The 105,312-nt window shown below is 37.4% G+C and overlaps 1 protein-coding gene across 1 annotated transcript; it reads left to right on the forward strand.

The window, feature by feature from the left end:
• Positions 1-29,306: 29,306 nt before the first annotated feature.
• Positions 29,307-96,738, forward strand: PAH (phenylalanine hydroxylase). Its single transcript, XM_012550599.3, has 13 exons — positions 29,307-29,472; positions 33,117-33,224; positions 35,231-35,414; positions 64,567-64,655; positions 75,532-75,599; positions 82,362-82,558; positions 88,530-88,665; positions 90,339-90,408; positions 91,261-91,317; positions 91,726-91,821; positions 93,997-94,130; positions 94,591-94,706; positions 95,475-96,738. Exons 1-13 carry the CDS (start codon positions 29,425-29,427, stop codon positions 95,516-95,518), a joined length of 1,347 nt encoding a protein of 448 aa, XP_012406053.1. The 5' UTR covers positions 29,307-29,424; the 3' UTR covers positions 95,519-96,738.
• The last annotated feature ends 8,574 nt before the right edge of the window (positions 96,739-105,312 follow it).

Raw genomic sequence — 105,312 nt, forward strand, 5'->3', positions numbered from 1 at the left:
TTAAATGAATCTCAGAAGGCAGTTCCAGAGTTGTTGTTCATTAGAATGATCCTTTAACTCAAAGGGTGGAAGTTGGAAATAATTTCCACTGAAATCTCTGGTGGGGAATATCTCCCATTGTTAGTTACTCTTCCTTGCACTTGGAAGATGAGAACGTGGGACTGGGCTCCCCCAAACTCAGGCTCTACTTGAATGTTGGAACTTATCCCTCAAGAGTTAACTTGGGGAAAGCACACAAAGCTTCTGGGAAGCAAGGTGCTATTGCCAATCGGTGCTGTGCTGAACTTGGACCTTGCCTGGGATGGAGTAAAAAACACTCGGAGCACATACTTAAGTGGTGATGGTTGTGGAGACACACACACACACACACACACACACACACACACACACACACACTGGTGTCTAACTGGCTGCCATGCATCTGCATTTGGGAATCCTTCATTTTAACAAATCTCTCCATTCTGTCTCCTAAAGAAAATACTAAAAATTAAACCAAAAAAGCTGGAACTGTCCTTATTAAATTGTAGTGTCTCCCCCTTCTCTATGTGTGTTTCTATCAGTCTCTCTCTCTCTCTCTCTCTCTCTCTCTCTCTCTCTCTCTCTCTCTCTCTCTCTCTCTCGTCTCTCTGTCTCTGTCTCTGGAGGGGGAGGTAATTTGCAGCCACCCTCCAAAGTTCTTTTGAAGTTCTCCCTATTTGCCTAACCCCCCCCTCCCCCTTTTCTTAAAGACCCATTTCCATTATGATTAAATTCCTTCCTAGGAAAAGCAGAACGAAAGTCGCCGGTAATCTATATAGATCTTGAAAAGAATCAATACATTCGAAACTTCTGTAGGATTTGTTACACTCTATTTTCTTACAGTGGGCTTCTTGCTCGGGTCCGAGCACATGTTTCTCTCCCCCCCCCTTCCACCTCCCTCGTCCCCTCCCCACTACCTCCACCACCCCCCAAGAGTGAAAATAAAGTAAAGGTCTTTCACGGTAAACAAATCCAGCTGATTCTCCACATAGAACCCATGAATAGCTGGAGAAGAAAAAAAAAAAAACTTACAATAAATGCTGCATTTTTTTCTCTGCTGGGTAGAGCATTCAGGCACAGGCCAGTATTCAAGGAGCAGTCCATTTTTTGCTCAGCAAGAGAGTTTAGAATAGAAGCGTGGGGTCTATTCAAAGATCTTTCCCCCCTTCACAATTGCCCGGCTTTATGAAACCTATCTTCCATGCCTTGTCAGAGTATTTCTGGGGACCAATTAGTGCTTTGTTGTAGGGCGTCTTTGCAGAATCTTTGAGCAGCGAGAAAAAGCGCTCTTGAGTCTCCCCTTATTTTGACTATTTCAGTCATTACTCAGTGTAATAATTAATATGACAACTGGACGCTGAGGTTTGTATAGAAACACCTCAGCCACAGGAGAGAGCGTGCAGTGGGTGGTAACGAGAAGCACATCAGACCGAAGCCACACACACAAAAAAAAGAGAGGATGAATGGAAAGGGAGAAATAGCAGGAATAAAGATAAAAATAGTTGGCACAACGCAGAGAAACAAAACAAGACTCGAAAGGGGGAGAGGGAGGGAGGGACGGAGGGAGGGAGGAATAGGCGGCGTTGGGGAGGAAGAAAAACCTCCAGAGGTTAACTTATTTTGAAACTGTTTTCCGAATAAAGCAGGGTTTGTGTGTATGTGTGTGTATGTGCTTAGACTCTTAGTGTGCTGGGCTTTTTCAAACTTCACTGATCGTCTTTTAACACAGTAAAAGGACTTTATTAGCCAACCGATCCCTGACTCCTGCTACCCACTGATGGCTTGCTCTAAACTGCACCCTCGGCCCAGCTAACTGCAGTTAAAGAATTCGCTTCCGTGCTGTAAAATTTCCAGCGTGTTGCCGTTTCGAACCCTTCGATAAACTGAGGTAGGGTTTAGGAATGTCAAGACTCGGGGCAACTCACTGAAAAGGGCGTATTTCAAAATAGGGTGGGGAGTGAGCACCTCAAACCTTGGTTAATTGCACATTCTGGGTGAGAAGTCTTACAAAATATCTAGACACCCCCCACACACACACACCATTTTCTTTCCCTCAAATGATCTGAGAGAGGCTCACCTCCTCCCAAATGTTTGCTACCCCTCACCTCCTTCCAAATGCTTGCTCCTCTTACCTCCTCCCAAATGCTTGTTCCTCCATCTCCTTCCCCCACCTCCTTCCAAATACTTGCTATCTACCCCTCACCTCCTCCCAAATGCTTACTACCCCTCACCTCTTCCCAAATGTTTGCTCCTTTTACCTCCTCCCAAATGCTTGCTCCCTCCACTTCCTTCCAAATGCTTGCTCCTCTTACCTCCTCCCAAATGCTTGCTCCTCTCACCTCCTCCAAATGTTTGCTCCTCCACCACTTCCCCAATGCTTGTTACCCTTCCACCTTTTCCCACAGGATCAGAGACAAGCACCACGCCGCACCTCCCCTCCTCCTCCCCCCCATTCCCTTCCCAGTCCAGGATCAGAGAGAAGGGTTTTTGCCACACCGGGAGCGGGATTTCTAGACGTTCCCATGATTTGGATTGGCATGGGTTTTTCCACAGAAATGGCATTTTCAGAAGAGCCCCGCCGGTGTCTCCCGCGAGCCACGATCAGAGAGAAGGGTTCCTGCCATGCCGGGATTACGGTTCCTAGAGGAGGCGAGGGCTTTGAGTTTGGCATGGGCCCTTTTGTTCCCCAGAAGTGCCAGTTTGGGAGGTGCCACACCAGTGTCCCCAGCCACTCCATTAGGGCATAATAAATAATTAGAGGTTTTAAGCACATTAGACACAGCTCATGCTAATGAACTAGATAAGGTCTCAAACTAACCTGAAGTGACAGTTTGCATATAGGCCGGAGAGAAGAAAAGCCTTTCCCCCCTCCTCACACCACACACACACACACACACACAGCACACACAGAGAGAGAGAGAGAGAGAGAGAGAGAGAGAGAGATTGTGCCTTCCCGCATTAAACTGCACTCAAGACAGACCCGCCTGAGCAACAATTTTTCAAAGCCCTCCTCCGAGCATCCCCCTTTCTGGCCTTTCCTTCACCCTCCCTATCCCTCCCCCTTACCATTCCACCATCCCCCCCCCCCCTTTTACTCATATTCATCGAAATCCCCTCCATCCTTTCTTTCTCTCTTGCAACCCTCCCGACCGCTTTATGACGTCACAAGTGCCCTCCCTAACTAGAGCTGTCTAGGAGGTAAAACTTTGGACTCTTGGAATAATAGCCCAAGGGGGAAATAAATCCTGGGCCTGGGCTAGCCCAAGGTGGATTTGGCTTCCTCCCTTTCAAAGTTTCCACCTCCCTCCGGGACGATTTAGAGGGGCTGAAAGCGAGCTCCGGGGCTGTGTGGCCTCTGCGCCCCTGGTTGGACGCGAACTGAGAGTTGAGGCCGGTCTGGGGGTGTTTGTGTTGGGAAGGGAGGATTTGGGAGGGTGGGTGGCTGGGTGGGAACGGAATGGGAGCGGTGTCGGGGCCCCGGGAGGGCTTCCGTCCGCTTCAAAAGGGCAGGGGCAGTTTGCCGAAGTGGCTGAGGTCAGTCGTGTGTCCCCATTGTGTGGCCACGTGTCCTGTGTCCATCATCGTCTCCCCCAAAGTCCGATCGCAGCCCGACTCCTTGCGGCTCAACTAGAAAACGACCTCTGCGATAAATCATCCCAGTTTCCCTGGACGTCCACATCCACTCCCCCCACCCCCTTCCCCATCCTCATCCCCCATCCCCAACCCCATCCCCACCCACCCACGCCATCTCCGTTGTCTGCAAGGAAGTAGGAGATAGTTACTCATCCAACAGGTCGGAAAGGAAGCGGGCTACCATTAGGATTTAACCTCCGTACTTTGGAGACTGAGGCAAGCTAAACTCTCTCCCATCCTCCTACCCACCTCTCTGTAAGCCTAGCCTAGGGAGTGGGGCATTGGCAGGTTTCACAGACATGTGTGCAGAATAATAGGAAAGTGGGCATCCACAGGCGAGTTCTTTTTCGAAATAGAACTCTTTGCCAGTTTACTATTAAGAGACGGGTTTTGGAAGCCAAATCTGCTCGGCAAGCTGCGTGAGACAGGAAAGAAAGACTTATCCGCGGCTTAAAAAATGGAAAATCGGGGTTCCAGTCCTTCCCCTGGCCTCGGAAGCTTCCTTACCTAGGTGAAATGGGCTAAGTTCATTGAAATCAGTTTCTTTATCTGAAAAGTGATGCGATTTCTCGGAATTCACATGGGTTCTGAAATTCCAACCAGTTATGGCGCTAGGATCAATGATCCAGCTAAATCCCCCAAAGTTGGGGGATCCTAAGCTCCTTACAAAAGTGTATCCTACACCATCGATCAACCAGTAATATATAGCGCACACTATGTGCTTGGAGCTTGCAGAATACAAAGGAAAATAATAGAGAGGGGAGACCCTTTCATTTGAACTCTCCTTAATCCTGAAAAAAGACATTAGTGGGGAGGGGCTTAGGCCCCTAAAGGGCAAACAGACACCCCCCCCACCTCCTATTATTGGTTCCAGTTTTCCACAAAGGACTTTAACAATTCTGCCGGCGATAAGCGTCACGTTGAGTTCAGTTCCAAGAGAAGCATCATCTCCAGCCACTCTCCGGCCCCCTTTAAGGAGAGGATCGTCGGCCAACGGACTAGGCTTTTGCTTAATGACCATTGACTACCTGGAGAGTGGGGCAGCTTAAAGGCGTTGCTATGCATTGGGTCACGCTTTGTGCGACCGGAGCCCGGAGGCAGGTGCTGGCTGATCCAGGTGCAGGACGACTGGAAGCCCTATTGTCACCGCGAACTTTGAATTGATTAATTGGATTACTGGGGCTTCCCTAGGACCTCTTCCCCGTTCTTTCTCCCAAATCTTCCCTCCCCCTACCCCCATTTAAAAAAAAAAAAAAATCCTAGGCTAAGGAAAACAGGAGTCTTGTCAAAACGTCTTAGGTACGTGCACCACCTACCGACCACATGCGGTAGCGCTTGGAGGATGTAGCTTCTAAAGATTTTTGGTGAATTATTTCATTTCACGAGGGCTCTGACGTTTAAAGTGATGGGCTGTGCGACTTTGGGCAGGCCATTTCCCTTCTCTGAACTTCATAGGAACATAAATCTAGAGTTGGAAAGATCTTGAGCTGAAAGAGACAGCTTCACCCCTTCATGACAGTTGAGGAAACTGAGACTATAAGCTGTCAGTTCCAGAACTTTGACTTGGACTTAGGTCGGACTCCAAAACTAGTGGTTCTATCCCTCTTCTTTCTCTCCTTCTCTCCTTCCTCCCTCCTTTCTTCCCTTTCTTTCTCCTTTTCTTCCTTCCTTCTTCCCTTTCTTCCTCTTTCCTCTGCCCTTCTTTCTTCTCTCCCTCCCTCCCTTCCTTTCTCTGTCTTCCTGTCTCTGTCTCTCTGTCTCTGTCTGTATGCCTCTCTGTCTGTCTCTGTTTCTGTCTCTGTCTCTTTCTCTGTCTCTGCCTCGCTCTATGTGTCTCTTTTTCTCTGTCTCTCTCTCTGTCTCTGTCTCTATTTCTCTTTGTCTCTGTCTCTATTTCTTTCTCTGTCTCTGTCTCTTTCTCTCTGTCTCTATTTCTCTCTGTGTGTGTCTATCTGTGTCTCTCTTTTTGTCTCTGTCTCTATTTCTCTCTGTGTGTCTCTGTCTCTGTGTCTGTGTGTCTGTCTGTCTCTGTCTCTCTTCCCTCATTTATACTTGTCCTTAATTTCTTCTTCCTTCTCCTTTCCTCTCTCTCCCTTGTATGAAAAAATAAGAATGAACTCTAGTTTAACAGTTTAGAATCAGACTAGATTATACACACAGTGCTTAGCTTAGGATGTACTTTAAGCAACACCTGTTGCTTAAACCAGGCAAAATGGCTTGAAGCCAGAAAAACCTTGCTTTCCATTCTACTTTTAACATTGGCTTTATAACCCTGGGGAAGTCACTTAATTTGTCCAAGTCTCAGTTGCTCACTTCCTAAAATGGAGATAGTAACATCCTTACCATCTACCTCACTGGGTTGCTGTGCTGCTCAAATAAGATAAGGACAGTAGGGAGGATATTCTGTCATTCATGCTAAGCAGCTGAAAAATCACTAGCTCCAGGGTAAAAAAAACTCCAGGTTCAAATCTCAGTCTTAAGTCTGGCTACTGGGTAAATAACTTGATCTCCCTGTCTTAGCATACTCCGATGTAAAATTATGAGGTTGTAAGAGAGAGCCTGTAAGATCTCTGCTAGCACCAGACCTGTCTTCCAGCCCCTTGAAAGCAGATAAATTATTAGATACATTTTACAGATGAGACAGCTGAGGCCTGGAGGGTTTCAGTTACTTGATGAATTGCCCATAATTAAAAAATTAGTTAAGTAGTGCAAGGGAAGGCAGACAGAACCCAGATCTCCCGACTTCCAATTCAGCACACCACACCAATAGTTCTCAAACTTTTTGTTCTGAGGATCCTTTTATACATTTAAAATTATGAGGGCATCCCCTAAGAGCTTTTATGTTTATGGGTTATTACTGTTTACCATATTCACATTAAACATTGTATTATTATGAAAATAGTTTTGATCACCCAGACCCCCTGAAAAGATCTTGGGAATCACCAAGAGGTCACCTTTTGAGAACCACTGAACCACAGCATTAAAAAAATTAGATTTCAGGATTTTTTGACATTTAGATTTTACTCATTGAGAGGGAGAGTAATTTAGTGGAACTTCCTGGATTTGGAGTCAGGGGAGGACTAAATTTGAAAATTGTCTTTAAAAATGACTAACTTCATAACTAAAGACAAGGTATCCTCTCAGAGTACCCTGTTTCTTCATCTGTAGAATGGGAAAAATAATAGTACCAACCTTACAAAGTTGTATCAAATGAGATAATACATGTACATTATATTGCCAACCTTAATAAGATATATGTGTGTGTGTGTGTGTGTGTGTGTGTGTGTAGGAGCTATTTTTCATAAATAATAAATGACAAATGAATAATAAAAGTAAGTAAAATACTAAATAAACAACAATAAAATTTAAAAACATTGATTTAGAAAGAATATTGAATTTGGAATTTGGGGATCTGAGTTCAAATTACAGCTTTGCTACTTTTAGACATCACCTCATTTCTTTAGATATCACTTTCTTTTGTAAATTAAAAAGGTTGGACAGTATAATTTCTAAGATTGATTTTAGCTTTGTATATATGATTCAAAATACTTCTCTAACAATTGGTGGGGGGGGAGTTTAAGCATTTATTAAGTACTTTCTATATAAAATACTTTCTGTAAGTACTTTGCTAAGCATTGGGGAATTAAACACAAGCAAAAAGGACAGTTCCTGCACTTTCTAATGGGGAAGGAAACTCATAAATGAGCATCTGAAAAACAGGGGGAGGAGAGATATCTGAATGGTGGCTAATAGGGAGAATGAAAAGTAACTGGTCTCAGCCCTTTCCCCAGAATAGAAGTTTAGGGGAAAGGATACCAATAGGAACCGAGATCTCTTGGAGCAGAGTGAGAAAGCAGCTAAGCATGGTTGCATAATTCAGAAAATAAGTGATGGCTAGTCTGAACTGTCCCCAAAAAGAAGTTCTAAGATAAAGGGTGAGGAAGACTTTGTTTTTATCAAGATTACAAAAAACATAAATATTTCAAAATTTTCCTCAATAGTATTTTATTTTTCAAAATACACTTGAAGATAGCTTTAACATTCATTTTTGTAAGATTTTGTTTTCCAAATTTTTGTCCCTTCCTCTCTTACTTACCTCTCCCTTCCCCAAGACAGTAAGCAATCTGATATAGGTTAAACATGTGCAATCCTATTAAATATATTTTCATATTTGTCATGTTGTGCAAGAAAAGACCATGAGAAAGAAAAGGCAAACAAACAGATGTAAAAGGTGAAAATACAGTGTAAACATTTTTTAAAGTCACATCGAATGCACCACAAATTCAAAGGATCATAAATTTAGACCTGGAAGTCTGGATCCTTAAAAGTCATCTAATTCAAATGACTTCATTTTTACAACTGAAAGAACTCAAGCCCTAAAGAGAGAGGCCTACAGTTACAAGCATAGCAAATAGAAGGGCCAGGAACAAATTCAAATCTTCAGATTCTAAATTCAGAGTTAATTCTATCCTACCTACATACTGCCTCAATTTGACTAGCCCCCTAGTTATTTGATCTAAAATACTGATTCAATGTTTATTAACTTTCCAGCTTAATCAGCACATATAAGGGGTCATTGTTTTCTGGATTTTAATGAAACTATCTTCATTTCTATATCATTTTTGTTTTCATAAAAATATCAAAATTCCCTACACTGATTAGAAGAATTTGGGAGAATATTCTATAACAATGTAGATATGAAAACTTTCATTCCAAAAATTTTTTTAAAAGATGAAAAAGTACGCAGCAGAGAACCAAAGAAAAATTTACAAGGAAGTAAAGAAATAAATGGACATTCATGAATATAATTTCTTCTACTAACATATATATTTTCTTGATCTGGTAATTTGTTGTTATGTATTTTGAATGTCCCCTGCTGTTCTGTGGGCACATGACAATGTCCTCTTTTGTTTTGCTTTATGTTGTTTTGTATTCTTTTTCTGTTTTTCTTACTTTGTTTTTTCAAATAAAATAAACTAACATTAAAAAACACTAAATAAATAATTTTTAACAATCAAAAATAAAGAACCTTAAGGTGTAAAAAAATGAGAAAAATAATGAGTAAGGTGTTTTAGCAGTATCAAGAATAATCAAAATAGATTAAATATAATGCCAGATCTCAATTATATGACAAAGTAATAAATACCAAAAATTATTTAGCACTGATTAAGTTGGTTTCAATGGAATAGATTAGATGATAAAATAATGGATCTTAGTAATATAATGTTTGGTAAACCCAAAGACATAAACTACTAGGGAAAACAATCTCTAATTCACAAAAATTGATAAGAAAACTGAAGAGCAGTTTGGCAGAAAATAAATTTAGACTTGTATCATATATTAACAATAATCTCCATATGGATGCATGACCTAAATGTAAACAGATTAAAGCACAAGGGAGAGGACTATATTTCACAACTATGGACAGAGAGTTTTTGATCAAAGGACAGAAATGATGATAAATTGTCATCCAAGATATATGTGGTCTTAATAACTCTAGCAATCTAGTGTTTGACAAATCCCAAAACCCCAACTTTTGGGATAAGAATTCACTATTTGACAAAAACTGATGGGAAAATTGGAAATTAGCATGGCAGAAACTAGGCACTGACCCACACTTAACACCATACACCAAGATAAGATCAAAATGATCTAGGCATAAAGAATGAGATCATAAATAAATAAGAAGAACATAGGATATTTATCTCTCAGACCTGTGGAGAAGGAAGGAATCTTTGACCAAAGAAGAACTAGAGATCATTATTAATCACAAAATAGAAAATTTTGATTATATCAAGTTAAAAAGCTTTTGTACAGACAAAACTAATGCAGGCAAGATTAGAAGGGAAGCAATAAACTGGGAAAACATTTTTACAATTAAAGGTTCTGATAAAGGCCTCATCTCCAAAATATATAGAGAATTGACTCTAATTTATAAGAAATCAAGCCATTCATTCTCCAATTGATAAATGGTCAAAGGATGTGAATAGACAATTTTTGGATGATGAAATTGAAATTATTTCTACTCATATGAAAGTGTGTTCCAACTCATTGACCAAAGAAATGCAAATTAAGTCAACTCTGAGATACCACTACACACCTGTCAGATTGGCTAAGATGATAGGAAAAAATAATGATGATTGTTGAGGGGATGCGGGAAAACTCGGACATTGATGCATTGTTGGTGGAGTTGTGAACAAATCCAACCATTCTGGAGAGTAGTTTGGAACCATGCTCAAAAAGTTATCAAACTGTGCATACCCTTTGATCCAGCAGTGTTACTACTGGGCTTATATCCCAAAGAGATCATAAAGAAGGGAAAGGGACCTGTATGTGCGAATGTTTGTGGCAGCCCTTTTTGTAGTGGCTAGAAACTGGAAACTGAATGGATGTCCATCAGTTGGAGAATGGCTGAATAAATTGTGGTATATGAATATTATGGAATATTATTGTTCTGTAAGAAATGACCAACAGGATGATTTCAGAAAGGCCTGGAGAGACTTACACGAACTGATGCTGAGTGAAATGAGCAGGACCAGGAGATCATTATATACTTCAACAACAATACTATATGATGACCAGTTCTGATGGACCAGGCCATCCTCAGCAACGAGATCAACCAAATCATTTCTAATGGAGCAGTAATGAACTGAACTAGCTATGCCCAGAAAAAGAACTCTGGGAGATGACTAAAAACCATTACATTGAATTCCCAATCCCTATATTATGCCCACATGCATTTTTGATTTCCTTCACAAGCTAATTGTACAATATTTCAGAGTCTGATTCTTTTTATACAGCAAAATAACGTTTTGGTCATGTATACTTATTGTGTATCTCATTTATATTTTAATGTATTTAACATCTACTGGTCATCCTGCCATCTGGGGGAGGGGGTGGGGGGTAAGAGGTGAAAAATTGGAACAAGAGGTTTGGCAATTGTTAATGCTGTAAAGTTACCCATGCATATATCCTGTAAATAAAAGGCTATTAAATAAAAAAAAAAAAAAAAAGAAATCAAGCCATTCTCCAATTGATAACTGGTCAAAAGATGTGAATAGACAATTTTCGGATGATGAAATTGAAATTATTTCTACTCATTTGAAAGGGTGTTCCAACTCATTATTGACCAAAGAAATGCAAATTAAGTCAACTCTGAGATACCACTACACACCTGTCAGATTAGCTAAGATGACAGGAAAAGATAATGGCAAATGTTGGAGGGGATGTGGGAAAACTGGGACATTGATGCATTGTTGATGGAGTTGTGAATGGATCCAGCCATTCTGGAGAGCAATTTGGAACAATACTCAAAAAGTTATCAAGGTGTGCATACCCTTTGATGTTACTACTGGGTTTATATCCCAAAGAGAGGTTAAAGAATGGAAAGGGACCTGTATGTGCAGAAATGTTTGTGGCAGCTCTTTTCGTAGTAGCTAGAAACTGGAAATTGAATGGATGCCCATCAATTGGAAAATGGCTGAATAAGTTATGATATCTGAATATTATGGAATATTATTGTTCTGGAAGAAATGACCAGCAGGATGATTTCAGAGAAGCCTGGAGAGATTTACATGAACTGATGCTAAGTGAAATGAGCAGAACCAGGAGATCATTATACATTTCAACAACAATACTATATGAGGATCAATTCTGATGGAGGTCGCCATCTTCAGCAATGAGAGGATACAAATCAGTTCCAATTGATCAATAATGAACAGAACCAGCTACACCCAGCAAAAGAACTCTGGGAAATGAGCATGAACTCATTACATAGCATTTGCACTCTGTCTGTTGTTGTTTGCTTGCATTTTTGTTTTTCTTTCCAAATTATTTTTACCTTTTTTCTAAATCTAATTTTTCTGGTGCAGCAAGACAACTGTAAAAATATGTATACATATATCATATTTAACATATACTTTAACATATTTAATATGTATGGGATTGCCTCCCATCTAGGGGAGGGGGTGGAAGGAAGGAGGGGAAAATTTGGAACAAAAGTTTTTGCAAGGATCAATGTTGAAAAATTACCCATGCATATATTTTGTCAATAAAAAAACTATAATAAAAAAGATGTATATGGACTTCATATAACCCTATAAGAACAAGAGTAATCCCTCAGTAGACAAATGAAATGACAAGACAGTTTCAAAAGACATGCAAGTCATCAACAATTTTATGAAAAGATGGTCCAAATAATGAATAAGTAAAATGCAAATTAAAACAACCCTGAAGTTCTGCCTCACATCTATCAGACTGATAAAGATTAAAAAACCCAAAATATTAATTGTTGAAAGGGCTGTGGGAATACAGGTACAGTAACTAATACATTGTTAGTAGAACTATGAATTGGTCCAAACATTCTAAAAAGCAATTTGCATATATATTTAAAAATTCACTAAATTGTGCATATCCTTAAACTCATTGATGCTATTTTTGAGTATATACCTTAAGTGATCAAAGTCAGAAGGAAAGGATATATATACATAAAAGCCAACAAAAAAATTATAGTAGTAGATTTACAGAAGATCTTTGACAAAAATGGGAGGGAAAGATATAAAGAGACAGAGAGGCACAGAGAGACCAAGAGAAATAGGGAGATAGAGAGAAATAGATAAAGACAGGTAGAGATAGAGAGATTAGAAGAATTTGGGAGAATATCCTATAACAATGTAGATATGAAAACTTTCATTCAGAAAAAGTGATAGAGCACAGATAAAATGATGGATGCTAAAGTTGCAGTTGTTGCAGTGTTGCTATTTAAGCACAGAAACTTCCTAGAAGCACAGAAATCCCTCATCAGATTAACTACATAGTTGTGATAATTATCCAGTTAATCAAACACATCATGGATCAATTCATTTTAGTAATGGAAGCATCTGTTCGACACAGAACCTTTGTTCATCAAAAAAACTTCTATGGACAATTCCTGAATCCAAAAGAAGACATTGAAGATGTGGTTCTAGAATTGTAAGTTACCTTTAACACATAGTTTTTCCTCATTCATGTACCCCTTTGGCAGGTTTCTCTAAACATATGCCTACTTTCCCCATATAAACTGATTACATCGGTGGGTCATTGTGACCCAGTTTTATGGGTAAATTTATGTTGCATTTTGTTATTAATGTACTTGTTCTAATATGAGTCACTTATGATATAATTGTTTCTTTTCTTCAATGTTAAATTAACAATTAAATTTAAGATCTAAAAATGTAGTCATTGTGAGTGACTGGTTTGCATAAATGGAAATAAATCAGTGCAGGTTCTAGAGCTAAAATGGTGAGTAGTTGGAATATATTCTCTCCCAACAGCATTACTCCTAGCACCTTGTTAAAGTTTAAGCATAAGCAGAAAATAGTGATATTTCCTTAGAAACCTAGCCCCACTAGAATGAGAGCATAATGTAGCCGAGAGTGAATGGTTCTTCGGATGACCAGGCAAAGTATGTGATGCAATAGATGGTACTGGACACTCCATACATCCATTATAGAAAGAGTTTTTGTATTTTTTAAAAAATAAAGTTAATTTTAGAAAAAAATGGGAATGTACTTATTCATCACCTATGAATCTGAAAAGGAAATTACTGGTGAATTGACATGTAAAATTTACTCAAAAAAGATTACATATAAATATATATATATAATTTTATATTTTTATTATATGTATATATGCCCCTAGATTTCAATTTCTGAAGCTGAAGAAAATGATATATGGAGTATTCATTTATTGGTTCAGATTGAATAATATTTTATTTTTCCCAATTACATGAAAAAGTAATTTTAAACTTCATTTAAAAAATATTTTAGTTCCAGATTCTTTCCCTCCTCTATCCCAGAGATGATAAGCAATTTGACATAGGTTATACATCTACAACTAAGCAAAACATATTTACATTTAGTCATGTTATGAAAGAAAACACAGACCAAAAAAAAGAAAAATTAAAATAGTAGGCTTTGATCTGCATTCAAATGGAATATTCATTGTTGACAATATAGATTGCTACTTGATAAGGAAGAGAAAATAAGGCCAGTTTGTAGAGAGCCTTGAATGCATCTCTTTAGCCTTTGGGCAAATCAGATTCATCAACACAATCTGTTTTGACTTCAAACCAACACCCCCTGGCATATTCTCTGGACATAGTAAGGCAACAGCTCCTAAAAGCAAAAGTTTAAATAGTGTGGGGGCAATTTGGACTTTCTCCTAGGACATGACCACTAATGGTTGGAGGTGGGAGTGAGGGTAAAGAGGAAAAGTGCATCCTTCCCAAACTGGTTCAGATACTGCTATTCTGATACATCATCCATTATGGTTCTCCACTGACCTGTTCTATGTAGTACCATCTTGATTCTCAATTTGCCTCAGTTCACCACATTCATGATCCTGTTGCCATGATGCCCTTATTCCCAGGAATGCCTTCTTCCCAAATCTCACTGGGACATGATCTGGACTCCGAAGAAAGGAAAGATCTTCTCCTGGTGTGAACATATCTGCAGCTTTATCTCCTTTGGGCATCCCCTATCCCAGGATTTTTCTTATTCTATCCATCTGCCTGCTCCTAGGTATAGCATCTTTTCTACTACCATGGGATTCTTAACCTGAGGTCCCTGAAGTATTTTTAAAATAAGTTGGGTAACTGGGGCAGCTAGTGATGCAATGCATAGAGCACCAGCCCTGAAGTCAGGAGGACCTGCATTCAAATGTGATCTCAGAAACCTAATACTTCCTAGTTGTGTGACTCTGGGCAAATCATTTAACCCCAATTGCCTTAGCAAAAATAAATCAAGTTGGGTAACTATGTTTCAATAGACTTGATCCTCTGTAATCACACACACACACACATATATATATATATATATATATATATATACATATATATATGTATATATATATATATTCTTTTATGTATTTATAAATAGAAGAGATCCCCAATGCAGTCACATTATTGCTATAAGGATTCATCACACACACACATGTGCACACACACACACACACACACACACACACATACACACACACACAGAGTCAAGAACTCTTTTCCACCAAAACATCTTTTATGCCACCTTTTCTCCTCAATAAAAAGGTATGCTCTAACATAAGACAGTACAGTGGATAGAGTATTGGGTCTGTTATCAAGAAGACTTGGGTTCAAATCCCACTAGATATTTATTGGGTGACCACTCACCTTCTATCTTCCTCAATTACCTCAACTGTATGTAAAAAGGGAGATGATAATAACATTTAGCTATGAGGTTTTTTGGAGCATCAAATGAGATAACAACTGTAAAGTGCTTAGTCTAATGCCCAGCACATAGTGGGAGCTTAATAAATGCTTATTTCCTCCCATTTTGCCAACTTAGCTAAGAAATAACCCAAATTTTATAGTTGAAATGGAATAAAAAATATTTTATTAAATTTCACTATGTTTCAGGCTAATATATAGGATACAAAACAATGTAAAACACCTCTTAACCTCAAGAAGCTTATATCTGGCTGAGAAGAAAGACACATGTCCACAGATAAATCAAGGTCAAATATAAACAAAGTGAGCCAGTCAATAGATATTTTAAGTATCTAGTAGATACCAGGCACTGTGCGAAATACTGGGGATACAAATAAGAAAAAGGAAGGAGCTTACAATCTAATAGCATGTATCATTGATAACACTTGAACTCAAGTCCAAAGTCAGCTCACTATTCACTACCCCAGGATTCCCAGTTGATAAATCCATGAGGCAGAAAAACATCAGGCCAATAGAAACAGATTAAAAAAAAAAAGATCATGGGCAGATTACTTATAGGAATCAGAAAAAGCATCATATAGAAAATGGCATTTGAAATGGGCCAGAGATTCTTAAGAGTTTAAAGTAAAAAAGAGTTTGCGTTTCAAGCACAGGGTATACATAGTATGTGATCCTAGACATATGTCCTCAAGCAAGTAACATTCCTTTTCTGTACCTCAGTTTCCTTATCTGAAAAATGAGTAGGTTGGTTAGGTGGTCTCCTAAGTCCCTACCACCTCTAAAACTAAGACTTTGAGGAAACAATTTTCTCTGGGTCTCTTTTCCTCAAATGTAAAAGACAAGAGTTGGAGTAGATGAGCTGTTCTTCCTGATCTGTATCTATAAACTTATAATACAAACTAAAACAGCTATAAATATCATTACCTGTCGGTTTTCCACTGGATCTTGAGAGGTTCCTATGGACCAGTAGGTGGTGCTACGGAGCCATTTAAACATCAGACAGATGGTAAAAGACTAAATTGAGGAGCTTTGGAAAGGATTTGGGGTGGCAGACAGATGAAGTGGTCCATAGGGAGAATTCGGGGTGGGCAAAAGTAGGCATAATGAAGACAAAGTCATGGCTGAACTTCACAGGAGATGCTGTAGAATTAAATGATGAGGGAGATTGGACCTGGGTAGATTGTGGCCAGTGGGTATTCAGGGATCAGAATAATGAATTCTCCTAATAATATGAGTGACCTATTTTACAAATCCTCTTGGAACATGGATGATTTGACCTTCAAGGACCTTCTGATTCAATGGTCTGTCTTCTGGATGAATGAAGGGACTCTGGGATTTAGGTTTCCCTCCTTAGGATGAATCTGCTATGAAAGTCCGAGACCTCAGTGTTCAACTCAGTAGGAAATAGAGTGGTCTTTTAATAAATAGTGATGTGAGCCAGGGATCTGATTCATCCTATGGATCAGGAAGAGGATTTTTGTCCTGCTGACTTCATTGGTAAAATTTATTTCTCAGAGCAATAACTGATGGTTTGGGCCATTCCAATGAGGGAGAATTCTCTATCCCTTCAGAAGGTCCATTCTATTTTTCTAATCTTTGTTTCTTACTGCCATCAGACATGATCTATGATATCTTTGGTGGAAGAAACTATATGTACATATATATGTATATGTACACACACATATATGTCACCCTACTGTAGACACTTTGGTTTGTCAGTTTTTACCTCAACACTCTCATGAATCTAGGACCTCATCCATGTGAAAGTGTGGCTTTGTCCATGTCTTCTCATAAATCATCCATAAGATATCCACTCCAAACCCTGAGTTCTTCTATTTACTTTAAAAATAATAATAATCTGGAGGCATCTGATTTATCATATTTGCTGCTTCCTGTCTATCTTTATAACATGCTCCCTTGGCCCAGTCTGAACCTGGGATCTGGGGTTCCGCCTCATGCCTTGAGGCCTTAGGCTTTTGGCTGGTGATAGTTTCACATTTCTACCTCTACCTTGACCTACTCTGCTGCTGTTCCTTAGCCGTTTTCATGTTTGTGGTTCAAGATGATCCCATAAACATCCCTTATAATTCTCAGAACAATAATCAAATCAAATGTATCATTCATGTGAAGAATATGTTAATCACTGGCCCTATGACTCCAATCAACTATCCTTGTGCTTCCCATGACCAAAGTACTCATTCCCAGCCATAACTCCCTGATGTGAAATTTCTTCCCCATTCAGATATAATCTCTTTTAGGGCAGGAATTGTCCTGATTTTTTATTTATTTCTTCAATGATTTCCTTAGTGATGGGCATATAATAAGATTTATTAATGCATTTCATTCATGCACACAAAGTGATTTGATTTGTTATTCTTCATGTTGCTATATGTCTAGTCCAATAGTGGAAAATTCTTTTTCCAATAGTGCATTTTTAAGGTTATATTTTCACTTTATTTCCTGCATACATGTTATGATCAGTAATCACAACTAGAGATGACATTTACTTACATAGCTATTTAAAGATTTCCATATATATGTATAGAAATATGTATGTCTAGGTATGTTTATATGTATATATATATGTGTATCTATACATGTATATATATATATATATATATATATATGTATATATATCCTTGAGGGATATTGTAAAATATCTTATTAGATAAAGTCCAAGTACATTTTCCCATGGAATTCCCTTTAGGTACTAGCAGCTTCTTAGGAAATGAGATTAGTTGGTATAATTTATTCCTTTTTTTGGAAGCAATTAGGATTAAGTGATTTGCCCAGGCCACATAGTTGGATTTGAACTGAAGTCCTCCTAAACCTAGGTTCAGTATTCTATACACTGTGCCATCTAGCTACCCCCATAAGTTATTTTTTAATCAATCATTTTTTCTATAATCTTTATTTTTCATAATTTCTTATAATCCATGGACATGGCCCTGGGTTCTCAAAGATGATGCCCATGAACAACAAGATCTTGTGGGTCTTTGACTTATTTTTGAAGAACTCACATTTATTACTCTTTTCCTTTCTTAGTGCTTACGGATTATCCCTTAATAATTCATTCTGGACAGTGTCAGTATCAAATGTTGCATGCAACTTTTATTCTCCATTTCCCCTTCTCTATTCTCCCTGTTTTCCAAAATACTCTAATTTCCCTGACAATAGCTAACAGTTACATCTACTAGCTCTATGAATTCTTTAGAATGTCATTAGCCTAGGTCTGTTGACCTATATATCACAGAAACCAAGTTGTTCTTGAGTCATTTCAGTCACATCCAAGGCTCTGTGAACCCCTTTGGGTTTGTTTGTTTGTTTGGCTTCTCTTGCTTATTTTATAAGTAGGGAAACTGAGGCAAACAGGATTAAGTGATCTACCCAGGGTCATCCAACTAGTAAGTATCTGAGGCTGGATTTGAACTCAGATTCTTTTAATCCAGGGCTGGTATCTATTCATTGTACCACCTGCTTTTCAATTCAATTCAATAAACATTTATCAAACACTGAATATGTACAAAATATTATAAAGTGGCAAGGATGTGATACAAAGATAAACTTGTTATAATTCCTGACTTCAAGGATATTAATAGCTAAGATTTATATACTTTAAGATTTACCAAGTGCTTTATATATGTGATTTCACTTGATCGTCCCAATTTTGGGAGATAGTTTTATTATTGTCCTTACTTTATAGATGGAGGAAATTGAAGTTACATTGAGGTCACATAACTCAAAGCTTCTTAAACTGTGACTTGTGACTCAATGTGACTAAATGCATGGTCATAGAATTATGATTTATTATCAGTGAATGTTTGATTTGTACCTATATATACTTATATGCTGGGGTCATATAAAAATTTCTTGGGGGAAAATGGGTTGTGAGTGGAAAAAATTTAAGAAATCCTGATGTATCTAAGGGAAAATTTGAACGCAATTCTTCATGCTTTGAGACTGAACACTCTATCACTATAGCACACGTGAAAGGCTACATGCATAAGAAACATAAAGTACATGTTATGCCAGGGCTCATATATAGAGAATATGTGTAACCAGTACTCATGTGTAGAAGACCAATTCATCCCTTTGAATCTCAAGGCTAATGATATCTTCTGGTGATATCTTTGGTCTGTCTACATTGGACTTGTTCTGAGCTGTTATGGCCAGATGGCAGTTTGTGATGGGGAGGAGAAGAATGCTCTTTTGGTCTATAGGTTGCTGCCTGTTGGCTATGTTGATATGGAGTATCTCTGTGGCAGGAATCATCAGTTTGGATGCTACTCTTCCACATAAGAAAAGGAATTAATTCTTTGGAATCCAGAACAGCCAGACTGATAAATATAGTCCCCAGTCATTTCTTCTGTCTTTGAACATACTTTCTTCTCCTCACAAGGAGAAATATCTCTCCCCTAAGCCTCCATCTGATTTAGGATTAGAAAGTCCTTTTAAATCCCATCTATATTTAATTGTCAACCAATCTTCCTTAAAATAATTTTAAGTGTTTCTTTTCAATAAACTAGTCCATTGTTATTATTGTTGTTTCTCAAAAGCCAAGATCCCTTCTCTTCCTCTCTCATCCCTTGGGTCTACAATACAAAGGGAAAATAAAAAAGGCAAGGACAGTTTCCTCTAGGTGGAGCATTGAGAAGCCTACCTTGATCCTTTGCTCTAAATTCCTGGTTTTATAAATGACCAGCAGTAAGCCTGCAAAGATTTAGACTGACTAATATGAAACTTAGAACAACTTAATTGGACATAATTAATGACATAAGTAGAGTGCCTTTTTTCAAGATTTTCCAATAGTCTTCTCACCCTGAAGCATCCCTCTGCCCTGCAGATCTTTTCTATGATTACCTCCCCAAACCTCTAGTTCAAAGAAGGGTCCAGACCAGCCATCTTTCCATCATTATTTTTTTTCCAAGTTTTGATCTTGGCTCTCTGGATTACTTTTTGCTATCATTTACCCATTCAGGTACCAGACTATTCATCCACAGTCCATCTCTAACTTAAATATTGTCTTTCTCTATAATAATGTAAGTTTGAACTCAAGGACTATCTTTTTTCTTCTATTCCTATTCTTAGCAATTAGCATAATGTATATATATAATAGATAAATAATAATAATAATATATAATAATAATTCCCAGTGCTTGGCATAGTATCTCTCAACTTAATTCACATTGATTCAACTTGACTTTACTTAGAAAGTTAAATTGAAAAGAGACAACCAGCAATTGCTAGAAAAGAAAATGGTTTCCCATAGGAGCTGGTATCTGCATTGAATCTTGAAGAAACCCAATGAATCTAATACACAGAGATAAGGAAGGACTATAGGCCATGCATGCAAGGCAGCTTTGCAAATGAATGAAGGCCAGAGCTGGAATGGTAAATTTGGGAACAGCTAGCTGATTATTGAGCTTGAATCCCAACTCTCTATTGACCATGTTTATTTTGTCTTGTCCAGTCCAAATGTCCCTTAGAATAGAAGAGTATAATCAAACTTTTTTTTCTGTTAATAACAATAATAATACATGATTCCTGACTCTAACAGAATTTTGAAGATTGAGAGTAGCCCCTCTAAAAACAATTTATTGTACTCTAATCAAGTTATCACGTTAGTGAGCACTTATTTTTCCCAGTTCTATACTGGTACTAGTGAAATACTCCTTGTGGGCTTTGCATTATTTTAGGATTACAATGTTGTTTTTAAAAAGGGGAGGTTCTTATTCTAATTTCCACTCTCGCTCCTAAATCAAGTTCTCTACATTAAGATTTTAGGAGTACTCCTCAGATCAGTGAGATTCTTCTCAAATTCCATCACTTTGAACCCATATTCTGATATATTCTCCCTAATTTTAGCCACACTTACTACTTTAGTATTATTTAACAGTTAACATGATTTAGCTCTTACAAAGGCATTTTTCCTGAGAAGATATTGAAAAATTATAATCATTTCCCTCAAATGAATGAACTTGGGCATATAATTTCCCAAGGTCACACATACTCTAAATGCACAAAATTTTAGCAGATGGGGAAAGTAGATTCAAATTGTAAGTAGTTGCTATGAACATTCATCATACCAAGTTCACTTTCGAATTCAGCAGAGCTGCTAGATGAATGCCTCCCTTCTTGGTCAGATCTATTCACTTTTGGACTGGATCCTAAACCTCAGAAGTGCCCTGGCATTTTAACTGACTTGGCTGGTAGTGAGCTCCAGCATAGATTTCAAGAGTTAGATCCTAGATACTTCTCTGGCCATTCCAATATCTAAGAACAGGAAAGAAAAAAAAAAACCAAGATGCAAATATCTTGTATTCACAGATCAAATGTTGGCTCTAAGGGACAGCTTCTCTTCCCTTCCAGAGGCTTACAGAATGTCTTCCTCATTCAAACCAATCAGGCAGGAAAAAAGCTCCAAATTGCTTCCTTTCTCCTTCTACCTCCATCAAAAATTATTTGTCTATTTGTCATCTCTTGTTTAGCATTCAATCAAAAAAGACTCTTCTTCACTATGAAGCAGATGGGCTAGAAACCATCAGAATGCTTGATCAGGGATTGGCCCTTACATTGCACCTCATTATGTGGAGATCTCTTAGCCTATTTCACAAGGGCTGACAGTAAGCACAATATATTGTGATTTCTCTGGAGATGGGAATCCCATCTGTTAGTCCCCTGTTAAAGGGAGACTGTTACAAGGTCATAGGTACACAGCTAGAAATGAGTTTTGAGGTTCTTTAGTCCAATTGTTATCTTTTACAGTTGGGAAACTGAGGCTCAGAGAGGGAAAATGACTTGCCTCAAGTTATACAGAGAGTAAACATAAGAAGAAAGATTTGGACCCAATACTTTAGACTCCAGCAAAAATGGTCTTTCCATTTTACTCCATAGTGCAAGCAGATATTCTACAATGACTAATAAATGGAGCCATTTTAAGAGCTGGTTTGAACATTTTACCTGCCTGCCCAGTAATAATTTGATGAAAATCCTGTAATTCATCTTTCAAAACTCTTTTTTAGTGATTCTTAACCTGGAGTCCATGAACTTTAAAAAATACACTTAGCATAGTACTTGGCACATAGTTGATGCTTAATTATTGACTGATTGATGAACAAACATTTTGATAACCATTTCAATATAACTGGTTTCCTTTGTAATGCTTTATATTTAAACATTATTCTGAGGAGCCCATATTCTGTACTAAACTGTCAGAAAGGGTAAGAATCTTCGACTAGACTATTCCAGAGGGAAATTAAGGCTACAGGAATACAATAGTATTTTTTTTTAATTGGGAAGGGAAGAATCATAAAAGAAGGAATAAGAAATTCTATAAAATTGTTTAACATCACTAAAAATTCTGCCTCAGAGAGCCTAGAGCACTTATCCCATTCATCAGCATTCAAGAGAATGTTCTTCCTCCCCACTGAGGGTAGCTATCAAGCATGAGGAACCACTCTGCTCATTGATTTGCCTGTTAGTTGATCAATATCCCTTCTCCTAGGGTCCTATTGGTAGTGGCAGACTTGGCATTCAAACCCAGATCTTTTGTTTTTATAGCAAGGAAATTTGTTTTCATGCATGGGAATGATAGGATTGAGACAGCAAGAGGCTGAATTGGGGGAATGCTCATCCCTGGGAATACCCTATCTTTAGGATGTTAAGATAAACTGACTTGATTGGCTAAGATGACAGGAAAAAATAATGATGATTGTTGGAGGGGATGTGGGAAAACTGGGACATTGATTCATTGTTGGTGGAGTTGTGAACGAATCCAACCATTTTGGAGAGTAGTTTGGATCTATGCTCAAAAAGTTATCAAACTGTGCATACCCTTTGATCCAGCAGTGTTACTACTGGGATTATATCCCAAAGAGATTATAAAGAAGGGAAAGGGACCTGTATGTGCACGAATGTTTGTGGCAGCCCTTTTTGTAGTGGCTAGAAACTGGAAACTGAATGGATGTCCATCAGTTGGAGAATGGCTGAATAAATTGTGGTATATGAAAATTATGGAATATTACTGTTCTGTAAGAAATGACCAACAGGATGATTTCAGAAAGGCCTGGAGAGACTTACACGAACTGATGCTGAGTGAAATGAGCAGGACCAGGAGATCATTATATACTTCAACAACAATACTAGATGATGACCAGTTCTGATGGATCAGGCCATCCTCAGCAATGAGATCAACCAAATCATTTCCAATGGAGCAGTAATGAACTGAACTAGCTATACCCAGAAAAAGAACTCTGGGAGATGACTAAAAACCATTACATTGAATTCCCAATCCCTATAGTTATGCACACCTGCATTTTTGATTTCCTTCACAAGCTAATTGTACAATAATTCAGAGTCTGATTCTTTTTGTACAGCAAAATAATGTTTTGGTCATGTATACTTATTGTGTATCTAAGTTATATTTTAATATATTTTAACATCTACTGGTCATCCTGACATTTAGGGGAGGGGGTGGGGGGGTAAGAGGTGAAAAATTGGAACAAGAGGTTTGGCAATTGTTAATGCTATAAAGTTACCTATGTATATATCCTGTAAATATAAGGCTATTAAATAAAAAAAAATTAAAAAAAAAAAAAAAAAGATAAACTGACTTCACTATAAAGTAATTATTATTGTTAATACTAAGAAAAATCTTACTCTTGTGCAATACTTTAATGTTTGCAAAGCACTTCACAGATTTTGTTTCATTTGATTTTTATGAAAACCTTGTTAAATAGATGTTATTATTATCCCCTTTTTACAGATGGGGAAACTGAGCCTTACCAAGTTTTAAAAATTTGCCTGATTTCATACAAAAAGTTAGCATCTGAATAAGCATTTGAATTCAAGGGAAGTATTCTGTATGATACCACATTGCTTCTTATTGAAGTGAAGCCTCTTTGCCTCCATTATCTAGCAACTATTTTTTAAAAAAGAGAAAAACAAATGAATGCTTTGTAGGATTAACTTAGGTTCAAAGTATTTCACATTCAACAGGCACAGACTTAAATGGTGAAATACAGAAGTTTATTACTGCCAGAACTTTGATTTAAACAAGATAGAAAAAAGAGGAAACTTATAGCATAAAAGTAATGAACAATTAACAAACACGGTGATCACCAAGACAATATAAGAAACAAACAAACAGACAACATACAACATACATCATCACCACTACAAGGCAGCACCAACATCTGAATTTCTTTAGTTAGGAGAACCTGGGTCACAGCTATCCAGAATCTTGAGTAAGAGGCTGTGTTAGGCAAATGGCACCAAACTTCCTAACTGAATTCTCAAAGTCCCTTTCCACTAAGGGGTTTTTATAGGCTGAGAACAAAGAAGGCACTACGTTAAATACTCTCATTTAATACATGACACTTGAGATGGAGTCATCCCCTCAGGTACAGAATTTTTCCATTGCAAGAGGCCCACCAAAGAGAATATTTGTTCATTTCTCTAGGAGGATTATGTTTATGCTAGGAACCTGTCAGCTTTTCCAGGACAAACAGAGGTCTACCACAAAGGATATTCATTAATTAAGGCACCAGGAGGATGGCTGATCCTTCTAATACTTCCTGAGATTCTATAAGATAACTGGGAGCATATTCCAAAGTTCTCAGCAAACAAATTTACACAAATACATGCTCAAGACTCAGTGGGATTCCTCACTAGGATTCCTTACATGTTTACAGTTTTTAAAAAAAGTATATGTTTGTTGTTCATGATTGGTACTATTAGCAGCTGACTAAACATTGATAAGCCTGGGGAAACTTTTGGAACAACTTGGAATAAAACATTTAAAAAAAAAACACCAACTTTTCTTTATTTCTTCATCCCAAGTAAGGAGAGCAGTAAAAATCTGACTGTTAAACATTTATAAAAAATATATACACTGATTGGGCCAGTTTTGACTTCAAAGTCAGTTTGAAGTTTCGGCCAGATTCACTATTGTATTGCCAGGTACACAAGTCAACGACTTGCATCATAGCTTTCTATGCCCTGCCCTGAAGATTTCTTGCCAATAAGACAATTCGTGGGTACTAATAGAGGGAGGCCTGAATTCTAATTCTTGATCGACACTTCCACACATATTTATTTAATTCAATTCTCTTCTAAGCATTTATTAAGCACTTACTAAGTGCCAGGGAATGTACTAAGCACTTTGGAAAAAATATTTTGTGTCATCCTCACAATACTTCCAGGACTTAGAAGCTATTACTATTTCCATTTTACAGTTGAGGAAAATGAGGAAAGTGGGGGTGAACTGATCTGGTCAGGATCACACAGCTAGTAACTGTCTGATGTCAGAGTTGAACCCAAAAGGCCTAGTGTTCTGGCTACTGACCCTGGCTTCCTCAATCCAATTAATTTCAGTTCAATTCGGCAGATACCATTAAATGCTGAAAGCCCATGTGACTTAAAGAATTTATATAAAGAGTTTGTCTCTCAGTTAAGAAATGCTGAAAAACTTACTGGTTATGTGACTCTGGATAAGTCACTTATCTTTTCAATTTGACATATTAAAAACACTGGTGTCTGTTTGCACTGGTAGAGTTCCTAACTGCAGTTTTTTATCTGTTCTGCAATTTGTGGGGGTTTTTAGAGTACCCTGAGGCCACTGGGAAGTTAAGTGACTTGCCCAGTGTCACATACAACCAGTATGTGTCAGGGAAAGGACCTGAACCTGTGGTCTTTTAGAGAATAAGAATTGTTTCATTGTTACTGCATCTAGGTTAAGAAGTGCTGAAAAACTTCTATTCTAGCATCTAGAACAGTACTTGGCATATTATTAGGCAGCCAATAAATGCTTGTTGATTGATTGACCCTTATTCTGTGACTGTTTCTACTAGGCCATTCTGCTTTCCTGGAATTCTACTGGAATAAAGCAGTTGTATATATAGATGCTTAATAAATGTTGTCTGTTTGACTGATTCATTCAATACTCTAGTAGATCAATACTTGAATGAAGCACTACGAGACTCAATTCCTTTGTACTCTGGTCTATCTATGTTGGTATCTATGTCTTTCCATAAGTCTGTAACGGAGGTCAACTCAACATACTGGGGGCATGTCTTGACATTGTATAGACACCAGTAGAACATACAAGCTATTTATTGAGGGGTGCAAAGAAAAATGTCTTAGGAGGTGCTAGAAAACATCTATTTTCTAGGGGTAACAAGGGAGAGAATAGAGAAAAACTTCAGCTTAAAAAGCAAGAATGAACAGTATACAAAAAAATCAAAGGGCAGAAAGTAAAGTGACATGGAGACTCCCTACCTTTCCCCAGCGTTAGAGAGAAACATTTTTACTTCTAGGACCAAGAAAGATCTGGGAGTATTCTATTCTGTTTATTTAGATCTTTTCAGGCAACTTATGTCAGTTATTTTTCTTTACAGAATAAATGAGAATGGTGATTCTAAGGGATAGAAACCAGACGGATCTATGATTTCATTGAAATGGGCAACTCCTTCTAGTATTTCAAGTTGACACCTTTGTAATTTGTAAGTACTAATTTATAAGTGACAATCCCATGCCATACAGCTAATATGTTTCAGTGGTAAAACTTGAATCTAGATCTTTGCAGTTTCTTTATCTACTAAACTACAATTGCTTTTGGTGATTCTAAATATCCTTTATAGACGTTTTTTCCCAGTAATAGCATATCTTCTAATTTTTTCAACCATAGACTCATAGATATAGAGATGGACTTGGAGACTAGCTTAGGTTAGCTAGAAAATACAAACACAGAACCTGGAATCTGAGCACATGAAAGTTCAAAGCCACAGACACATACTAGCTGATTGATCCTGGGCAAATCACATTAACATTGTCTGCCTCAATTTCCTTGTCTACAACGCGGGGATAATGACAGCACCTATCTCCCAGGGTTGTTGTGAAGATTAAATGAAAAAATATCTGCAAAATGCTTAGCAAATATTAAAGTGCTCTACAAATACTAGCAATCATTAGTTATTATCAAGGGATCTCAGAGACCATATTGTCCAAACACATCATTTTAAAAATGAGGAAAATGATATCCAGAGAGGGATTCTATATCCACAGACCTCAATCTAGAAGGGACCTTATAGATCATTTACTTCAACTCTCTCATTTCACAGATTAAGCCATTTAGAAGTGATGTGACTTGTCTAATGTCACACAGTCTCAAGTAGAATTCAAATTTGATCTTACTGATTACAAATCCAACAATCTACTGCAATATCTCTCATGCATATGATTTTTTTTTTACAACAACATCACCAGCAAAGTCAGGCCTTTTTTTGGCTAACTTACATGAAGTGGTCAAAATTAATCTTGTCACTGCGGTGACATACATACTGTTTGAATATGCCAAGGACAGGCAATAGTAGTTCATGGAGAATGATCAGCTGGCTAATTCTATGAAATCATTAAACAAATATTATCTCAGTTAAAGATCATACCACATCCCATTCGAGTAAGATAAAAGTTGTTGGTTTTAAAATACCAGCTTTCAAAAAACAACTGCCCAGGGGAAAAAAAAAACAACTAGCTGACATGCTATGTCCTAGCTTGATATTTTCCAGATCACAGCAAAATCTCCTGTGCAAAAAAAGCTTTCTCGTAATCCTGATGAGTTCTAGTACCTTTACTCAATTTAGCCTCCCTATATATTTTGTACATAGAAGTTCATATGCTGTCTCTCCCATTAAACTATAACCTTCTTGAGGACAGGCCAGGGATTATTTTCTCTTTTCTTTATATCCCTAGAGCTTAAAAACACTTGACTTAGAATTTAGCAGGTGCTTAATTAATGTCCATGATCTTGCCTTATTGACAACAGATGCTAAATAAGGAGTACTTTGATTTGGAAATTGATATGAGAAATGACTGATAATGGAAGGAATTGGATAAAAAGGTAAGAAGGGGGTGGAGATTTCCTGACACCCAAAACAACTGTCTGATGATGATGATGATGATATAATCGATGACATATATAGAGTGCTTTAGGATTTATAAATCTCACAAACACTTCTCATTTTGTGCTCACAACAATCCAAGAGGGTAGGTAAGTCTCATCTCAAATTTACAGATGAGGAAACTGAGGTAGACACAGTTGTTCTTCTGGTTTTGAATACAGGTCTTTCTGATTCCATGTTCCAGGCTCTTCTAGTGCCTAGCTGCCTACTGGTAACCATCATTATCAATCAAGAATTTATGGAAAATTTGTGGAAAAATCACTTTACTTCTTTGTTACCTTATCTGCAAGGTGGAGTTGTATGGACTAATTGAATTTTCAGGTTTCCTCTAGCTCTGAATGTGGAATTAAATATTTTTAAAAATAAAGAAACAGAAACCCAGAGAGTTAAAACACTTTTATACAAGATAGCAAAGAGGTACCAAATCCAGTATTTGAAATGAGGGCTTCTGTTTGGAAAGTCAATGAAGAACTGGCCTGGAATCAGGAAGACTCATTTTCCTGAGTTCAAATTTGACTAGCTGTGTCACTTTGGGTAAATCACTTAACCCTGTTTGCCTCAGTTTCCTCCTCTGTAAAATGAATTGGAGAAGAAAATGGCAAACCATTTCGGTTAACTCTGCCAAGAAAACCTCAAGTGGGGTCACGAAGAGTTGGACACAGCTGAGAAGCCACTGAACAACAAACTATTATTCAGTTCAACCCAACTGTTGCTGAGATTCTTGCTCTCAGCTTCACCAATAATCACGACTGGGTTTTATTATAGTCCAACAGCCCTTTGCAGAAGTCATAAGCATTGTGAATGCTCAATGACTTGGAAAGAAACCTGGAACTGAAATCAGGGAACCTGGTTTTGCACCTCTGTGCTGCTACTGGAGTTTCTTTTTGTTACAATGGGAAAAAAAAAAATGATTTGTAAGGTCTCGGTCTCTCCCAGCTTCTATAAGGACTGTTTAAACTGGAGAGGAGTTCAGAGAGTGTGTGTGGGGGTCCCGTGTTTTCATCCTGGGCTGATTGATGCACAAGCTTGGAAGATGTTATCTCTCAGCTCTTCCATTTACCATCTATGTATTCTTAAGCAAGTTCAAAAAAAAAATGTTATTGGGATTCAGATTCCTCTCCTATATATCAAAATGGCTCCTCTGCACTAAGTTTATGGCTCAGAAATGGAAAGATTATCCTGAGAGATTGACTAGAAAAGAAGAACTCAGGATTCTCACCCAGGGCTTTCCCCTCACCAGTGTCCCAATATGGTACTTGGAGCTGCCTCCTTCAAGGGGATGGGTAGCTCCAGGAGGAAGAGGAAGAAGGAAGGAGAGAAAGGGGTGGGAAGGAAGAGAGGCTGTGATAGGGCAGGTGTGGGAAGGAGGGGGATGAGGTAAGGGCAGAAATAGAGGGGAGGAGAAGCCGAGATGGGGAAAAGGGGGAGAGGCTGGGGCTTGGCCTTCTGCGTCAGGACAACGCCTCCTCCGCCCACCGAGTTGAAATACCTTTGCCCTGGGCTGTCCCAGCAAAGCTGATCTCCTCTGGCTCTAGTTCCCAGAAGTCCTGACTTTGCCTTGGAGGGAGAGCAATCATGTCCACTGCCTCTGTAGGCTGCATCGGGTTTGAGAGGAGAAGCTCGGTGAGCATAACTCTGGGACTCCCCTATTTATTCCCAGCATTCCCAGGTAGCTTTGTTTATCCCACATGGAAGAATTGAGATAGATTACTCTGATTGTTCCCAGGTTAGACCCTATTTAAAAGGAAAGTGAATTTCATTTGAAAGAGAAATTATTACCAGTTTGAAGGATGGGATAAGAGGTAATAAGATCTGAAATGGGTTTGTAATTTAGGACAATGGATACTGAATCTTTATCCTATTAAAAATTATTGAGGATCTCTCCAAAGCATTTTTGTTTATGTGGATTATATTTATAGACATTTACCATATTGGAAATAAAAACTATTTTTGAATTTGTAGACCCTCTAAAAAGGTTTCAGAGATCCCCAGGATTCTCTAGACCATACTTTGAGAACCACTGGTTTAGGGTTTGCATTAGAAAGTGGGAGGGCTGTCTGGAAAGACAGAGGGACTATCCTGAGCAAAAGCTTGTAGGTGGGAAACTATAGAGGATCAGGGAAATCGGCCAATTTGTTGGGAGTATTACTAGACTGGAAAAGTAAGGTTGTGACAGATTATTTGGAGGCTTTGAATGACGAGCAGCTGGAAGCCACTGAAGAATTTTGAGCAGAATAACATGACAAGATCTTTGCACAATGATCATCCCTGAAAGCAATGGGAATGATGATTTGGAAGCAGGAAAGTGGATAGCACAGGGAATAAATATTGTGAAGGGTTACTTTATGGAAATTCATAACTCAAAAACGACATGAGAGGTAAGGAAAAGGGAAGAGTCAAAAGTAATTCTGAAGGTGATTTTTTTTGTTGTTTTTTAAAGATGGGGCATGAGAATTGATTTCCACTGAAAGAAAGAATGAGGTCAGAAGGAGGATTTATTTAGGGAATATAGACGTGGCTTTGAATATGACCAGCCTGAGGTAAAGGGAGGGGAATACTTATGGATATGAGCCAGTATGTAGTTAACAATATGGGCCTAGAGCAAAGGAACACTGTAATAAAATGAAACAAAAAGTGAAGAACTCAAATCTCAGCCCTGCTGAGCCATCTTAGGCACGTCACTTAATGGGTCTTAATATTCTTATCTGTAGGGGGCCTTTTCCAAATCTAAAAGTTGAATCCTTACTGGCAGATCTCCCTTCCATGATGTTTCCCACTGTCCCAAACTAGGTCCTTGCAAAATAAAACTTGGTTTTCCATGTGAAATAAATGTTGCCCTAATGGTCAGCAATAGCCATGAAATGCTTTATTGGCTATTGTATTTAACCTTGTGATATTCTGCCTGATTTGTGTTCCTCTAAGCTGATATAACAGGACTGCTAAGAACCTTCTTTTATGATAACTGTGACTCTGCTAGCAAACTGATCTTCTTAAAACACCCATCTGATCATGTCACTTTCCTGCTCAAGAGGCTTCTATGGCTCCCTTTTACCTTTAAAGTAAAATACAGATTGAGTATTTGAAGTCTTTCCCATTCTGGCTGTAGGCAATCTTTCCAAGCTTTTGTTCTGTTGCTTCCCCATTGCATATTCTGTGTTTTAGTTAAAATGATCCACTTGTTTTCACCCTATACTTCGGCCTCCTTATGGGCTTTACTTCAGCCCAGGCTTTTCAGCTCTAGGAATTTCTAGGGCTTCATTCAATACTTGGCTCAAATATTACTTACTACCCTAATACTCTCTAGGAATGAGTGCCTTCCCACCTTGAAATTACTTCCCATATATTTTGTCCTCCCGCCACCCCCCAACAAAACCCCAATGTGCTGCCTTGTCATGTTCTGGCCATGGGCTTGAAAGTTGTTGCCATGACATCCTCTGCTCCAATAGAAAGTATGCTCCCTGAGGACATAGCTAGGTAGCACAGTAGATAGAGCACTGGTCCTGGAGTCAGGAGGATCTGAGTTCAAATTCAATTTCAGTTACTTTATACTTACAACAATATGATCTTGAGCAAGTCTGGTTGCTTCAAACAAAAAAAAAAGGAAAAAAGAGAGGGGAGAATGAGAGACAGAGAGAGGGGGAGAGAGAGAGAGAGAGAGACAGAGAGAGAGAGAGAGAGAGAGAGAGAGAGAGAGAGAGAGAGAGAGAAGGGTAGAAGTCTACATAGCATTTCTTCTTGCTTGGACTCAAACCCAGAAGGAACTTGAAGAGCTCAGACCAGGAGGAACAACAAGCAAACTTTGCCCTGGATCAAACCACTTACAGGTCCCCAGGTGGCATAATGGATGGAGTGCTGTTGGTCTCAGGTATTTACTAGCTATATGACCCTGAAGTCATTTGACTCCATTTGCTTCACATTTCACTTCTGTAAAATGAGTTGGAGAAGGAAATAGCAAGACTTTCTAGCTTGGTGATCCTGGGCAAGTCACTTTAAACTGATTGCCTCAGTTTCTTCATCTGTAAAATGAACTGGAGAAGGAAATGGCAAACCTCTCCTGTATCTCTGCCAAGAAACTTTAAATGAAGTCATGGAGAGTTGAGCATGACTGGAAATGTGACTAACCTTAAAGAGAAACTTGACTGTGACTACTTAGATGTAGTGGGCCATGTCCAATATTCACCAATCAACATGGAGAGGTCCCAGGGCAGGAGCTCAGCAGCTAAAAGTGTTAAGCTCTTGAGAACATATTCGCTTGTAAAGAAAGGTGAGATGTCAGTCTGAGACACATCATCTTCACAACCCTCAGCCTGGTCAGCTCTGCCTCAGGACATGGATTTGAGGATTTGAGAATGCTGCTTCCTACCTATGGCTTTAGTTGATCTCTTTGGATCTCAGTAACTCAGATAAAAAGAGGGACTGGACTAGAGGGTTGATAAGGGCTAGATTTTTATCTAAGATCATCTTATCTTGTGAAGAAAGCTCTTTCTGACTCCCTCCTCAGCACTCTAACCTCAAAACTATGTGGCTTCAGCTTGATATAAATATTTTCTGTTGCTGTTACCATGATGAAGAAGATGATTGTGGTGAAGATGATGATAATGATAGTGGGAATAGTGGTGGAGAAGAAGAAGAAGAAGAAGAAGAAGAAGAAGAAGAAGAAGGAGGAGGAGGAGGAGGAGGAGGAGGAGGAGGAGGAGGAGGAGGAGGAGGAGGAGGAAGAAGAAGAAGAGGAAGAAGAAGAAGAGGAAGAAGAAGAGGAAGAAGAAGAAGAAGAAGAGGAAGAAGAAGAAGAAGAAGAAGAAGAAGAAGAAGAAGAAGAAGATCCTGATCTCTTCTTTCATTGAAATGGGGGACCTAAGTAGTCGAAATTCATTCCAATTTAGATGGGCAAATCATCTATGGTTTAGTCTTATAGAGCTTTCTGGAGACTCAAGGAAGTTATGTTGATTCACCCAGGATCACAGAGCCATTATGTGTCAGGGGCAGTATTTGATCCCAGCTCCTTCTGACTCTCAGACCTCTATATATGGTATGATTAAATGTAATTTTCCCCTTATGGAAACTGCTGTTTATTTATGTCCTAAGCTCCATGTTCCTTCCACAAAAACTATTTTCCTTTCCTTCTGAATGGAATATTCCAAATATTCATATGATAAGTTATGATAAGTGTACTTGCTCATGATCTCCAAGGCCTTGAGAAAAGGAATGACTTAATAGGTTTTGGACCAAAGCAATTTAATAGCCTTATTTTTTGCTTAACTCCATAGGAAACTAGTTACATTGGTGACAACACTAACCAGAATGGTGCAATATCCCTGATTTTCTCTCTCAAAGAAGAAGTTGGGGCTCTGGCCAAAGTCTTACGTCTATTTGAGGTAAGAACTCTGCGAATTTTTGTTTTGTTTTTGACATTGACCATGAACACAGCAAACATCTTTGCTGGAAGATACATTCTAATTTTTAAAAATTGATGTCACTTTTATTTTTAAATACATCTCACTCCCCTAACCAATGAGCTTTTTCCTGTGTGTGTGTGTGTGTGTGTGTGTGTGTGTGTGTGTATATATATATATGAATGTAAGTCAGGAAAACCAATGAACCCATCAGATTTCCCAGTATTTGTGATATTCTACCTTTCTACCTCTACAAAAAAGAAGAGAGGAAAATTTTCTCTTTTCTTTAGGGATAAGTTTGGTTATGACCAACTCTTGGTTAAAGTATTCAGTTGTGCTTTCTTGTACTCTTCATTTACATTGAGATAGTCATTTTGTTTGGTTGTTCCTGGTTCTATTTCTTTCACTCAATTTCAGTTCATAAAAATCTTTCCATAATTCTCTAAATTCTTCATAATCATTATTTTTATGGGGTGAACAGTAACTTTCTCATGTATCACAATTTGTTTAGCCATTCCCCAATGGACATTTTTTTTTGGTTTTTTACATTTTTTGTGCCACGAAATTGTTTCTATGACTATTTTGGTGCATATGTAACTTTCTTTTCTACCTTCAACCTCTTTTGAGTATATGCCCAGCACTAGGATCTCTAGGCCAAAATGTATGACAATTTTGTTGTTACTTTTATACTAAAATTCCCAGCTGCTTCCTAGAATAATTATACCAAGTCATAGCTCAACTAACTGAGTAGTAATATGTCTGTTTCTCCCCAATCCTTGCAGCATTCTATTAAGAGTTTTTCCAGCTTAGGGTTTTTATCAACTTCCTAACAGAATTCTCCCAAAATATGCTACCTCATAAAAGGGTGAGTTCCCTGGCACTGAAAGTGTTCAGAGAGTAGTTGATCAATTTATTTGTTAGGAATAGAACAATTCAGATTAAAAAGGATCCTCTGAGGTTCTTTCTTACTGAATCTGTATGATTCTGAGTTTACAGACCTTTAATAATGGGTTTTTCTTTTTCTCTTCCTTTTATTCTAAAATGAATTTAAAATTTTCAAAACATTATTAAATTAATTACTTAGTTAGCTATGCTTATTTTAGCTTCTTTTTCTTTAAAAATATTTTGAGGATAGTTAACAATAATGAAATCCAAAGAGTATAGCACATGGACAAGACTCCAAGAAAGAGATGACCCTCAAGTTTATCTTACTAACTCCCAAATTGAGGGTAGTCATCTTGTGCAAAAAAAAAAAGAAAGACTCTTTTGGTGACCTAGAAAGAATATAGGTTAATTTGACCAATCAAAAAGTCAGCTCATCAGGAATAAGGAATCAAGTATGGATTCTTTTAGAATTCTCCTTTAGGCCCATATAGGGTGGCTGACTGGAGTGGGATGTTGATGGAAGAGAATATTTAGTAGGGATCATCTCACTCTTTCCACCTTCCAATGGACTTCCGAAATAGATTTACAAAAAGAGCTGTGATGGTAGGGAGCCTTTGAAAGCAAATGTATTGACAGTGTTGGGATTTGAATCCAGTTCCTCTATCATACATCCATTCTGTTATATATGATATTAGAGGAGATAAATTTTCATGATTATAGGCCAGCTGACAGAATTTCAAAGGAATGACAAGCTGGGCCACTGACTCCCACCCCTGAAGGTTATAGGTTATAGGTTATATTATTCTGCAATGACTTAACATTTTGAATCATTTCTAAAATCTTAATGTTTCAATGCTAAGGTTGGGTTTTTTTTAACCAAATTATTATTTAATAGACTCATTTTTGGAAGGACTCAGTTTACTATTTTGTTTTTAAGGGAGAAAAAACAACTCATGATCAAATGAAAATAAATTATCTTGAAAGAAGTTTGAATTTTTGAAAGATTGTTGTTGTGGGAAATGGCAATGGGGTGTCTTTTTCCAGCTTATTTTGGTATCAGCCACAAAGTGTTTCATCCTCCCATCATTTGTTTCTTCTTTCAGGAGAATGATGTAAACCTGACTCACATTGAATCTAGACCTTCTCTTTTAAACAAAGATGAGTATGAGTTTTTTACTAACTTGGACAATCGGAGTGTCCCTGCTCTAGATGACCTCATCAAGAGCTTGAGACATGATATCGGCGCCACTGTGCATGAGCTTTCCCGGGATAAGAAGAAAGACACAGGTCAGATTCTTTTGTATTTCATAAGACCATGAAGTCTTGCCTAATAATGACCTACTTTTTGAGACTCATTTTCTTTTTTAAAAAAATCAAAGCTTTTGCTATTTCTTTCAGCGGAATATTTCTTTTTCTTCTTTTTTGATGTTATTATTTTCAAGGAGGCATTATAATGCAATAGAAAGAGCACTGGATTTGGAGTCAGAGAGTTTGCATTTGTATCCTGACTCTGCTATTTATCTTTGTGACTTTGGACAAGTCATAACCCTCCCTAAGTCTCAGTTTCCTCATCTGTAAAAAATAGAGTTTTTATGCCAAATGACTTTTTTGTGTCTTCCAGCTCTAAATTAATTTCATCTCTAGATTTTCATTTATTGATTAATCAATGAGCATTTATTAAGCACCAACGGTGTGCCAGGCATTGTGCTTGGGGCTGGGAATATAAGTACAAAGCATGAAACAATTTTTTTTTCTTTCAAGAAGCATCCATTCCAATGAGGAAGAATTCAAGAATTTATAAACAGAATCTCTTCAACATCTTCATGCTATTTTATTAAATCTTAAAAACAAAGGAAAAGAAAGAAGGAAGCTGAATCTCATTTTAGTTCAAAAGAGCAATAAGACTTTGAGGATACCCTGTCTAGAATTATATGCACATATAAATAATACATAGCATTATATAATTCACTATATTATATATGGGAGAACTAAGTGATTCAGTGGATGGAGTGCTGACCCTGGAGTCAGAAGGAGCTGAGTTCAAATCCAGCCTCAGACATTTTACTAGCTGTGTCATACTGGGCAGTTCACTTAATCTTGTTTGCCTCACTTTCCTCATTTGTCAGATAAATTGGAGGGGGGAGAATGGCAAAACATTCCAGTATCTTTTCCAAGAAAACCCCAAATGTGGTCACAAAGAGTCAGACATTGCTGAAATGACTAAATAACAATAGAGGTGATAGAGTGACCACATAAGAGGTGTAGTGATATTGAGTGATATTTCCTTAGAATGGTTCTCCTCATCCCTCCTTCAACTGAAATGCTAAATAATAAAGGCAATAATTTCACAAGCATTCATTAAGTGCTTACTATGTACAAGGAATTAAAAGTTGACATTAAGAAGTTGTACTGGGGAAGTGAGATGAGGAAATCTTAGAAGGACATTATCTTGAGCAGCTAGATGGCACAGTGGATAGAGCACCAGCCCTGAAGGTAGGAGGACCTGAGTTCAAATGTGATCTCAGACACTTAACACCTCCTGGCTGTGTGACCCTGGGCAAGTCACTTAACCCCAATTGCCTCAGGGAAGAAAAAAAGAAGAAGCACATTATCTCCTTTGATCTTCATAACAATAGCTATTAGGTTGTGAATTCTTTTTGTATCCCCAAGGTTGAGCATAGTGCCTGGTACCTAAAGAAACCAATCCTGAAAGAGACTCATTCATTGACTTTTCTAAGATATAACTAAAATTTAATTCACGTTTTAGGTCACCCAGTCTAAAATTCTTTTTGTAACTAAATGGCTGGAGCTTAGAGGCTCAAAGGGATGTTGTATTTCAGGGATCAAAAATCAATTCAACTTTTTTCTCCTAGTTGCATCTCTAAATCCAAGCTGTTTCTCAGTAAAGACTTAATGAGACCATGAAGACTTGAATCAAAAGACAGTAGAATCATAGATGTACAGATTTAGATCTTGGAAAAGATCTCAGAGGTCATCTGCTCCAATCCTCTCATTTTATAGAAGAGGTAATTGAGTCTCAGAGAAAGGAAAGTGACTTTTTTCAAGGTCACATAGATTATAAATGGTAAACTGGGGGGTTAACTTAATTCCTCACTCCAAATCTCACTCTCCTCCCCTACTTTCAAGACCCACAAGATTTAAAAAAAAAACACATTTAATGTGGGAGAAGACAAACCTCTCACAATTAACTTTGTATTGCTTTATTCCTTTTCTTTGGATCCATGAGACATTATGATATAGGTTTCTAAAAATATACCCCATCGGAGCAGAAATTTAGAGCGGGAGATCATTTCATCTGGGAGTTCTCAATTTCTCTGTGTCTGTCATAGACCTCTTATTTCTCAGAATAAAGTTTTTAAGTTAATAAAATAAAAATAATAAAAACAAGTTAATAAAATAAAAAAAAGGAAATCAATTACATTAAAATATAGTTCCTGGAATTTTTTAAAGGCTTATGGATCCCGGGTTAGGTATGATTTGGTCTAAAGTTTTGGTTTTCTTCCTTTCCAATTTCTCATATTAAAGATGAGGAAATTGACTAACCCAGAGGTTAAGTGACTTGCCTTACAGAATGTCAACAGTAGGACCGGGAATCCAATGTGGGTTCTTGGGCTCCCCCATTTCTGTGTTCTTTCCATTTAATTGCTGCTTCCTCTGAAAAGGATGGCTAAACCAAGGAGATGAATTCCTTGGTGACTGACAGTTGCTACCTCATTGCCTTAGGGTGGTTGGACAGATATTAAAGGCTTTGAGCCACGTGGGGGGGAGATGAGGGGGAAGGGTTCAGGTCTTTGGGAGGTAGGATGCATCAATGCCTGGTAAGATCAAGCTCCATCTTGGTTCTTTTCTCCTCTGTCAAAGCTCATGGCTGGTCCCTGATGACTTCCATGCCCCAGTTGCCTGGCCACCTGCTCTTAACTGGAGCCCCAGGCCAGGAAGTACAAAAGACCCCGTCTCATCAAATAGCTGCTCTGGCTCTGGCTGGAGCAGGTGGAGTCTGGGACTGACCAGAACACTTGAGCAGGAAATCAAGACAAATGACAAGCAGCCAGTCTCCAGGGGAGCCCAGGAAGGTGTCATGCTATGGAGGGTCTTTTGAAGTGGGGAGGAGGAAGGAAGAAAAAGAAGGGAGGAAGTCTGGTTAAACAGAACAAGATGAGTGGGTAAAGAATTATATTTGTAACAGCAGTTGTCTCTGTACAACCACAGGGAGTCAGCAGATACATGGCTGCTTAATTCATATAAGTTAGAACTGAAAGGAGATCATGTTGCAGAATTGTCTTAGGTTACAAAAGAGGGAACTGAGCTCTAGAATTATGCTATTTCTGTATATATCTTAGTAAACCCCTATCAGAGACATTTGATGCAGCTACTTCCCCCACCCCTCCAATCAATAACTTTCCTTTTTATCCTAGGTGCATTGATTTTACTTGTACAAAAGTTTTATAGTTTCAGGCAATCAAGATTATCTATTTCATTTTGTATTATAGCCTTTATTTCTTGCTTGTTTAAGAATACTTCCTGAAGATACAGCTATAAAAATTTGCCTGATCTAGTTCTCTTTTCATTTTTTTAATGGTGTGATCTTTAATATTTAGGTTTAATATTCAGGGTATGGAGCCGTTTTGAGCTTATTGTATATACTGTGTATATATATATATATAGGTTTTATCTAGTGTCTTATATCAAATAATATATATATATTTATATAATTATATATATATATATTATATTATATATGCATATATATATATATATATATATATATATATATATATTACTACTACTACTACTGGCAATTCTGTAGAATGAGCCAGTCATGGAGCCAGAGAGTAGTAGTAGTAATACTAGTAATAGTAGTAGTAGTAGTAGTAATAGTAGTCCTAGTAATACTAGTAATAGTAATAGTAGTAGTAGGAATAGTAGTCGTAATAATACTAGTAGTAGTAGTAATAGTAGTCATAGTAACACTGGTAGTAGTAGTAGTAATAGTAATAGTATATATATATTATATTATTATATTATATATGTATATATATAATATATATATTATTTGATATAAGACTGGATAAAACCTAAGTTTTGGGGCAGTGTGGCAGGAATTAAGGGGAGCACAACCTATTCTCTTAGAAAGAATACTGGATTAAGAACTGAGTTTGAACCCCAGCTCTGTCATTAGCTTTGTGACCTTGGACAAGTAATTTTACCTTTCTAGTCTTCAATTTTCTAATCTGTAAAATTAAGGTGTTGGTCTCAAGGATCTTGAATATCTCTTCCAGCTCTCAATCTTATCCATAAGGAGTGAGAGGAAGACTTTTCCATTCTTTTCTGAAGCTCCCCACCCTGTATACTATTTCCTAGCTTCATTACTTTTCCCCCATAAGGACAAAAGAAATAAGAAAAACTGGTGTTCTACATGGCAATAGAAAACAAGAATATTTCAGAAGTGGGGCTAAGTATTTAACATGGAGAATAGTAATGTTGGATGGTCATAAGTTCTATTTGACAGACATTTATTAAACACCTATTATTTTTTCATGGACTATACTAGGGAATAAAGATATAGAGACAGAAAGAAACAACTTCTGCCATTAGTAATGTTTCATATTCATATAATTTTTTAAGTTTTACAAATCTAATTTTTTGTAATTACTCTGTGAGGTAACTGACTTGGTGGTGAAATTACCTAAACTCACTAATCTTGGAGTTAAGAAGTCCTGAGTTCAAATCCTGATTCAAACACTTAAGGGCTATGTGACTCTGGGAGAGTCACTTAATCCTTGCCTCAGTTTCCTCAATATAAAATGGGGATAATATTATCATTTTCCTCCTATGGTTGTTTTGAGGCTTAAGAGAGATAACTTATGTCTAGTGTAACCTGTGTCTGACTTGGAGACCAGCTCTCTTTCTACTCTATAATATTGCCCTTTGACAACCCCGAGGAAGAAATATTTTGGAGAGAGAAGCACATCTTTTCCAGAAAGGCAATATGGAGGAATAATCAATATGCCAACCCATAAATATTTTTTAAGCTCTTACTCTAGGCTGTGTGCTGTGTACAATAGTAGTAGTAACAGCAGCAATATATAGTAGTAGTAGTAGTAGTAGGAGGAGGAGGAGGAGGAGGAGGACTAGTAGTAGTATCAGCATTGCTACTACTACTACTACTGGCAATTCTGTATAGTGAGCCAGTCATGGAGCCAGAGAGTAGTAGTAGTAGAAGTAGTAGTAGTAGTAGTAGTAGTAGTAGTAGTAGTAGTAGTAATAGTAGTCATAGTAATACTACTAATATTAGTAGTAATAGTAGTAGTAGTCATAGTAATACTAGTAGTTGTACTAATAGTAGTAGTAGTAGTAGTAGTAGTAGTGGTGGTGGTGGTGGTAATAGTAGTAGTAATAGAGTAGGGGTGATGGTAATAGCAATAATAATAATGGTAACCGTCTTACCACAATGGAAACTGAGCCAGCCATGGAGCCAGTAAAACCTAGGTTCAAGTCCCATCTTTATCACTTATCTGTGTTGTAGATCCTATATAACTCTCAGTACCACAGGAAACTCTATCATCCAGTCAATCAGTAAACGTTTATTATGCATTTACTTTGCCCCCGGCTCAGTGTTCAACTCTGGCTACTTAAAGTAAGAGTAAACCCTCTCTGAAACCCTAAAAAGCTCACATTTTAACCAGACAGGGTGCCAATAAATAGATCAATACATTATCTATACAAGGGGTGGGAAAGTAACTTTAAAGAAAAAGGCTCTGTTACAAACAAGGACTTAATATACATTAGTTGTGGGAGTTGCATTGTGGGAAGTTTGCTCTCCATAGGTCTGGACCAAAAATAAAACAAATAAAAATAGCTCACATTTCTTCAGCTCATTGTCTCATTTGATCTTTGCAAATATGATGTGAGGTCGATACAGCAGATGGAATGATTCCTATTTGGCAGCCATAAATCCAACATTTTTTTAAATCAGTATTTTCTGCCAGCATAGTTTATATTTCCTAAAATTAATTTCATTTAAAATTTCATAAAATTGAAAAGCAGCAACTAACAGAATCATAGAGATAAAGCTAGGAGCAACCTCAGAGCACAATTATCCCAACCCCCTTGTTGACAGATGAGTAAACTGAAATACAGAGAAGTTACAAGATTCCTACCTGAGGTTGAACAGGTAGGTTCTTAGTAATAGAATCAGAATTTGAACTCAGGATCCTTGATTCCAAAATCTTTTGGATTGTCTCATATTTTAACTCTCTGAGTTCAGTTTCTGGCTATTGAGGAAAGACTGACCATATCAAAGCTTTCCTAGAGTCTTCTCCTATGTTCAGATATAAAAACAAACACCCAAAGTGGTTGCTGTGAATGCTTGGCAGTAGCTTCCAATCATTAGCCTCTCTAATAGGGACAGAATTGTTATGAAAAGCATCATTCATCTGCTTAAGAAACTGTGCCATTGAGTCGCCTTGGCAAGGGATTCTGAATATAACATCTTTGGGTCTTGACTTCCCCATTTGTTAAATAATAAGATAGGACTAAATCCACCCCCTACTCCTGCATATTTTTTACTTATTTTTTTCTATCACCTTTATTTTCTGTAGACATAGTCCCCCTCCCTTACTTTATAACAATCTATTATTTATAGAAGAAAAAGAAAAGGCAGTTCTGTAGCACTAATCGACGTAGCAGCTCAGGAGGTTCAGTGGATAAGAAGTATGAAGCCTAGAGTGCAAATCTGGCCTCAGACACTTTCCTTGCTGTGTGACCCTATACAAGTCATTAAAAAAAAAAATCTTTATTTGCCTCAGTTTCCTCATCTGGAAAATAGGTATAATAGCAATATGTACTTCCTATTGTTGTTAAGAGGATTAAATGGAATCATATTTGTAAAGCATTTAGTGTTATATTAATGTTAGTATTATTACAATTAGAGTCCCAATCTCTGCAAAGAAGGGAATGGGATACTATTTTTATATTATTTTCCTGGTTCTACATATTTCACTTCTCATCTATTTTTATAATACTTCTCAAGATTCTCTGAGTTCTTCTTTTTACACAGCACAAAACTATGTAAGCTCTTTGACTAAATGGACTGTTCTACGTTTTTCCTTGTAACTCTTTCTGGTACATAGTAGAAACTTCATAAATGATTATCAAAGAATTAATCACATCGATGTACTTTACTTTGTATTGCCATTCCCCAGTGCCAATTCCTAGCACAATAATAGTCCTAGTATATGATGGTTGGTAAATTGTTGATTGCTTGATATATTAATGGAGATCAAAACTTTGTGAATTTTTTTTGCTAATCAGAAATGGGTACTTATTAATATTTTTGATGTAAATATGACCTTCTTTCTTTGACCTTCCTGATCTAGAAATCAGTAGTTCTTAACTTGAAATCTGTGAAGTTACTGTTGTTGTTTTCTAAAAAAAAAATTACCTAGAAAACTGTATTCCAATATAAATGTTTCACTTAATATTTTCTTTTTTTATCTTTAAAAAACCATTATTCTGAGAAGGGATCTGTAGCTTTTGCCAGACTGCTAAAAGGGGCTACAGTGCAAACTCAGTTAAGAATCTTTGTTCTAGGTGTGGGATTCCAGATATTTAGCAGGTACTGAGTTGGGGAGGGAGGTTCTATTCTGAATAAGGAAACTTTCTTGGGATATTTGAATTTGCAGAGCTCAAGAACAAGATCATTTCTCTCCAAAGAGAATGAGACAAGTCTCAGCTGATGATCCCTCTTCCAGTTAAAATGCCCATTAAATCCAGAACTCAGAAGCAGGGCCCGGAGTGTGTTTAACTGGATGCCACGAATCCCTCAAATCAGTTAAGCTGGCCCAGCCTGCATTCTGTCCCCTCAATGGTTCAAAGGACCATATGGATGATAGAAAATGAAAAGTTTAGGTTTTTAATTGCCAAAGTTCCCCGCCCCCAAACCCGCTTAAGCCAGGTTAATTACAGCAACATGTTAAAGAAGCCCCAACCTTCTCCATGCATCCTTGAGAGGCCGACATGAGTTTAATAGGATTTGGGCCCTGAGAGGCTTTGAATCCTTGAGGTCCTTCTCCCCCTGCCTCTTCTTCCCTGATGATCTAAAATCCTTCCTCAAAACAACATAAAAGAGCATTAATATCTTCTATCAACCCATCTCTTAATCCTCTTACCTATCCCTTTGAATGCTCTCCATGACATTACATTGAGGTGGGGGGTGGGCACTGTGGGGAGGGGGACATTCCAACATGGAGACAGTTTACAGAGACCAGGAGAAAAACAGACAAGTCATTGTGCCTGGAAATAGATTTATAATCTTAGATTTGGAAGGAGATTTATGTTTGGAATGATTTTCTGAGGGCAAATGGACTTGAGCTGGGAAGGAGGTTGCTAAGGCTGGGATGATGAAAAGGGGGCTTAGTGGGGTGTTAGGCCTAGATCCAGAATAATAGGATGTTCTGGACTGGGAGGTGAGGAAATCAAAAAGGCAGAATTTTCTGGGAGGGGAGAATAGGTTGTTCTGCTGCTTCCTTTGCTTCAGGCCAAAATGCAGAAGGGATATTTTTGGAAGTAATTTGATATTTCATAAATAAGAAAACAGACCCACAGAGCTGATGTGACTTGCTGAAGTCACCCGAACTTGTAAGCCATGGATAGATAAGTTGCCATTTTGGGTGCTGTGATAAATAGGGAAGATGAGCTGACTTTTAACTGGGTCAAAGAGAAGCTGTTTTGAATTGGAGATTTAAATCCAGAAGGAACTTAGAAGCTATGATATCATAGATCAGGGCTGTGGGGAATCTCAAAGTCCAATTAGTCTCATTCTATCATTTAACAAATAGGAAACAGATAAGCCCAGAGGTATGAAAGGATTTGCCCAAAGGGAATGAATGTCAGAAGCAGAATTTGAATCCAAGTCTGTTCCCATAATTGGGGTCAGGCACAATGCCTTATCTATCTTTCTCTTGGTCTCTGTGATCTGTCTCCATGTTGGAATTTCCCTCTCCCCACCTTGATGACCCATCACCTCAACGTAACATCATGGGGAACATTCAAATTCTGCCATTCATCAGCTGTTTGACCCTAGACCCTATTGACCCAAGTCACTTTCCTATGACCCAATTTCTTCATATGAGAGCTGCAAGATTTCTTTCATTCTTAAATTCATCATCCCGTGATTAAAATCAGACTAGTTTACTGAGTCCCCAGAGTAAGACTACTGCTCCCTCTCTCAGAGTCCCATGGGTAAATGGAGTATCTCTCTAGACATTAGAAATCAGTGTACTCTCTTAGAGCAACAGACCTGTTGCTACTTCCCATCAATGAACTGACTAGCTTTTACAAATGGATATTTCCTGAGAAGCTACAGCAAGGAGTGAAATTCAGAATAGCTTCCCAAATCAGGGCCACCATCTTCCCTCTAACCACCTGTTCAGTCCTTTGGGAAAGTGGATTCAATGCAAAACATTAGAGCCCTTCTTTCCTTCTTTAAAGTCAATATGAAGTCTCCTGGGAATGGCGTAACTAATGGTTCTCTCTCTTGCTGATAGGACTTGGTATCTCAGTGGTCAATCTGTCTCCAGCTTATAGCAATCATAAATGAGCAGGCTATAATGAGACAGAAATGGACCCCCATGTATGAGGAAAATAATGTGATTGGGGTCTTACCACTTTCACTAGTAAGTCTATTAAATCCACTCTGCCAGTGGAATATATTTAGTTTTATTCTTTTAAACTCATTGGTGACCTAACGGTATATTTAGATAATTTATTTATTATTAGAAATAAGCATCTCATCAGAAGCAGTTAGAGTACTGGGGCTGGAGATAAGAAGCGTTGGGTTCAAATCTGACCTCAGACACTTACCAGTTCTGTGACCCTGGGCAAAGAACAACATGGTTGAGGTTCAGTTTCTTCAACCATAAAATGGGACTGCTAATAGTATCTATGTCATATGTAATTGTGAGGATCAAATGAGATAATATTTGTAAAGTGCTTAGCACAATGCCTGGCACATAATAGGCATTTAATAAATTTGTGATCCTTCCCACTTTTCCTGTTCTTAATACATTTATAATCATTTTGCATTATATAATTCACTTGAACCTCATCATTAAAATTAAATACCAATTATTTAATAAACAAGAGAAATCTTTTGTTTTAATGCTTATTACTCTAATTTATCTATAATTAATTGTTAAAATTACTGAATAGAGACAAATTGTATATACATATCACATATGTACATATATAGTATATGTAAATAAATGAAATCAATAACGAACATAAAAACATTTATAATTATTTACTATATTTTGATAGTGACTAATGTTACAATTTGAACCATCTCAAATTCTCAATATAATGATCAATATAGTGATTCCTCTTTATTTTTCTGAAAACTTAGTCTTACTCCATTCAGTTCATTCTACAAGTTAATTGGAGTCTTTGAAAAAAATTTTAAATCTCATCATTTCTCTTCAAAGTGAGTCTTTTTTATTTGTTTCCATTCATTAATCCAAAGAAAGTCTTTCACTTTCTCTCAAGCTCTTCATAGAATTATCTGTTTTTTTTTTTCCTATCAAAACACTTGAGACAATTCTGATAAGGAAGAACTTTTACCTCCCCTTCTTTTCCTTCCTCATCCATAGATTCTCATGAACTATAGATCAAATGTCCCTATTCTTCAGGGGAAGTTGTTCACATTAAGTCATTTTCTAAAAAAAAACCTAAAGCAAGATATTTCTGAGTTGACTTTTTGAACTTCTTATATAAATGGCTTTTTCTTGAACATTTCATCTATCTCCTTTTCAGTATCCTTGTCTGTAAAATAGAGATAATAATACAAGGACCCAATGTGGTGTTGTTGAAGAACAAATGAGATAATATATGTAAAATATAAACCTTTAGAGCACTACATAAATTTTTTTGTTACCATGATTTTCATCTTCCTCCTTTTCATTGTCCTTGTTATTATTATTACTTGACAAACATTTACTAAGTCTTTAAATGTTTCCAGGCACTGCTAAGAACTAATAGACGTATAAAACAAGAGTTATGTTTATTTAATGCAATACTTTTTTTTCTCCATTGTCTCATCACTCACCCTCTTACTCCAAAATTCTTTGCAACATGACTTCTGCCCTCACTGCTCTATTGAAAAATTTTCTTTCCGTGACCAAGGACAATCTCCTTCTCATAAAATCCAGGAGTCTTCTCTGAATCTTCATCTGCCTTTACCCTGTGCCTGAATCTGACAATGTTGACTATTCTTTCCTTTTTGATAATCTCTTTTAATCTGTGACACTTTTCTCTCCTGGTTCTTTCTCTCATCCCCCATTTTCCACTCTTACTTTTTTCTGGCTTTTTTATTTTGAACTTCCTATTCCTTATATTCCCTAAAGTTCCACTTTCTTTTCTTCTGACTATATTTTTCCTTTGGGAATCTCATGAATATTAAGTTCATGATTGGATTTAATGATGGTCTTCATGAAAATGATGCCTAAGTCTATATGTTTAATATAGATTTAGACTTAATGCTCCCCAGAGCATTAAGTCTCTGATTATTGTCCAGAAGTCTCTTTCTTATCATTTCCCCATGATTCCTAATTCTCACCTCTCTGTTTATTGCACTACAATTTGGGATTTCTGTTTGTGTAAGAGTAGAATTAAAAGATTCCTGAACACCATTCCATTTGTGAACCAGGTTTGAAAGCTTGTAGTCTTTCATCTCTCTGTTTACATTCTCACTTGCGTTGTAGTTTACTTATATATATATATATATGTATATATATATATATATATATATATACAGTAAGATTTTAAACCCCTTGAGAACAGGGCCCGTGTCATTCTCATCTTTATATCTTTTACTCTTTTATATTTTTTTCATATAATATAGTAAAGTATTGAATACATGTTTGTAGTAGAATATCTTTTTTTTTTACTTTTTAAAGTTTCTTTTTCTTTTCTTTCTTTTAAATAATAGCTTTTTATTTTCAAAATATATGCAAAGAGTTTTCCCTTGACTGTTTACCCTTGAAAAATCTTGTGTTCCAAATTTTTCTCCCTTCCTTCCCTCTGACAGCAAGTAATATGATAAATGTTAACATATGTAATTCTTCTATACATATTTCCACACTTATCATGCTGCCCAAGAAAAATTAGATCAAAAAGGGAAAAAAATGAGAACAAAAAAAAAAAAAAAAAAAGAAAGCAAATAACAACCAAAAAGGTGGAAATACTATGTTGTGATTCACATTCAGTGATTTACATTCTTTCTGGATGCAGATTGGGAACACATATCTTTAAAAAGTACTTTTACATGCATTACTTTATTTGTGAAAGAAGTTGCCACAGAAATGGGCATTTGGAGGCATAGGAAATCCTATATTTTTCCATGTGAATTTTTCTGTGAGAGAGAACAACTGCAAAGTTTGCAACCTGGTTCATAAATGAAGGATCAATTCAGGGGACTTTTAATCCTACCCTTATTTAAACAGAAATCCTAAATTATCATGAATCTATTGTTAGAAGGATGGTTTCTGAGCATTTAGAAAGCGAAACAGTGATTACAAAAAACCATCAAGAAATGGGTTATACCAGACTTAATTTTATTTCTTTTTTTTTCAGCATTCCTAGATGGATAAGTGGGAGGAGTAATATTGATGTGGTCTTTCCTAGATTTTGGCAAGGCATTTGACAGTATTTCTTGATAGCTGGTTGGACAAGATAGAGATGCTGATTACATGATCATATTCTTAGGTGTGCTATCCAAAACTGGTTGAATGGATGGACTTAAAAAGTAGTGATTAGTTGATTAATGCCAACTTGATAAGGGATATCTTGTAAAGTAATCAAAGGTCAGTCCTTGATCTTGTTTTTTTTCCCCCCCCAACATGTTTATCAATGACTTTGATGAGGTACAGATGGCGTATTTTTCAAATTGTCCAAGCAGAGTCAATAAATACATCTGATGACAGGGTTGGGATCTAATGAAATCTCAACAGGCTAAAATGATGAGTCAAGTCAAGTGAGAGGAAATTTACAGAATCTTTGAATCACAGAATTTCAGAGTTCAAAGAGATCCCAGTAGTTGTCTAGTTAAAGTGGTATCTAAAAAAATAAAATGACCGTACATTTGACAAGTAGACTTGACTATTCTTTGAGGATCTCCATTTAGGGTATATATACTAGCTTCCAAGGAAGACTATTCTACTTTGGGATACCTCTAGCAGGGTGAGATCTAGAGAGGGAAAACATATGAAATGCCTGTCTTCTATAAGACATTGAACTAAATACATTAGTTAGAATGTTTATGGAGATAGCAAGCCTAAATTTGCTTTTTTGCACCTTTGGCTTAATCCTTTGCTTTCTGAGGACTAATTAGGTTTAGGATTCTGGTACTAGCCCTTCAACTATCTGATGCTAGCTATTATGGTTCCGCTAAATCTCTAAAATTCTCATTTTTTCAGCTTATCCTCATAAAGCATGAACTTGAGGACTTTTGCCAGCCTAATTGCTTTTGCCTAGAAATGCTTCAACTTATGAATGTCACTCCTAAAATGTGGCCCCAAAAGGAATAAAATAAGGAAAAATGTAAAGTCACATAAAATAATAATAGCTAATATTTATGTAGCTTTTTAAGGTTTACCAAAAAAACTTGAAAAAAGCATGTCTTTTGATCCTTGTAACAACATGGGGAGGTAGCATGCAATTATTATCATCCCTTTTTTACTGTTTAGGAAACTGAGGCAAACAGAGCTTAAGTGATACCATGGGTCACATAATTTATAATATCTGGGCTGAATTTGAACTTGTCTTCTTTATTTTAGATCCAGCATTCTGTCTACTATACCACATAGCTGTCTCTGATTAAAATTTAGAGCTGGAAAGGACTTTAAACCCTAATTAACTAACCATTTCCACTTCTTTATTTTATAGATTCTAGGCAATGCACCATGTGCTACAAGAAGAGATAATATTTATAAGGAAATTTAAGGTTTAACAATCACTTCTTCACATAGCAACTGCCATTTCCCATAGTCATATTGCAAGAAAAGACATACATACACAAACACACACATAATTACTTATTCAAAGTTTATTTTACAGACTTTGCAGGTCACTAACTCCATCAGTTCTTTCTCTAGGTAGTTTTTTCTCTAGGCCTATTGTCTAGCCATGGTACCCATCAAACCAATATTGGCCTTTTTGAATTGCCACTCAAGTATATCCCTGACAAACAGTAGACATTTAATAAATAGTGATGGCTATTTTGTGCTAACACTCTCATTTTGCAGATGAGGAAACTAAAGCTCAAATTGGTTAAACTACTTGTAAGGTCAAATAGATAATAGACTTAAATTCATGTCTTCTGACTCCAAATTCTTTACTCTTTCCAATGTTCCATGCTAATCTCTAGATCATGGGATTCTTAGATCTGGACCACTGTGCTACCTAAACCAGATAAAAATGTAATTTGTAAATATTTAACAGTGTTATTGATCAGTTGTTTCATCTGTGCCTTACTCTTCATGATCTTGTTTAAAGTTTTCTTAGCAAATATACCAATGTAGTTTGCCACTTCCTTCTTCAGCTCATTTTACAGATGTGGAAACTGAGGCAAACAGAATTCAGTGACTTGCCCAGAGTCACACAAGTAAAAAGTGTCTGTGGTTGGATTTGAACTCATTAAGATTGATCTTCCTGACTCCATACCCAATATTCTGTCCATTGTGCCACTAGCTGCCCCAAAATTAGACAGTAATACTATGTGGCTTTCTTAGGAATCCTCATATATGGCCAGTTTCTGTTTGAATTTGAAACCACTGCTGTAAAGGACCTTTAAAATTCTAGAACTTTTGTTCAATCTTAGTATGTATTCCTGGTGTAAAATGGCAGGTCACAGAGAGGATTTTAAGAGAGACAGTGTCTGGAACAAAGATGGTGGAAAATGGCAGGTCATATAGAGAATAGTGAGAGAGACGTAATATCCAGAACAAAGATGGTGGTAGACCCTATTTAGACCATATCTGAATTACTGTGGTCAATTTTGGGTACCATGTTTTTAGAAAGGCCTTTAACAAATTTATCCAGGATAGGGAGACAACAAAACCTGTTTTCTGGGACCAGCTATAGTACTGGGAGATCTTGGAGAAGGAGGGAAAAGGTAGATGAAGGGCTAAGGCAGATTTAGGGACAAATCGATAGTCACAAGGAAGTAAGGAGCAAAGATGGCATTTGAACCCAGATCGTTTGACTACAAATCTCTTTCTACTATGCTGCATTTCCTACAAGTCACATGAATGATGTGCTTTTTCTACACCTCTAACACAGAATAAATCTCCATGCTGTCTCTTTGGGGAAAAAGATTTTGTGATTTTCACATGCTCATCCCTTTTTAATAATAATATTTAATATTTATATATTATGTATTTTATATTATTTGGGTACCATATATTATATATTATAAATAATATTTAATAATAATAATAATATACTTACATAGCTCCTACTATATGGCCAGCAGTATGTCTTTAAGTACTTTACTATTATCATTTCATATGATCCTTCCAATAACCCTGGGAGATAAGTTCCCATTGTTTTAAATATCCCATTTTTAAAATGAGGAAACTGAGGCAAAGAAAGATTTTCTCAGGATTGCACAGCTAATAAGTGTCTGAGGCTGAATTTGAATTCAGGTCTTTTTAACTCCAGTTAAATACTTTCTCTACTTGCACATGTACAAAGATGATGATATTATTATCATGAAAATGACAACAGTAATAACTATAATAGATAGTTTTTCTATGACACTTTAAGGTCTGCAAAATGCTTCACATGTACAATCTTTTTTTGAATTACCCAATAAGGAAACTCAAGTGCACAGAGCTGGAATGACTTTTCCAAAGTCACACGGCTACTTATTGGGAAAACTGGTATAAAGCTTTAGGCTTCCCATTTCCTTGTATTTCCTTCTTTCCTTTGCTCCATTTGTTCATTGCTGTTTAAATACCGTCAACATCGATAAGACCTCAGACTCTTAAAATGGCAGTCACTTAGCTGTTTTTCAAATACTTGGAACAAAATGAAGTTGTGTTATCCAAGCTCCCTCGGGAGTTTAAACAACAATGGAGAAGCCACCCAGTGGGTCAGTCTGCCCCTTGGGGACTGGAGAAGGTCTGGCTCTCTCCACACAATGATGCCCTTCATGATAGCTTTGGGAGGCCCATTGACACAGAGGAGACATCCAGGAGCCCCGGGTAGAGAGAATTAAAATGTTATTCTATTTCAGTCCAATGAAATGGAGGATTTATTGCTTTTACTGAGACGGGCTAGAGGCAAAGGTTATGGAGTAGTTGGGGGCAGGGGAGAGGGTGTCAGGGGTGGGTCAGGCTGGTTAGTGTTGGCTAGGGCTACCGGGGGCTGGTTAGAATACAACCAATTTGGACCTTGATCTGCCCTAGATTTAATAAGCCTGAAGGTGACTTTGATTGCAAATGAACCCAGTCTCTTTTGCACGGAGTCAGGAAGGTTGTCTTTTTGGGGACATCGGGCACAAGCTCTCCCAGTTGACCCTACATGAATGGGACCGAAAAGTGAGTGTCCAGGGCCAACCTTTAAATGCCTTTGCTCTTCTAGTGCCAAATCAATATTTATTAATTATCAGCCCGCCTGGGCTCTTTGTTACTTTACAGAGACCCTCTGTTGCCTGAGCCTGGGGTGGTCACTCATTAACTCGGGAGCAGGGAGCCAGCCAGACTGGGGAATCGGGCCCAGGGAAGACCTATGGACCAAGAAACCATTTAAAAAAATCATTAATGAGCTAATTTAATTTGATGAGCTAATTTTTCTTTTTTTTTTTTTAAGTAATTGCCTAGGAAGTTGCTGAGGTCAGTCTCAATAGCAGTGTTAAGGCTAAAAGAGGACAAGGGCTAAATTCCTTGGGACAAGGAGAGGAAGTTGGGCACCAAATTGGAAGATGGACAGAATGTTACAAATTCCATCTCTCCCTCTTGTCCCAGAAAAAAGAAAAACTATTGGGGGTGCTTGAAGTTACCCCAGAGGATTTGCCTTAAGTTATTGAGAACCTCAAACTCAGACTACCCCTTTGAGGAGGGCTTACCTGTATTTTCTATTGTTGGGACCAGTCTGAGGTAAAACTGGGAAGCAGAAATGAATGGAAAAGGTACTAATTTGGGTGTCTAGAATTCTGTGTTCTCTGGTACCTAACCTACCACTGGAAGCCCAGAGAATCACTTGTTCCAGATCACATAGTAGGTGGGTAACCTTGGGAAAACTAGTGTGAGTTTTATAAGTCTCATTTTTTTCATCTGTCAAATGGGTATAATATATGCCTTCTTTTACAACGCTCAAATGTGATGATGAAATTGAAAGTGCTTAGAAAATCCTTAAATATAAGTAAAAATATATAAGAGGTTATCATTGAATTTGTGTTGATGTTTTGGTTTGATATTTGGTTTAGGTTAATATTTATGATTTTATTGGTTTAACTCATCTGGTTAAATAACACGTTCTTGATTCCCTAGATTCTATGTTTCAGAGACAGAATTTGAACCTATCTTTCTAATTCCAAGACCTCTCATTGATACATTATACTTTGTTTCCTCTCTCGCCATTGGTATATCCTTATTAATACTTTACCTTTAGGGCCCAGTACCCTCATCCTGTCCAAAGCCCTCTACTTCCACATCCCAGATGAAAATAACATTTTAATTCTCTCTATCTGGAGCTCCTGGATGCTCCCTGTGAATTAACAGGCCTCCAAAAAGCATCATGAAAAGCATCATTGTGTAGACTGAGTCAGACCCTCTTCAGTCCCCAAGAAGTAGACTGGCTCACTGGATGGCTTCTTTGTTAAACTTTAAAGGAAGCTTAGATAACTCTTTTTTTTTAAAGTATAATTAACCTTTTTTATTTTTTTATTTATTTTATTTAATTGCCTTTTATTTACAGGTTATATGTATGGGTAACTTTACAGCATTAACAATTGCCAAACCTCTTGTTCCAAATTTTCACCTCTTACCCCCCCACCCCCTCCCCCAGATGGCAGGATGACCAGTAGATGTTAAATATATTAAAATATAAATTAGATACACAATAAGTATACATGACCAAACCGTTATTTTGCTGTACAAAAAGAATCAGACTCTGAAATATTGTACAATTAGCTTGTGAAGGAAATCAAAAATGCAGGTGGGCATAAATATAGGGATTGGGAATTCAATGTAATGGTTTTTAGTCATCTCCCAGAGTTCTTTCTCTGGGCGTAGCTGGTTCAGTTCATTACTGCTCCACTGGAAATGATTTGGTTGATCTCCTTGCTGAGGATGGCCAGGTCCATCAGAACTGGTCATCATATAGTATTGTTGTTGAAGTATATAAAATGATCTCCTGGTCCTGCTCATTTCACTCATCATCAGTTCATTTAAGTCTCTCCAGGCCTTTCTGAAATCATCCTGTTGGTCATTTCTTACAGAACAATAATATTCCATAATATTCATATACCACAATTTATTCAGCCATTCTCCAACTGATGGGCATCCACTCAGTTTCCAGTTTCTAGCCACTACAAAGAGGGCTGCCACAAACATTCATGCACATAGAAGTCCCTTTCCCTTCTTTATGATCTCTTTGGGATATAAGCCCAGTAGTAACACTGCTAGATCAAAAGGTATGCACAATTTGATAACTTTTTGAGCATAGTTCCAAACTACTCTCCAGAATGGTTGGATTCGTTCACAGCTCCACCAACAATGCATCAATGTCCCAGTTTTCCCGCATCCCCTCCAACAATCATCATTATCTTTCACTGTCATCTTAGCCAATCTGACAGGTGTGTAGTGGTATCTTAGAGTTGTCTTAATTTGCATTTCTCTGATTAATAATGACTTGGAGCATCTTTTCATATGACTAGAAATAGTTTCAATTTCTTCATCTGAGAATTGTCTTTTCATATCCTTTGACCATTTTTCAATTGGAGAATGGCTTGATTTTTTATAAATTATAGTTAATTCTCTATATATTTTGGAAATGAGGCCTTTATCAGAACCTTTGACTGTAAAAATATTTTCCCAGTTTATTGGGAAGCTTAGATAACTCAACTTCATTTTGTCCCAAGTACATGAAAAATAGCTTGGTGTCTGCCATTTAAAGAGTGTTCTGAGGCCTTGCTGATGTGACATCGTTTGTGAGTGAACAAGAAACATGGAGTGATGGAAAGAAAGTAAATATAATGAATTGGGAAACTTGGATCTTAATGCCAGTTAGTTACTAGGTAGGCTGTATGATTGTAAGAAAGTCTTTTCAGCCCTATTTACCTCAGTTTCCTCATGATATCATTTGGGATTTCCATAACAAAGAGACGGGAATGGTTTGCCATTTCGTTCTTTAGCTCATTTTACAGATGAGAAAACTGAGGAAAATAGTGTTAAATGGCTTGTTCAGGGTCACAGTTAGTAAGTGTCTTAAGACTGTATTTGAACTCATCATGAAGATGAGTCTTCTTGACCTCAGAGTCAGTACTTTTTCCACTGTGCTACCTTGCTGTCCCCATTGTTCAAAAACAAAATGGTATACCTAAAGCATTTTGCAGATCTTAAAGTTTACATAAAAGCTATTTTCTTATTCTTATTGTTATTATCATCATTGTCATTATATCTGCCCTCTACATCTGACTCAATTCTTATGTGTATGGATGGCACAAATGCCATTCATTTGTCCTGGAGTTAGAAAAACCTGAGTTCAAATTCAGACTTCTCCCCACTCTCAACTCAAAATTATCTGGTCTGTGATTCTTTTGCTCAGAGTCCCCTTTTCTAAGCCAACAACTTATTAATTAAAACAAACAAACAAACAAAAAAAGAGCTACAGTGATGCTGATTATAATCAGGAAAAAAAATAAGCTAGGAAAATACTAGCCCACATTACTTATTCTCTCCCATATAATGAGAACTTTAAGAGGAACTGCCTGTATATTTTGTTTTAAATCTAGGTATTAGGAAGACTCATCTTCCTGATCTTAGACAGTTTCTAGCTATGTGACCCTAGCAAGTCATTTAATCCTGTTTGTCTCAGTTTCCTCATTTGTAAAACAAGCTGGAGAAGGGAATGGCAAACCATTCTATCATATCTGCAAAGAAAACCCCAAATGGGGTCACCAAGAGCTGGATTTGACCGAAATGAATGAATAACTACAATCTCATTGAATCAAATGTTGGCTGATACTGTGATGACAAAGATGTTACCAAGTTGGGGAAAAAGAAGATGGGGTGACTAGGAAAAAAGGAAAGAAATACTTTTGCTTAATCTCTATAGTTTGGATTGCATTTTGTGGTCCTTTTCTGAACTATTTGAAAAATTTCCCGGTTTTAGCAGTTAATTGACAGGCATTTATTAGGCACTTACTGTGTACATGGGAATCTGATTTATGCTGACGATACAAATACAAATGTGAAACTGTCCCTGCCCTCAGGGAGCTTACATCATATACTCAGGATACAACAAACCACCACAGGCTCCCAAAGGCCCCCTTTTATCTCTCCTTTCCCTTCCTTGGGTTGCAATATTGCCCTCTGAAAATGGGGGTAATAATAATAACATGTTTGTATGACTTCAAAGTTTTCAAGATGTTTCATATTCATAATTTGATTAGTTTTTCACAGCCTGTCTGGGTGGTGGAAACCATATATCATCGTCCCATTTTAGGTTTGGAAACTGAAATTTAGAGCAGTCAAGACTTTTGTCTAGATTCAAACAATCCATTAGAGGTAAGATTTAAATGCAAATCTTTCCTGATTTCAAATTCTATTTTAACAACCTGGATGAGATAATCTCAAAGATCCCTTCCAGATCTAAAGTAAATTGTGTGATTTATAAGAACACATTTGGATTTTCATTTACAATTGTTCCTAGCTCCTTATTTCCTACTTTCTTTTGCCGCCATCTAGTGTTCTTTTGGGGAATAATAAATAGACCATTGAAATGAGCAGTGGGACAAATTTTCCCCCTGTCTTTTTCAGGAGAGAGATGGATCATTTATGGATCTAGAGTGGGGAGGAAACCCATATCCCAGTTAGGCTGACTCCCTCTTTTTACAGATGAGGAAACTGAGACACAGGGACATTAAATGGGCTGCCCAAGGTCATCAGAGGTAGAATATGAACTGCAGAGACAGGGATCTTTCTGCTACATATATTCTCTTGCTCTTGATTTTTAAAATCCTCTTCTTTATTATGAAGAGACATTTCCTAAATTTATAATCCATCAGAGCAGAAAACCGTTTTCAATGAAATGAATGAAATCCTTCATTTTATAGAAAAGAAAAAGAAGCTTCCAAGAAAGGATATAATTTGGCCAAAGTTAGATAATAAATAAATAGCAAGAGAAGGAGACTGAAATATAGTCAAATCCTGATTTCTGGTCTAATGACCTTGTCAATATTAAATTCTATCTTTTAAAATTTAATTTAAATTTTTTGGCCAGGCAATTGGGGTATATCCAGAGTTATACCACTATTGTCAAGTGACCGAGGCTGGATTTGAACCCAGATCCTTCTTATTCCATGGCTGATCTTCTAAACCATTTAAATGCTTCATTCAATTTAACAAGTATCTATTAAATGCCACCTATATGCCAGTCGCCATGTTGGATGCTGGGATATACACAAAAAAACAGTCTCTGCCCTTGACTTGATAAGAGTTGTAGCAAGGGATTCACCAAAGCGGCAAGGATTTAATGTCAGAAAACCTGAGTTTATATCCTTCTCTAACCCATAGGTAGCCAAATGGTGCAATGGATAGAGCATCCAACTTGGAATCAGGAAGACCTGAGTTCAAAGATACTTCTTTTTTTTTTTTTTTTTTTTTTTTTTTAGTAGTATTTTATTTTTTCCCCAGTTTCTTGTCACAAAATTTTAGCATTCATTTTACAAGATTTTGACTTTCTATTTTTTCTCTTTCCCTGCCTTGCCTCCCTATACATATAAAACATATTTCCATATTAAACACAGTTGTGAAAGGGGAAAAAAGCAAGAAAGAATACAGTTAGTGAAAAAAATGCTTTGATTTGCATTCAGACTCCAGAATAACTTTGTCTGGATAGGGATAACATTTTCCTTTGTGAGTCTTTTGCATTTGTTCAAAGATACTTCTTAACCGTTCCTTTGTAAGTCACTTAACCCTGTCTGCCTCAGTCTTGTCAACTATAAAAAGAGCTAGAGAAGAAAATGGCAAATCCTTTTAGAATCTAGCTGTGTGACCTTGCTCAAGTCATTTAATCCTACCTGCCTCAGTTTACAGTTACAACATCACCTAGCACATTCCCATATGAATATGAGATAATTTCACCCCATGTGGGCCTCGGTTTCCCTGTTGATAAAATATAAATGATAATATGTGTGCCAGCTAGTCATTCCTCAAAGTTATTGGAAGTTATTATATCAGTTGCCAAATCTTCTTGTTTCTTTCACCCCAGTATCTCTCAAATTGTCCCTTCTCTCTGTCACATCACCACCATATTAGTTCAGATCTTCATCGCTGTCCTGACCTACTCCAGTAGATTTCTGTTGGCCAAACTGCTTCAAGCCTCTCCCCCCATCAGAATCTCTGATCTCCTTCAATAATTTAATTCAAAACCCACTTTCTATTGGAGTCTTCTCGCAGCCCCTCAACTGTCAACTTTTTCCTTTAAGGTGAACTTCCATTCTTAAATTTATCTTGTTTCTAGTTTCCCCTAATTAAGTCAGGTTATTATATCAAGGGGATGAAGATTGTGGAGGAGAAGGTGCCCCCATTGATTTATTGATGTCTAAATCCTGGCTACCCAACAAATGATACCATGCAAATTAACTTAATGACTGTGTGTCTTTTTTATCTATTATTTCCATATTACATACATATTTATTTATATACAGAACACACATTTATTTGCATATTCATTTGTATATTTACACATGAAATTATATTTATTTACATGTTTATATGTAAATATTATTTATTTATATGTAATAAATTTGTATGTAAATATTATCATGTAAATAAATTTATATGTAAATATTATTTATTTATCTGTAAATTAATTCTAATTAATTACTGGAATAGAAGCTCCCTGAGGACAGGAGCCTTTCCTTTCCTTTTTTTTTTTTTTTTTTGGTACACTCCAGCATATCATTAGGACCTCCCATATTGTAAGTGTTTAATAAATATTTGGTGATTGATTGATTGGTTGAAAGAAGACAGTAGGTCTTGATGGAAAGCTAGCTAGATTCAAAGTGAAAGGACCATGTTTTCTGCTTTGTACTGCTGCTTTCCACCCATTTAACCTTGGGTTAATCGATTGATTTTTTTTCCTTTTTTTTTTTTTTAGGTGCACATTTTGCAGGGTTAAGTGACTTGCCCAGGATCACACAGCCAGGCAGTGTTAAATGTCTGAAGCCACATTTAAATTCAGGTCCTCCTGACTCCAGAGCCAGTGCTCTATCCACTGCACCATCTAGCTGCCCCAATTGAGTAATCTCTGTGAGCCTTATCTCAGTTTCCTTCTCTGTAAAATTGAGTGGGTTGGATCCTCTAAAGTGGATTAGACTCTAAAGTCTAAGTTTCCTTCCAATACTTTATCTGTGATTCTGCAGCCTAAACAATTAGACAAATACCCAAGAGGGATAGATATGAACAAGTCAAGCAGCAAACCCAAAATGAACCAGGTCATAAAGTTTTGCTTTCATAGCCTTAACAGGACAGTATTATTGCATGAATAGCTCAATAACAGATACGAACATTATGAATCTTTTCTCCCCCATTCCATTTTTGTTTATTTTTGCTGAGGCAATTGGGGTTAAATGACTTGCCCAGGATTACACAGAAAGTGTCTGAGGTCAGATTTGAACTCAGGTCCTCCTGACTTCAGGGCTGGTGCTCTATCCACTGCACCACCTAGCTTGTAAATTATTTTTCTTTTTGCCTATCAGGACTTGACATTTATTCCTATTACATGTCCCCTTTCATATATAGCTCACCATTCTAGCCTGTCAAGGCAATTTTGGGACTCTGACTCTATCAATTACTATATTACCTTTCCCTTCTAGATCTTAGTCATCTAAAATCTTCTCAGCATGGTACTTTTGCCATTACTGAAGTCACTGATAAAAATATTGAATAGTACTGAGCCAGGAACAAATATCTGTGGCACTCCACTGGAGACTTCCTTTCAAGCAGATGCTAATTCATTAATGACTGATGATTTTTTGAGTCTGGTCACTCAACTGGCTATGAATAATCTTGTTTTCTGTGTTTCTTTTTCTTTCTTCCTTCCTTCCTTCCTTCCTTTCTTTCTTTCTTTCTCTTTCTTTCTTTCTTCCTTCTTTCCTTCCTTCCTTCCTTCCTTCCTTCCTTCCTTCCTTCCTTCCTTCCTTCCTTTCTTTCTTTCTTTCTTTCTTTCTTTCTTTCTTTCTTTCTTTCTTTCTTTCTTTCTTTCTTCCTTCCTTCCTTCCTTCCTTCCTTCCTTCCTTCCTTCCTTCCTTTCTTTCTTTCTTTCTTTCTTTCTTTCTTTCTTTCTTTCTTTCTTTCTTTCTTTCTTTCTTTCTTTCTTCCTCTCTCTCTCTTTCTTCCTCCCTCCCTCCCTCCTTCCTTCTCTTTCTTTCTTTCTTCCTTTTTTTCTTTTTCTTTCTTTCTCTTTTTGCTGAGGCAACTGGGGTTAAGTGACTTACCCAGGGTCACATAATTAGGAAGTATTAAGTGTCTGAGGTGAGATCTGAACTCAGGTCCTCCTGCCTTCAGGACCAGCACTTGTGATATATTTCCTGGGGAGATTCTAACTTCAAAGCTCAGGGGAGATACTTGGGCTTAGAAGGGAATTTAGGGACCAATCCAATCTTTTCATTCTTACAGATGAGGAAATTGAGGTCCAGAGAGGCTAAATGACTTATATATAGATACACAGATAGTAAATTTCAGAGCTGGGATTTGAACCAGATTTTGGGATCACTGTACCACAATGGCTCCTTCAGGGAATTTAATTCAATACATTCAATTCAACAAATATTAATTAAGCACCTACTATGTATCGGTCTTGTGCTAGCTGCTAAGGGAGAGACAAATTGTGGTGGAATGACTGCCCTGAATTTAGGGAGATGTTTCCACACTGGAAATTCCCAGTGATTAAACACATACATGCATGATATGATTAAATACATAGACACATGATAGGATTATATATGCTGACAGCAGAGAGGCAGTCATAGCGCCTAGAATCAGCCTTGGAATAAGAAAAATCTAGCTTTAGGTCCTGACTCGAACACTCACTAAATGGTCACTATCAGATAACTTCATCTCTCAGACTGTAAATTGCAGAGTGGGAGAATTTATTTATTGGGAATTCCCTATGCTCAGAAAATCATCCATCAGGTGCTACGGGTGGAACTCTGGATCTGTCCTCAGGAAAATGAATTTGAATCCTGCCCCAGAAACTTACTAATTGTATGACTTTCTGTGACACCATTTGGGATTTTCTTGAGTAGTTTGTAATCCTAAAGGAGTGCCTTGGAAATTTTGTCTCCCCTCATAACAGATGAGGAAACTGAGGCAAAAGGGTAAAGTTATTTGCCTAGGCCACACAGCTAGTAAGCATCTGGAGCTGGATTTGAATGCATGTTTTCCTGATTCCATCTTGGTGATCTATCCATTGTGCTCCTTAATTGCCCATATTTAAATGATAGGTTTTTTTATTTTTATTTTTGATGATGTGGCAGATCTCTGGAAGTTCAGAAGGAATTAACACGCATCCCATATAAGCTTTCCAGCTCTGTGAAACAGAGGTTTTTAAATTGAATTTTCCCTAAATTTCTTTGTGATAAACAATTATGATAAACGATTATACATTGTCCTCGGATTCTAAGGCAGCATCCCAGTGGCTAAGCATCTGTTTCAATTACCTAAAGTGGACCACTAGATGGCACGAATGCTCTTTTCTAAGACTCAATGAGTAAGTACTCCCATGGTTGGAACATAGAGTAGGCTAAGTGTCCCCTCTGCGGTCCATGGCAATTCCCTTTCAATGTTCACTAGATACAATGATGGTTATTAATGGAAAAAAAAACACAGCTCCCCTATTCCAGGTATCCCAAAGCCTTAACCCAACTGAGTTTGCCTGGGATCAGAGCTTTAGATGGAAGCTTAAGATGTACGTTGTGGATAGAGCACCAAGTTTGGAGTTGGAAAGACCAGAGTTCAAATATGACCTCAAGATACTTAGTAGCTGTGTGATCCCAGGCAAGTCACTTCACCCTGTTTACCTCAGTTTCCTCTTCTGTAAAATGAGCTAGAGAAGGAAATGCAAACTCTCCAGTATCTCTGCCAAGAAAACTCCAAATGGGGTCTGATAGAGTCAGACACCATACAGTTAACCTATGTCATAGACTCAGAATCAGAGGTTTAAAATTGGGGGTTAAGGATAGAAAGGACATCAGAGACCATCTTGTCCAATTGTACAGAAAAAGAAACTGAGGCATGTTTTTTTAAGCAATTTTTAAAAAAAATTTAAATTTTAAAAATTATTTTATTTCTATTTGTGGAATAAAATTATTTTATTTCTAATTTAGGGAATAAAATAAGCATTTCTGTAACAATAAAAAGGCTGATTGCACATGAAACTGAAAATATATTATATACAACTTGCTATGCCTTTCAAATATACAAGTTTTATGCAAATTTCCCCCCCCCCTTTTTTTTCACTTACTTCCACTCTAGAGATGGCTACCATTAGACAAACATATATGGAAAATTATCATATAATCATTAAAGTATAATTTTGTATATAATCATAATTGCTTCAATGACATATTAGTCATGGTGATTATATATTATATATAGTATATGTAAATAATATATAATATAGTATGTAATATAAATAATATATGTGTTAAATTGTTCTCTCTATATATAATATACTTTTATTTATCAGTTGCAGATAACATTATTTAAGCAATTTCTGAACACACATTTCTTACTTTTTAAACAAATAATCATTTCATACCTGTTTCACCTTTGATAAATCACTTTACTAGTCTGGGCTTTAATTTCCTTCACTCTAAAATGAAGGGGTTGAGTTAGATGACCTCCAAGAGCTGGTAAAACCAACTCTACAGCTTGAATCCATTGTGTCAGGATTGCCTCTCTGAGTCTCAGTTTCCTCTGCTGTAAGATAAAAGAGATTAAACTTTGTTTCTTTCATGGTCTCTTCCAGCTCTGAATCTATCTAGCATCCTAATGCTGCTTTCTTTATGCCCTTTTAATAGCAACAATAATTGAAATGGACTTTTATAGTATTTTAAAGGCTTATGTACATATACACACACACATATACACACACAGATATATATATATATATATATATATATATATATATATACAATCTCATATGAACCTCATAATAAGTTTCCAAGTGCTATACATATTAGCATTGTCATTTAATAGATGAGGAGATAAAGCTTTAAAAGATTGTCACTTGCCCATGGTCCCATAACTAAGAAGTATCAGAGGTAGGATTTGACCTGGGTCTCTCCATGCAATGCTTGCAGCACTATGGAAGGACCAGAATAGTCGATTGATACTTAGTTATCTGTGTCTAAGTTATACTTTAGCAAATTTAGTCCTGGACTGAAAACTTTTTGTTAATCTGTATATGCTTCGGGCCCTTCCTTTGACCACAGATAGTACATGTATATAAGGACAGTTAGGTGGATAGTAGTATCCATTTATAGTGGATATATAGTATCTACTATACATGTGAATATAGTAGTAGATAAAGTATCTAGCATGAAATCAGAAAGATTTATCTTCATGAGTTAAAATCTGTCCTCAGACTTTTACGACCTATGTGATTCTGGGCAAGTCACTCAACTTCATTTGCCTCAGTTCCTCATTTATAAAATGGGCTGAAGAAACTAATAGCAAACTACTCTAGTGACATTTATTCTGGACCAAGATGTTGGGGCTGGGAAATTATAGTGGATCAGAGAAATCAGGGAAGACTTCATGGATAAAATAGAAACTGATGTAAATCTTGAAAATCATAAGTGGAATAGAGAGATCAAGAAAGACTTCATATAAGACCTGATGTGGATCCATGGAATTTGGAAAATGAGAGAGGACTAGTCCAAGGATTATGACTTTGATGTTGGCCTCTGAGGCCTTCTTGTCTAACCTTTTCATTTTTCTTCCTTCCTTCCTTCCTTCCTTCCTTCCTTCCTTCCTTCCTTCCTTCCTTCCTTTCTTTCTTCCTCCCTCCCTCCTTCTTTCTTTCATTTTATGGAAGAGCAAGCTGAGGTTCAGCAAAGTAAGATGACTTGTAAATAGAAAGTACTGTAGGGAGGATTTGAACACTGGTTCTCTGATTACAAAGGCAGCCATCTTTGAAGATAAACATTTGAAGTTTGAAATGGGCATAGGTGTTAAAAAGAAAAGAGGAAAGGAAGGGAAGATGGCCTGGTGAAAAGGAAGGCCTTCTGTTAAGGTGTAGTGAGGAAATGAGGCTTCATAGATAGATTGATTCACTCTAAATTTAGCTTTAGAAGTCCCTAACTTTACCACTTATAAGCTATATGACCATCTGGGTCTCTGTTTCTTCATCTGTAAAATGAGAAAATTGAATTCTCTTGGAAAGATGCAAGGTTCTACCAGTGAGAAGAGGCCATTGTGGTATAGTAAGAAGAATGCTATACATGAAGCCAAGAAAGACTGAATTCAAATTCGGCCTTAGACAATGGCTATGTGATTTTAGCGAAGTCACTTAATTTCTTTGCTCCTCAGTTTCCTCTTCTATAAAATGAAGGAGTTGGCTCTATGAGCTCTAAAATCTTCTTTTCTAAATCGATTATTCTATGGGTTTTCCTAACATTAACTAAGATAGTAATGACTCCTCCTTTAAGTCATAAGTTCTCTTTTCGTTGCTACGGTTCCCAAATTCATCTCCCCATGGCCAGACTCCTTCCTGGTCAGGCTCTTTTCTGCACTTAGCTAGGGTGGTTCTTGGATGACAAGAGGGATGGCCTATTTCTAGTGCCATACTGAAAAGCCTTTCCAGTTTGTAATAGTTTTCCATAGGAATATTTCCCAAGATCCCAGGGTTGCATCATGCTATGATTAAGCATTGAGAGTGAAGCATTAGTAGGGGAATTTTAATATCAGATTAAGAAAAACAATAAGTAAGGGACAACTGTTAAAAAAAAAAAGAAATTCTGATGTGCTTTCAAGAATACCCTTGCACATTTTTGTAGTGTTCATGGACAGGGGTTATCATTATCTCTGCTTTCATGAATGATTGACCTGAAAAGGTTTTGGCCATGCCTTAGATATTAAAGCCTGGAAGTTGGATTAAAAGAAATATTTTCCTTTCTGTGTTGCAGTGCCATGGTTCCCAAGAACAATCCAAGAACTTGATAGATTTGCCAACCAGATTCTCAGCTATGGGGCTGAACTGGATGCAGATCACCCAGTAAGTTGAACACCTCCTAAACTGGGAACTTCCTTCCCTTCCTCCTTTCTTCTTTCTTTCCATTCTTCTCCTCCTCCCTCCCTCCCTCCCTTCCTTCCTTTCTTTCTTTCTTTCTTTCTTTCTTTCTTTCTTTCTTTCTTTCTTTCTCTCTTTCTTTCTCTCTTTCTTTCTTTCTTCCTCCCTCCCTCCCCTCTTCCCTCTCTTTCTTTCTTTCTTTCTTTCCTTCTTCTTTCCTTCTTTCTTCTTTCTTTCTTTTGTCCTCCCTACCTTTCTTCCTTCTTTCCAAACTTCATCTCCTTGTGGTTCTCTTTCTTCATTTGTAAAATGAGAGGGTTCAGCTTTCCATCACTACCAAATGCTTTTCTTTTGAAAGGACTCTGACTTACAAAAGTACTATTAAATGAATCACATGAGTGTTTGGGGAGATGGGTATCATCAAAAAGAAAAAGGGTTAAAGGACTCTCTGGCAACTTCAAGTATTTTCCTCTTAAAGGAGAACAGCCTGCAAAGGCCTAGGTTCAAATCTCGAGTTAACCAATGACTACCTACAAAACTCTTTACCTCTTTGGACCTCATTTTCCCCACCTAAAGTGAAGGGATTGGACTCTAAGATCTCTAAGATCCCATTCGGATAGAAATCTATAGTTCAACAAAATCCTGAAACTCATATAGGTCCCTAGGAGAAGAAATCCCCCCCTTCCCCCAAGAATCAGAAAGTTGTCTTGACTATTTTGTGACTCGATGGTGTGTGTGTGTGTGTGTGTGTGTGTTCTAGTTTATATGCATCATCTCTCTTGCAAATATACTGTTAACCTACTTGCTGATAAATCTGTGAGTAGAGGGAATTATTTCAGGATGTTAGAGTTGGAAGGGATTTCAGAGGTAAACCAACAAGCCACTCAGCATTTAACCCTCCAATATGTGCCAGGCACTGTAGACACAAATAAAGATAATAATCCAACAATTGATTGATTGAGAAGCTTTCATTTTATTGAGGGAGACAACAGGCACAAATGTAAACATATACAAAATAAATACCAGGTAGTTTTGGGGGAAAAGGTACTAGCTGCTGGGGGGGAAATGAAGAAAGATTTCATATGGAACAGGATTTTTTAATCAGGGATCCATAGTCCACAGAGAGATGTCAAAAGACCTATGAATTTGGATAGGAAAAATAACTACTTCATTTTTACTTACTTCTAATAATTACTTTATTTTTATTTATTTCTAAATGAAATTTGTGGGCAGCTAGGTGGTGTACAGTGGATCGAGTGCTAGGCCTAGAATCAGGAAGACTTAGATGAGGTCAATTCTGGCCTCAGCCACTTAACTAATTATGACCCTGAGTAAATACATAACCCTCAGTTTCCTTATTTGTAAAATTAGTTGGAGAAAGTAATGACAAACCATTCCAGTATCTTTGCCAAGAAAACCCCAAATGGGTGGGGAGGGGCAGCTTTGTGCTGCCATGGATAGAGCATCAGCCCTGAAGTCGGGAGGACCTGAGTTCAAATCTGTCCTCAGACCCTTAACACTTCCTGGCTGTGTGACCCTGGGCAAGTCACTTAACCCCAATTGCCTCAGTAAAAAAAGAAAGAAAGCTCCAAATGGGATCACAAAGAGTCACATATGACTTAAGTAACTCAACAACAAACTGAAATTTATACTGCCTCTTTATTTAAAAACATTTTTTTCTGAGAAAGATGGCTATCCATTTCACTTTGGTTGTTCATGGCACAAAAATTGGTTTAGGACCTTTTTGTGAAAGGTAGGACTTGAGTTGAGTTTTATGTTTGTTTTCATTCTTTTATTTTCAAATTGTTTATAACACTAACATAAAACCTCCTTTGTTCTGACTGCTTCCAGATTCCTTAACATTTACTTAAGCAAGTAAGGGGTCATGTTTCTTTCATGCAACAAAGTGAAACAACTCAGAAAAGGAGAAATATGACTGAAAATGAGTCTAGAAACTGAATTTTTAAAAATTATAGTCAGTGTCGGATGATCAACCTTCAAATGAAGTTTTAGTTCAATGAATGAATAGAACCCTCCAGTATAGCTTTCCTAGGATGCTTTATCTTCAGACAAATTGCAAATAAATACTCAGAATATTGTATGGATCAGTTTTGGTGGAATTATTTCAGAATGTTAGAGTTGAATTTCAGAGGTAAATCAACCAGCCACAAATAAGGGGCATGTTAGTCAACAAGCATTTATTATGCACTTGCTGTATACCTGGGTATAGTCACTAAAGATATAAAGAAAGATAAAAGACCTTCTGTGTTCTCAAATCACTCATAGTCTAGGGGAGATAACGTGCAAACAACTATATAAAAATAAGACAAAAGAAATTGGAGTACTAAACAGAGGGAAGGTTTAGACTAAAAAGGAGGGAAAGACATTTTGCAGAAGGTGAGACAATAACAGAAACTTAAAAAAGAAGCCAGGGAAGCCAGGACATGAAGAAGGAGAGCACCCTAGACATAGGGGACAATACAGATGCTGGGAGTTTGGAGTTTGACCCATAGCAAGGTCAGTGTGTCTTGATCCTAAGTAGGATTCAGTGGCCAATGGGAAAGTTGGTGCTACTTAAATTCTCCTAGAAGAATAAAAGGAGAACATCTAAAAGTGTAAAGGTTTGCCAGTCACTGGACATCATGGACACTTTTTAGCTAAATCAATGATTTTACTCAACTTTACTCTTTAGACTGTGTGAACCCCTTGATGGAGAAGGAAACCTGATGTAAGCTGAGCCTTCCCTTGATTAGATTATCTTTGTTAGATCAATCAATAAATATATATTACACACCCACTATGTGCTGGGCACTATATAAGGTTTAGATTTAGAAGGGATCTTGAAGTTTTGCTAATCCAGTTCCTCCCTTCATGAGGAAAAATGTGGTCCAGAGAGCGGAAGGAATTTGCTTGTCCAAGCTCATTCAGAGTATTAATTCTTTTGTCCAAATCCTACCCTCTCTCAGTTTCTTCACATGTCAGAATGAGAAGCTTAAAGATGTATGAAGGAGTGATATCCCAATGATCTCGTCTTCTACTGTACTATATGATTGATCCGAACCCCAACTCTTGCCTGGACCAAACTTTTGCTTCTGCTTTCCTAAATATCTCAGTTTCTTCCCATTTCACATTCTCCTCCTCTCTAATATCCTTCTTCACTTGTTGGGGCAAGGGTAGGGGGGATTTGAAGAATTTTCAAAGACCCCTAGTCCATATTTTCCTCTGGTAACCTTCGTGTCACCCAGGGTACAGATATAGTCAGTTGAAAATCTGGTTGGTCTTTCTTTAAAAAAAAAAAAAAATCCAACCAGCATCTCTGACTTCCCTGGCCTCTAAAAACCATGAATATTTTATTGTAAAAAATAAAATTTATCAGGTACACTGATTCCCTTCACAAAGAGTAGGCGGCAGGCTCGTGGTGTTCCTGTGATTTAAGTCAGACTCGGGGAATGCGGTCCAAGGACAAGGCAAACCCTCTTGGGTGTTTCTCAGCATCCTCAAAGCCCCTTCACATGAGAGCATGTGGTCCCAGCTATAATGTGTGATATGGGGGAAAAAAAACCCTAGTCCAGGAAGCAGGAGTGTTCTTTCCAAAAGGACCCCCTGTTCCGAGATCTCTGTTGTGCTGAATATGATCTCTCTTCCCGTCCTGACCCCTGAGTCTTGGCAGCTGGAGCTGGAAGATGACTTATATTTCATATTGGGACCTCTAGCCCACTCACTTGGAGAAGGGCTTGTTCTCTTCATGGAGGGTAAAGGGTTCTCCCAGCCTTCCCCCTGCTCCTGACCCAGTGTGAGAAATGAAACAGAAAGAGAACAGAGTAACTCTCTTTGCCAAGTATTGTTCAGGGGCTTAGAATTGGGGATCTGTAGGGAAGCTTAGATAGGCTTTAACTCAGACCTCTCACTTTTCAGTTAGGGAAACTGAGTCTCAGAAATGTTGAGTGATTAAGTACAAGAAGAAGGATCTGACTACATCCTCTAATACCTAATTCAGCCTTCTTCCCACTGTACCACAGGCTCATAAGATCCAAACCAGAAGTCATTTTGGGGGTCATCTCATCCACTTTTCCCTGCATGAGATATACCTTTCCCATACTTCCAGTTGATGATCAGTGGGTCTTTACTCAAAGACACTTGATAATGGGGAAGCATCTTTTGAGGGGGCTTATTCCATCTTTGGAAAACTGTCCATCATCAAATCTAAATTGAATTATTTGCAAAGTCCATCCTCAAAGTTAGCATTGTGAGATGGAGAGAGTAAAGGACCTGGAATCAGGAAGTCCTCAGTTTGAATCCTGCCCCAAATACCTAGTAGCTACATGATCCTGTCAGTCACTTAACTTTTCTGTGTTTCAGCTTTTTCATATTTAAAAGGGAGGATATTAATGGCACCTACCTCTCAGAGCTACTTTGAGGGCCAAATGAGTTTACATACAAAAAGTGCTTTGTAAACCTTAAAGTTTATATAAATGCTAGTTATAGTTTGCCTTGTTCCATATTCTGGGGCCAAGCAGAAAAAAAAGTTATTTTATCTTTGTGTAGCAGCCTTTTGAATTCTATAAAAGAGTCCTTTTTACCTTATTCGAAGAGATTATTTCCTTCCCCCTTTATCCTTCCCCATCTCTAGTTTTCTCTTCTCTTGGCTAAAAATCCACAGTTCTTTCCTCTATTCCTCATCACCTGAAGACCCTTCACTATCCTGATTGTTTTCCTCTGGACAATCTTTGCCCAGATCTGAACACAAAATCAGGTAAAGGAAATGGGACCATTGTTTCCTTTGTTCATGATACTGTACTTCACTTAAATTTATTTTTTTTGGGGGGGGGGATATCTTATCCCATTGTTGATTCCACTGAAATCTCCCATCTTCTCCATGATTCTCTGAAATGGTAAAACTGAGCTTTCCCTACACAGTCAATTTGAATTCCTTTTATCAACTGATCAACAAACATTTATTATACATCAACTATTTCAGGTCATAATCTTATAGTAATAATTCTATGGATTAAAAAATGGTAGTGAAGGAAAAAATAGATTTTGTACACACACACATACACACACCTTCAAGGAAAATAGGCACCCTCATATTCTTAACAACCATGGACATTTCAAGCACTTTATGGAAATTTTATAAGCTTGTAATATGGTTTGCATTTTTTTGCATACATTATCTCATTTGAGCTTCCCAATGACACCAGGAGAGAGGTACTACGGGGACTACTGTTCCCATTTTACAGATGAGTACCGATGTGATTTAGAAAGATGATGACTTACAGGAGGCCTTATAGCTTCTAAGAATCGGAAGTGAGATTTGAATCCAAAGCTTCCTAATTTCTTGTCTAACTCCGTCTATTATACCAGAGGAGTCAAACACAGAATCCAGCAGCGTCTCCGACACTGCTGCGTGTGGTCTGAACCAGATTAAAGCATAATTGGGAAATATTATAAAACAAACAACACATAATGAATGAAATATAAATAAAATATAAAATGTGATAAATATAAAAATAAACAATAAAAATCGATATTATTACTCTTTAACACTAAGTCAGTATGTGGCCCCACAAGATCTTTATGTATTTGTGGCTTAGTGAGCCCCTGTTTCTATTTGTCTTTGACATTATAGCCCTGCTTCTCTTAATTTTTGGATGCCTAAAAATCTGACCACCATGGATAACATCCAGAGGGGGACCCCAATCCTTAGATGTAATTCTAATACCAAGTTATTAAAATTATAAATACAATGAGATAGTATTGTTATTTTTCCTGGATAAATGTCACCTTTGGCCATGGTTAGGCATTTAATTGTTCTGAACTAAAGCAGAGCTGGTTGGTTCTTTTGGGTGATAGGACCCCTGGTCTTGCCACATTAATTTGGTGAGTTAACAAATAAAGAGTTGGGATACGAGGTGATGAGGAGTCAGGAAGACTCGTATTCTTGAGTTCAAATATGAGTCTGGCAGACACTTACTAGCTGTGTGACCTTGGGCGAGCCACTTAACCCTGTTTTCCTCATTTTCCTCATCTGTAAAATTAGTCAAGGAGGAAAAAGGCAAATCATTCCACTATCTTTGCCAAGAAAACCCCAAGTGGAGTTGTGAAGAGTTGGATGTGACTGAACAATAACAGTGAATATCTATTTCCACCTAACAGGGATGAAAGAATTACTTTCTACCACTGCCACCATTTTCCTTATTTTAAAGGCAGAGCTGGGAACGTTTGATTGGTTGTCCAGTTTCTTCTGTAGTGAAACTTTTGGAATTGTTTGTAAAATTGATGGGAAAAAACCTTTAATGGTATGTGTATGTGTGCATGTATGTGCGAGTGTGTGTGTATGTGCATGTGTGTGTTTAAATCATGTTGCATCTTACTGCAATATGCCTGCTCCTTCCCTCCCTGCTCTTCCCCAACAATTTGTTTTCCTGTCAAAATAAACTGAGTTCCATGCTGTGCAGTCCAAATTGCTGCTATTAGTTTAATTGAGATGGAGCAATTATAAATAAATCCCATGCAGTGCCTGCTGAAATTGCCGCTATTAGTTTAAATAGCGACAGGGTGATTAGTCATTCACCAAGTACAGCTAACTCCCTTCTTATTGCAGCCCCTGTGGGTGACAGAAGACCTGGGGTCCCACAGAGCCATAATAATTATCCTGCTGACCAAAGGAAAGGGAAAATCAGGTCCAGAGAGGAAACTAAATGGGGACGTGAGAGCTGCTGAAGGGCTGTTGTATGGAAGAAACCTGCTGATTTGGGGCCCCAAAGGCCCAACTAGGAACAATGAACGAAACCACTATGAAACTCATGTAGACTTTATGAAAACCTTCCCAACAATTAGGACTGTCCCAAAGTGGAATGGGTTGACTCTGGAGCTATGGGCTCCCAGCAAGAGTTAGACGGCCACACTTTTGGGGGCTGCTATAAAGGGAATCCTTGGTCATCACAGTTGGACTTAATCATCTCTGACATCCCTCCCAACTCTAGGATTCTATACTAGGCTCGGGGCTGTCATCCTAATTAGTCCCACGGACGTACAACAGCATAGAACAAAATGACCATAGTCAGGTGAGAAGGGGAAATAAAAGGACAAGCCTACTTTTTGTTCCCTCGTATTCATCTCTGAAATAATCAATCAATGATCATAGGATTTATAACCGGAAGAGACCTCTCAGACCATCCAACTCTTTTATTTTATTTTTTTTTATTTTAAAATAAAAACTTCCCAGCAGGGCTGGGAAGTTCAGTTTCTTTTGTAATGAAACTCTTGAAACTGTACAATAAGTACAGGGATAAACCTTTTGTGTGTATGTGTGTGTGTGTGTGTGTACATTTTATTGAGAGAGACAACAGGCTCATATATAAATATATGCAAAATAAATACCAGGTAGTTTTGGGAGACAGGACACTAGTTTTCTTCTTTCACAGATGAGAAAACTGAGATCAAGGGGGATGCAGTCACTTACCTAGAATCATATGGGAGATGAGTGACAGAGAGGGAATTTGAACTCATCCTTTGACTATAAATCCATTATAATCTTTTCATTGCATGGCGCCATACTAGTGTACAATAAATATAGGAAGGGAAGGGAAGGGGAAGGAAAAGGGGAAGATGGAAGGGAAGGGAAGGGGAAGGGGAAGAAAAGGGAAGAAAAATGGAAAGAGGAGGGAAAAGGAAGAAAGATGGAAGAAGTTATCAAGATGTCCATGTAGGTTTGCCAGGAAAACCTTCCCAACAATTAGAGATGGAACTGGGTGGACTCAGGAGATGGTGGGTTCTCAGTAAAGGTTAAGCGTCCACATCTAAAGGAAAGGAAGGGAAGGGAATGTCATCAGAATCAAGGATATTAAACCTTTCACTTTACTAAAGTCCCTAAATTCAACTATTCTTGTAAAGACTACACTTCCTCCTCAACTCAATCTGATGGTATTCTCAGTTCAGTGCATCGGAGTCATTGAATTTTAGGACAAGAAAGGACTTTAGAGATCATTGAGTCCAAAGATGCTCATTTTACAGAAGAAGGAACTGAGGGCCAATCACTAATTTTGCTGAGGACATTGAGTGAATGAGGAGCAGAACTGAGGATGGAATTCAGGTCTAATATATCATAATTGTCAAAGAACAGAGGTGTATGGTAAAAAAGAAAAAAAAAAAAAAAAAACATAGAGGATTCCGGATTCAAATCCCACCTCTGATACCTACTGGGATGTGTGGCTTTTTGCCTCAATTTCATCATCTGTAAAATGAGGGGGATGGACCAGATGGACTGAGGTCTCTTCGGGTTCTAGGTCTATAATTCGATTAGCTCTTTGGAACTCAATTTCTTTCATTTTCAAAATGAGTGGGTTAAACTAGATAAATTCTAATGTCTCTTCCAATTCTAAAAATATGATCCAATCATCTCTTTGGGCCTCAGTTTTCCTTTTTGTAGTATAAGACAGTTTCTGAGATCCCTTCCAGCCCTAAATCTACAATCTATGAACTTGTTTGAAGGGGTCATTCAGTGTGTGTGTGTGTGTGTGTGTGTGTGTGTGTGTGTGTGTGTGTGTGTTGGGAGGAGAAGATGCTTCCAAAAGTTGAAAAACATCTCCTGGAACATCAAACCATCCACTAAGTCATAAGAGGCCTCTCCAAGGGGGTCCTGCTGGAACAACAATTTCAAAACCACCCCCTTCTGGGACATTTGGTTCTTTCTGCATTGTGTGAAGTTTCCTGATAGTCCAAGGTGCAGGCTGTCTGTTTCCTTCTGGGACCATAACTTCTAAAATGAAAATAATATTTAACTACAAAGCTGGTTGTTCTGTCCTTAAATAACCCCAGATTTCTGAAGCAAGAAGCATCCAAGGGAGTCCTTCCATGAGAACCTGTTAGAGGCAGGCACTTTACAGCTATCATTATCCATCAAGTTTATTGACTCAGTCTTCCATGTGTCAGGAACTGGACACAGTGATGCTCTTGGAAGCGATGGTACAACCTAAGATAAATTTCTAGCGGAAATGATCTAGCCCAATCCCTTCATTTAACAAAGGAGTCACTTGCCCAAGGGTTATATGACAAGAGCAGGATTCGTATTCAGGGTTTATGACTACAGATTGAATTGTCCTTCCCTGGATGTATCATGCATATTCAAGTTGCAGGTCCTATCTAGGGCAAAACTCTTAAGGAGAAAGGACATCAGAGACATCCTGGTTAGTCCTTATCATAAATTCCCTCCATAAAATCCCCAGGAAGCGGTCATCCAGTCTTTCTTTGAAGGAATTCCAATGAGGGACAAGTCACTATCTCCAATGACAGGTGACTACGTATACACAGCTTTGCTCTTTGGTTTTATGAGCCCCAATCTGCCGCTTTACAACTTCCATCTATTGTATCCATTGAAAAGCATTTATTAAGTACCTACTATGTACCAGGGATTAAGCACTGGGCATGGAAAGAAAGGCAAAAGATAGTCCTTGTTCTAAAGAAATTCAGAATCTAATGGAAGAGACAGCACGCAAACAGCTATGTATAAAAATATTGTAGAAAGGATGAATTGGACATAGTCAATAGAGGGAAGGCACTAGTATTAAAAGTGATCAGAAAAGGTTTCTTGCAGAAGGTCAGATGAGCTAAGGCTCAAGGGAAGTCAGGAAGCAGAGGTGAGGGAAGAAGGAGTTCCAGCCAAGGTGGGTAGTCATTGAGAATATCCTGAGTTAGGGATGGAGGGTAGTATTCTAGGTAGAGCAAGGAAGCCCAAGTCGCTGCTTCGTAGATTGTGTGGGGGTCTAGGGAAAGTTAGGTGGAAGAAGGCCAGAAAGTCAGAGAGGGCCAAGTTATGGAAGACTTTGAAGGCTGGACAGGATTTTTATATTTGATTCTCAAGGTAATGGGAAGCTAGTGGAGTTCATTGAATGGGAGAGTATGACATGGGGTAAACCTAGGCTTTAGGAAGATCACTTTGGTGGCTGAATGGAGAATGGAATGGGAAGAAGCTTAAAGCAGGCAGCCCTCCAGCAGCTGTTGTAATAATCCAGGTAGAAGGTGCTGAGGGACTCTCTGTCTCTCTCTCCTCTCTTTCTCTCTGTCTTTGCCTCCCTGCCTCTCCCTCTCTGTGTCTGTGTCTGTGTCTGTGTCTGTGTCTCTGTTTCTGTGTCTGTCTTTCCCCTTCTTTGCTCTCTGTCTCTTTTTGTCTCTCCCTCCCTTCCTCTCTTTCTCTCTCTCTCTGTTTCTGTCTATTTTTTTCTCTCTCTCTCTTTCTCTCTCTCTCTTTCTGTCTCTTTGCCTCAGCCTCTTTGTCTCTGTGTCTGTCTCTCTCTCTCTGTTTCTTCCCATCTCTGCTTTGTGTCTTTCTGTCTCTCCCTCCCTTCCTCCCTCTCTTTATTTCTATTTTTCTCTGTCTCTTTCTATCTCTCTGTCTCTCTCTTCTTCTCTCCTTCTCTCTGTCTCTGCCTTTCTGTCTTTGTGTCTTTGTGTCTTTGTCTCCCCTGTCTCTGTCTCTCCCTCCCTTCTTCCCCCTCTCTCTCTGTTCATCTCTATTTCTATCTCTCTCTTTGACTCTTTCAGTGACTCCAGCTTTCTCTCTTCCTCTCTCTCTGTCTCTCTGCCTCTACCTCTCTGTCCCTGTCTTTCTGCCTCTGCCTCTCTGTCTCTCTCCTATTTGACATTTCATCATACTATTTCTTCCCAGGTGTTTTTGAGAAATATCAGAGGACCTGTGTCCTAATCTAAGCCCTGCAACCCGCTACCTGTGTGGGCAAACCCCTTTCTCTCTATCCGGGCCTCATTTATCAAATCTAGGGATTAAAATAGAAGGCTTTTGAGAGTTTTTGAAATTCTAGAACTACAATCCTATAATCCTAAACATGATGCTTTTTCTCCTTAGGGTTTTAAGGATCCTGTGTACCGGACCAGACGGAAACAATTTGCTGACATCGCCTACAACTACAGACAGTAAGTATCCCTCACCTCCCAGCTGGGCAAGAAAGGCGAGCAAACTCTAAAGGCTCTGCTCCCCCATCTCTAATTTTCCTAGAATGAGAAAGGATTGCCTAGAGACTGTATCTTTTCCTTTTTTTCTGTGTGGGTGTCCAAATCCTTGGCTACCAGCATTTATCAAAAAATTGCTGGGAGACCAAAAGAAATTGCCCCCAGTGCTATTGAGCCCGCTCTCCCTCCTCTCGGCTTTGTTGGCTAATTGCAGAAGCTTTGTCATCTATAACTACAAAAGGCTCTTGCCTGAATCAGTCCCTTCTGGTCTCCCCTACATCATTCAATGGGGAAGACCAAGCGGTGGAGAGCATCATTTACATGAAAGAGGGGTCTCTATTCTGAATAATGAATCCCTTGTGGTCCCCGGGGGAAAGTGGACTTTCATCCACCTAACCCAGATGCCCTGAACAATTTTAGGGTAGAATTTGTTTGGGGGCAAGTGAAGGGGAAGGGAGAGAAGTTTCCCTGCCTTCTCTGATCATTCCAGCTAAAAGAAAATGGAGAGGAAGAAAAAGTTTGGAGCTTGGTGATTTTGTTGTGGGTGGTCACAGGATTACAGATTTAGATTTAAAAGGAAATTTAGAGGTCATCAAATCTCCCCCCACCAATTTTTATAGGTGAGAAACTGAGACTCAGGGTCACATAGCCAATAAATATCTGAGCATGGATTTGGGCTCATCTTCCTGACTTCAAATCCCCCTATCTTCTGATTTAGGAATTATCTACTAGGATAGTAGTTCTAGGACTGGAAGAGATATCAGAAGTCAACCCCCTCATTACAGTCTAGGAAACTGAGGCTCAATTCCTGGATATAACCCCTATCTACCTGATCTAGGAATTATCTACTAGGATGGTAGTTCTAGGACCGGAAAGCATGGCAAAAGTCAACTCCCTCATTTCAGTCTAGGAAACCGAGGCCCAAGAAGGCTAAGTGACTTTTTGAAGATCATAAAGGTAGTAAATAAAAGGGGAGATTTGAATCTAGGATCTTGGAGTTTGTATCTACTATACCACATTGCCTCGAAAGCCTCTCCTCTAAGCTGAGTATTGAGGATGCAAGGAAACAGTCGCCTCTTAAGGAGTTACATTCTTCTGGGAAGATACATCATTGAAGAGAAGCAAGAGCTCTGATGAATAAAAAAATCAAGGACAGTTTTTTGCCCAAGATGCACAAGAAGTGAGCTGAAGGCCTCTAAAGATCTAAAGGCAGGGGGTGGGGGAGATAGAGGCACATGTCAATTCTAAGACACTTAACAAAGGCAGAGGTTAAAGCCCATGGGTGGGGGATGAAATGCTGAGTCGAGAAAATCAAGTTGGCCAGTTTGATTAGGTGTGTTATTCGGGGATCAAATTCTGGCCTATGGATTATAAACAGTTCTGCAACACTTCCCCTCCCCCCCCCCCCCCCCCCCCACCCCCAACCAGATTAAAATGGAAATGGGAAATGTTTAATTAAAATAGAACTGGGAAATATTTGACAAAAGAAATATTTAAGGTCTGTTTTAACTTCAGGGTTCTAGAATTCTGTAAGGTTTCAATCAAGAAACATTTATTAAGCACCTACTATGTGTCAGGCACTGTGCTAAGTTCTGTAAATACACACAGGGAGAGGGGAGGGGAGAGAGGAGGAGAGAGAGACAAAGAGACAGAGACAGACATAGGGAGAGACAGAGAGACACACACACACAGAGAAAGAGACAAAGGCAGAAACAGAAACAGGGAGACAGACAGAAACAGAGATAGTCCAAGAGACAGAGAAAGACAGAGGGACAGACAGAGAATCAGAGAAAGATAGAGACTGAGAGACAGAGAGATATAGATAGAGACAGAGACAAAAACAGAGACAGAGAGACAGAGTCAGAGAGAGACAGATTCAGAGACAGGGTAACAGAAAGAGATAGAGACAGAGAGAGACTGAGAGAGAGATATTAAGATAGAGACAGAGACAGAAATAGAAACAGGGAAACAGAGACAGATAGAAAGACAAAGAGAGAAACAAATAGAAAGACATAGAGGGAGGGAGGGGGGAGAGAGGGAGAGGAAGAGAGGGGGTGAAAGAAGAAGAGAGGGAGAAAGGGAAAGAGAGGGGGAAAGGGAAAGAGGAGAGAGAAAGAAAGAGAGAGAGAGAAAGAGAGAGAGGGAAAGAAAGAGAAAAAGAGAGAGAGAGAGAAAGAGAGAGAGAGACAGAGAGAGAGAAAGAGAGAGAGAGACAGAGAGAGAGAGAGAGAGAGAGAGAGAGAGAGAGAGAGAGAGAGAGAAGGAGGGGAAGAGGGAAGGAGGGGTACAGAGAGAATTTTTGCCCTCAAGGAGTTCACATTTTAATGGGACCAGACAACAACAACAAAAACTCCATTTACAAGCAAGCTATATATGGAATAAATAGGAAATTAGTAACAGAGGAAATACACTGGAATTAAGACAGATTGGGCAAAGCTTCAACTCTTACCCTCCAGGTTCCACCAAGTCACAATATGCAGGTCGTCCAACTATCTTTCAGGCAAATAAAGCCCATGGCGGGAAAATTTGCTCTTATCTTTACTCCGGCCGAATCTATGAATCTTATTTGCAGGCCTATGAAGAATGGGGGAACTGTGGCGGTTTGAATTATATCCCTTACCATATAGAAATCAGTAATCCATCACTGTCAGGGACACTTAATTGACTTCTACAAATTGATAGCCTGTCATCGGGAAGAATGATGAGGCTTGCTTTGCTTGCCTTGAAAAGGTGGGACTGAGCAATGATAGAAGTGTCAGGAAATTGATTTTAGCTCAGTGAGGAGGGACTTCATAGTCATTAGAATCCTTTTAAAGGGGAATGAGCTGCATGGGGAATTAGAGAATCACTGATTGCTGGAGATCTAAGCAGAGACCGCCAGCCCATTGAACGTGGGTATAGTAGATAAGGTTACACTCTTAGCTATGGATTGGAGGGACCTCCGAGGGCCTTCTTAACCTTGTTTCTGTTAACAATATTAAAACTCAGGTGTGCTGAATTGTTGATATTTGGGGTTTAACTAGGAGGAACCAACCAGAAACTCTATCAGTTTGATTTTAGAATTAAACTTCCTTCTTAAATGCTATCCTCAATAAACACGGTCTGGTGTATATAATGGCATCTTTCTCTAAGGACATTGGATGTTACGATGTCTTGTTTTTGCTTTAGCACATTTTACATCCTTCACAAATGAGTATTTTAGGTCTTATAGCTATAGGAAGCATAGGGAAATTGGTTGAAGTTATGAATCAGAACATACTCTGAAAGCCGGTATACCTGTGATAGTATAGACTAATGTAAAGGGAGTGAGATCAGGATTCCGATGGCCTGCATTTGATTCCCAACTCTGGGCCTTATTTGTCTCTTGTTTTCCTTGGGCTTCTAATCAGAAGGACTTAGATTTCAATCCCACTCCTAAACATTATTCGCTGAGTGACCCTGAGCAAGTCACTTAATCTTACTGTTTCTCAATTTCTTCATCAGAAAAATGAGTGGGTTGGGCTACTTGGTCTCTAAGTTCTTTCTGATTCTAAAATATGATTTCAAATAAGTACACTCTCCCTAGTACTAATCTAACTTAGAAACTTTCAGCATAAGACACAGCCTTTGACCTGTTCGTTTTCTCGACATCTACAGCAATCTTTAATTTTTAGAATGATAATTTTATACATCTTAGTCTTAGTTTTAAGAGAAAACAATTTCAATCTGTCTCTTTTCATAAAAGTGGAGAAAAGAAGGGGAATAGGAAATCTAGTTTCAATGCTAAGTGTAGATAGGTTTTCCTTGCATTGAAAATATACCATAGGCCTTAGCTTGATTGACTTGGGAAAGATGACTCTGTACCTAAGATGGGTGCCTGTAAAGATATATTCTACTATTCTTCCACAGTCACTTTAGTGAATTCTCTTCCCAGAATCATAATTGGCCACCATAGGGCACTCATGGATTGTCTTCCTCTCAATTCTTAAGCCTGGGATAAACACTCTCTCCATTTCATCCACCACTCTCTACCATGTCTTACATGACATCTTGGCTCCTGGAATGTGAGAGTTGAGATTAGTGAGTATCATTCCCTCTTTTTGCAGATACAGAAGACGCTATGATGTCACATCCACCCCAAACATATTGGTCTGCTCAGGGTTCAAGGGAATTTCTGCCATGATCAGATAGCCATGCTGAAATAAACTGAGACTTATCTTGTCTAACAGTTGGTGTCCCATTTTCAGAAGGGGGCTGAAAACTTGAAATATTGTCTCTGCTTGGGGAACCAGCTCATTTTGCTTCTTTCTTTTAATTAAAAAATGTACATATTTATTATTTATTTACTATGACACCATTTTCTTTTTAAATTTTGAATTTTAGATACTTTCCCTCCCATTCCACTATCCATTGAGAAGGAAACAATAATAACATCAATTATACATGTGGAACCATGCAAAACATTTCTATATTAGCAAAAAAAATTGAGAGAAAATGATGTTTTAATTTTCACTGAGAGAGTATCAGTTCTCTCATTGGAGGTAAAACACATTTGTTTTTCATCATTCTTTTGAATAGCCTTGAATCATTCTATTAATCACATTAGCCATGTCTTCAAGTTGATTATTACTATAGTATTGCTATTATTTTGAACAGTGATCTCCTGGTCCATCTCACTTCATTTTGTATTGGTTCATATAGTTCTCCTCATATTTTTGAAACTACCCCCTCTTATCATTTCTTATAGTATAACAGTATTCCATTATATTCACGTACCACAACGCGTTCAACCATTCTCTAATTGATGGGCATCCCCTCACATCCAAATTCTTTGCCATCATAAAAAGAGCTGTTAAACTATTTTTGTAAATAACAGACCCGTTTCCTTTTTTCTTTGCTCTCTTTGGGATACAGGTTTAGTGGTTGTACTGCTGAATCAAAAACACAGTTTTATAGCCCTTTGGATATAGCTCCAAATTGTTCTCCTGAATGTTTGGACCAGTTCACTATTCCACCAATAGTTCATTGGTGTACCAATTTTTCCTCATCCCCTCTAGCATTTGTCATTTCTTATAGGTGTGTGGTGGTATCTCAGAGTTGATCTAATTTACCTTTCTCTAATTAAAATGATTTAGAGCATTTTATATGACTATAAATAGCTTTGATTTCTTATTGTGAAAACTATCATGTCCTCTGACCATTTATCAATTTGGGAAATATCTCTTATTTTTATAAATTTGATTTGCTTCTCTAAATATTTGAGAAATGAAGTCTATCAGAGAAACTTGCAATAAAGTTTTTGAAATTACTTCATTCTCTATCCTTTAGCAAAATATACTTTCCCTGATTATCTTTTTCAATTAGGTCTAATTTTATTTTTTACTTTGTCTGAGATCATTATTGCCTCCTCTCTTCTCTTTACTTCAGTTAAAAGACATTATCTTCTGCTCCAGCCCTTCATTTCAACTCCGTGTGTATCTTTCTGTCACAATTGTGTCTCTTACACACAACCAATTGTTCTGGTTTCCTAGCCATTCCTGTCTCTGCTTCCATTTTATGGATGAGCTTATCCCATTCACATTCATAGTTATGAACATTAACTGTGCATTTCCTTCCATCCCATTCTTCTCTGTTTATTCTTCTCTCCTCTCTTTGTCCTGCCCTTCCCAAAAGTCTGTCTTGCTTTTGACCTTTGCCTCCTCAATCTGCCCTTTCCCTTATCTCCCTGATCCCACCTCTCTCACCCTTTTCTCATCTTGTCTCATTATAGGATAAGATAAAATTCTATACAAGTGTGTATATGTAGTCTTTCTTCTTTGAACCAATTTTGATGTGTGGTTCAAACACTACCTGCCACCACCACTATTTTCCCCTGTACCTTAGAAGCTCTTTCTTGTGCACCTTTTTTATGTGAGAAAATTTGTCCCATTCTACTTCTCCCTTATCCTAGTACATCCTTTTTTCTTACCCCTACATTCTTTTTTGGAGATTATCTCAATATAATTGGTTCAAACCCATGTCCTTTGTCTATGAAGACTCCTTCTAACTGCCTAATAATAATGTTCTTAGGAATTATACATATCATCTTTCCATATAGAAATCATTCTTCTTTGAAAAAAGAAATTGAACTTCCCAGACTTGACTACAGATAGATGATTGTTGCCAGTATCTTTCCAGATTCTTCATTTGAGTCATGGAGTATGGACAGCCTCTATGTAGAAACACTTTTTTAGAAATAGAATTTTATTTTTGCATTTTTAACCTCCCCCCCAAATCTATAACTTTTTTATGAAGTAGTTATTACACATAGTGAAGTAGCCATTATACATGACAATCATAGTGTAGTGGATAGAGCAGTGGACTTGGAATCAGGAGGATCTAGGTTCAAATCCTGCCTCAGATACTTGTGTGACTCTTGACAAATTGCTTAACCTTTTGATACACCAGTTTTTTCATCTGTAAAGTGGGTTGGAGGTAGACTCAATAGTCTCTATGATCCCTTACAGCTTTATCTGTGATTCTATGATGCCATCATGGTCTGATGGAAAACATTAGCCTTCGACTCATGAAATCTTAGAGTCGAGTTCTTAGCTTATGGCTTTATGATTTACTAACTGTGTGACACTGACCAAGGGGCAACCTTTCTGGTCCTCAGTTTCCTCATTAGATGATCTTTGAAATCCTTTTTAGACCTTGCTCTATGATCTGTTATTTCTCATGTCTGTATTCATGACATCTTTGTTACAGTGGACAGCCCATTCCCAGAGTTGAGTACAGTGAGGAAGAGAAGAAAACCTGGGGTATGGTGTTCAGGACCCTCAAGTCTTTATATAAAACTCATGCCTGCTATGAACACAATCACATCTTCCCTCTCCTGGAAAAGTATTGTGGTTTCCGGGAAGACAACATTCCACAGCTGGAGGATGTTTCTCAGTTTCTACAAAGTAAGTTTATCTACTACTAAAATGGAGGTGGGCACTTTCTTATCCCTATCTCTGGTAGCATCCTCATCTTATCCTTGGCTGTGTGTGTGTGTGTGCATGTGTATGTATAAGACACACACATAGAAAGAGAGAGAGAAAGGAAGAAAGAAAAAAAGAAAAAGAGAGAGAAGGAGAGAAAGAGACAAGGAGGGAGAGAGACAGGAAGGAAGAGAAAAGGAAGGAAGGAAGGAAATAAATAGAGGAAGAAAGGAGAGAGAAGAAAGGGGAAGAGAGAGAAAAGAGAAAAAAGAGAAAAGTAGAAAGAGGGAGAGAAGGGAGAATGAGAGAGAAATAGAGAAAAAGGGAGAGACAGAAAAAGGGAAGGAGTAAAAGGGAAGGTGAAAAGGTAGGAGGGAGAAAGAGAAGAGAAAGAGGGAGAAAAAAGGAGACAGAGACAGAGAAAGAAAAATAAACAAAGACAGCAAGGGAGAAGGGGAGGAAGGGGGGAGAGAGAGAAATAGAGAAAGAAAGAAGGAAGGGTGTGAGAGAGAGAGAGACAGAAACAAAAAAAAAAAAGAAAAAAGAGAAGAAAACAGAAGAGAAGAGAAAATGAAGCGGAGGGGTGGAGATTGGAAGGAAGAAGAAAAGTTATGGATTCAACTCTTAACTCTGTTTCTTACTGCCATGTGATCATGGCAAAGCCTTTAAACTTTCCTGACTTCAGTGTTTTCATGTTACCTATTTCACTTTCAGTAAAAGGCCAGTATTCTCTATAAGGTTTAAGTTCCATAGACTGTAAAGTCCATTTGAAAGAGACATCACAATTTAGTAAACTGGTCCCTAGTTTGAATCCCACCTCAGACACTGGCCAGTTACTTGACCCTGGATACCCTCGGGAGCAAACTAGTGACCTTCTCTGCATCTTCATTTCCTTAATTATAGAATAGGCCATTGGACTTGATGAACTTGATGCTTCTAAGGTCTCATCTAGTTCTCAATAAAGTACTCTACAATCTATAAAGCTGTTTTGTGACCTTGTGAATGGTTTAGGAGGAGCTGATGGGAAGGGTTGGATCTGAATTTGAGGAATGAGGAAATCATTAATGGAGATTAATCACTCATTTACTTTTTATAGTTTTAAATAGTTGTCTAGAGGCAATGTGATGTTAAGGGCTATTAAATCAGTACGTGTTTTAAAAAGACTCAAACTGAAGTCTTCTTAGCTGGTAGTCATTGTTTCACAATGCTGTGCTGTCTTATCAGTCAAGGACAATCCCTCCTTGTTTAAGTGTTTAACTGACTGATTTGCAAAGATTATTTACCTCATTCTCATAGGCTCATTTTTGGTCTTCTCCCTAACTGAAACCCATTAGATTTTCCAATTGGGTGATTAATCTCAAGTTGAAATAGACAGTCTCTCAGTGTATATTCCTACTACTACAGATCACAAGCCCCCACTGATGTACTTCGAACTAACAGTTAGATGATATATATGTATATTGGTGCGTATATATATGTGTGTGTGTGTGTGTGTGTGTGTGTGTGTGTGTTTGTCTATATGTATGTAGATATATGGATATATGGATATATGGATATATGGATAGCTAGATATAGCTCCGAAAAGCCATTTGCTTAGATTGCACAGTAAGATCTAGAGCTACAAAATACCCCCTCCCTAAGACCTAGGATGCACTTTCCCACTGATAAATGTGTTTCTGTGGGAACTTAGAGTAAATGGTGACAAGGCATACATACATGTAGGGAATTCCTCTGACACTCATAAGTTGTTTCTCTTGGGGAAAATCCACATCAAGCTTCCCCCCCAGGTGAAGCATCTCTACTGGGTAAGTTGCTCAGTAGAGTCCCCAGGGGTCTGTTCTTCTTTATAACTTGATTCTTAATTACCAGAGGTAACACCAGCCATCTGCTAGAGCCTAATAAGAGCTCTAATTCAAGAGCTGGTTGTAAAATTTTCAGTATGAGCATTTACACCTTGGAAATCAGCAAACCTGCTATATTAGGGCTTGCCTTATTGTTCTGTTGATTGTCTAGACTTACTTCAAAATGGGTCCAGCATACAATTCTCCCCCCAACAGATAGCTGTTATACATTTACCAGCACATCCCTGGATAACCTCTCTTTAGATTCTGTTGTTTAGTTGTTTTCAATCCTGTCTGACTCTTTGTGACCCCATTTGGGATTTTCTTCGCAAAGATACTTGAAGTGGTTTGTTATTTTCTTCTCCAGCTCATTTTACAGATGAGGAAGCTTGCCCAAGGTCACACCACTAGTAAGTGTCTGAGGCTGGATTTGAACTTTGGCGTTCCAGGCCCAACACTCTGTCTTGTCCACTGTGCCAATTAGCCAGCTCTTTTTCTTGTTTATCAACTATCTCTCTCCTTGAAGATGTCTCTAGTCTCAAGTGACTACTTTTTATCTGTGTTTGTCTGGGATTATTACTGAATGTGTTGTTTTCCAAACTTTTAACATCTTTTGGCATATCCATTAGGTGTTTTTTCACATAAGTCAGATAAGAATTGTTCCTCAAATTTATTCTTCTTATTAATTAATCTTTAATTCATTTCATTTATTCTGTTATTTGTTTCTTCAATAAAAACTTTTACTTTCTGGATCCTATTGCACAATTTCCTCAAGATACTCCTGTGTGTGTGTATATGTATATTCTTTTGTGAATCTCTTTTTAATTTCTTTAACATATTTGTTATAGAATTCACTTTATGATTTAATTTATTCTTTAAGAGACCTTCAGTCTTGTCCATCGATGTTTAAATTTTCATTAACAAGAAAAACTTACTTTTCAGGTCTCTTATGTTACAAAATATACCTTTTGTGTTATAATTTAAATTTTATTATGCTATGTCTGATCAAGAGTGAAGATGGTAAAAGGGGCAGAATTAACAGGTCTGACTTCAGAATAAACTGGAGCTGTTGATGCAGGTAGAAAGTTTTGCTCAGGCTCAGGAAAGCGAGAAGACCTAGGTGTCTTCTTCAGTTCACTTACATAAGTGATGAGGTTCTGGATGGTGTTTTGGACCAAGAGAAACTAACAAATTGATCCCTCAGGCAAGCAGGGAGAAGGCACTGATAGTGATCTGTTTAGCAACATGGTTCCACCCTTTGGGGATGTTCTGTTTGAAATCCAAGTTATGCCCATCTCCTGAGACCCACCCTCTATAAAAATCCAAGTTGTGTCCCTGAGGTTAAATTGTCCCTATAAAATCTACTTGGGGATCATCCCATGGCTTCTATCCTCTTCTGGGTCACTGCATTATGACACTCTACCCTGTGGTGTTTTTCTCCTTGTCTCTCCTTCCCCATGCCATGTGGTATCTCCACTAACTCCACTCTGCTTCCCAACCCCACTTCTCCTTCTTACAGCTAACACTCTTTGAGGGCGCTACATCCCTTTCAGGATTTAGCCTGCCAATTAAGGGCACACCCCAACCTCATGGGATCCTCCCTTTCTACTGGGTAATTGAGTTCCACTGAAGAACTTGTCTTTCATATGCTCTCCCACTCTATTTCATATTTACCATTCTTGGTGTTTATTGTATCCCTTCACTTTATCTGTAACCTATTCCCCTAAATAAATCTAGAGAATGGCCATTGTGAATTCTTCACATGACCAAACCCCAACTTTTGGTGCCTGCCATCATTTGGTGACAAACTTCACATCATAAGAAATTGGGGGGAAACTGAGAATCTTTATACATATATTCTCAGTTTTTCATTTCCAACTTTTTCACTTCCAACTTTTTCAATTTTGTAAAGCTTTGTGTTCTAGTTTTTTTTTTCTCCTTCCCTTACCTCTATTCTGCCCATGACAGCAAGCAATGATATGGATTAAATATGTGCAATTTGATCTTTTTTAATTTTAAAGGAAACAATAAAATTAATTTTAAAATTATAAAGATTTTGTGCAGCTAGACGGTACAGTGGATAGAGCACCAAATCTGGAGTCAGGAGAACCCGATTTTCAAATCTGACCTCAAACACTTAACACTTACTAGCTTGTGTTCTGGGCAAATCACTTAACCCCAATTGCCTTGCAAAAAGCAAACCAAAAAATATGAAAATTCCACGTCTGTATTTACAGAGTATAGTCAAAGTTGTATTTAGAATCAAGTTTGTATTAAGTAACTACATTTATAGAGAAAAGTTAAAATAAATGAGTCAAGCTCACCCTTTAAGAAAAGGAACAAAACAACAATACAGAATAAAGTAAAAAAGAAAGATTTTAGAAAAATAAGAGCAAAAATAGAAAATTAAAATCCACAATAATTAATAATAGAGGTTTTAAAAATATTGGTCAACGAAAGTGACAAAGCATTTACAAATGATAAAAAGATGAAACAAGTAAGCACCATTATAGTAAAAAAAAAAAAGAAAGAAAGAAAGAAAAGAAAAGAAAAAAGAAAAAAATACAGCAAAGACTAAAGAAATTGAAAATAATTTTTAAAAAATTGGTGTTTTATTAAAGATGCAAATTGTTGTCCACTCACAGAGAATGTGCGGTCAAAGGATATGAAAGGACAGTTTATCTTAAAAGAAACACAAATTGTCAATAATTCCTTCAAAAAACTTTGACCTACTAAACATCAAAGTAATGTAAATAAAAACAAATTTGAGCCTCCACCTGACATCCATCCAATTTGCAAAAATGATGAAAAGCATTGAAACTCACAACTTATTGGGTTGTCAAAAACAGACATCTTTATTAATTGTTGATAAAATCGCCAAATGAAATATCGTTAGAGAGGGTTTAAGCAGTACTCAATAAAAATTACAAAAATAAACATTTTTTGACTTAATAATCCCCTACCCCCAAGTATATCTTTTATCTGCCTCAGTCATTGAAATCAAAATTTATATTATTCTTATAACCGAATTACTTTAGTTTAAGACATTGTTGTATGTGAAACTTTGAGCACCAGGAAAGGTAAGGGCAAAGAACATTGGATTTGGACTCATAGGACCTGAGTTTGAATCATCTCTCTGCTACTTATTATTTCTCTGACCTTTCATCTCTCTGGGTCTCTCTTTCTCTTTTTTAATCTTATGAGTTTTATTATTTATTTGTTGTAAATATGAGGGTTTATAAAGTTTTTATTCATGTCTGACTCTTCATGATCAGGGTTTTCTTGGCAAAGATACTGGTGTGGTTCCCCATTTCTTTCTCAAGATCATTTTATAGACAAGGAAACAGACACAAAATTAAATGACTCCTCCTGGGTCATACTGTTAGTAAGTGTCTGGTGTCAGATTTGAATTCAGGTCTTTCTGACTCCAAGCCCAGCACTCTATCCATTATACCATCTAGCTGAACCAATATGGGAGCAATAATATATATTTATATATTATATCATTATAATGTTATACTTTTGTATATAAAAAATATATACAATTGTATATATGACATACATATATTATAATATATACAATGTATATATGATATACATATATTACAGTATATGTATATCATAGATAGACATTATATATATACATTATATATATAATGTATATATATACGCATTGTGTATATTATATATATATATATACATTGTGTATATAATGTGTATATATATATATACACTGTGTACATAATGTATATATACACATTGTATAGATAATGTAATATATACATATTTTATTATAATATATATTATAATAAAATATGTAAATTTATATATGTACACACACATACAGATATACATGTATAATATAGTATTATATAGTATATATACACACATGTGTGTTTATGTATATATGTAAGGATGTACACATATACAAGCATGCATATATACATTGTGTGTATCTAAGGACATTCATTGCTCAGAGAAAGGCTTTGTCTGATTCATCATTTGCCCTCATGCGGACTCTCGCTTTCACCTGTAGAAAAGGTCACAGGCCAGTAAGAACCTTCCCTGACCAGTTCTGCTCTCTGTCCACTTCTCGTTTCTAACTTCTGAAGGCTGTACTGGATTTCGCCTCCGACCTGTGGCCGGCCTGCTTTCCTCCAGGGACTTCCTGGGAGGACTGGCATTTCGCGTTTTCCACTGCACACAGTACATCAGACATGGATCGAAGCCGATGTACACACCGGAACCGTGAGTAGTTGACCCAAGAATCCCAGGGAGGGAGGGTGTGTCAATAGTTTGAGACCATTAGGCAGAAGTAAAGTAAGAGTTCCTGCTTTTGATTTCTTCCTATCATTGTTGCTGTTGTTTCATTATTATTGCAATAGAATCATTTCTGGATAAACCCTTACTCATCTATCCCCCCCAAAGTAAATCAATAATTCCCCCCTCCCCAATTAATCATGTCTGACTTTCTATAACTTCATCTGAGGGTTTTTGTTTTTGTTTTGGTAAAGATCTTAGAGTATTTGGGCCTTTGCCAGTCCCCCCCAGGAAGTCCCTGGAGGAAAGCAGTTTCTGCTTCTAAGGATATAGAAGATCCTTAATAGACTTTTTTCTTTTTTTTCTTCTTTCTTTTCTTCCCTTGGTCTCCTTCTCTTAAAGGCCAAAAGGAATGACTGCCAATGCCTATTACTATACTCCTGCTTCACTATATCTTACCTCTAATAGCTCTTTTTCTTTAGAAGTTTAAGTCTCAACAATTTTGTACAACTTTCTCCTTGCTTCATGTGTATCCTATGAATGACATATAACTTTCTTTTTATTCTTTTAACTTTTGATTTATTTTTAAGATTGATTAAAAAATAATTTGTTTTAAATTCTCTTCTTCCTTTTGCTCTTCTTCCACTCCTTAAGAAGGCAAACAATATGATATCAATTAGACATGTGAAATCATGTAAAACATATTTTGATAATAGCTATGGTACAAAAAGTTTAAAAGCAAAAAACATAAAGTGTGTGGGGGGAGCATGCTTCAAACTCTGTTCAGAGTCTTATCAGTTCTCCCTCAAGTTGAACAGCATTTTTCATCATGGCTTTTTTGGAATTGTCTTGAATCATTGTCTTCAAAAGAATAGCTAAAATTTGGAACTATTCCTAAAGGACTATAAAACTGTGCATACCCTTTGACCCAGCAGTGCCATTACTGGGTCTTTATCCCAAGGAAATCATAAATGAGGGGAAAGAACCTACATATGCAAAATTGTTGGTGACAGCTCTTTTTCTGGCAGCAAAGAATTGGAAAGTGAATAGATGGTCATCAATTGGGGAATGTCTGAACAAGTTGTGTTATATGAAGGTAATGGAATATTATTGTTCTATAAAAATGATGAGCAAGCTGATTTTAGAAAGGCCTAGAAAGATTTACATGAATTGATGCTGAGCGAAACAAACAGAACCAGAAATATATTGTACACAGTTATAGCAAAAATATATGATGATCAACTATGACAGACTTGGTTCTTCTCAGTGATTCAGTGATCCAAGGCAATCCCAATAAATTTTGAATAAAAAATGCCATCTGCATCCAGGAAAAGAATTATGGGGATTAAATGTAAATTGATACATGCTATGTTCACTTCTTTTTTTCTGTGTTTCTTTTCCTCTCCAGTGGTTTTTCCCTTTTGTTTTGATTTTTTTCTCCCAACAAGATTGATAAAGAATATATATTAAGAAAAATAAAATTAAAAATTAAAATAGAGAAAAGAAAAGAGTAACTAAGTCTTTCACAGTTAACCATTGTTATGATATTACTATTACTTTGTAGAATTTTTTGCTTTTGCCAATTAGCCTCAAAATCTTCCTAGGTTTTTCTGAAACCATCCTGCTCATTAATAACACATAACTTCTGTTCTTTCTTTCAGTGACATCTGCCATGAGCTATTAGGGCATGTTCCATTATTTTCTGATCCAAGTTTTGCTCAGTTTTCCCAGGTGAGGAAATAGATTTCTGTATATACCCACCAAACACTTATTGAATGCCTACTATATACAATGTACTCTGTTAGGTGCTATGGATAATACAAAAAACATGAATAAGGCAACATCTTCAAAGAGTTTCCAATCTAGTAGGCAAGATGTTTGTATACAGATAAAATATATATCTGTCTCTCTGCCTCTCTGTCTCTCTGCTTCTCGGTCTCGGTCTCTGTCTCTTTCTCTCTGTTTCTCTGTGTGTATGTGTGTGTATCTGTCTCTCTCTGTGTTTCTTTGTGTGTGTGTCTGTCTCTCAATCCGACACACACACACACACACACACACACACACACACACCAAGTTCACAGATCCCAGGTTTAGAACTTCTGCAATCAAGGTAGACCATAAGTACCATAAGAGATTTGGGCATAAAGTTCTGTGGGGAGTGTGGAGAGTTGAAAAACATTATATCCAAAAGCTTTTTGGTGGGATGGGGTCATGGAAGCTTTACAACAGAAGATGCTCTTGAGCTTGCACTTGAAGTATGAATAGGATTATGGCAGTTAGGAGATATGATCAAACTCATGCTTTAGAGAGAATAATCTGGCAGATGTAAGGAGGATAGATTAAAGAACAGGGAGGTTAGATTTGGAAAACTCAAAATGAAGACTCCAGTAAAAATCTAGGGAAGAGGTGATGGGAGCCTATGTTAGGGTGATAGGCTAGGTGAGTAGAGAGAAGGGGACAGGCAGGAGACATGTTATATTATCTCCCATTATCCTCCATTACCACAGATACCCAGTGTGACACTTTGCACAAAATAGACTTAGGCAATCAGCTAATCTAATAACACACTTTTTATTGTTCCAGGAGATTGGCCTGGCTTCTTTGGGTGCCCCTGATGAATACATTGAAAAACTTGCAACGGTAATATGAGTTTTGTGGGATTTTAGAATGATTATCCTGGACCAGGAGACAATTATATCATTATAAACAAGAGTTCTTTGACTCTTGAAGTCTGAACACCAACACCTGACTGTTTTAGAGAAGTCAGGGAGATTTTTAAGAATCAGGATAGCACATGGGATAAAGTCCTGGAACTTGCAGTCAAGAATATGTGGATTCAAATCCTGCCACTTGCTAACTGGGTGACCACAAACAAGTTACTTTCTGAGCCGTTTTCCCACTTATGAAATGGAAATAATAACAGTAGCTAATTCATAGAGTTTTTGTGAATGTTGTGTGTGTGTGTGTGTGTGTATGTATGTGTTTTTGTGAGGGATGAGGGGAATGGAAACTATGTAGGACCTGCCTTCACCCAATGTCTCATTTTAGATCTATTGGTTTACCGTGGAGTTTGGCCTTTGCAAACAAGGTGATTCCATAAAGGCATATGGGGCTGGACTCTTGTCTTCATTTGGGGAATTACAGGTAGGTAATTTGGGCTCCACAAGAGCCAGTAATAGTTTCTACAAACTTAGGCATTGGGTTGTTATTGTTGTTGCTAATGACATAGTTGTAGTTCTCTTTATGGCCCCTATCTATTAGAAAGGAAGTGGGAGTGTGGGCAGGAGGGAAGGGTGAATTCTCTAATAATTATGACTTTGGGGACTTGTGGGAAGTCATAGAGTACTTTGCTTTATGACCTTTATATTCCCACTCAATTGGCTGATTTACTGTTTCCAGAATGCAGAATTCTATAATTCCGTACTTTTGCATGGGCCATTTCCCAAGCCTAGAATGTGATTCTCCTTTAGTATATTTCAGTGACTCAGGAAGAGAGAGTGAGGCTGACGGTTCTTTACCTCAATTGTTACCTAGCCTTAATCACTGAATGGGTATTGACTCACTGAAACTGAGACCCCTTGAAGACTTTAGCATAAAAAGGTTAAGGTCTCCCATTTCACCCAGGGCATCTCCAGTCATCTTGATCTATATCTGGCCACTGGACCCAGATGGCTCTGGAGGGGAAACTGAGGCAGGTGACTTTGCCCAGACCTCCCTCACTTAAATCTAGTTCACTTATGTGTCACCTCCCTGATGTCATGATGGTCTTTTAAAAGAAAGGACAAACAACAATTTTGTCTCATTTAAATCCATTTATATCAAGACATCACTTCTAATCTCGCTAGTCCATCTGAAAAAGAAAAAAAAAAACACACCAAAAAATGACCTCTTAAGAAATGCTTAAGGAAGGACTTAAGAAGGCTTAGTTCAAATGGAAAATCCTTCCTCATTTCCCCTAGTTTGTATACTGCTCTCTTCCTCCAAGGGCAGCGAGGTGGAGCTGCAGTGGATAGAGTGTCTGACATCGAGTCAAGAAGACTCATCACCTTGAGTTTAAATCTGGTGTCAGATACTCACTAGCTGTGTGACCTTGGATAAGTCACTTAATCCTGTTTGCCCCTTTTCCTGATATGTAAAGTGAGATGGAGAAGGAAAAAGCAAACCACTCTGATATCTTTGCCAAGAAAACCCCAAAGTGGAGTCATGAAGCAATCAGAAATAACTGACTGAAAATGACAATAACACTCATTTTTTTTATTTTCATATTCATATGAAGGTTTTATATTCATTTGTTAATATACAAGTCCTTTCTCCTAGTGAAATCACTAAAGCCATAAATGTTTAATCCTTTTAAGATTAAGTTTTAAGTCTTGTCTACTATATTTTGAGGGGAAGCTTAAAGTTAGTATAGAGTGTATTAGGTATTTTAGAAACCATAGAAGCATGAGTTAAAATTCTCTCTTTAGAATTTACAACCCTTCTTAATCTGGCTCCTTCCTGCTTTCCCAATCTTCTCATGCTTTATTTCCACCCCCCTCCACCAACTACTGGTCTAATTACAGTTATTCAGACATGACACGCCATCTTTCATCCCCATGCCTTTACACTGGCAGTTCCCAAACAGGGAATGTTCTCTTTCCTCATCTCAGTCTCTTCCCTGGCTTCTTGCAAACAACTGAAAGTCAACAGTAATTATTAAGTGATCTTCATGATCTTGTCCATTCATCCTTTATATATTTTGCAATTGTTTTCCCCAACATAATAGAGATTATTAAGATAGGGAACTGTTTCATCCTACCTTTCATAGGAAGCCTTTCCCAGTACCTTTCCCCAACCCAGGGCTTTTTAATACTCTAAAGGGAACAATATGACACTTGAGCTATAGCAGTCTCTCTCTCTGTCTCTCTCTGTCTCTCTCTCTCTCTCTCTGTCTCTGTCTCTGTCTCTCTCTCTCTCTCTGTGTCTCTCTTTCTGTTTGTCTCTCTCTCTGTCTGTCTGTCTCTCTCTCTGTTTGTCTGTCTGTCTGTCTTTCTGTCTCTCTGTTTCTGTCTCTCTCTCTCTGTCTCTGTCTCTCTCTCTGTCTCTGTCTCTCTCTCTCTCTCTTGTGTCTCTCTCTTTCTCCCTCCCTCGCTCCCTCTCTCTGTCCCTCCTCTGTGTATCTTACATTTGATTTCATGTTATTTTAGAATGCATGGTCCATGAAGGAACAAATGTTCTTGCCTTTCTGTGTATCTCTAGTGCTTAGTACACATCAGGCACTTGGTCAAGGTTTGTCCATTGATTGCTAATTGGAACAAACCCTCCATTTCTGGCTTGCAGTACTGCTTATCTGATAAACCAAAGCTTCTGCCCTTGGAGCTAGAAAAGACGGCAGTCCAGGAGTACCCCGTCACCGAATTCCAGCCTGTGTACTTTGTAGCTGAGAGCTTCAATGACGCCAAAGATAAAGTGAGGTAAGAAGTCTGTTTTCTAACAAGCTCAGTCTAGGGCTGGGGCTCTTAATCTTTTTTTGTATCATAGCCCACTTTGGCTTATGGATCCCTCCTTAGAATGCTGTTTGTTGCCTGATTTCATAAATTTTGTGCACTGTGCACACTAGTGTGCCCGTGCACACTAAATTTCAGGCAGAGGGTAGTAAAAATTAAGGTATATTTTTTAACATCCAAGTTCACAAATCATTTGAAATCTGTTTACACACCCCTCTGAAGGATTTGTGGACTCTCTAGGTTTAGAATCCTATGATAAAAATGATCTTACTTTCAAGGTGTGGGCCACCAAGGACAGCTTTTGTCATAATAATAATAATAATAATAATAATAATACAGTAAAGGAATTCACCCTTCTAATTATTTTTAAAGGAAATTTTCTTGGTCAAATTTTGGTCTTCACCCAAATTTTTGTTTTTGCTTCCAGGAACTTTGCCTCAACAATTCCTCGACCTTTCTCAGTACGTTATGACCCATACACCCAAAGGATCGAGGTTCTGGATAACACTAAACAGCTCAAAATTTTGGCTGACTCCATCAACTGTAAGTAATGGCAGCCTAAGAGTTTTCTATCTTTAGATGGTGACTGAAGACATTTAATCCTCTTGAGCCTCAGTTTCTCTATGTATAAAATGAAGAAGCTGCACTAGACAGGCCCCCTCCAGCTTCAAATTTATGGTCCTATGATCTATAACAACTCAAAAGAGACCAACATAACTGGCCATACAGAAAATAAACAATATTTTTGGTATATGTTGGATATGTTGGATGAAACCCTTATTGAAACATTTTTAAAAGACAGGTTAAGGAAGTTTGGGCAGGCACAGAAGGGTTATGATGATCATTTCTTTTTTTTTTGCGTGACCTCCTGCTTCGATGAAATAACAGAACAGTATTTCAAAGTTGGATTTTCATTTTTCATGGTAGTGATGGCAATGTACCTTCATACTCTAAAGACCTATGATTCTATGTCTCATTGACTCTTTGAAAAAGAAAGTGGCAGGAAATCTGAAGTTCAGTATGCCTCAGTTTACCAACTAGTATTTTCTTTCCTTTTAGATTGAGCTTTCTTTTTAGGAGAACTGTCAGATTGAATGTCAATTTTATTGATCCGTGAGTTAATGGGTTGGACAGAGGGATGCTATAACTAACATTTTTAAAAACTTGCTCATAGTATTTTTGCCAGTCTTTTTAGGAGAACAGGCAGGTTGAATGTGTGTCAATTCTATTGGTCTGGGAGTTACGGGTTGGACCAAGGGATTCTATAACTAACTTTTTAAAAAATTTGCTTATGGTATTTTTGCTTTGTAGGTGAATTTGGAATCCTCTGCAGTGCCCTTCAGAAAATAAAATGAAGATATACGCCAGATTCTAAAGGATCAACTTGTTGACTATTTGTATGGAAATCCAGAGTGTTCTTTAATTATCCTATCTGAAACCTCAAAATCACAGTTTTACAAGTAGTCAAAAGCTAGACATACTTCATTTAATTCTAAATGACTATATTAGCACGCACAATTCTGTTCGATTGCCCTTTAGGAATCCTCTCTGATTGGGGAAAATCATTCATTTTTTTCCTGTCTAGTTTTGGCTTAGTGATCTCCCATATTCATAATGAAGTGAGTGTACATTTAGGATACCAGTTATTCAAAGTTGCAAAGAATGACAGATTTTGTTGAGACTCAGATTAAACTTCCACCTCTCACTCTCAATAGTTGTATAAGCCTGGAGAAGTCAGTTTTCCCTGACCTATTGGCCTGTTTCTTGATCTATTATATATATGGAGGCATGTTGAATTTAACTTAATTCAACATGATTTAATTAAGCATTTACTCTTTGCCAAGTGTTGGAGATTAAAGAACAAAACCAAAATAGTCCTTTCCCTCAAGGAGCTTCTATTCTAATAGGAGGAGGTGATGACACTGGGGAGAGAGACTGGCCCTGTAATTTCATTGATATAGCGAACTCTCAGGTAAGGTTTTTTTAGTCATTTCAGGTTAGGGTCTACTCTGAAATTTATAGCCCTAGAGATTTGTTTAAAGTACCAAGAGAAGGAATTTGACACAGATAAATAAATACAAAATATATGCCCAATTTGAGGGAAAGGGAAGAACCCTAAAAATGGAGTTGAAAGAATCAGTATTTGCCTCTAGGATCTGAGATTTAGAGCATCTCTAATTATTTTAACCTAATGTGCTCATTTTTACTGGTTAAGAAGCCAAGTTCCCTATAGAAGGTCACACAGGAACAAGTGACAGAATCAGCGATTTAAATCTAAATCTTCCGACTTTAGAGTTAGTGGTTTTACCAACATGCTAAACTGCCTTTCCAGTGTTGATTTCATAGTGTTAGTGAGTGTATGGATCAATCCTGGGATAAGGTATCTGACATCCTTTGCAAATCCTAAAATGCTATATAAAGACCAACTCCTATTATTATTTCCTCACCTTGGTAATGTGCCGGAAAGATTTATCCTGCTCAGATTGAAAGCCTATACAGGGACAGTTAGATGGCACAATAGACAGAGTGCCAGCCCTGGAGTCAAGAGGACCCAAGTTCAAATCCAGCTTCAGACACTTAGACTTCTTAGCTGTGTGATCTTGGGCAAGTCATTTCAGTTGCATCAGAAAAAAAGAGAGCAATGCTATATAATATTTGTACACACACATGTATACACATATATATTTGTGCATACATAGATATGAAATGCAATATACATTGTGTTTCACATGTCATGATATACATACATATACATGTTTGTATATATGTATATATATTAAACACACATACATTGTATTTTGCATGTCATGGTAAACATACATTTATATATGTGTGTATACATGTATATATACACATGTATGTTTGTGTATATGTATATATATTAAATTCCACATACATTGCGTTTTCATGTCATGGTATATGCATATTTATATGTACGTGTATGTGTATGTGTATATGCACATATCCATGAGAATCAAGCTTCCAGGCTCTGTTTTGAATCCTAACTGGCATAATTTCTCACTCAAATAAACCATGTTTCCAAACCATGCTTCTTTTAATTCAAAAGACAGAAAAAACACATTAAAAATGTGCTGTTACACGGAGTCCCCTGTAATAGACACTCCCATTTTGTTGTCCTATTATCTCTACTTCCATAGAAGGTAGAGAGACTTTTCCCTTATCTAGTATGATTTTTCTAATAAAGACTCAAAACATTTTTAGGGCACTTCTGGTGTCAGTTCACTGTGTACTTTTGTACCGGACCATTTACAACTTACAATGGGTGTGAGATAAAGAAAGCAGCTGGGCTTTGCTTTTTCTAGTCTGCTTCCCATGGCAGTGGCAGCCAAAGCGGAAATCAGCTTTACCTTTATTGGATATTCTAATGGTTTCATTGTGAAAAAAAAAATCTTCATTCAAAAATTTACACGACTCTTTAAGCAGCTGCATCCACCACACTGAGAGATTGTAATGATATTCATCCAAGTGACTCAAAGCCCTTTGGCCTAAAAGTGTCTATTAAATAATATGATACCCACCATTGTATATAATGTGGGACTATCATATTCCTATCTACTTTTTTTTATTTTCCTTGTAGACTTTAAAGTCTGGCAATGGGTTCTAGAGGTACAGTTAAAGTTTACCTTTTGAATTCACTTGAATACATTTATTTTAATTCTCAGAACTAGAAAGGATCCAGAAAAGATCCTTTGTCAGATGGATGAATACTTTTTATGATATATTTTTAAAAATATTAGCCTACCTAAAAGGCGATCTTATAATCAAGACTATCTAATTGTATTGGGAATCAGTATCTCTTCTGTGTAGTTGGAAAAGACCGAACTTAGGGCCAGGTGAATGTGGGTCTGAATCCCATCTCTGATGCTGTTTCTGGACATATCATTTAACATCTCTGAAACTCACATCTGTAGAGAGAGAACAATATTTGTAATACTTATGTGGGAGTTGTTATAGGGTTCTAATGATGTTGTTTATATAAACATCAGCCTTTATTATTATGGATTTTAAGCTTCAGCTAGTTATACTTTATGACTGAATCTTTATTTTGTTGTTGACCATTTCATTAGGAAGTGACTTGCCTTTCTTTTAAAAGATTTTTAGGAATTGAATTTAAATTGTAGTCTTTTAGACAGGGATAATTTTTAAGGAAAAACATTATACATTAAATGAAATATCTTCTCCGAATTTTCCATTTGTAATTTACATGTCTGGAGGGAACATTTACATTAATGGGATGAAAGGTTCTATCTGACAGGTAGATCATAGTATCACAGATTTAGAGGGACTTCAGAGACCATCAAGTCCATCCCCCTTATTTTACAGATGAGGAAAGTGAGGTTGATAGATGTGCATTGACTGGTCCAAAGTCACAACTGAATAAACACCAGTTCAGGAATTCATGTCCTCTGACTTCAGAATCAAAGCTCCTTCCATTGGAGCATACAGATTCATTAAATAATATGGATGTCTTTCAAATGGAATTGTTTTCTACTCTTTGAAGTTCAATTTTGTAGTAAATTCTTAAGAGAATGGTCTTTTTGACAACAGTAGCAATCATTTAGGAAGCTTGATGGAGTTTCCTCCAATGGAAGAAATGGAGAAAAAGTTTGAAATAATAAAAATTTACATCTGTGTGATAGCAGTGTTTGTAACTGAGCAAGGAATTCACCTTGTAATTTTTTAAATGTCTGTAATTCATCCTGGTTGAAAAGAACATATTCATATCAAATGCAGAAATTATTCCACTGGTTATATTTTGCAAATAAACTATTTCCAAGAGAAAAAGTAATAAGAAAAAATGATCTCTACATTCTTTGAAATCATTGAGAAGATTTTTAAGTTACTTTTAAATTTAAATTTTTTGTTTTTTTTAAAAAAACATAGTCACTTTTCACTATTACCTCCACCCACTCACTCAACACTCCTTTTTAATATTTGATTTTTCCAAATATATGCAAAAATAGTTTTCAACATTCACCTTTGAAAAACCTTGAGTTCTGAATTTTTCTCCATCTCTCCTTCCTTCCCTTCTCCCCAAGATAGCAAACATGCTGATATAGGTTAAACATGTACAATTCTTCTAAACATGTTTCCATATTCATCACGCTGCACAAGAAAAAATCTGATCAAAAGGGAAAAAACACGAGAAAGAAAAAAACAAGCAAACAACAACAAAAAAGATGAAAATACTATGCTTTGATCCACATCCAGTGTTATATCAACACCTTTAACAAAGAAAAATTATTTTGAGCAATATAAATCAGCACAGTAACTGTATCCAACACCTCTTTACCACTTACCACTTGCCTCCTGCTTATCCTTGACATGTATATCCTGACACATTCTTCAAAATCTATTGTTCATAGAAATCCTGAGTTCAAATTGTGAGAGTACCAGGACAAAAAAAACACAGAAAAGGCTAATAAAAACAAATTGTATTGACAGTTGCAGTGGGGAAAAAAAGATTAAAAAGGGGAGATAAAGCAAAAGCAAACCTGGGTAAAAAGGTTTCAAAAACAGCTAACTTCAAGGACCACAAGTTCCATATGAATTAAGGTTTGAGCCAAACACGGTACTCCCTTGTATTTAGGCTTCCTTTAAGAACTCAACTCAAAGAATCCTATAGGTCATGTAGGCTTCTGTTATGATAACTAGCAGGGTTCAGACAATGGTCACTACTTGGCTAAGCAGGTGTTACATATTTGAACTGGAAGGGCAGGTATTGCTCATTTTATCTGCCTGAGCAGGTGCTATATATGGTCAGGTATAAACAGTGGCCATTGCAATAGCTAGAATTTTGAGAGACCATTTGTTCAACCCATTTTTGTATATGTCATCTATAAATTGTATCTCCTACAACACATAGAGCAATAGAAGCTTGATTGATAGGAGTAGCTTCAAACTGACTACCTAGTAATCAAAAAAAAAAGTGTGTCTTCAGCACAGTCCAAATGGGTCAGGCTGACATCTAAAAGGAAGATGCACATTTGAATTAAAAGAAAAGAGTAAGAAGGCTAATGGAATTAATAAAAAAAAAAAAAAACTGGGAACATATCCTTTGCAAGGGGAAGTTAAATACATTTTATACTTACTATAAAATATACTATACTTACTATAGATGTGCATATATATACATGTGTATATGTATTTTGTACTCTGTTATAAATCATATATTATGATTTATATACATGGGAGAAATAATATGATATAATATTGGATAAAAAGCCAGCCTTGGATTCAAGAAAACTTGGGTTAACTTCCTCCTTCTGATACATATTAGTTGAATGATTAAATCATTTAACCTGTGGAAATCATTTAACCTCTAAGTGCACCAGGGAATTCCCTAAGAATGTAAGTAACAGAAAATTGCACAGATTAAATTCCTCATGAGGAAGTCCCTTGTTGTTGTTTCAGTCATGTCTGAAACTTGTGATCCCATCTGGGGTTTTCTTGGCAACGATACTGGAGTGGTTTACTATTTCCTTTTCCAGCTCATTTCACAGAGGAGGAAATTGAGGCATACAGGGTTAAGTGACTTACCCAGAGTCACACAGCTAATAGGTGTCTGAGGTCAGATTTGAACTCAGATTGGTCAGATTTGGAGTCCTCTTGATTCTAGATCTGCCACTCTATCCACCAACCACCTAATTACCCACAAATTACCTCCAAAATTACTCTCTACAGGGAGTTAATCAAGTTAAAAATTATATAAACAGTGTCATAAGACATTCAGTTAAGAGAGTCTGAATGACTCATACAGAAATACTGTATATATCTGTATATACACACATTTAAACAGGATCATCGTAAAGTGGCTTCCCTTAACTTGAGCAACACATATACTTAAAAATCCATAAGCTTGGGGCAGATAGGTGGGGCAGTGGATAAAGCACCAGCCCCAAAATCAAACGATGCTAAGTTCAAATCTGGCCTCATACACTTAATACTTCCTAGCTGTGTGACCCTGGGCAAGTCACTTAAGCCCAATTGCCTCAGTGGAAAAAAAAAATCCATAAGCTTTTGGGGAGTATTTTTTGAAATCTCACCAGATTTTATAGATCTTAATTTTGCTAGTTTTGGGGACATAGCCTTTATATCATAGTTTTGTTTTAAAGGTCATCTAATGAACATAAGCAAGTACAAATAGTATACATATAAACATTAATATAAATTCTTTTAAATGCCTCATTAAATAATTTCTATCACACTAACAACTAATTATTATATGTTTTAAAGCTAATCAATGGAAAAAATCTTTATAAAGATAAACACCCAAGTAAAGCGATATGAATTGTAGGGAGTGCTTCAAGTTCTTTGGATAAACAACCATTATCCTTCCTTCTCTTATATGTTGCACATATAAATCTTGAATCAATAAACAATCCACAAGCATTTTTAAACTGCCTACTATGGACCAGACACTGGAAGGAGATTAATGGCAAGATGATAGAGTTCTGCTTCTCAAGATCCATTGATTAATTAATAGAATGATAGGAAATGAATATGCATTGCAGGTTAATTCCAAGGAAGGGTGTTGCTAGCAGAGGTAGTGGCAGACTCTAAGAAAAGAGACTGTGATTGCCTATCTTCATGTAAGTTTAGGATAAACCAATTGGTTTATCCTTTCACTATAAATCAGGAAAAGATTTGAGTGAGATGGAGTGGTTTTTCTTCTTAGAAACAAATCAAAGCAGAAGGAAATCAAGCCTTGCTGAATCCAGCATAATTTAGGACCCCAAATTTAGGATTTATATATTCCAACTCTGAGTCTCAGATAGGAAATATGAGCAAGGTCACAAATAGCAGAGAACTGAGGCAAGAAGTTGATTCCAACTCCTCTGACATCTACTCCCACTCCAAACTCAAAGGTTTTCAACTACAGTGAACTGCTTGCTTTGTATGTCAGCCTTAATGACATCCAGGGACCTCTGGAGATCAGCTTCATTCTCTTACTGTCCTTGCTATTAGACTCTCTCAAATACCTGCCCATCTCCATGGATATACACAAAGGATTTCCTCGGTTTTTCTATGTCAAATCTGGCATTGGCTTTGACTTTGACTGTACCAGCTTAAAACATCTTGCAACTAGAGATGGGCTGGACTCCATCTCCCATGCAGAACACAATCTCAGCACTTTTCATGCCTCTCACTCCTTGTTCTACATAACTAGAAGTATAAAACTCTTGAGTTCCATTTATGAATGGTTTCCACCACTTTATTCCAAAGTGCCAAAACCCACACTGAGACATACTGATTCACTGAAAGACATGATTCCATTTCTCCCTAGGGAAACAAAGTCCATCTGATTCTTTTATTTCCTTCTTAGTTCCAACCATGCCCATGATGCTGGAAGCAGAGAGAATCGATTTTATTGTTCAAAGATTACTAAGGGATCACAGTTCCAGGGAAATTGCCATGACCAAAAAAGATAGATGGCAATGTTTTGGCTTAGAGTAGTATGGATTTTGGAGAATCTAGGAAGAAAGCTTGACTCTGCTATATTACTTGTGTGAATTTGATCAAATCAGAAAAACTGATTATCAGTTTTTTTCATCTGATTTTCAAGGCACTGGACTTGTCCATTATTAAAACCCCCTTCTCCATCTGATATTCTATGATCTGAAATTTGGGGAAAGGGGAAAGGGATCAAGACACTTCCTTTTGCCTAGACAATTTTTAATGGATTTCTTTATACTTTAATTATCTCACATCCTCTACTTTTGAGGGTATTGGTAATGGACTATTGATATTACTATCAACAGGAACAGCTAGGTGGTGCAGTAGACAAGTCCTAGCCGTGTGACCCTGGGCAAGTCACTTAACCCCAATTGCCTCAGCAAAAAAAAAAAAAAAAAAAAAAAAAAAAAAAAAAAAAAAAAAAAAAAAAAAAAAAGAGAGATTATCAACAATAATTTAATTTAATTCCTTTTAATTTATGCCTAACTCTTCTGTTCTCTGAAAGTGAGAGGAGGTTAGAAGATATTAGTTTGACCCAGTGCTAAATTTCCAATAGTCTTCGAATCCTGCTAGAGAGAATTCCAATAAGGTTCCTTAGGAAAATACCCTTTAATACCCACATTTCTCTATACTCAATGAAAAGAAAGAAAAGACAAAAGGAGAAGCTGAAAGCCTCCTGGGAGAGTGAAGATTTCTGGGAAGCGTGGAGGTTGGCTTAGAGGGGCTGGGAGGAGACAATTTTGCCAGTTTGGTGAATGATGATTTATCGAGAATCCGAGGTTCTGCAAAGCTCAGAACTTTGGACAGCGAACTCACTTTTCAAGACAGGAAATAGATGAAGGAAGGGAAAGGTAGGTATAGTGGTGGGGTTTGAGTATAGAAGCAGGGCAGGGGGCTGGAAATGCTCTGCCACAAGGAAGCCATTTGTAAAAGGTGGCACTCAAATTGTCCCTAATCAGTTGTTCTGACATTTTACTTGGAGTGGTAAAGTAAAAAAAAAAAAAAAAGAAAAAGAAAAAAAAAAGAAAAGAAACAAAGAAACAAAGAAAAAGAAAAGGAAAAAGATAGAAAGGTGTTTTTTTTTTTTTAAGACAATGGGAAGCAAAGAGAAAATAGAGAAGAGTGAGCTAAATGAACTGGTTTCACAAAAGTTAAGAAGAGATCTACTTAAAGAGGCACTGTTATACAATAGGAAAAGTGCTGGATTTGGAAAACTTGGGTTCGAATCATAGTTCCTTGGCTCTTAATACATGATTATTAAGTTAAGAAATGCTCTTTGGGTTGAATTGAAAATTGTAGTTCCTTGTCTAAGATTGTCATTGTTCTGTTTGTGCTATACATAATCTAAACTTTCCATAATTAAGGAAGCTCCTTTTTATAAAAGAGGAGCTAAGGCAGCTAAGTAGACTGGTGGATAGAATGCTGAATGTTAAGTCGGGAAGCTTTAAATTCTAATCCTTCCTCCCCAAATCATTAAATGTGTTGTCCTGGATAAGTCATTTAATCTCTCTCAGCCTCAGTTTTCCCATGTGTAAAGTGGGGATAATGATATCTACTTCACAAGGATTAAATTTGATCTGAAAACTTTAAAGCACTATATGAACTTTAGATTTTATATTTGGGTAAATGTACCCATTTATTGGTAAAAATGTGTCAATTTTATTGTTTTGTAGAGTATCTATCACAAATTTCCCCCCTCCTTTTTCATGAATATCACATATTATGATTTCATTATTCATTTGTACGTCAAATAAAATCAGTTCCTTCTGTTTCCTGGTCCACAGAGACAGTTTGCAGTAAAAAAGATCCTTCTTTGGGAGTGAGATGAGATAATGTTAAAATGGCAATAACTAATGCTTCCACACATCAAATATTCCTATTTTTATTGGCATGGACAGCTCCCATTGGAGCTCCCATTCTGAGCTCCCATTGAAAGCCCTCTGTCATTTGATATAGTGAAATCATAGTCCTTTGGTAGATAATATGACAGCAGTGGGGGAAAGCCAGCATTCCATAGTTAAAAGCAAGGAGCTTATGCAAATTTAAAGTTGATTTCGAGCCTTTCCCACTTAATATGATCCAAAGCTTGCACTCCCCTCAAATAGCCTTACATAAAAACTTAGAGAAGTGATATCCAGAGTTTTATGAGAAGAGGTTAAAAGCCTTTTTCCCCAACTTAATATCCAAATTGGCAACTATTTTAAAAGATGACAAAATTCAATTTTGATGCAACTTTCATGAAACAGACTTGTTATTATATTGCCAGGTGAAGGATGGAGTTTCATCTCAATGATATACTTTCCCCAGGACTTTGTATCATGTTTTACACATAATAGATGCTAAATAAATAGCTCTTGATTGTCAAAATAGCAGGAATGACAAGATGAGACAAATGAGAATGTTAGTAACAAATGCATACAAATGAACTGTTTTGAAAGAATTAAAGAATCAAGGTTTAGAGGAAGCAGAGATTTTTAACTGTAACATACTCTCCCCTTTGCTAAAAAGCCCCTAACAAAAGGAAATGTAAAGGCAATACTTTTTACTTACTATTAGGGGAAATTATCCTCTTTTTATTTCCAGTAGACATCATGCTGTTACCTCTGGGAGAGAATTGTTCCCCCGAGAAGCTGTAAATCACACCCTCTCAAAAATTAAGAGTCACTTCTAA

Source organism: Sarcophilus harrisii, chromosome 5 (assembly GCF_902635505.1).
Source record: "Sarcophilus harrisii chromosome 5, mSarHar1.11, whole genome shotgun sequence".
NCBI classification, from domain to species: Eukaryota; Metazoa; Chordata; class Mammalia; order Dasyuromorphia; family Dasyuridae; genus Sarcophilus; species Sarcophilus harrisii.

Coding starts and splice junctions, on each gene's coding strand:
- PAH (XM_012550599.3), top strand. CDS start 29,425: ATGTCCACTGCCTCTGTAGGCTGCATCGGGTTTGAGAGGAGAAGCTCG. Junction 29,473..33,116: donor GGTTTGAGAGGAGAAGCTCG/GTGAGCATAACT, acceptor TTAACTCCATAG/GAAACTAGTTACATTGGTGA. Junction 82,559..88,529: donor TGTTTCTCAGTTTCTACAAA/GTAAGTTTATCT, acceptor TAACTTCTGAAG/GCTGTACTGGATTTCGCCTC.